This window comes from Salmo trutta, chromosome 17 (genome assembly GCF_901001165.1).
Source record: "Salmo trutta chromosome 17, fSalTru1.1, whole genome shotgun sequence".
Taxonomy (NCBI): Eukaryota; Metazoa; Chordata; class Actinopteri; order Salmoniformes; family Salmonidae; genus Salmo; species Salmo trutta.
This window is the reverse complement of record NC_042973.1, coordinates 9,876,846-10,006,759: the sequence shown is the minus strand read 5'-3', so window position 1 is coordinate 10,006,759 and position 129,914 is coordinate 9,876,846. Positions and strand designations below refer to the sequence as shown.

The 129,914-nt window shown below is 43.7% G+C and overlaps 6 protein-coding genes and 1 long non-coding RNA gene across 11 annotated transcripts; 6 read left to right on the top strand and 1 right to left on the bottom strand.

Moving 5' to 3' along the window:
* The first annotated feature begins 1,215 nt into the window (after positions 1 to 1,215).
* LOC115151547 (uncharacterized) lies at positions 1,216 to 4,168 on the top strand. The gene is made up of 2 exons (XR_003867322.1): positions 1,216 to 1,960; positions 2,012 to 4,168. It is a non-coding gene; the product is annotated as an uncharacterized LOC115151547 (long non-coding RNA).
* A 4,412-nt stretch (positions 4,169 to 8,580) lies between these two features.
* Positions 8,581 to 44,761, bottom strand: LOC115151546 (coiled-coil domain-containing protein 50). 4 transcript variants are annotated; one of them, XM_029695576.1, is made up of 12 exons: positions 44,444 to 44,761; positions 38,695 to 38,757; positions 31,561 to 31,690; positions 26,038 to 26,128; positions 24,471 to 24,570; positions 17,903 to 18,802; positions 16,918 to 17,090; positions 16,604 to 16,648; positions 14,126 to 14,242; positions 13,701 to 13,780; positions 12,302 to 12,405; positions 8,581 to 12,053 (listed from the first exon to the last, which is right to left on the bottom strand). In XM_029695576.1, the coding sequence occupies exons 1-12, from the start codon at positions 44,490 to 44,492 to the stop codon at positions 12,034 to 12,036; spliced, it is 1,872 nt and encodes a 623-aa protein (XP_029551436.1). In that variant the 5' UTR covers positions 44,493 to 44,761; the 3' UTR covers positions 8,581 to 12,033. The 4 variants fall into 4 exon arrangements, with proteins under 4 accessions (XP_029551436.1, XP_029551437.1, XP_029551438.1 ...); XM_029695577.1 differs by having other exon boundaries at positions 16,930 to 17,090; positions 44,444 to 44,760; XM_029695578.1 differs by lacking the exons at positions 8,581 to 12,053; positions 12,302 to 12,405; positions 13,701 to 13,780; positions 14,126 to 14,242 and adding an exon at positions 14,335 to 14,852.
* Positions 9,477 to 10,592, top strand: LOC115151251 (putative uncharacterized protein FLJ45035). Its single transcript, XM_029695207.1, has 2 exons — positions 9,477 to 9,831; positions 10,585 to 10,592. The coding sequence occupies exons 1-2, from the start codon at positions 9,477 to 9,479 to the stop codon at positions 10,590 to 10,592; spliced, it is 363 nt and encodes a 120-aa protein (XP_029551067.1).
* Positions 44,762 to 57,155: 12,394 nt separating the features above from the next.
* Positions 57,156 to 59,526, top strand: LOC115151288 (urotensin 2 domain containing). The gene is made up of 5 exons (XM_029695231.1): positions 57,156 to 57,436; positions 57,975 to 58,079; positions 58,220 to 58,257; positions 58,531 to 58,618; positions 58,779 to 59,526. Exons 1-5 carry the CDS (start codon positions 57,337 to 57,339, stop codon positions 58,802 to 58,804), a joined length of 357 nt encoding a protein of 118 aa, XP_029551091.1. The 5' UTR covers positions 57,156 to 57,336; the 3' UTR covers positions 58,805 to 59,526.
* A 15,590-nt stretch (positions 59,527 to 75,116) lies between these two features.
* On the top strand, positions 75,117 to 84,925 carry lrrc15 (leucine rich repeat containing 15). Its single transcript, XM_029695573.1, has 2 exons — positions 75,117 to 75,389; positions 82,289 to 84,925. Exon 2 carries the CDS (start codon positions 82,294 to 82,296, stop codon positions 84,007 to 84,009), a length of 1,716 nt encoding a protein of 571 aa, XP_029551433.1. The 5' UTR covers positions 75,117 to 75,389; positions 82,289 to 82,293; the 3' UTR covers positions 84,010 to 84,925.
* A 3,333-nt stretch (positions 84,926 to 88,258) lies between these two features.
* On the top strand, positions 88,259 to 91,214 carry LOC115151543 (carboxypeptidase N subunit 2). 2 transcript variants are annotated; one of them, XM_029695572.1, is made up of 3 exons: positions 88,312 to 88,372; positions 88,484 to 88,527; positions 88,648 to 91,214. In XM_029695572.1, exon 3 carries the CDS (start codon positions 88,653 to 88,655, stop codon positions 91,050 to 91,052), a length of 2,400 nt encoding a protein of 799 aa, XP_029551432.1. In that variant the 5' UTR covers positions 88,312 to 88,372; positions 88,484 to 88,527; positions 88,648 to 88,652; the 3' UTR covers positions 91,053 to 91,214. The 2 variants fall into 2 exon arrangements, with proteins under 2 accessions (XP_029551431.1, XP_029551432.1); XM_029695571.1 differs by lacking the exon at positions 88,484 to 88,527 and having other exon boundaries at positions 88,259 to 88,372.
* Positions 91,215 to 93,844: 2,630 nt separating this feature from the next.
* Positions 93,845 to 98,108, top strand: LOC115151545 (leucine-rich repeat-containing protein 15-like). Its single transcript, XM_029695575.1, has 2 exons — positions 93,845 to 93,958; positions 94,234 to 98,108. The coding sequence occupies exon 2, from the start codon at positions 94,239 to 94,241 to the stop codon at positions 95,814 to 95,816; it is 1,578 nt and encodes a 525-aa protein (XP_029551435.1). The 5' UTR covers positions 93,845 to 93,958; positions 94,234 to 94,238; the 3' UTR covers positions 95,817 to 98,108.
* The last annotated feature ends 31,806 nt before the right edge of the window (positions 98,109 to 129,914 follow it).

Here is a 129,914-nt window from a genome sequence, read left to right as displayed (position 1 = left end):
CGATTTTCATTCACTAGCCTGTGTATTCATAGTGTTGTAATAGTAATTCCAAGTGTATCACTCTGATTCACAGTTTATCTGTAAATGAAAACTTTTTGTAGGCTAACATTCCTGACTGATGCAATGGTGCCTAAAAACATGATAACGTAGCCTAAATGTTTCAACCTAGGTAGCCTCATCAGATTCAATGAATTCAACACAGGCTAAAATCCTTCATGTATCTAACTGGTATAATCAGTGCATTGATAATGACACAGAATAACTTTTTGCTGTCAATAGAAGTGCAAAAGGTTAGGTTTGATACTGTTTAGGATTATATATATACTACTGTTCAAAAGTTTGGGGTCACTTAGAAATGTCCTTGTTTTTGAAAGAAAAGCGCATCTTTTGTCCATTAAAATAACATCAACTTGATCAGAAATACAGTGCAGACATTGTTAATGTTGTAAATAACTATTGTATCTGGAAACGGACGATTTTTAATGGAATATCTACATAGGCTTACAGAGGCCCATTATCAGCAACCATCACTCCTGTGTTCCAATGGCACGTTGTGTTAGCTAATCCAAGTTGATCATTTTAAAAGGCTAATTGATCATTACAAAACCATTTTGCAATTATGTTAGCACAGCTGAAAACTGTTGTCCTGATTAAAGAAGCAATAAAACTGGCCTTTAGACTAGTTGAGTATCTGGAGCATCAGCATTTGTGTGTTCGATTACAGGCTTAAAATGACTAGAAACAAAGCACTTTCTTCTGAAACTCGTCAGTCTATTCTTGATCTGAGAAATGAAGGCTATTCCATGCGAGAAATTGCCAAGAAACTGAAGATCTCGTACAACACTGTGTACTACTCCCTTCACAGAACAGTGCAAACTGGCTCTAACCAGAATAGAAAGAGGAGTGGGAGGCCCCGGTGCACAACTGAGCAAGAGCACAAGTACATTAGAGTGTCTAGTTTGAGAAACAGATGCCTCACAAGTTCTCAACTGGCAGCTTCATTAAATAGTACCCGCAAAACACCAGTCTCAACGTCAACAGTGAAGAGGCGACTCCGGGATGCTGGAATTCTAGGCAGAGGAGCAAAGAAAAAGCCATATCTCAGACTGGCTAATAAAAATAAAAGATTAAGATGGGCAAAAGAACACAGACACTGGACAGAGGAACTCTGCCTAGAAAATGTGCTTTTCTTTCAAAAACAAGAACATTTCTAAGCTGACCCCAAACTTTTGAACGGTAGTGTATACATGGTAATACTTTAGCAATGAACCATGATATTGCTGTATAAGACAAAGCACTAATGACACAAATCTCCACGAGGACTGTAACAATGTACAACAGTAGCCTACTTCTCACAGCGTCCTTTCCAAGTGTTACAAGTTGCCCACACAGCTAGAAACCTTGCCTGAGATGTGCTGATGAATTTCAGTCATTGTTTCTGGTAGTGTGTGTAGCAGGTACGTCAACAGGTGTCAATGCCTCTGGTTAAGTCGTGAGAAACAACGTTTTAATAACCTGAGAAGAGTTTGCCTGATATTGGGAAGGTTTCTAATCACAGAAAAGGCCTTATTCAAGACTTCAAACATGATCAAAGGAGATCCTCCACTGAAAGAGGAGTAGGCTTAATCTGTCCGGGAAACCAGGCCGCAACACTCATACATATGGTCACAGGCAGGGGGCAGTGATGTGTCTGTCTCAAAGGAGAATAGAACCATTGTATGACATAGTGTACTGTGGGCAGTTTCAGTGGTGTTGCCACATCCAAGCGAACCATGACAATGTCAGGTATGTTGGTAAACCAGCTCTACTGAACCAGCAAACCCTCCTTTCCACTTCAATTCACAGGGACGAGTTAGACGAAATGGGACATTGTACTTTCCCTGATGACTGCAACCCAGAATGACTCACTTTCAGCTTTTTTTTATTCTCTCCTTTTCCAGGAGCCATGTTTGTGCTGCAGGTAAAACCAGGGCATCACCAGAATGCTGTTATACCTGTTATCTCTCTACAGGTAAAACCAGGGCATCACCAGAATGCTGTTATACCTGTTATCTCTCTACAGGTAAAACCAGGGCATCACCAGAATGCTGTTATACCTGTTATCTCTCTACAGGTAAAACCAGGACATCACCAGAATGCTGTTATACCTGTATACATGATCTCTCTCTACAGGTAAAACCAGGACATCACCAGAATGCTGTTATACCTGTATACATGTTATCTCTCTACAGGTAAAACCAGGGCATCACCAGAACGCTGTTATACCTGTATACATGATCTCTCTCTACAGGTAAAACCAGGACATCACCAGAATGCTGTTATACCTGTATACATGTTATCTCTCTACAGGTAAAACCAGGACATCACCAGAATGCTGTTATACCTGTATACATGATCTCTCTCTACAGGTAAAACCAGGGCATCACCAGAATGCTGTTATACCTGTATACATGTTATCTCTCTACAGGTAAAACCAGGGCATCACCAGAATGCTGTTATACCTGTATACATGTTATCTCTCTACAGGTAAAACCAGGGCATCACCAGAACGCTGTTATACCTGTATACATGATCTCTCTCTACAGGTAAAACCAGGGCATCACCAGAATGCTGTTATACCTGTATACATGATCTCTCTCTACAGGTAAAACCAGGGCATCACCAGAACGTTGTTATACCTGTATACATGTTCTCTCTCTACAGGTAAAACCAGGGCATCACCAGAACGTTGTTATACCTGTATACATGCTATCTCTCTACAGGTAAAACCAGGGCATCACCAGAATGCTGTTATACCTGTATACATGTTCTCTCTCTACAGGTAAAACCAGGGCATCACCAGAATGCTGTTATACCTGTTATCTCTCTACAGGTAAAACCAGGGCATCACCAGAATGCTGTTATACCTGTATACATGATCTCTCTACAGGTAAAACCAGGGCATCACCAGAATGCTGTTATACCTGTATACATGATCTCTCTCTACAGGTAAAACCAGGGCATCACCAGAATGCTGTTATACCTGTATACATGTTCTCTCTCTACAGGTAAAACCAGGGCATCACCAGAACGTTGTTATACCTGTATACATGATCTCTCTACAGGTAAAACCAGGGCATCACCAGAACGTTGTTATACCTGTATACATGTTATCTCTCTACAGGTAAAACCAGGGCATCACCAGAATGCTGTTATACCTGTATACATGTTATCTCTCTACAGGTAAAACCAGGGCATCACCAGAACGCTGTTATACCTGTATACATGTTATCTCTCTACAGGTAAAACCAGGGCATCACCAGAACGCTGTTATACCTGTATACATGATCTCTCTCTACAGGTAAAACCAGGGCATCACCAGAATGCTGTTATACCTGTATACATGATCTCTCTCTACAGGTAAAACCAGGGCATCACCAGAATGCTGTTATACCTGTATACATGTTCTCTCTCTACAGGTAAAACCAGGGCATCACCAGAACACTGTTATACCTGTATACATGTTGTTATCTCTCTACAGGTAAAACCAGGGCATCACCAGAACACTGTTATACCTGTATACATGATCTCTCTCTACAGGTAAGTGGGAATACCCAGACCAACCTTTTTCCCTGACAAGAGGAACTATAAAGATGGAATGTATCCATTTTTAACTCAGTTCAACTTACTAGATGACTTTTAATCAATGAAAAGTAATTATAACTTATGTTTATGTGGTGCTGACTCAAAACTAAATGAGAAGTTATATTAACTCAATTTGTTTAAGTTATGATAACAAATTCACTTTTTATCCAACAAGCTCTACTGCAGCTAGATTTGTTCTAATTATTTTTAATATCTGTACATTGAGTGATTGATTAATCTTATGCAGTAAAGATAAATAACATGCATTTTTCAAAATTCATCAAATCATTTAGTTACCTTTTTTGCAGCCATGACTGAAATGGTTGTTGAAGTTTTAAATGGCCCAGGTGGTCTCTTCACACTGTTCCTAAACCTGACAGTCATTATGAGTGCAGGTCACGGGTGAATAAAAAATGCAACTGTTGGATTTTGTTACTGTGGCTGGATTTCAATAGAAATTACACATCACTTTGCAAGCCAGCATACAGTGCATTCGGAAAGTATTCAGACTTGACCCTTGACTTTTTTCAGCCTTATACAAAAATGTATTAAATTGTTTTTTTTTCTTCCTCTCATCAAGCCACAAACAACACAGCATAATGACAAAGCAAAATAGGTTTAGATATTTTTGTACATTTGTAATAAATAAAAGACTGAAATATCACATTTACATAAGTATTCAGGCCCTTTACTCAGTACTTTGTGAAGCACTTTTGGCAGCGATTACAGCCTTGAGTCTTCTTGTGTATGACACTACAAGCTTGGCACACCTGTATTTGGGGAGTTTCTCCCATACTCCTCTGTAGATCCTCTCAAGCTCTGTCAGGTTGGATGGGGAGCGTCGCTGCACAACTATTTTGAGGTCTCTCCAGAGGATGTTCGATTGGGTTCAAGTCCGGACTCTTGCTGGGCCACTCAAGAACATTCAGAGACTTGGCCCGAAGCCACTCCTGCGTTGTCTTGGCTGTGTGCATAGGGTCGTTGTCTTGTTGGAAGGTGAACCTTCGCCCCAGTCTGAGGTCCTGAACACTCTGGAGCAGGTTTTCATCAAGGATCTCACTGTACTTTGCACCATTCATCTTTCCCTCGATCCTGACTAGTCTCCCAGTCCCTGCCGCTGAAAAACATCCCCACAGCATGATGCTGTCACCAACATGCTTCACCGTAGGGATGGTGCCAGGTATCCTCCAGACGTGACGCTTGGCATTCAGGTCAAAGAGTTCAATGTTGGTTTCATCAGACCAGAGCATCTTGTTTCCCATGGTCTGGGTGTCCTTTAGGAGCCTTTTGGCAAACTCCAAGCAGGCTGTCATGTGCCTTTTACTAAGGAGGGTCTTCGGTCTAGCCCCTCTACCATAAAGGCCTGATTGGTGGAGTGCTGCAGAGATGGTTGTCCTTCTGGAAGTTTCTCCCATCTCCACAGAGGAACTCTGGAGCTATGTCAGAGTGACCATTGGGTTCTTGGTCACCTACCTGACCAAGGCCCTTCTCCCCCTATTGCTCAATTTGGCCGGGTGGCCAGCTCTATGAAGAGTCTTGATGGTTCCAAACTTCTTCCATTTAGGAATGATGGAGGCCACTGTGTACTTTGGGACCTACAATGCTGCAGACATTTTTTGGTACCCTTCCCCAGATTTGTGCCTCGACACAATCCTGTCTCAGAGCTCTAAGGACAATTGCTTCAACAGGGCTTGGCTTTTACTCTGACATGCACTGTCAACTGTGGGACCTTATTTAAACAGTTGTGTGCCTTTCCAAATCATGTCCAATCAATTGGATTTACCACAGGTGGACTCCAATCAAGTTGTAGAAACATCTCAAGGATGATCAATGGAAACAAGATGCTACAGGTGGGTGCACCTGAACTCAATTTCGAGTCGGAATACTTACAGTACCAGCACGCGCTCCAGCAGGTATATCTCTCTGGTCACCCACAAAGCCAATTCCTCCTTTGGCCGTCTCTCCTTCCAGTTCTCTGCTGCCAATGACTGGAACGAACTACAAAAATCTCTGAAACTGGAAACACTTATCTCCCTCACTAGCTTTAAGCACCAGCTGTCAGAGCAGCTCACAGATCACTGCACCTGTACATAGCCCATCTATAATTTAGCCCAAACTACTACCTCTTCCCCTACTGTATTTATTTATTTTATTTATTTTGCTCCTTTGCACCATATTATTTATATTTTAACTTTGAACTTTCTTCAAACTACAAATCTACCATTCCAGTGTTTTTCTTGCTATACTTTATTTACTTTGCCACCATGGCATTTTTTGCCTTTACCTCCCTTATCTCACATCATTTGCTCACATTGTATATTGTCTTATTTTTATTTTTTTCTACTGCATCATTGATTGTATGTTGTTTTACTCCATGTGTAACTCTGTGTTGTTGTATGTTGTCGAACTGCTTTGCTTTATCTTGGCCAGGTTGCAATTGTAAATGAGAACTTGTTCTCAACTTGCCTACCTGGTTAAATAAAGGTGAAATAAAAAAATAAAAAAATATATATATATATGTTATATTTGAGATTCTTCAAAGTAGCCACCCTTTGCCTTGATGACAGCTTTGCACACTCTTGGCATTCTCTAAACAAACTTCATGAGGTAGTCACCTGGAACGAGTTTAAATTAACCGTGCCTTGTTAAGTCAATTTGTGAAATTTCTTTCCTTCTTAATGTGTTTGAGCCAATCAGTTGTGTTGTGACAAGGTAGGGGTGGTATACAGAAGATAGCCCTATTGGGTAAAAGACCGAGTCCATATTATGGCAATAACAGCTCAAATAAGCAAAGAGAAAGGGCAGTCCATCATTACTTTAAGACATGAAGGTCAGTCAATCCGGAAAATTTCAAGAACTTTTACATTTCTTCAAGTGCAGTTGCAAAAACGATCAAGCACTATGATGAAACTGGCTCTCATTAGGACCGCCACAGGAAAGGAAGACCCAGAGTTACCTCTGCTGCAAAGGATAAGTTCATTCGAGTTACCAGTCTCAGAAATTGCAGCCCAAATAAATGCTTCACAAGTAACACACATCTCAACATCAACTGTTCAGATGGGGCTGTGTGAATCAGGCCTTCATGGTTGAATTATTGCAAGTAAACCACTACTAAAGGACCAGTAATAAGAAGAGACTTGCTTGGGCCGAGAAACACGAGCAATGAACATTAGACTGGTGGAAATCTGTCCTTTGCTCTGTTGAGTATAAATTTGAGATTTTTGATGTGTCTTTGTGAGAGGCATAGGTGAAAGGATGATCTCAGATGACTTATTTAGAATTCAAGGCACACTTAAACAGCGATACGCCGTCCCATCTAGTTTGCGCTTAGTGGGACTATCATTTGTTTTTCAACAGGACAATGACCCAACAACACCTCAAGGCTGTTTAATAAGGGCTATTTGACCAAGGAGGAGAGTGATGGAGTGCTGCATCAGATGACCTGGCCTCCACAATCACCCGAACTCTACCAAATTGAGATGGTTTGGGATGAGTTGGACCACAGAGGGAAGGAAAAGCAGACAAGTGCTCAGCATATGTGGGAACTCCTCCAAGATTGTTGGAAAAGCATTCCAGGTGAAGCTAGTTGAGAGAATGCCAAGAGTGTGCAAAGCTGTAATCAAGTGAAAGGGTGGCTACTTTGAAAAATCTAAAATATATTTTGATTTGTTTAAAACTTTTTTGGTTTCTACATGATTTCATATGTGTTATTTCATAGTTGTGATGTCTTCACTATTATTCTACAATGTAGAATAAAGTAAAAATAAAATAAAACCCTTGAATGAGTAGGTGCGTCCAAACTTTTGACTGGTACTGTATGTAAATAAGATGTGTTATTTTTAATAAATTTGCGCAAAAATAACTTTTCTGTTCGTATTATTTTTTTGTGCGTAGATTGATGAGGACAAATGTTTTTAATCAATTTTAGAATAAAACTAATGTAACAAAATGTGGATAAGTGAAGGGATCTGAATACGCTATTTGTGACTTGCAGGAAGGGTTGCACAATTCTGGTAAATCTTCCAGGTTTTCCAGGAATCCTGGTTGGAAAATTCCTTAATATTCTCAAACCAGAATATATATTTTTTAATCTGGTAATTTGGAGAAAATTACTGGAATTTTGCTACCCTACTTGCAGGCCTGACGTGGCCTGTAAACCTAGAGTTTCAGACATCTGTAGGAGGGTGAAACTAGACCTCATAAGGCCTTATGAGATATGTAATATATTGTCAAAGAGAGTATAATTATAATATTCGCCTAGCAACTCACTTGGTGAAAGGCCACAGGACTGAACATCAACAGAAATCAACAACCATGTCTCTGTCACTAACAAATGCAGTCATGGGTGCAGTCATTCCAAAAGGCAAGGCACACTGGGAAATGATATTGGAGGCATGGCTTAGTGGGTGTATTATTCAAAATGTTCAAGCTGATCTAGAACCCCTACAAATCTAGAACCCCTACAGTGTCAGTGACTATTGGTTAATGACTACAAAATAACTAAGGAGCTGTACTACAATATATTAAGTGCAAGAGGTTTCCTCAAAGCTTTTGAGTAATGGCAGCACATTGGGGTGTAGAGTATGACTATATACTGACATATTTAATACTTGTGCTTTGATTGCCAATGGAAAGGGATACAGGGCTGTTGAACAACTTGCACTATGGTTTTCCAGCCATGTGTTGTATAATATCTGCCAACTAAACCTGTAACTCGCAGAATAAATGCTGTAAGCAAATTCCTGAGTGTGAATTTTCCAGGAGAGCCAATGGCACCACATGCTCCTCAACACATTTAGGCTAGTTGGGCCTTTCATAAACCATTCACTTGTGCCTTGCATCATACTTTGGTCTCCAATAGTCTTGATAGAAATGTGATACAGAACCTGAAGTTAGAAAAATAGTGACAAAGAATAGTACATAAATATTTTGTGAATAAACACATGCAAATGTCAATGTTCATGTCAACTGTTTATTCAGTTGATGATAGAAAACAGTTACATTAAGTGTGAGCAGTCACTTGTATGATTTCATTTGTAGATTGCATTCAGGCCCTGGATGGCAAAACAAAAACATTACACTTGATTTCGGTTCGGATTGCACTCAAAGCATATAGGACAATCATTACACAGCAATCACCAATATGCACTGTCTGATCAGATAATGTACATGTTTTAATTTGATATTCAATATGTCCACAAGATGGTGCTATTATCCCACAAAAAGACAGTACTCAGTTCTGGGCGGTTCTACACTAATACTCCTCAACTGTCACTACCCTAGAAGGAGCTGAGATTCCCGTTATCTACAAGTCCCTGAAAAAACAAAAAACATCCCTATGGCACAAATCCCATCCATCCAACAACATTTCACACATCTAGAATGTCTTTGATACCCACACTTGGACAAAGCATTTCAACAACAAAAACACCATCATAGACTGATGAACATCACTCAATAGAAAAATGTAAATACGACAGAATCATAATTAAACATTTCATTAGATCAAATTGGAAACCGTGTGGGATTACTTATGTGTAATAAACAATAATTAGGCTATAATACATGATATGAACATGGTGGTACCATGACCATTGGCAGTACAGTATGTCTCCGTCCCAAATGGCACCTACTTTTAACCAATGCACAATTGGCCCTGGTCAAAAGTAGTGCACTATATATAGGGAATATGGTGCAATTTTGGGATGCATTCTCTAAAAGTCCCTATATAGTCTCCTGTAATCCCTTTGATATAGCATGGATCCTATTAAAGTATGAAGTCTGGTAATAAAAAAGTGTTTAATCTATCGCCACTATTACCATCCTCATTCAATACGTAAAACCAAAAAAAGATGAAACTGGCCATGGAGAAGTTGACCCCTATGACCCAGCTGCCGGAGAAGTTGACCCCTATCACCCAGCTGCCGGAGAAGTTGACCCCTATCACCCAGCTGCCGGAGAAGTTGACCCCAATCACCCAGCTGCCGGAGAAGTTGACCCCAATCACCCAGCTGCCGGAGAAGTTGACCCCAATCACCCAGCTGCCGGAGAAGTTGACCCCAATCACCCAGCTGCCGGAGAAGTTGACCCCAATCACCCAGCTGCCGGAGAAGTTGACCCCAATCACCCAGCTGCCGGAGAAGTTGACCCCAATCACCCAGCTGCCGGAGAAGTTGACCCCAATCACCCAGCTGTCTGAGTCTAAAGGTCCCTTTGAGTGGAATTACATCATGTTCCCACTTGCTCTGTTGATTCAGTGGATGACTGATACTTCCCGCCACACTTTGTTTACCCTGGGAATGTTTACTCATGTTACACGCACAGGAAGTGATAACCCTCTTAGAGAGTGGTGTGTGTGTGTATATGTGTGAGAGAGGGAGTGAAGGCATTTCATTAGGAATGGAATTTACAGGAAACAAGAAATGCCTTTTAAGAGTGATGCCAAATCAAATAAGATTATATAAAATTATATAAAACTAAATAAAATGCAGAAACAGTAATTCAGACATGACTTGCACTTTAACAGGTGACCAACGAGTCAACCATTCAATCAATGGACACCGTCGGTTAGGAAAAACACAACCTGGGGAGTATTCATTATTCTACACTGTAGCAAAACATAGCGCAACAGAAAATGTTTTGCAACAAAAACAAGAGTTCTATTCGACAAATTCAAGTTGGTCCCTCCCCGTTTTGTCCCGTTCCCAGTGAATACAGCTCTGACAAAACAAGCACAAATGTTACGTTTGGCACAGATCTGAAATGTACATGCATTCAATTCCTACTGGTCCACTTCTCTTAGCGCTGAAAGCATTTGCCGATGTCAGTTTGTAAGCAGATAAGACAAAGTCAAATACTGATGGCACCTCCAATCAAATATATTACGGGTAATATTTCAAATAGTATGTTTTGTTAATCCACAAAACAACTGATTGGCGTTTGCGGTGTCTTGTGCTCTAGTTGACTAACTGTTACGGATACAGGTATCCTGTGTGTGTATTTTCTTTCCTTCTCCCCTATTCACAAGTGTGGCCAATCAGAAGACACCTGCTCCTTTTCCCTTACCCAATCACATCCCCTTTCCCTTGGTTTAAAAACCCAGTCAGTTGTTTTCTCTGGAGCTCAATCTCTGTGTACAAATCTCTCGCCAACTCTCGCTCTTTGGATTGAGCTCGCTTTTGGTTTTTGTTGCTACATGTCACATTTGTCTGGAATTATGTGAGTGTTTGTTGGTGGGAAAAGGGGGTACCACTACAAGTCGCCCATGGGCATACACTACCCGTAGGTAAACTTTGTCTAAATCCCCTAGTTAGAACTGGGCGGACCACCCACTGTATTTTATTGGTTAGTTAGCTAGCTGTTCTTAAAGCAGGCTAGTCTAGCTTAGGGGTGTTTTTGGATATTTATTATTTCTTGGGTCCAGCTCAGCCCCCCTTTACCGTGTGTTTACCAAATAAACCTATAGTGTTTGACGGTAGATTTAAGTTGTCTGTGGTTTTTGTTCTCACTGTTCCTTTTCACAGTTATAATTTGGATGAGTTATGTTATGGTCTCGTTTCCATCCCCCCTAGACTGCAGGGCCAAAGGGATTCGTAACACTAACAAAGAGAACAGAAAAAACTGTCAGGAAGTATGCACGTAGAAACACAATGAGAGCAGTATGTCCCATAATACTTCACCTCCAAGTCCGTATTCCCAGCAGCTATATACACCAGCCCCTTAGAAAGACATGGGAACACAGGTAGAGAGCTTGCAGAGAGCAACAAGTCCACATACGATCACCATCCGCTTCCGGACTGGAAAGGTGTTAACACAAAGATCCATTCTCCTGATATAATAGAGTTTTGGACTGGGCCGGTCATGTTGTTCAGCCTTGATGTGCAGCACGGTACAAGGACAGGAGAACTGGAACCTGGGAGTGCACAGAACCACGTGGCCACCATTTTGGCTCCAAAGACAGGCACATCCCATAGACAGCCATAGAGACAGAGAGAGATTGCACAGTTACATATCCAGCAAAGGCCTGATCCACCATGACGAGCATGATCCACGGATGGACAGAAACACCAGCAAAACGACTAATACAGGAAAACAGGAACATTTCCCTCTTTTTTAAATGTTCATCTTCCACATCATCATCCACAGTTAAGAGCCAGCAGGAGTTAGAATGTCACAAGGCGTCTCCTTAGGGTTGTCTTAGTTGTCGCGCCAATTAAAAGAAAAAACAAATGACAGCGTGCGTGTTTCAGCTCTCAGCTGCACCTCCTCTTGGCCAACACCCTCCCCGAACCCATTGCCAACGACTAGGTACATTGTTCCAAGGCTCTTGGCCAATAGAAAGTGATGGAAGTTTTAAAAATACAGCAATGAAAAAAAATAAACTCAGATGGATGGCTTAGGAAGCCTGGGTCACTGTCTGTAATAGACACCTAGAAGATATAGGGAGGGGGGGGGGAGAGAGAGAGAGATAGAGAGGGCTCATCAGCTTGATCTTTAATACCTAATCATATAAAATCACTGGCTAGAACAGTTGGAGCTCTCTAAGAAATACATTTGGTGTACGCCAACCATGTGGTATGCTGGATAGAAAGTTAGCTGTATGAGAAGTGTTAAATCTAAATTCCTTGGGTTTTAGGTTGAGGCCCGAGTTAAAGCTGACAAAAATAGCTGAATTTACCTTTGTACGCCGCCTCAGGTCTGGCTGGAGACGCGGAAGAATAGTGTCTCCCTGAGTAGCTGGACTCCACATTCTCATAGTCATGTGGAGGAGGTTGAGAAGGCCTGTGAGAGGGCAGAGAGCGATAGAGGAGGGGAAATATTATTTTAAGGCAATAATATTGTTGCAACACGGGGTGTATTCATGGCAGGCTAATGACAGAGTGAGGCCAGCACCTGGCAGGCTAATGACAGAGTGAGACCAGCGCCTGGCAGGCTAATGACAGAGTGAGGCCAGCGCCTGGCAGGCTAATGACAGAGTGAGGCCAGCACCTGGCAGGCTAATGACAGAGTGAGACCAGCGCCTGGCAGGCTAATGACACAGTGCGGCCAGTGCCTGGCAGGCTAATGACAGAGTGAGGCCAGCGCCTGGCAGGCTAATGACAGAGTGAGCCCAGCGCCTGGCAGGCTAATGACAGAGTGAGCCCAGCGCCTGGCAGGCTAATGACAGAGTGAGCCCAGCGCCTGGCAGGCTAATGACAGAGTGAGCCCAGCGCCTGGCAGGCTAATGACAGAGTGAGCCCAGCGCCTGGCAGGCTAATGACAGAGTGAGGCCAGCGCCTGGCAGGCTAATGACAGAGTGAGGCCAGCGCCTGGCAGGCTAATGACAGAGTGAGGCCAGCGCCTGGCAGGCTAATGACAGAGTGAGGCCAGCGCCTGGCAGGCTAATGACAGAGTGAGGCCAGCGCCTGGCAGGCTAATGACAGAGTGAGGCCAGCGCCTGGCAGGCTAATGACAGAGTGAGGCCAGCACCTGGCAGGCTAATGACAGAGTGAGGCCAGCGCCTGGCAGGCTAATGACAGAGTGAGGCCAGCGCCTGGCAGGCTAATGACAGAGTGAGGCCAGCGCCTGGCAGGCTAATGACAGAGTGAGGCCAGCGCCTGGCAGGCTAATGACAGAGTGAGGCCAGCGCCTGGCAGGCTAATGACAGAGTGAGGCCAGCGCCTGGCAGGCTAATGACAGAGTGAGGCCAGCGCCTGGCAGGCTAATGACAGAGTGAGGCCATCGCCTGGCAGGCTAATGACAGAGTGAGGCCAGGACCTGGCAGGCTAATGACAGAGTGAGGCCAGGACCTGGCAGGCTAATGACAGAGTGAGGCCAGCACCTGGCAGGCTAATGACAGAGTGAGGCCAGCACCTGGCAGGCTAATGACAGAGTGAGGCCAGCACCTGGCAGGCTAATGACAGAGTGAGGCCAGCACCTGGCAGGCTAATGACAGAGTGAGGCCAGCACCTGGCAGGCTAATGACAGAGTGAGGCCAGCACCTGGCAGGCTAATGACAGAGTGAGGCCAGCACCTGGCAGGCTAATGACAGAGTGAGGCCAGCACCTGGCAGGCTAATGACAGAGTGAGGTCAGTACCTGGCAGGCTTTTGGTGGTTCCTGGGCTTCTGGTATTCCTCCTCTCGTAGTCTGGGATGCACTACCTCCTCTGAGCTTGGCTGGAACACACACGGACAGACACCATCTTCAGTCTGGTCTTATAAACAAGTTGATCAAAAATGCACCTTAAACTGTGCCAATAAACCTGCACTAACAGTAGGTTGCTTTGGATGAGAGCGTCTGCTGAATGACTAAAATGTAAACTGTGCTGCTCTTACTACAGTACTCCTATGTAAAAAAAAACAGATCATATCAACACAAATTAATTCATAGGAGGGACCACCATTACAGTATGAAACACATATCTTGATGATCAGAATACTGTACATGTAGTCCTGAAATCATAAAGTCATCTCATCCAGAAAAATAAGGAGAGAGAGAGAGAGAGAGAGAGAGAGAATTACCTTGTGGTCTCCTCCCTCTGGCCTCCTCCTCTCTTCTGGCCTCATCCCCTGCTTCTCCTTCTCTCTGGACTTCTTGTACTCCATCTTCTCCCGCTCCACCAGCAGCCGGGCTATCTCCTGACAACGCCAATACAACGTGGTTATTCTACTCCCGCTCCGCCAGCAGCCGGGCTATCTCCTGACAACGCCAATACAACGTGGTTATTCTACTCCCGCTCCGTCAGCAGCCGGGCTATCTCCTGACAACGCCAATACAACGTGGTTATTCTACTCCCGCTCCACCAGCAGCCGGGCTATCTCCTGACAACGCCAATACAACGTGGTTATTCTACTCCCGCTCCGCCAGCAGCCGGGCTATCTCCTGACAACGCCAATACAACGTGGTTATTCTACTCCCGCTCCACCAGCAGCCGGGCTATCTCCTGACAACGCCAATACAACGTGGTTATTCTACTCCCGCTCCGCCAGCAGCCGGGCTATCTCCTGACAACGCCAATACAACGTGGTTATTCTACTCCCGCTCCACCAGCAGCCGGGCTATCTCCTGACAACGCCAATACAACGTGGTTATTCTACTCCCGCTCCACCAGCAGCCGGGCTATCTCCTGACAACGCCAATACAACGTGGTTATTCTACTCCCGCTCCGTCAGCAGCCGGGCTATCTCCTGACAACGCCAATACAACGTGGTTATTCTACTCCCGCTCCACCAGCAGCCGGGCTATCTCCTGACAACGCCAATACAACGTTTATTAAAACAGTTACAGTACAAACACAGACACTTTGTCCCAATGAATTTGAGAGTGGCTCCATTTCTCCAGCTGTTTACTAAAACAAGTGGTGGGGAACCGGTATGTTGTTCCTCCAATCTGAGATTGTCCCTTTCAGGCACATAGTGTTGCTTCATATGGCTTCTGCCAGACACGGATATCACCATGATTGTGAGTAGAGGTCGACCGATTAATCGGAATGGCCGATTAATTAGGGCCGATTTCAAGTTTTCATAACTATCTGTAATTGGTATTTTTGGCCACCGATTTGCCGATTTTATTATTATTTTTATTATTATTATTATTATTATTATTATTATTATTATTACACCTTTATTTAACTAGGCAAGTCAGATTAAGAACACATTCTTATTTTCAATGACGGCCTAGGAACGGGGGTTAACTGCCTTGTACAGGGGGGATTCGGGGATTCGTTTTTGCATCCTTCTGGTTACTAGTCCAACGCTTTAACCACCTGCCTTACATTGCACTCCACGAGGAGCCTGCATGGCAGGCTGACTACCTGTTACGTGAGGGCAGCAAGAAGCCAAGGTAAGTTGCTAGCTAGCATTAAACTTATCTTGTAAAAAACGATCAATCTTAACATAATCACTAGTTAACTACACATGGTTGATGATATTACTAGTTTATCTAACGTGTCCTGCGTTGCATATAATCGATGCGGTCCCTGTTAATTTATCATTGAATCATAGCCTACTTCGACAAACGGGTGTTGATTTAACAAGCGCATTTGTGAAAAAAGCACTGTCATTGCAGCAATGTACCTAACCATAAACATCAATGCCTTTCTTTAAAACCAATACACAAGTATATATTTTTAAACCTGCATATTTAGTTAATATTGCCTGCTAACATGAAATTGTGTCACTTATCTCGCGTTCATTGCACGCAGTCAGGGTATACGCAACAGTTTGGGCCGACTGGCTCGTTGCGAACTAATTTGCCAGAATTTTACGTAATTATGACATAACATTGAAGGTTGTGCAATGTAACAGGAATATTTACACTTAGGGATGCCACCTGTTAGATAAAATACGGAACGGTTCTGTATTTCACTGAAAGCGGTGCCTGTTAATTTATCATTGTGCAAACCTGGTGGCCAACTACAAGAAACGTCTGACCTCTGACAACAAGGGTTTTGCCACCAAGTACTAAGTCATGTTTTGCAGAGGGGTCAAATACTTATTTCCCTCATTAAAATGCAAATCAATTTATAACATTTTTGACATGTGTTTTTCTGGATATTTTTGTTGTTATTCTGTCTCTCACTGTTCAAATAAACCTACCATTAAAATTATAGACTGATCCTTTCTTTGTCAGTGGGCAAACGTACAAAATCAGCAGGGGATCAAATACTTTCCCCCCCCACTGGAAATATCGGCATCGGCTTTTTTTGGTCCTCCAATAAATCGGTATCGGCGTTGAAAAATCATAATCGGTCGACCTCTAATTGTGAGAGTTGATTACCCAGGTTAACACTGACCCAAAGGAATGAATGGACCAAGGGACATCATTTATTTAACAAAGGTAAACAACTTTTACACTCAGTTCTTTGCTTCGTTGATGTGTTAAAAGTTGAGACTTGACAGACAGGGCAAGAGAGTGAGAGAAAATGAAAGAGAGCGTGAGAAAGCGAGTCGGTCAGTGATGACTGTTCCAGACAGAGAAGCAGCCGGCCGTCCACTCACCTCATCCTGAGCCACTTGGGCCGCACGCTTGTCCATCTTGCTTGCCTGGAACCGAAAAATAATTAAGAACCAATTGAGTCATATTTCCCCTCAGCATAGAACATTCTGTTCCCTGGGCTCTACCATGACATAACATAGGAAGTGACTGTTGAGACGGAGCATTTCTCACAGACATCTGAAGCTGCACAATACAAAGCTGAGGTCTACTGAATGTTATGCATGTTAACTTAACAATGGGACAGAGTTAAGCCCCGTTCCTAGGCCGTTTTATTGTCCTAATAACTGTGTTAGAAGAGGTAAGTTCTGTCACTGACCAGTTCTCTCACCTTCACCTCTTCTTCCTGTAGTTTCCGGGCCACCTCCATGTCCAGCAGCTCCTGCTCCCGCAGGTCCAGCTTAGTGATACCCTGGGTGGCCTCGCCCAGCCCGTAATTCCCTGCCATTACCACTGCTCCACGACCCCCTGGTCCTCCTTGCACTATACGACCTGCAGGGGGCGCCACATACAACAGTCAATACAGCTGTTTGCAGTCTGGAACAGTGTTTCCCAATGCTGTCCCTGGGGACCCAAAAGAGTGTACTTTTTGCTTTTTACCCTAGTACTACACATCTGATTCAACTAATCGTCAAGCGTTTAACTTGAATCAGGTATATATATATATAAAAAATGTAAAAAACAGAAGTGCATCCTTTTGGGACCCCAGGACCAGGAAACACCAGACTAGAGAGGATGAGAACCACAGAATCACCAACTCTGATTCTTCTAGGGCTGCAGTGTCTACTGGTTTAAATCACCGCTATTTTAATCAATGTCTGATTTATGGTCAGAGTAGGTAAGTGTGGACAAATTGATGGCAAATCCATGCCAGTACTTGATCAGTTCAGGTGAGTAGACTAGACAGGGATGAAAGTGCACACCGACAGAAGCCCTTGAGGAATAGAATTGGAGTGCAACGGTAAAAACGTTACAGAAAGAAATGTTATGTATAGAAGCTAATCAATACTAGAATCATGTCTGTTCTACACAGTATATTTCTATCTGGGCGCTCTGTCACACACACACACACACCTTTGGCAGCAGGGCCCTGTATTGTGACCGACTGTGGAATTCCACCATAATGACTGAAAGCTGCTATACCAAGATGATGATGATGACGAAGATGAAAATGATTGTTGATGATTATTTAGTTAGAGAGACAAAGCCACCACCAGCAGCTCCCAGCCACGGGCCAATCAAGAACCCACACACACACACCACACCCACAAATGGTTGGCCACGGGCCCGGCGCTAGGCCGTACCTGGCTCCCTGGGAGCGGGGTGAGTATGGGAGCGCTCCTTGCCTGTGCTGGAGCCCTCTCCAGGGTCCCTGTGTCCCCTCTCCCCTCTCTCTCTCCCCATCCTGGGGCTCCTCCTCGCCTCCTCCTCACACAGCTCACTGGGGCCAGAGTGGAGCGTCAGGCGGGCCCTGGCCCCCCCTTTCCCCTCTTCATCATCCCCAGGGCCCTCCTCCCCACCACCGTCCCAGGCCCTGCTGCGGCTACTGGGGATGGGCTCGTCCTGGACTTCATCCAGACCTCGCTCCCTGCTCTTGGTTCTCTCTCGGTGTCTGTCTTTGTCTCGGCTATGCTCTTGGTCTTTCAATTGCTCCCCGTGTCTTGCCTGTCTTGGTGCGTCTCTCTCAATTTCCTCGTCTCTCCTGGGTTCTCTCTGTCTGTCTCTTTCCCCGTCTCTCTGCCACTCCCGGTGTCTCTCTCTATCCCTGTCCCAAGCCTCGTCTCTCTTCACAGGGATATGGGACGGCGGTGGCGGCCGGGCGGGCCTCTCCTTCCTCCTGACCACCCTATCCCCCTCCTCCTCCTCTCGCTGTCTCCTGGGCTCATGGTTGTCTGCAAAGAAGGTTGACTGGGACCCCTGTGGGTCTCTGCTCCTCTGGCCCTCCTTCCCTCTGCTTCTACCCTCAGTGGGGTGGTGGTAGTCGGGGTACCTGTCCCCATGTTTGCCCCTGCTACTGGAGCGGTGGTCCTCAGGGTGTGTGTCTCCATGCCTGCCCCTTCTCCCCTCTCCCCTACCCTCTAAATGGTGCTCAGGGTATCTGGAAAGAGAGTTGGTTCTAGTCTCCACAGCATCTCTCTCCGAAGAGAGAGAGTTAGAACCAGGTCGCCTGGGTTTGTCATCCAGGTCCAGAGGGGCTCGGATGGCTGGGTTGAGGGGAGGGAGGATGGATATGAAGAGATGGAAGGAAGACATGGATGGATGGAACAAGACAACATATGTCAGTGAAGCTGGGTTGGTTAGTTATACAGTTGAAGTCAGAAGTTTACATACATCTTAGCCAAATACATTTAAACTCAGTTTTTCACAATTCCTAATGACTCCAACACTTAAGTTGGAGTCATTAAAACTCGTTTTTCAATCACTCCACAAATTTCTTGTTTTAACAAACTATAGTTTGCAAGTCGGTTAGGACATCTACTTTGTGCATGACAAAAGTAATTTTTCCTACAATTGTTCACAGACAGATTATTTCACTTATAATTCACTGTATCACAATTCCAGTGGGTCAGAAGTTTACATACACTTCTGTAAGTGTACTGTGCCTTCAAACAGCTTGGAAAATTCCAGAAAATTAAGTCATGGCTTTAGAAGCTTCTGATTGACTCAAATGATGTCATTTAGCCTATTGGAGGTGTACCTGTGGATGTATTTCAAGGCCTACCTTCAAACTCTGTGCCTCTTTGCATGACATCATGGGAAAATCAAAAGAAATCAGCCAAGACAACAGAAAACAAATTGTTGACCTCCACAAAGTCTGGTTCATCCTTGGGAGCAATTTCCAAATGCCTGAAGGTACCACATTCATCTGCACAAACAATAGTACGCAAGTATAAACACCATGGGACCACGCAGCCGTCATACCGCTCAGGAAGGAGACGCATTCTGTCTCCTAGAGATTAACGTAATTTGGTGCAAAAAATGCAAATCAATCCCAGAACAACAGCAAAGGACCTTGTGAAGATGCTGGAGGAAACAGGTACAAAAGTATCTATATCCACAATAAAACGAGTCCTATATCGACATAACCTGAAAGGCCGCTCAGCAAGGAAGAAGCCACTGCTCCAAAACCGCCATAAAAAAGCCAGATACGGTTTGCAACTGCACATGGGGACAAAGATCATACTTTTTGGAGAAATGTCCTCTGGTCTGATGAAACAAAAGTAGAACCGTTTGGCCATAATGACCATCTTTATGTTTGGAGGAAAAATGGGGATGCTTGCAAGACGAAGAACACCATCCCAACCGTGAAGCACGGGGGTGGCAGCATCATGTTGTGGGGGTGCTTTGCTGCAGGAGGGACTGGTGCACTTCACAAAATAGATGGCATCATGAGGCTGGAAAATTATGTGGATATATTGAAGCAACATCTCAAGACATCAGTCAGGAAGTTAAAGCTTGGTCGCAAATGGGTCTTCCAAAAATGGACAATGACCCCAAGCACACTTCCAGATTTGTGGCAAAATGGCAACAGGACAACAAAGTCAAGGTATTGGAGTGGCCATCACAAAGCCCTGACCTCAATCCTATAGAAAATGTGTGGGCAGAACTGAAAAAGGGTGTGCGAGCAAGGAGGCCTACAAACCTGACTCAGTTACACCAGCTCTGTTAGGAGGAATGGGCCAAAATTCACCCAACTTATTGTGGGAAGCTTGTGGAAGGCAACCTGAAACATTTGACCCAAGTTAAACAATTTAAAAAGGCAATAATACCAAATACTAATTGAGTGCATGTAAACTTCTGACCCACTGGGAATGTGATGAAAGAAATAAAAGCTGAAATAAATCAATCATTCTTTCTACTATCATTCTGACATTTCACATTCTTAAAATAAAGTGGTGATCCTAACTGACCTAAGACAGGGAATTTTTACTAGGATTAAATGTCAGGAATTGTGAAAAACTGAGTTTAAATGTATTTGGCTGAGGTGTATGTGAACTTCCGACTTCAACTGTAAATATAAAACATAATAATAAAAATCAGACCAGCTACTGATAGTTTGAGAACTTTCTATGCTTGTGATATGTGGTTGTCCCAACTAGCTATCTTAAGATGAATGCACTAACGCTAAATCTCTCTGGATAATTTTGTATGCTAAATGACTCAAATGTAAATTAACTTTAACAACCACAGTTAACCTTCCTAACATGCACTGACAAATCACAGGCCTGCATTTGAGTGAAAACAAAATGTGTGAAGGACACAGGTGTGTCTCTGCCGTCAGCCGAATGGAATGGCAGTCATTCAGCAGCTGGCGAGGTTAATCTGATCAACAGGAAGTACTCTGTAACGGTTGAAATAAAAGGCCAGCTAGAAATCACCTAGCCCTTAATGTCTTGTTAATTACATAATCATTTAAAATGCTCAGCAACCCTCAACAATGGGCTGTTCTCTGTATTATGGCAGATAGTTGACTGATGGAAAAGTAGTTGCCTATCAGTTTTATAAGCTGACTGAGCAGTTAAGTGTGGAAATGATACTCTGGCTTGCTTTTCTCTCAATAACAAAACGCAGACAAATGTCTTTCCTTCCTCTGCCTCACCTCCCTCTTCACACCTCGCTCTCCCCCACAGTGGTTTATCTGCAGAAGCTGAACGCTAAACCAACCTCTGTTTCTCTCTGATTGAGAAGACCAACATGGCAGCCAGGCAGCGCCCGTCACTTCCTGAGAAGGGTGGCCAATCACACGGGCCTGAGGAAACAACTCGCCTGAGATAAGACGTGGCAGAGCGTGTGTGTGTGGAGGGGCATGTACACACTAGAGCTGGGCGATATATATATATATATATAAAAAAAAAACATATTGCGACAAATTGACTGAATTATCACAATAACGATCAATTGGACGATACGATTATAACAACGTTCACCACAGTTATTTTTTATTACTCTTAAAAACTACTACTTTAAAATGCTGTAGTTCTAAAAATGTCCCATAAACAACCACCCATATTAGACGACTTATTTCATTTCAAACTTTTTATTGTAATGAACGATATGAGCAAAGTGCCCATGAAAAGGGGTTGGTGTGGAAGAATTGTTTGTTTGATCGTCCCAGCTCTAGCACACCCGCGGCAGCATGGGAGAATGTTTGACTTATCGTCCCAGCTCTAGCACACCCGCGGCAGCATGGGAGAATGTTTGACTTATCGTCCCAGCTCTAGCACACCCGCGGCAGCATGGGAGAATGTTTGACTTATCGTCCCAGCTCTAGCACACCCGCGGCAGCATGGGAGAATGTTTGACTTATCGTCCCAGCTCTAGCACACCCGCGGCAGCATGGGAGAATGTTTGACTTGTCGTCCCAGCTCTAGCACACCCGCGGCAGCATGGGAGAATGTTTGACTTGTCGTCCCAGCTCTAGCACACCCGCGGCAGCATGGGAGAATGTTTGACTTGTCGTCCCAGCTCTAGCACACCCGCGGCAGCATGGGAGAATGTTTGACTTGTCGTCCCAGCTCTAGCACACCCGCGGCAGCATGGGAGAATGTTTGACTTGTCGTCCCAGCTCTAGCACACCCGCGGCAGCATGGGAGAATTGTTTGACTTGTCGTCCCAGCTCTAGCACACCCGCGGCAGCATGGAAGAATTGTTTGACTTGTTGTCCCAGCTCTAGCACACCCGCGGCAGCATGGGAGAATGTTTGTTTGTGTAATACAGAGGGAGCCTTGGGTTCTAAAGCCAACCCAGGAAGACAGTAATACATGAGAGACAAGGGTGAGGTAGTACTACATACGGCTTTAGCCATATTCATAAAGCCTCTCAGAGTAGGAGTCCTGATCTAGGATCAGGTCCCCAGTGTCCATATAATCTTATTCATTTTGCTCTAAAAAGGCAAAACTGATCCAAGATCAGCCCTCCTACTCTGAGAGACATTGTGGCTATGGCCCTGGGTTGGGTATGCATCTACAGGAAGAGGATTTTCCCTAGGAAAGAAGAGATTCGTGTGGAAAGACATGACGGCAGAACATTCCTGACAGCAGTGACTGTCCCTTCAGCCCTGCTCATACTAACGCTCAGAGACAGCGGGGAAACCAGAACATTCCTGACAGCAGTGACTGTCCCTTCAGTCCTGCTCATTCCAACGCTCAGAGACAGAGGGGAAACCAGAACATTCCTGACAGCAGTGACTGTCCCTTCAGCCCTGCTCATACTAACCTACATACTGTAACCACAGCCAGCATGCTAGCAGATAGACTTGCGCTATGGGTAACACTAGTTAGTATTGGCTAGCAAAACTACATCTAACTTCCTTCCTATTGGACAGAGACATAAAAATGGTATCCATGAGTTCATCTGACTCAATAAAAAAGGGACACTTGAGTATTTGTCATGTTAAAAAAGGTCATTGACTTAGAAAACAGTCCTGATCATATAGGCCTAGTCCGTTTCCAAAACAACACACTGAATTCAGACATTTTCACTCATTTCTATTGTAAAGTGAAGTATTTCTACTCAATACCACAACTCATTTTAAGAATCTAGTAAAGTATTCACATAATTTTGCTGTAAATTTGGGGTTGAATCAAGGTACTAGAATGTACTAGTAGACAGCAGAGCTGCTTCTGCATTTACTTATTTATCCACCATCACTTTCCAATGAGACATGAAAATAAAATGTCTTACTGTTTAAAGGCAGGGGGATGGGGCGACTGGAACCCACAATGGAAGAAACATTAACTGCCAAAAGGCTTCTTGAAGCTCTGACATCAGGCAAACTTCTATTCATTTATCAGTTTAAAATGGAGCCTTATTGCTGCAGTTGAGTCAAAGCTGCTCTTGCAGCCCTGCAAAGCACCGCTTCAGCTCACTAACGAGCAGAACTGCAGTGTGTATGTGGGCAGAGAGGAGGGAGCAAGATGACAAATGACTCCTCAGTACCTACGCACACACGCTCTACCTCAAGGTCAGCTATTTGCTTAAAGCAGCCCTCCTAAATCCTCATCCTAAATCAACTCTATTATAACACACTACTCCATCCCCACACACACACCCCTATATCTGATAACCCACCCACCCTACCCAGAGTGGCACATAGGCTTCCCTCCGACAACACAATAATATATAATCCCGCAGCCTTCCCCCCGACAACACAATAATATATAATCCTACAGCCTTCCCTCCGACAACACAATAATATATAATCCCGCAGCCTTCCCACCGACAACACAATAATATATAATCCTACAGCCTTCCCTCCGACAACACAATAATATATAATCCCGCAGCCTTCCCTCCGACAACAGAATAATATATAATCCCACAGCCTTCCCTCCGACAACACAATAATATATAATCCCGCAGCCTTCCCTCCGACAACACAATAATATATAATCCCGCAGCCTTCCCTCCGACAACACAATAATATATAATCCCGCAGCCTTCCCTCCGACAACACAATAATATATAATCCCGCAGCCTTCCCTCCGACAACAGAATAATATATAATCCCACAGCCTTCCCTCCGACAACACAATAATATATAATCCCGCAGCCTTCCCTCCGACAACACAATAATATATAATCCCGCAGCCTTCCCTCCGACAACACAATAATATATAATCCCACAGCCTTCCCTCCGACAACACAATAATATATAATCCCGCAGCCTTCCCTCCGACAACAGAATAATCTAATCCTAAATCTCTCACTCCAACAGGAATCTAATCCTAATCTCACTCCAACAGGAATCTAATCCTATATCCCTCAAACCAATAGGAATATAATCCTATATCGCCCCAACAACAGAATAATATAATCCCAACTCCAACAGAAAAATAATCCTATATCCACGGACAGGGGGCGCGCCAGTACCATTATCCTCGTAGTACTCCTCCTCAAAGTTGGCCTCCAGCTGCTTCTGTCGCTTCCTCTCCTCCTTCCTCTCCTTCTCCTGCAGTTTACGAGCAATGGCCTAGAAACACGCATGGAGACACATACAAATAAACAAACCCCTCCAAACTGCTGACACCTCACTTGTTATTTTTACCCTAGATTGAGATGTTTTTCCCTGAGGATTTGGAACTTAATGGACTAGGTTTTAATAAGTATGAGGAATCAGCAGAATAGCCCTGCCACTAAAACCTGGATTAAAATACACATTTTAAATCTTATAAATACATTGAGCATTTGCTTTAGCCTGCCTGGGCTAGCGCCAAATATGGAGAGTTTAAAGTGTTGGGATTATTCTATTGGCTCCATTGAACCAGGTAGACTCTATCAAGCATAGATTAAAAAGGTGCAATATCCAGAAATCGCTTCACCATTTCCTGGTTGTTAAAATTATAATAAACAGTTCTGTTTATGTGACAAAACAAGCAATGTATTGTGTAGAGAATGATTAGATGGTACAATCTTTTCAATAACCAAAAATATTATAATTTCAGCTGGTGTACAAAAAAACAAAAGAAGTAAGTTTAGTTTTTAACAGGAAGCATGTAAATAGTTCACTTAGACCAGATCTACCACTTCTTAGACTTGCTTTCAATGAGAATGACAGATGTATAACTCACATTTCTATGCAAATTTGGTCAGGTCGCCCCAAAGAGTTTAACTATTTGAAATATACTGAACAAAAATAAAACGCAACATCTAACAATTTCAAAGATTTTACCTAGTTACAGTTCAAATAAGGCAATCAGTAAATTTAAATATATGAATTAGGCCCTAATCTATGGATTTCACATGACTGGGCAAGGACACAGCCATGGGTGGGCCTGGGAGTCTATTGGGCTTTATTACAGACAGAAATACTCCTCGGCACCCAGCACCGCCTCAATTCTCTGGCAACAGCTCTGGAGGACATTCCTGCAGTCAACATGTCAATTGCACGCTCCCTCAAAACATGTGGCATTGTGTTGTGTGACAAAACTGCACATTTTAGAGTGAACTTTTATTGCCCCCAGCACAAGGTGCACCTGTGTAATGATCATGCTGTTTAATCAGCTTCTTGATATGTCACACCTGTCAGGTGGATGGATTATCTTGGCAAAAGATAAATGCTCACCAACAGGAATGTGAAGAAATTTGTGCACAACATTTGAGAGAAATAAACTTTTTGTGCATATGGACATTTGAGATCTTTTATTTCAGCTCATGAAACATGGGACCAACACCTTACATGTTGTGTTTATATTTTTGATCAGTGCAGTTTTTGATGTCACCAGACATTAGGTCACCATTGGGCTAGACATTCTTTCTAACACTAAAGTAGAATAAACAAGTACAGGCTGTAACACCAGTAGTGGTTTTCAATAAGCCAATCGGGTGATCCGCCCATGGTGACCCATCGATACTACAGTTTGTGATTGGAGGGAGGAGGAGGTATGCCCATGTTGATTGGTTGAGGTGGGAGAAGGGGGAGCGGTGTAGTGTCACTTACCGCATCCTTCTCCTCCTGCATCCGCTGCTGCTTGGCCTGTCGGACCAGTTCCTCCTGAATCTCCTGGGCGATCTCATTGTCACTGCGCTCACTAGGTGTGCGTGTGTGTATGGAGGAGACAAACAAGATGAGAAAACACCATCAGAGGTAGATACACAACTGCCCCAAAACTTGTACCCTGCCCAAGGTTCTGGTTAACTCAAATCACTTCTCTCAGAATGTGGCTTATGAGAACAATGTTCAATCCAATGTATGAGACAAGACTGTGTTTCTGCTTCTCCTTCCAATATAATAATAATAATAATAATAATACATTTTTCTCTTCTCCTTGTCGGCTTGGGATTCGAACAGCTACCTTTCAGTTCCTGGCCCAAAGTTCTAACCGCTAGGCTACCTGCCGCCCTCTAACATCTACACAAACACATCACGTATGCATGGGTAGTATATACACACAGTATGCTCTGATACAATTGTCTCTGCATTTCCAGCCAAACAACCCTGTTTCATAGCGCTGATGGCAGTAACAAGGCTACTGAACACAAGGGTTCTAATACTAATCAAGGGCTTAGACATAGCATCTCTGTCTCTGGCCCAGGTAGGTGTTCATGTCTTCAAAAACCTTGACACATTTCAGAACAGATAATAATTCCATCTGCAGCCACGAGTCCTTGAAGAATGTGATGAGACAAGAGACACCACTGTGAAGGCGATGCTAGAAGATGTCTGAATGTCCCCGTTAGAGAATGCAGCTAGAAAATGTATGTTGTAGGGTATTCATTAGAGTACACCGTAGCAAAACATTTTGCAAAGGAGAATTTTTTTTTTTTTGTGATTTCGTGAATCCAGATTTAGCCAGTGTAATACAGTTCTAATAGGTTGTTTATCTCAGAGGAGGAATGTTGATCTAGGATAGGGCTATTTCAGTCTTACCCTACGAGGTCTGGAGTACTGCTGTTCCACTTGATAATGAATTACACCACTAAAATCAGTCCCTGATTAGAGGGAAAGAATGGGGGAAAAACAGTGCAGCTCCGAGGTCCAGATTTCAATGAGGGATCGAGGATGGTGTCTTTTAAATCATGGTTTATGAATACAGGCCCTAGTTAATTCTAAAAGTGATGGGCGTCTGAGGGTGCCAGGGAATATCGGTAGAGAGCGAGGTAGAGATGGGTATTGGGCAGAGGGTAGAGGGGATGGCAGCAGAAGCTTCTAGCATGCCAAATCGGCATTAGCCCAGGCTGTATGGGCGGCGGAGCATCTGGCTCTCTCTCGGGGATGCTGCTCTGCTGCTAGCGAGCGTGAGGGCGGCTGACTTGAGTGTGTCAGCATATCGGACTAAAAACACACTGGGGAACGAAAGACTGGAGCCATTTCCTCCACACCTGACAGCCAAATCTCTGTTTCCAGAATAGTGTGGGGTGTAGAAATGTGGCTGTGGTGTTGGGGGGGTATGCATAATAGAGCGCGGCAATTTTATTTGTAAATTTGCTTCATAAGTAGTGCATGACCTCAGGGTGGCAACACATACATTCTAATTGATTTCAACGGGTCTTTCTCCATTCTGATTGTTTTATACTGTTCAATTCAACTTCAACCCCCCCCCCAAAAAAAACGTCAGCATTTTTATCAATTTCTGCATTTCCTGCACTCATTTGAGGTCATTTCCACATTGCCAATATCGTGCAGCCCTACGTGGCAAACAACCTAGGTCTTATTTTTTACCAAATGTGGCAATTGAGATTTGGATCAAAACACTTGGGTGAACTGTTGGAATCATGGAAATAAAATGATCATTCTATAGTTAAGAGTATATTAGTGGACACTATGAATACAGTGTTTGACATGACAACAAATGGAAATGCCAGGGAAGAGTTAGTCCATTTGGAGTGATGATGGATTCTGTTAAAATGTAACATGTTTCAAGTTAAACTGTACTTAGTTTGTATCCTGTTTAGTGAATGATTACTGTGAGTATTAATGGAGATTAGGACATGAAACTGTGTGAATCCTCATTTACACAGGTTGACCTAATCAGAGAAGAGGAAATTGCCTCGGATCAGAGAGCAGGGTCAGGCCCAGAACAGAAGATGGATTGTGATTCTGGCTAAACAAAGCAGGGACCATGGACATTCCACAGGGGAAAGGAGGGAAACTGTATAACTGGGGGGGTGATGCCTATAAGGGAAGAGTATAAAATGTATAGTTGGGGGAGGTGATGCCTATAAGGGAAGAGTATAAAATGTATAGCTGGGGGAGGTGATGCCTATAAGGGAAGAGTATAAAATATATAGCTGGGGGAGGTGATGCCTATAAGGGAAGAGTATAAAATATATAACTGGGGGGGTGATGCCTATAAGTGAAGAGTATAAAATGTATAGCTGGGGGAGGTGATGCCTATAAGGGAAGAGTATAAAATGTATAGCTGGGGGAGGTGATGCCTATAAGGGAAGAGTATAAAATGTATAGCTGGGGGAGGTGATGCCTATAAGGGAAGAGTATAAAATGTATAGCTGGGGGGGTTGATGCCTATAAGGGAAGAGTATAAAATGTATAGCTGGGGGGGGGGGGGGTTGATGCCTATAAGGGAAGAGCATAAAATGTATAGCTGGGGGGGGGGGGGGTGATGCCTATAAGGGAAGAGCATAAAATGTATAGCGGGGGGGGGGGGGGGGGGGGGGTGACGCCTATAAGGGAAGAGTATAAAATGTATAGCTGGGGGGGTGACGCCTATAAGGGAAGAGTATAAAATGTATAGCTGGGGGGGTGATGCCTATAAGGGAAGAGTATAAAATGTATAGCTGGGGGGGTGACGCCTATAAGGGATGCACTCAGCTGACTGTATCCTTGGTATTAAAACACCTGAAACTTCTCTTGAGCTTTTGGTCTCAATTCCTTATTGCAAAGAGGTTGCAACAGCATTTTTCTTTTGAACAAAAGTATTCAGACCCCTTCACTGTTTCCACATTTTGTTATGTTACAACCCTATTCTAAAATGGATCAAATTACATTGTTTCCTCATCAATTTGCACACAATACCCCATAAAGACAAAGTGAAAACAGTTTTTTTGAAATGTTTGCACACGTATGAAAAAGAAAAAAGAAAAACCTTATTTACATAAGTACTAAGACCCTTTGCTATGAGATTAGAAATTGAGCTCAGTTGCATCCTGTTTCCACTGATCATCGTCAAGACGTTTTTAGAACTTGGAGTCCACCTGTGGTAAATTCAAATGATTGGACATGATTTGGAAAGGCACACACCAGTCTATATAAGGACTCTTCCTAGAGCTGGCCCCACGGCCAAACTGAGCAATCAGGGGAGAAGGACCTCGGTCAGGGAGGTGACCAAGAACCCGTCGGTCACTCTGAAAGAGCTCTAGAGTCCCTCTGTGGAGATGGGAGAACATTTCAGAAGGACAACCATCAGGCCTTTATGGCAGAGTGGCCAGACGGAAGCCACTCCTCAGTAAAAAGCACATGACAGCCCGCTTGGAGTTTGCCAAAAGGCACCTAAAGGACTCAGACCATGAGAAACAAGATGCTCTGATCTGATGAAACCAACATTGAACTCTTTGGCCTGAACGCCAAGTGTCAAGTCTGGAGGAAACCAGGCTCCGCTCATCACCTGGCCAATACCATCTCTACAGTGAAGCATGGTAGTGGCAGCATCATGTTGTGGGGTTGTTTTTCAGCAGCAGGGACTAGGAGACTTGTTAGGATCGAGGGAAAGATGAACGTAGCAAAGTACAGAGAGATCCTTGATGAAAACCTGCTCCAGAGCACTCAGGACCTCAGACTGGGGTGAAGGTTCACCTTCCAACAGGACAACGAACCCAAGCACACAGCCAAGACAACGCAGGAGTGGCTTCGGGACAAGTCTCTGAATGTCCTTGAGTGGCCCAGCCAGAGCCCGGACTTGAACCCGATCGAACATCTCTGGAGAGACCTGAAAATAGTGGTGCAGCGACGCTCCCCATCCAACCTGACAGAGTTTAAAAGGATCTGCAGAAAAGTAAAGCGTCATACCCTAGAAGACTTGAGGCTGTAATCGCTGCCAAATGTTCTTCAACAAAGTACTGAGTAAAGGGTCTGAATACTTATGCAAATGTGATATTTCAGTTGTATTTTTAATACATTTGCAAAAATGACTAAAAACCTGTTTTTGCTTTGTCATTATGTGGTATTGTGTGTAGATTGGTGAGGGAAAAAAATTATTTAATACATTTTAAAACAAGGCTGTAACGTAACGAAATTTGGAAAAAGTCAAGGGGTCTGAATACTTTCCGAATGCACTCTTTTGTGCCTGGGTATGAACCAGTGTTGATCAGTGTTTCCTGATGCACAAACAACATGCTGATTTAGGCCTACACCATCATTGGTATCAGGCTGTATAGCTAGCTACATTTGTTCTGACTGTACATTTATTAGCTAGCCAGCTAACTAGCATTAGTGGCTAACACGATTTAGTGCTAAGAAAAGACAGACTAGCTGTTTGCAGATGTATAATAACACAATTAGTTTGTGTTTCTTACAACAAATGCCCTCGAGTGGCAGGGCTATGTCTGTGTGGAATATGTGTGTGAGTGAGAGGACTCAAGTAGCAGATTCAATTATAAAAATGTATGTTACGCTTTAACAAATACCATTATCGAAGGTAAAGTAAAAACCCAAACAGGGCCATGCATCAATACTGGTATATAGTAAAATACGGTATACAGCCCAGCGCTAATGTAAAATACAGTATGACTTAGTGTACTACCCTAGGCTCTAGAGGGTAGGTCAGGGAGACTCACAATCTAACACACTAGTTACGCGGTCTCTATCTTTAAGGTTAAGGTGTGAGTTAGATTGTGAGTCTCCATGACGTACCCTTCGCTGTCTCTAGAGCACACTGAATGTGTGTGTATGTGTGTGTGTACTGGGAATATTTAAGATGAATAAAGTTAATATTAAGTTAAGAGTAATTAACACAATGCTTAGCATATATATAGGTTTTCCCTTTCTGCAACACATGATTTCCAGTGTTCTGTTTCTGACAGTGATGTGTGTTGGTTGATGGTCACGACACTTGATACTGAATGTTATGGGTTGTTCTCATATCATTTGATAGTGATTGATGTCAGAGTTACTGAAGGCACAAGGACACACTTAATATTATAGTATTGATGACATTATGAACAACGTGATTCTGTAGCAGCTGGCAAAGTCACAGTCTATTGTTTGTACTTCGTACAGGCTGATGTTTAGAGAACATTTGGTACTGTCTGATTGGACTATAAAAAGGGGCCATCTCCAAGAGGCCAGAGACATTTTCTATGCTTCTGTTCTGAAGGTGTCTCCTTAAAAGTATTGTATTAAAACTGGATTCATCTTTGATTGATATTATCAACGACCGCTCTACTTTTTGGCTCCCCTGAAAATTCCCATTACAGCGTCTGTGTTTTCTCCCACATCCAACCCAATTGCTTCTGCTGTGCAATGGTCATAGTGTGTGATGGAATGATGTGGTTAATATTATCTCACATGTCTCTGTGCTGTCTGTGGGCCTTGGCCTGGGCCCTCCGGTCCTCCTCTTCCTGCAGCTGCTTGGCCAACGCAACGTCCTGCTGCACCAGACGGCTCTTGTGGACGTTGGACGCCAAGTGGCTCTCGACTGCGGGGACAAACACAGCAACAAACACAGCACTCAGAATCAGTACACACCCAAGGCATAAATCTCTTCTTCACTCTCTCACAGGTCATCCGGCCAACCCACAATGCTGAGGAACAAAAAAAAAATGGACGACATCATTCACAACCCTCCAGTTTAATTTGTTCCGGTGCCTTTTAAAACGCAGGTCTTGGATGCAAGTACTTGAGCCGAGAGGGTGTTTATTTCAAACATAAATTTGGATATCCATTTTGACAAGACGAGTAGCATGTTTAGTGTACACTGTGGAGGAGACGAGGGAAATAAACACGGACGCTTCGGCCCTGAAGTTAGAGCCAAGCTCAATGAGTCAGGACATGACAAACTAGCCCAGGTGAAAGTTAATGACGAGCTGCCATTCCAAGGCTGGCCCCATTGGATGAGAGACCAAAGAGCTGGACAGGGAAGGCTCTAAATCCTCGTTGCTGACGCACTCCCGGCTCAGAATAGGTGGAGGAGCATCACTCAACCCCTTGCTTTGCTACTCATTCAGCTCCTCTGGACTGGTTATTTATCCACTGGTAGGTTCCAAGTGAAAAGTACCAAATTACGCCACAATTTACTACAGGCTCCATAAAGTTCCTACTCGGAGATTGCGAGACGACAACGGAGGAGGAGGGGGGTTTGGGGGGGCAGTGAATCACAGCTATATGAAGGAAACCAATAGGCTGACATATCGATTATAGGTCGACGCTGATCGATTGTGTAGTGGGTTTTCGGTGCCACACAAAATTGAGGGCAAACATACGACGTCAAAAAACTAAATATATTGTTACGTTCAATGCCATTTTTTTTCCTCCGGGGGAAAACAAATTACTGTTGGCCGGATTTCTAAGAACTCAAGATAAAGGTTTCGTGTTTACTCAACCTTGGCGAAGCCTCAGAAGTTTCTGAACGGACTAATTCTTCCAGTTCTCTGCGGCTGGCATCCAAAAGGGCCAGACGGCATTGGACAATGTGAGTGCAACAGATTGCATGAGACAGTGATGCTGGACAATAAGTGAAATCATTGAGGCTTAACAAGACCCTAGTTTATAGGCCTAATGTGGTGGAGACACATCATCAGCCCTAGTTTATAGGCCTAATGTGGTGGAGAGACAACATCAGCCCTAGTTTATAGGCCTAATGTGGTGGAGAGACAACATCAGCCCTAGTTTATAGGCCTAATGTGGTGGAGAGACAACATCAGCCCTAGTTTATAGGCCTAATGTGGTGGAGAGACATCATCAGCCCTAGTTTATAGGCCTAATGTGGTGGAGAGACATCATCAGCCCTAGTTTATAGGCCTAATGTGGTGGAGAGACATCATCAGCCCTAGTTTATAGGCCTAATGTGGTGGAGAGACATCATCAGCCCTAGTTTATAGGCCTAATGTGGTGGAGAGACATCATCAGCCCTAGTTTATAGGCCTAATGTGGTGGAGAGACATCATCAGCCCTAGTTTATAGGCCTAATGTGGTGGAGAGACATCATTAGCCCTAGTTTATAGGCCTAATGTGGTGGAGAGACAACATCAGCCCTAGTTTATAGGCCTAATGTGGTGGAGAGACATCATCAGCCCTAGTTTATAGGCCTAATGTGGTGGAGAGACATCATCAGCCCTAGTTTATAGGCCTAATGTGGTGGAGAGACATCATCAGCCCTAGTTTATAGGCCTAATGTGGTGGAGAGACATCATTAGCCCTAGTTTATAGGCCTAATGTGGTGGAGAGACAACATCAGCCCTAGTTTATAGGCCTAATGTGGTGGAGAGACATCATCAGCCCTAGTTTATAGGCCTAATGTGGTGGAGAGACATCATCAGCCCTAGTTTATAGGCCTAATGTGGTGGAGAGACATCAGCCCTAGTTTATAGGACTAATGTGGTGGAGAGACAACATCAGCCCTAGTTTATAGGCCTAATGTGGTGGAGAGACATCAGCCCTAGTTTATAGGACTAATGTGGTGGAGAGACATCATCAGCCCTAGTTTATAGGACTAATGTGGTGGAGAGACATCATCAGCCCTAGTTTATAGGCCTAATGTGGTGGAGAGACATCATCAGCCCTAGTTTATAGGCCTAATGTGGTGGAGAGACATCAGCCCTAGTTTATAGGCCTAATGTGGTGGAGAGACAACATCAGCCCTAGTTTATAGGCCTAATGTGGTGGAGAGACAACATCAGCCCTAGTTTATAGGCCTAATGTGGTGGAGAGACATCATCAGCCCTAGTTTATAGGCCTAATGTGGTGGAGAGACATCATCAGCCCTAGTTTATAGGCCTAATGTGGTGGAGAGACATCATCAGCCCTAGTTTATAGGCCTAATGTGGTGGAGAGACATCATCAGCCCTAGTTTATAGGCCTAATGTTGTGGAGAGACATCATCAGCCCTAGTTTATAGCCCTAATGTGGTAGAGAGACATCAGCCCTAGTTTATAGGCCTAATGTGGATGAGAGACAACATCAGCCCTAGTTTATAGGCCTAATGTGGTGGCAGTTTCCAATGGATTCATTACGCTGTGGCCCTGCTCCAGTCAAGTCTCTCCCCTCACCTAGTCAAGAATCAACCAGTGGCAGAGGGCAGTTTCACGAGGACTCCAGCAAATATTCAATATGATTTTTCTATGACAACCTTATCTCTGTAGCCCACACATACAGATAATTGTAAGGTCTCTTAGTCGGGCAGTGAATTTCAACTACACACACATATATATATATATATATATATATATACACACATACACGTTCAAAAGTTTGGGGTCACTTAGAAATGTCCTTGTTTTTTTTTTAAAGAAAAGCACATTTTTTGTCCATTAAAATAACATCAAATTAATCAGAAATACAGTGTAGACATTGTTAATGTTGTAAATGACTATTGTATCTGGAAACGGCAGATTTTAAATGGAATATCTACATAGGCGTACAGAGGCCCATTATCAGCAACGATCACTCCTGTGTTCCAATGGCACGTTGTGTTAGATAATCCAAGTTGATCATTTTAAAAGGCTAATTGATCATTACAAAACCCTTTCGCAATTATGTTTGTAGAGCTGAAAACTGTTGTGCTGATTAAGGAAGCAATAAAACTGGCCTTCTTTAGACTAGTTGAGTATCTGGAGCATCAGCATTTGTGGGTTATTAATGTTGTTGATCACTATAATAAGTCATAAATGGAAGGGGAATGGAAAAACAATCTGTAGCCCCATTAAATAAAAAAAAAATAAAAAAGCCAAAACAAGCTGTACTGAACTAAAATATAAAAACGCAACATGTGTTGGTCTCATGTTTCATGAGCTGAAATAAAAGATTCCATAAATGTTGCATACGCACTAAAAGTTTATTTCTCTCAAATTCCGTGCAAATTTGTTTACATCCTGTTAGTGAGCATTTCTCCTTTGCCAAGATAATCCATCCATCTGACAGGTGTGGCATATCAAGAAGCTGACTAAACAGCATGATCATTACACAGGTGCACCTTGTGTTGTGGGCAATAAAAATCCACTAAAATGTGCAGTTTTGTCACACAACACAATGCCACAGATGTCTCAAGTTGAGGGAGCGTGCAATTGACATGCTGACTGCAGGAATCTCCACCAGAGCTGTTGCCAGAGAATTTAATGTTAATTTCTCTACCATAAGCGGCTTCCAACGTCATTTTAGAGAATTTGGCAGTACATACATCCAGCCTCACACCACGTGTAACTAAGCCAGTTCAGGACCTCCACATCCGGCTTCTTCACCTGCGGGATCGTCTGAGACCAGCCACCCGGACAGCTGATGAAACTGAGGAGGAGTACTTCCGTCTGTAATAAAGCCCTTTTGTGGAGAAAAACTCATTCAGATTGGCTGGGCCTGGCTCCCAAGTGGGTGGGGCTATGCCCTTTCAAAGCCCACCCATGACTATGCCCCTGCCCAGTCATGTGAAATCCACAGAGTAGGCCCTAATAAACTTATATAAAATTCACTGATTTCCTTATATACACTATAACTCAGTAAAATGAAATAGTTGCATGTTACGTTTATATTTTTGTTTTGTATAAATACTCAATGTATGTATACACTCCTATTGAATATGCATTCACCTATATGGTGAATAGGTCTAGGCTACATCTTGACTTAACCAGTTTATCAAAAGAGATTTTCCATTCAAATAAATGTTTACCATTATGTTATGTAGTTAGATGGTAAAAGTTTCTAAAAAATTCAAATTGATTTGAAAATAAAAATACTGATTTCGGTTGGTTTCTAGTGTAGCAGGTAGAACGGCAACTGACACAATGCCGATGGCAACGCGTAGTATAGCTGACTTGTTAGACCTTAACATCTCCCCATCTGGGTGATCATGTTTATTTGTGCAAGTAAGAGGAAGACCTTGTTATGTCTGTCCTCAGAGGCCTGGGCTTTCATCTATTCTGAGTTGTGACCTTTTGACCTCAACAGCTAAGGAATACTGGGAGGGAGCCAATTACAGTGCCGAGTACAGTGAGATTGACATGTCCGTTATAGAAGGCTAGACTTGGAGTGAAACAGTGAAGAGGGGCTTCACAACAACACACAAAGAAACTGATATGGCAAAGATGACATTCATCTAAAAATACTCAAACTAAGCTGAACTAAAATGAATTTGATTAATTCTAAATGTTTTTGTGAGATATTCCGAATGCCTGTATCGCAAGAATCAACATTTTGTTATTTTCCATTTTTTTGAGAGTTTAGTGGCGCTTTTTCTCATGTTGTATGTTTGGTCGTCTCCTTCGCTCCTCTGTCTGCACCTTCCCATTTACACCAGAGATCTGTATATAATGACGCGGTGCACATCACCGCCCTAACAAATGGGAGTCGTTGTCCCAAAGGCAGGAAGGCAGACGACAAACTTAAGTCCATAGAAACACGTTGGCCTTATTTTGGAAAGATTTTAACTTCACTCTCACTTTACCTCTTCCTCTATGGTTTCCACACAACCAAGCCCTTCCCCCTGCCTCTCACGCCAACAAGGTTGAGCGATCACATCTTACTACCTGACAAGCGGTTTCAACTTGCATTTGAGGTTTGGTCTAACAGAATCGTTCATATGGACACCAAAACACACTGAGACATTATTTTACTGTAATAAGAGATATCTTTTCTAACGATACCCTTATGGTTCAACTACTCAAATGTCACACAGAGCAGACACCTCTAAAACGAGTATCAATTTACATTGATTCTGGCCCATTAACGCTAAGTGAGTCACATTAGGGTACCACTAGCACCATTTTAACCAAAGACACTTATACTAGCTGTCTAGTCTGTGTTTTAGAAATGTGCAATAAGTATAAAACATACACACATATACATATATACACACATACATATGGAATTGGCAACTTGTTCTCATTCTGAGAAATGAGGTAGGCCACTTGATTTCAACATCAGAACAGTGGACAGGCTAACATGCTTTTCAAACTGTTGGAGACAAACAGAAGGGTGTGTTCATAACAATTAAACTGTTCAACTTTGTTGGCTAGCAAATAGATCCAAGTTAGCTAAACATGAAATATAAAGATTAGCTGGCTACTCACTAGCACGTGGGCTTGAGAGACTGTTGATGAGACCTGTGTTAATGTTCTATAGCATAATGCCTGCTACAAGAAGTTAGTCATTATTAGTGATTATAAACTGGGTGGTTCGAGCCCTGAATGCTGATTGGCCCTGAATGCTGATTGGCTGACTGCTTTTACTGCTCGAATTACATTGGTAACCAGATTATAATAGCAATAAGGCACCTCGAGGGTTTGTTGTATATGGCAAATATACCACGGCTAAAGGCTGTATTCAGGTACTCCACATTGCGTAGTGGATAAGAACAGCCCTTAGCCGTCATATACTGGCCATATACCACACCCTCTCGTGCCTTATTGCTTAATTATGCATGGTTCTAGTTACATTTGTAAAAAGGGCATTTTCATAGACAGAGTTGAAAACTAGATCATGGATTATTGTAAAAAAATAAAGCAGGTTAAACTATTTTGACCAAACAATTAAATTATCAGTGGGTCTTATGGTTGTGGAAGGCTTAAATTTAGCCTAGGTATAACGTGAAGCCCAAAACACACCCTTCTGTTTGTCACAAGCCCTGAATTCATTAGATTATTGCTGACTGTTTAAAATGCAGTGCATTTTACAACAATGCTTATTTAGAGAAAACATTCACCACTATATTTTGGCTGATACAGGCGATGCACAATATATATTGTAATTTTCCCCAGAACTGATATGATTTTTAGGCTATATATCCCTAACTCAAAAACACAATCAATAATTCACGCAGGGATACAAACACCAGACATACACACAGGTTTCTCAAGGAAAATGATAGAATCTCTAACGTTTCCCTGATGACATCCCCAATCCCTGCTAAGCTGATTGTGCTGGTCTAACGTCCACCCAGACTGGACTGGTTTGTTGTACTACTGCAGACGGGCATTAATAATGTGATCCAGACAGTGAGCAAACGCCCAGCCCGCTAACAGCCACCAAAGAACCAGTGTGCCATTGTTGTGGCTGCAGACTAGCAGCTGTGTTTTACAGCTGCTTACTGCCTGCTACCACTGACGCTGAGGTTTAGGGTCAGACATGAGATTTTCAGGGGGAACACGGGACCATTTGTGTTTTCATTACAGACTTTTCTAACTCCAAATGCATGGAACATTTTGATAGTTTCTATTCCCATAAAGAAAGCAAAAAAAAGGAAGGGTGGTACTTGGAATACTTGACATGAAATAGCCATATGCTGCAAAGAAAGCTCAATGTGCTTGCCTAAAATAGTTAGTACTATTATAGATAATGAGACGTAAAGGAGACTTCGATGGAGGAGGTTTACTGTGCACAAAGCGGACAGTCTGCATCCAGAGGGCGCTGCTTTGGGAACAGCCGAGACCACCTGAAACCATTAGGGATGGGAGAGTAACGCTGATTCCAGGTCATCCTGTGTGGTGGTAAACTTACTTTCCTGCTCCTGGAGGTTATGGGCCAGGCAGTGGTCCTCCAGAACAGCAAAATCCCGAACAACTGTAGACAAAGAGACAGGAAATTACTTCAAAATGAAAGTTTGTAATGAAAATAGGCAATACTACTCCACACTTGGGAAGTTATGTCTGTGTTGTTGCGATATTATGTCTGTGTTAAAGTTGTCTGTGTTGGGGCGATATGGCTGAAGTTCTTATGGAAACACAGACCAAAAGGCCTTTTGAGAAGCTGTTGGTACTGTATGAACTCAGCTTGATAACCATTGTTTCATGTTACGAGACATTGTGTACACCACCTACACATGATGTTCTACTACAGCACTGATAACAAAAGATACGACCTGATCAAGGGCAGGAAATTAACTAGAACAGAGCACCAAAGACTAAACAAGGGTTTTGTGACCCTAATAACAAAAGCTCCACCAATTTAACCTTGACGGCTAATCTTACACTTTGCACCTGTGGCAGCTATTGGGGCTGAACTACAGCATCAATTGGAGAAATGGCAAGGCCGTTGTAACAATCAGACAGAACATCAGGCCCACAGAGGGGAAGCCCATGACCTGCTTTGTGGTCAAAAGGACGATTGCTGCACTAACAAGCCGTCTCTGTTTGATGCCTGTTCAGAGATCTAGAAGACAAAAGGAGAAGCTGAACTTGCCCATGTCTGAAGTAGGGGCCCTAAAAGAAGAGCCTATATTTAATCGCTCTGTAAAAGTAAGAGAAAAGCCTTAACTGAAAGTGGGGTTGAGCAAGCGACCCTGTTCTTTCATGGTGAAATCATCTGGGCTAAATAAAGATTGATGATATTGTTCTGTTGGCAGAAGCAAGTTTTTTTTCAACAAATCAACAGATATGCTCATTTCGAATTAGGCTAGGCCACATCGCTTTCTAGACGGTGTATAGGCCTACCTAAACCAAGCCTAAGCATTTTCTTTATGTAGAAAAACAAACTGCCAGTAATAAGTTAAGTCTTATAAGAACTTAAGTCCTGGCTTCCAAGGCACGACAGCATGGCAAAGTGTTTGCTATAATGAGCCTTCTTAGATGTCACTCAGTCAGAATTGTAAAGCTCTTTATTTGCTGTCTCTGGGATATGTTGGGCCACTTCTGAAATCACATGAACTTTTGCTGAGGACATGCAAACCTTTTAATTAGTTTATGGGGAAAGAGGATGGAGGCAGCAGCTTCCAAACAGCAGCACAACACTGTCAAAAAGCATTCAGACTGCCAGACGGAGGCAAAGCAGTTGTGAAGATGAAGTGGCAAAGTGCCATAGCTTAAGACAAATCAGATCAAGAGAACAAGAACAATCACAGGAGCAGAAATTACAGACAGAAGAATGGAACTCATGGAAGGAATCTGAAAGTCTGTCTGAGATGATGGACGTCTCTGACAATGAGCATTGTAGGTTTCCCCTTGGGCATCACTTGAAGGAGAATTGAACCGCCAGTCATAATGCAAGCTAGCGTTAACAGCAGCGCTGACACGATATTCATATGATAACCAGCACTATTAGCATAATCTTCATAATTTAAGGGGATGAACCAGATTACATAGGAAAACCCTAATCTAGGGTTGGGACAATTACCGTATAATTAACGGTTATGAATGAAGACACTCGTGAAAATATAATAACCTCCATAACCGTAAAAATAAATTAAAGCTGACTGAAGACAGGAGGGCTGGGCATTTGTGCGGTTCAGTCTGTTTCTTCGATAACATGGACTCTTAAAGATGAAATATGTAAAAATCACTCCGTCGTTTCCTGGTTGTTAAAATTCAAATAGTTTGCCTAATTTCAGTTTATGTGACTAAACAAGCAAGTCTAGAGAATCATTGAACCATCAATAAACAAAAATATTGTATTTTCAGCTGTTTAGAAGCTGGTGTACAAAACCGAAAGTAAGAGACACAAAAACGTATTTCTAGTGCGTTTCACATAAACCTGTACGCACCACAACCCATCTCAATCACATAAACCTGTACGCACCACAACCCATCTCAATCACATAAACCTGTACGCACCACAACCCATCTCAATCACATAAACCTGTACGCACCACAACCCATCTCAATCACATAAACCTGTACGCACCACAACCCATCTCAATCACATAAACCTGTACGCACCACAACCCATCTCAATCACATAAACCTGTACGCACCACAACCCATCTCAATCACATAAACCTGTACGCACCACAACCCATCTCAATCACATAAACCTGTACGCACCACAACCCATCTCAATCACATAAACCTGTACGCACCACAACCCATCTCAATCAAATAAACCTGTACGCACCACAACCAATCTCAATCACATAAACCTGTACGCACCACAACCCATCTCAATCACATAAACCTGTACGCACCACAACCCATCTCAATCACATAAACCTGTACGCACCACAACCCATCTCAATCACATAAACCTGTACGCACCACAACCCATCTCAATCACATAAACCTGTTCGCACCACAACCCATCTCAATCACATAAACCTGTACGCACCACAACCCATCTCAATCACATAAACCTGTACGCACCACAACCCATCTCAATCACATAAACCTGTTCGCACCACAACCCATCTGGATCACATAAACCTGTACGCACCACAACCCATCTGGATCACATAAACCTGTACGCACCACAACCCATCTCAATCACATAAACCTGTACGCACCACAACCCATCTCAATCACATAAACCTGTACGCACCACAACCCATCTGGATCACATAAACCTGTACGCACCACAACCCATCTGGATCACATAAACCTGTACGCACCACAACCCATCTGGATCACATAAACCTGTACGCACCACAACCCATCTGGATCACATAAACCTGTACGCACCACAACCCATCTGGATCACATAAACCTGTACGCACCACAACCCATCTGGATCACATAAACCTGTACGCACCACAACCCATCTGGATCACATAAACCTGTACGCACCACAACCCATCTCAATCACATAAACCTGTACGCACCACAACCCATCTGGATCACATAAACCTGTACGCACCACAACCCATCTGGATCACATAAACCTGTACGCACCACAACCCATCTGGATCACATAAACCTGTACGCACCACAACCAATCTCAATCACATAAACCTGTACGCACCACAACCCATCTGGATCACATAAACCTGTACGCACCACAACCCATCTCAATCACATAAACCTGTACGCACCACAACCCATCTGGATCACATAAACCTGTACGCACCACAACCCATCTCGATCACATAAACCTGTACGCACCACAACCCATCTCAATCACATAAACCTGTACGCACCACAACCCATCTCAATCAGTTGACACTCAACAAGAAAATGATTATTCGAAAAGACATGCTAATGTCTTTTTGCATTTAAATCCATCAGTCCAATAAAGCATATAAACTTGGATAGAGCCCTGCTGCCGTAGGGCTGTTTTCATCTAGAACATTCTCAAGGTGAGCAACACCGGCAATATTTGCTGATGAACATTCAAAATGGCTTCTGTTTCAAAGGCTGGGTAAACTGTACTTAAACCTCTTCTGTTTAACTGGAATGGAATCATTCTGGAAATGCTATTATTAAGTGACTTTCCTATTACTGGCACAAAACTGTGGTGAACATCTTTGAGGAGGATACAAAAAAGCTGTGATTATAAATATGTAATTAACCATGTACCTATCTGTTACTGGCAGTGTGTGGCTAATGTCTAGACTAAATTTGACTACCATATCAGATGTTTCTTTCGAATAATATTCAAATAGCCAGACCAATCTCAGGGACATAGCCTAAAGATGGGCCTATGTCAACTTGATTATTCTACTGACCATTTAGGCCTTAAATTTGACTAGTTCTCTCACACACACACACACACACACACCCACACACACACACAGTTCAACCTCACACAGCAAGGCAAGCCACAATCTGTTCTCAGAGATGATCTCATCCATATCATCCATAATTAATGATAAAAGCAGCAGTCCACAAACTGTGCAGCAGTATTTCTCAAATCACTGTGTGTGTCAGCTGCTGTAGTGGCATGTGAAGACAACCCAGAGGCCCTATGATTAATGGACAGCCCCACAGCGAATCAAACTCCCCTGACACATGTCACTGCTGGGCAGGGGAGGGATGAGCTGCAGCTCCACTGGGGTTAATAGATAGCGAATGGGCAGAACGGGGAGGGGGTAGATAGATGGATGTGTCATAGTGAGAGAGGATGAATTAGGTCCCATTCCATAAAACTCCCCACCCCAGACAGGCTCACATAAACGTTGATTAACACTGCCACGTTTCAACCTTACGCTTAATCTGTTAATTGAAAAAGAAACCCCAGGAGATTCAATATAGCACTGACCTAACCTACTGAACATTGTTATTTCTCCATTAAAATGTGCCTCAATGTTTCAATGCATGGCCCTCCACTGTACCATGCATGATCACAGACAAAGAGCAAAGCAAAAGTCTGTCCACCATGAAACGTACTGAGGTTGCACGTCTAGGAACAGGCCTAGATCAGGCCTGGAAGAAATAACCCACACTGTTTCATCCAAAAGTTAACTGAGGCTGGCAATACATTCTTATTTTCCCTGTGAACATAAATCCTTTTGTCATTTGTAAGCAGAAATACATTAATAAATAGGGGGTGGGGGTGGAACCATCTCAAACAACCATATGTATCACTTGGATGGTTCTCCAGAGACAGCTGCGGAGCAGTGGAATGGCACGTTCTCCCATCATGCTCTCTTCCAGGCCAGCATGTCAAAAATTCCATGGAGTTGGACCAGAGCAGCTGTTTCCCAATCTCAGGAAGAGAGTCTGCTCCACATCCCCAATCCGAGCAGATTGAAAGCATACACAAGAACAGGATATTTGTAGGAGATATCCAAACAAGGGGATTGTTTTAAGTGTGATATGGCCTGTCTGTCGTGTCCACTCATATCTCAACAGCTGTTATGAGCTATTGTTTTGGAGAAGAGTTAGGACTCACCAATTCCCACCACTCTTCAAATTCTGAATAACATTTTGTTGCGGCCCAAAACTAGGCCATTTTGAGGAAAATTTGTGAGTAAAGGAAATTCGTTTGGGAATGTTTTGCACACTAACATGGCATATTTTTTTCAACACATAGCTAGGTGGGACAACATAGCACGGTACACCAATCTGTGCATTCATCTGTCAGGGGAACACGCAGTGTGTGCTCAGAACAGGTGGTGAGAAACGTTACAAAACCATGCTCTGATGTTGCCCACAGCATCTGGCTCAACCACTTTACATGCAAACCACCTGAATGCCATTGAATACAATAACTAACTAGCCAGGAGAAAAGCAGACAGTTTGCAGTAAAAGTTGAACATCCATTGCCATCTCTGCAGACCAGAGACAGCTAACTTACACGTTAGCTGCCAGACAGTTAAAAACTCACACAATCATTCCAAATTCCAGAATCACGTGTGAATTTATTTGTCCCCAGTTAACGTTAGCTAACTAGCAAAAACATGAAAGCCAGATACCTAACAGTGACCTAGTGTAACGTTAGCTAAAAACTGGCAAACTAACGTTAGCTATTTAACAAAACAAACATAGATTAAGCATATATGACGCAGGTATTTGTCACCTGTCAGACAGGTGTAAACAATCGAGGCTAGCTCTAGCTACGGTTTATCTATCGTGCTGCTAAATAGCTAGCTAGCAAACGTTACCTTCTTTTACTCCAGGCAGGTTGTTCTGATCGATGCTAAATTCAGCCATGTTGTCAGCGAGGTGTCAAAGCCGTTCGCGTTGAATTACGCTTCCACGATTTCCCGAAGGGTACAGTACCGGAATCTGATTTATTATTTTTTTGTCATAAACCCAATTGATGATTCCAATACTAGTACGGGCGTCCCTTTGATTAGTTTCGGTAGCTAGCTAACCACCTCTAAACCTCCCTTCGTCAGTCCGATTCTTGTGGGTATCTCTCTCACAGACCCTCCCTCTTCTTCCTCCTCCTCTGCAGCTGTGGATTTCATTAGCTGGCTGGCTTCAAGGCCAGCTACGGGATGCAGGGCGGGTCATATCATTCACTTTTGAATATGCGAGGAATGAAAGAGAGTAGAGGAGATTAGGCTATTTATCTATGTAAAAACAAAAGAGAAAATGAAGGTGTAATATCAACATTAAAAAAAATCCTTATTTGCACACGACATAGTTGTAATCACTTGGGTTTTTAGCAAACAATACATCATTAGTAATGAATGAGATAGTTATTGACAATTTTGAGAACCATCTCCAGTCCAGCAAATTGTATTTCAATCGGTTTTCAAAAATAATTTTTTGATTTAAATCTTCACTGGGGAGACACGCGCACGGTTTCTGATAGCACATTTCTGATAGTCACAAAATTCCTTTCTGCATGGATGTCACAGATGCTTCTCCTGTTAAATGCAGGACCAAATTACACAAGAATAACAATTATCAAAGCATTCTCATAAGTTACACTGTGTGAGAATGATTGTGACAGATGATGCCAATTGTTTTAGTTTATTTGAAGTTCAATCAATTGTGCTATTTTCCAGATAACCATAATGCACCACCATAGCATAAAGCTAATGGTCTTTGAGTGTTCCATGTTTTTATTTTATTTAATAAACCATGAGTCATGAGTCATGCTGAGACCAAGGTCTCTTTTACAGAAGAGCTATTTAAATACATAGAATATTCATATCAATGCACGACATAAAGCAAAACAGAGATGCAAAACACAATCATAGAAAACAAACACATTTAAAGTAAAAAGTCCTCAATCAGCTGTCTGAATTGCCCTAAAGCAGTGGTTCCCAAACCTTTTTATAGTCCCGTACCCCTTCAAACATTCAACCTCCAGCTGCGTACCCTCTCTAGCACCAGGATCAGCACACTCTCAAATGTTGTTTTTTGCCATCACTGTAAGCCTGCCACACACACACTATACGATATAGTTATTAAACATAAGAATGAGTGTGAGTTTTTGTCACAACCCGGCTCATGGGAAGTGACAAAGAGCTCTTATAGGACCAGGGCACAAATAATAATATAATGATAATCAATCATTTTGCTCTTTATATAGCCATCTTACATATAAAACCGTAATTCATAGGGGTGGAAGGTAGCCTAGTGGTTAGAGCGTTGGGTCAGTAACTGAAAGGTTGCTAGATTGAATCCCTGAGCTGACAAGGTAAAAAAATCTGTTGTTCTGAACAAGGCAGTTAACCCACTGTTCCTAGGCTGTCATTGTAAATAAGAATTTGTTTCTAAGTGACTAGTTAAATAAAGGTTGAATGAAACAATTTGTTCATCAAAAATTGTAAATAACTTACCACAAGTTAATGAGAAGGGTGTGCTTGAAAGGGTGCACATAACACTGCAATGTTGGGTTGTTTTGGAGAGAGTCTCAGTCTTTTTCCACACACAGTCTGTGCCTGTAGTTAGTTTTCATGCTAGTGAGGGCCGAGAATCCACTCTCACGTAGGTACGTGGTTGCAAAGGGCATCAGTGTCTTAACAGAGCGATTTGCCAAGGCAGGATACTCTGAGCGCAGCCCAATCTACAAATCTGGCAGTGAATTCTGATTAAATTCAGTTTTCACAGAACCGCTTTTTGCAATTTCGAAGAGGCTCTCTTGTTCAGATATCGGTAAGTGGACTGGAGGCAGAACATGAAAGGGATAATGAATCCAGTTGTTTGTGTCATCCGTTTCGGGAAAGTACCTGCGTAATTGCACACCGAACTCACTCAGGTGCTTAGCTATATCACATTTGACATTGTCAAATTATATTCCACAAGTAAGGTGCAAAAAAAACCGAAAAGCAGATTTACCTACATCATTGGAGATGGAACAGATCTCCAGAGTTAGCCATCCCTGAGACCGGGTCTGGTAACTCGTACATCTGCAGGTTAACTATGAAGTAAAGTACGTTTGCGCAAGGCTTTCTAAACAATAAGACCACAATGCATCAATCTATGAGACTTTAAAGAGGGCCAGCCTACTTTCTGATACAGAATGTAGTGATGTGCACTGAACCTGTTGCCCGTAATAAAGTGTAGTGCGCTATGATAAACTGCTTCCAATGGCTTCAACACAGTAACAGCTGCATTCAATACAGTAACAGCTGCATTCAATACAGTAACAGCTGCATTCAATACAGTAACAGCTGCATTCAATACAGTAACAGCTGCATTCAATACAGTAACAGCTGCATTCAATACAGTAATAGCTGCATTCTTATAGACGATATAGCCATAATCTATAACCGGAATGAATGTTGACTGAATAACTTGTTTCTGCTATTTAATGAAAGGTAGGACCTATTCCTATAAAGGAAGCACATTTTAAATTCTTAAGTTCTTAACTAGCTCATAAATATGGTTTTTGAAAGATAGCTTTCTGTCAATCCAGATGCCCAGATATTTATAAGCAGGGACACGATCAATGTGGTCACCATCCAATGTACATGTGCCAAAATCATCAGGTACATTTAAAGTGTTTTGGAAAATGACATATATACTTGGTTTTTACCTGCATTAAGTACACATTTCAGTTCAACAAAGGCTTTCTACAAAGCAATAAAGACCCCGAAAGAGCTTGGTCAACCGTGGGAGCAATAGCATACATAACAGTATCCTCTGCATACAGGTGTATGTATCCTCTGCATACAGGTGTATGTATCCTCTGCATACATAACAGTATCCTCTGCATACAGGTGTATGTATCCTCTGCATACATAACAGTATCCTCTGCATGCAGGTGTATGTATCCTCTGCATACATAACAGTATCCTCTGCATACAGGTGTATGTATCCTCTGCATACAGGTGTATGTAAACATTTTTTTTGCAGATGTCAGTGGGCCTTCACTACTGAATGGCCCTGACCTCTTTACATATTGACTTATCCAATTAGTTACTGCTCCTCCTCCTCCTGCACACACACAGCCACCTTAGATAAAGCATGTTACTGCTCCTCCTGCATACTCACAGCCATCTTAGATGAATCATGGTACTTCTACTTCTGCACACTCACAGCCACCTTAGATAAATCATGTTACTGATCCTCCTGCACACTCACAGACACCTTAGATGAATCATGTTACTGATCCTCCTGCACACTCACAGCCACCTTAGATGAATCATGTTACTGCTCCTCCTGCACACTCACAGCCACCTTAGATGAATCATGTTACTGCTCCTCCTGCACACTCACAGCCACCTTAGATGAATCATGTTACTGATCCTCCTGCACACTCACAGACACCTTAGATGAATCATGTTACTGATCCTCCTGCACACTCACAGCCACCTTAGATGAATCATGTTACTGATCCTCCTGCACACTCACAGCCATCTTAGATTAATCATGGTACTGATCCTCCTGCACACTCACAGCCATCTTAGATTAATCATGGTACTTCTACTTCTGCACACTCACAGCCACCTTAGATGAATCATGTTACTGCTCCTCCTGCACACTCACAGCCACCTTAGATGAATCATGTTACTGATCCTCCTGCACACTCACAGACACCTTAGATGAATCATGTTACTGATCCTCCTGCACACTCACAGCTACCTTACAAATCAATAGATGGAGATGCAGAGCTACTGGAGTTCATGGTATGAACCAGACTAACGGATTGGAAACACTGCTTGGTAGTCTTGATCTCTCTGTTCTCTAAAGAAAGTAATCAAATGGAATTTTGAAATGACTTATCATCCACATAAAAGGAAAAGATAAGCCATGTAATTCTAAATAGACACCGGCTGGAATGCGGTTTTTACCAATCAGCATCCAGGATTAGACCCACCCGTTGTATAAATCTAAATAGACATTCACAATAGAGATAACACTCCCAAGTATATCAGATATGACTCTCAGAATATAAGAACAATTTGTCAGGCTAATCTGTCAAGCTAGAAATATCTGCTTTGACACCATTATAGAACGTAAGCTGTTGAATGTTTCAAGCAGACCAACATAGTCCCTGTGCCCAAGAACACCAAAATAACCTGCCTAAAAGACTACTGACCCATAGCACTCACATCTGAAGCCATGAAGTGCTTTGAAAGGCTGGTCATGGTTCACATCAACACCATCATTCCAGAAACCCTAGACCCACTCCAATTCGCATACAGCCCCAACAGATCCACAGATGACGCACTCCACACAACCCTTTCCGATCTGGACAAAGGAACACCTACGTGAGAATGCTGTTCATTGACTACAGTTCAGCGTTCAACACCATAGTACCCTCAAAGCTCATCACTAAGCTAAGAACCCTGGGACTAAACACCTCCCTCTTCAACTGGATCCTGGACTTCTTCACGGGCCGCCCCCAGATGGTAAGGGTAGGCAACAACACATCTGCCACGGTGATCCTCAACACGGGGACCCCTCAGGGGTGCATGCTTAGTCCCCTCCTGTACTCCCTGTTCACCCACTATTCTGTGGTCAAGCACGACTTCAACACCATCATTGAGTTTGCCGACGACAACAATGAGACAGCTTATAGGGAAGAGGTCAGAGACCTGGCAGTGTGGTGCCAGGGCAACAATCTCTCCCTCAACGTGATCAAGGCAAAAGAGATGATCATGGACTACAGGAAAAGGAGGGTTGATCACGCCCCCATTCTCATCGACGGAGCTGTAGTGGAGCAGGTTGAGATCTTCAAGTTCCTTGGTGTCCACATCACCAACAAACTATCATAGTCCAAACACACCGAGACAGTTGTGAAGAGGGCACGACGAAACCTATTCTCCCTCAGGAGACTGAAAAGATACTTGTCATGGGTCCTCAGATCCTCAAAAAGTTCTACAGCTGCACCATCAAGAGCATCCTGACTGGTTGCATCACCGCCTGATATGGCAACTGCTCAGCATCCGACCACAAGGCACTACAGAGGGTAATGCGTACGGCTCAGTACATCACTGGGGCCAAGCTTCCTACCATCCAGGACCTTTATACCAGGCAGTGTCAGAGGAAGGCCCTAAAAATTGCCAAAGACTCCAGCCACCCTAGTCATAGACTGTTCTCTCTGCTACCGGTACCAGAACGCCAAGTCTAGGTCCATGAGGCTCCTAAACAGCTTCTACTCCCGAGCCATAAGACTCCTGAACAGCTAATCAAACGGCTACCCAGACTATTTGCATTGACCAACCCCTTTTTTTTAATGCTGCTGCTACTTGCTGTTTATTACCTATGCATAGTCGCTTTACCTCTACCATTTTACATTTACATTTTAGTCATTTCGCAGACGCTCTTATCCAGAGCGACTTACAGTAGTGAATGCATACATTTCATACATGTTTTTTTCTTCCATACTGGTCCCTGTGGGAATCAAACTCACAAACCTGGCGTTGCAAACACGTTGCAAACACCATGCTCTACCAACTGAGCCACACCCTCCCTCTACCGACATGTACATATTACCTCAATTACCTCGACTAACCTGTACCCCCATACATTGACTCTATACCGGTACCCCCTGTATAAATGTCAAGAGTTGCTAGGAGTGGTGGTAGGAGTCAGGCGCAGAGAGCAGAGGTAAGGAACTTTGTGTTTATTAAATAAAACACAACACAAACGACGCCAACACAACCGGCGTGGAAAAAATGCAAATTGCCCAGAACAGGTGCATAGCATGCCTATAAGATAATAGTAGTAGATCGCCAGCACATCCAAATACAAAAACACAACCTGACGCTAAATAATCCCGCACAACACTGGGCGGGCTAACCAGGCTTAAATAACCAAAATCAATAAACCAAATGAGGGACAGGTGCAAACAATAAGACATACCAAACGAAAAGGAAAAAAGGATCAGCGGCGGCTAGTAGGTCGGTGACGACGACCGCCGAGCGCCGCCCGAGCAGGCAGGGGAGCCACCTTCGGTGGGATTCGTGACAGTACCCCCCTCCTGACGCGCGGCTCCCGCAGCGCGCCGCCACCGACCTCGAGGGCGACCCGGAGGACGAGGTGCAGGGCGATCCCCATGAAGGCGGTGGAACTCCCTCAGTAGTGGGGGGTCCAAAATGTCCCTCCTGGGTACCCAGCACCTCTCCTCCGCGCCGTACCCCTCCCAGTCGACGAGGTACTGTAGGCCCCCCCCCCGAAGTCTGGAGTCCAGAATGGCGCGTATCCTATACGCCGGGGACCCCCCAATGTCCAGCGGGGGGGGAGGAACCTCCGGCACCTCACCTTCCTGCATGGGACCAGCCACCACCGGCCTGAGGAGAGACACATGAAACGAGGGGTTAATACGGTAGTAAGATGGAAGTTGTAATCGGTAACACACCTCGTTTATCCTCCTCAGGACTTTAAACGGCCCTACACACTGCGGACCCAGCTTCCGGCAGGGCAAGCGGAGGGGCAGGTTTCTAGCCGAGAGCCAGACTCGATCCCCCGGTGCAAACACAGGGGTCTCACTGCGGTGCTGGTCAGCGCTCTTCTTTTGCCGTCCACTCGCCTTGGTGAGTGCGTCCTTGACGGCTCTCCATGTGTCCTTCGAGCGCTGCACCCAATCCTCCACCGCAGGAGCCTCGGTCTGGCTCTGGTGCCATGGAGCCAGGACCGGCTGGTAGCCCAACACGCACTGGAACGGTGACATGTTGGTAGATGAGTGCCGTAGAGAATTTTGGGCTATTTCTGCCCATGGCACGTATCTCGCCCATTCTCTGGGCCGGTCCTGGCAATACGTCCTTAGAAACCTACCCACCTCTTGGTTCACCCTCTCAACCTGCCCATTACTCTCGGGGTGGAAACCCGAGGTCAGGCTGACCGAGACCCCCAAACGTTCCATGAACGCCCTCCAAACTCTGGACGTGAACTGGGGACCCCGATCAGAAACGATGTCCTCGGGCACCCCGTAGTGCCGGAAGACATGGGTAAACAGTGCCTCCGCAGTCTGCAGAGCCGTAGGGAGACCGGGCAACGGGATGAGACGACAGGACTTCGAGAACCGATCCACAACGACCAGGATAGTGGTGTTCCCCTGAGATACGGGAAGGTCAGTGAGGAAGTCCACTGACAAGTGTGACCACGGCCGCTGTGGAACGGGGAGGGGGTGTAATTTCCCTCTAGGCAGGTGTCGAGGAGCCTTGCTCTGAGCGCACACCGAGCAGGAGGAAACATAGAACCGCACGTCTTTACCCAAGGTGGGCCACCAGTATTTCCCCCTCAGGTTCCGCACTGTCCTCTCAATCCCAGGGTGACCCGAAGAGGGGAGATTATGGGCCCATCGAATCAATCGATCACGGAGACCAAGCGGTACGTACTGAACACCTGCCGGACACTGCGATGGTGCAGGTTCCGACCGTAACGCCCGCTCGATCTCCGCGTCCAGCTCCCATACCACCGGAGCTACCAAACACGACGCCGGAAGAATGGGAGCCGGATCGATGGCCCTCTCCTCGGTGTCATATAGGCGGGACAGTGCGTCGGCCTTCGTGTTCTGTGAACCTGGCCGATAGGAGATCGTGAACCGGAAACGGGTAAAGAACATGGCCCACCTGGCCTGACGCGGATTCAGTCTCCTAGCTGCCCGGATGTACTCGAGATTACGGTGGTCAGTCCAGATGAGGAAAGGGTGCCTAGCCCCCTCAAGCCAATGTCTCCACACCTTCAGAGCCTTGACCACAGCTAACAACTCCCTGTCCCCCACGTCATAGTTCTGCTCCGCCGGCCCCAGCTTCCTAGAAAAGAAAGCGCACGGGCGGAGTTTGGGTGGCGTGCCCGAGCGCTGTGATAGCACGGCCCCCACCCCAGTCTCGGACGCGTCCACCTCCACTATGAATGCCAAAGAGGGATCCGGATGAGCCAGCACTGGAGCAACGGTAAACAGCTCCTTCAAGCGACTGAACGCTCTGTTCGCCTCTGTTGACCAGCGCAAGCGCGCCGGACCCCCCTTCAGCAGTGAGGTAATGGGAGCCGCAACTTGACCAAAGCCCCGGATAAACCTCCGGTAGTAATTGGCAAACCCTAAAAACCGCTGCACCTCCTTTACCGTGGTCGGAGTCGGCCAATTACGCACGGCTTTAACGCGGTCATCCTCCATCACCACCCCCGAGGTGGAAATGCGATACCCCAGGAAGGAAACGGCTCGTTTGAAAAACTCACATTTCTCAGCCTTGACGTACAGGTCATTCTCCAGCAGTCGTCCAAGCACCTTGCGCACCAGGGAGACATGCGCGGCGCGGGTGGCGGAATAAATCAAGATGTCGTCAATATACACCACCACCCCCTGCCCGTGCAGGTCCCTGAGAATCTCGTCAACAAAGGATTGAAAGACGGCTGGAGCATTCTTTAACCCGTACGGCATGACGAGGTACTCATAGTGGCCCGATGTGGTACTGAATGCGGTTTTCCACTCGTCTCCTCCCCGGATACGCACCAGATTGTAAGCGCTCCTGAGGTCCAGTTTCGTGAAAAACCGCGCGCCGTGAAATGATTCCACCGCCGTAGCGATGAGAGGTAGTGGGTAACTGAACCCTACTGTGATGGAATTTAGACCTCTATAATCAATGCACGGGCGCAAACCTCCATCCTTTTTCTTCACGAAAAAGAAACTCGAGGAGACGGGTGACATGGAGGGCCGTATATACCCCTGTCTCAGAGATTCCGTGACATATGTCTCCATAGCCAACGTCTCCTCTTGTGACAATGGGTACACATGACTCCTGGGAAGTGCAGCGTTTACCTGGAGATTTATCACGCAATCCCCTCGTCGATGAGGTGGTAATCGGGTCGCCCTCTTTTTACAGAAGGCGATAGCCAAATCGGCATATTCTGAGGGAATGCGCACTGTGGAAACCTGGTCTGGACTCTCCACCGTCGTCGCACCGATGGAAACTCCCTTACACCTGCCTGAGCACTCCTCTGACCACCCTCTGAGAACCCCCTGTCTCCACGAAATATTGGGATTGTGATTGGCCAGCCAGGGAATCCCCAGCACCACTGGAAACGCAGGAGAATCAATGAGGAAGAGACTAATCCGTTCTCCATGATCCCCCTGCGTTACCATGTCCAGTGGCACCGTGGCCTCCCTGACCAGTCCTGACCCTAATGGTCGGCTATCTAAGGAGTGCACGGGGAAAGGTTGGTCCAACGATACCAGGGGAATCCCTAGCCTTAATGCGAGCCCACGATCCATAAAGTTTCCAGCTGCGCCTGAATCGACTAGCGCCTTATGCTGGAAAGAGGGAGAAAACAAGGGGAAAGTTACTAAAACGAACATGTGACCAACAGGGGGCTCTGGGTGAGGTTGGTGCTTACTCACCTGAGATGGACGAGGAGTGCTCCGCCTGCCATCCCGATTCCCAGAGGAGCTCCCCCAGCACCGGTCGGTAGTGTGTCCTCTCCGACCACACTGGGGACAAGGGGAGCCTCCTCCTCCGGTTCCCCTGGACGCGGCCCCCCCTAGCTCCATAGGAATGGGAGCTGGAGGACCTGGAGGTGGAACCAACAGGACCCCGTCTGGACGCCCGCGCGCAGCCAGCAGATTGTCAAGACGAATGGACATGTCGATCAGTTCATCCAGTGACAGGGTAGTGTCCCGACAGGCTAGCTCACGGCGGACGTCCTCCCGGAGGCTACACCTATAGTGGTCCATCAGGGCCCTGTCGTTCCACCCCGCTCCAGCAGCCAAGGTCCGGAACTCCAGAGCAAAGTCCTGTGCGCTCCTCGTCTCCTGACGCAGGTGGAACAGCCGTTCACCCGCCGCCCGGCCTTCAGCTGGGTGGTCGAACACGGCCCGGAAACGGCGGGTGAACTCGGGGTAATGATCCCTTGCCGAGTCTGGACCATACCACACTGCGTTGGCCCACTCCAGGGCACGTCCCGTTAAGCAGGAGACGAGGACGCTTACGCTCTCCTCTCCCGAGGGAGTTGGATGAACGGTAGCCAGGTACAAATCCAACTGTAGCAGGAACCCCTGGCACCCAGCCGCCGCTCCATCGTACTCCCTGGGGAGAGCCAGGCGTAGGGCTCCGGGTCCGGACGTCGGTGGAGGGGTAGATGGTGGAGGGGGATTTGGGGCTGGGGATGCGGTAGGGAGGCCACTCCTCTCCCATCGGTCCATCCTTTCCATCATCTGCTCCATCGCTGAGCCGATTCGGTGGAGGATGGTGGTATGGTGAAGGACCCGTTCCTCCATCGATGGGAGAGGAGGGGAGGCTGCTCCTGCTGACTCCATAGCGGGTGCGGGATTCTGTCAAGAGTTGCTAGGAGTGGTGGTAGGAGTCAGGCGCAGAGAGCAGAGGTAAGGAACTTTGTGTTTATTAAATAAAACACAACACAAACGACGCCAACACAACCGGCGTGGAAAAAATGCAAATTGCCCAGAACAGGTGCATAGCATGCCTATAAGATAATAGTAGTAGATCGCCAGCACATCCAAATACAAAAACACAACCTGACGCTAAATAATCCCGCACAACACTGGGCGGGCTAACCAGGCTTAAATAACCAAAATCAATAAACCAAATGAGGGACAGGTGCAAACAATAAGACATACCAAACGAAAAGGAAAAAAGGATCAGCGGCGGCTAGTAGGTCGGTGACGACGACCGCCGAGCGCCGCCCGAGCAGGCAGGGGAGCCACCTTCGGTGGGATTCGTGACAATAAAGCATCGTTATTGTTATTTTATTGTGTTCTTGTTTTTTCCTTTAGTTTATTTAGTAAATATTTTCTTAACTCTTACTTTTCTTAAAACTGCATTGTTGGTTAAGGGCTTGTAAGTAAGCATTTCACGGTACAACACCTGTTGTATTCGGCGCATTTGACAAATACAATTTGATTTGATTTGAATGATTCCAGAAGAGCATCGTACAGAGGAACACACAGTGTCTAGGAATGTTATCCTCTGCAATGTCATGCCTGGAGATCCATCAAGATATTGATTATGTTTTCAATAAAATTACTGAACTACTTCACAAGATGCAGTATCTCCTTGATGTAACAAGGTTCATTCACTGTGACTCACTCAAACAGGTTCTCTAAGTCCTCAAGTTCCCAAAATCCGTATCATAAGTAGATGGATATGTGATGGGTTTCTGGATGAGAGACATGACTAGCCATCAATAACTTCCTCAGCGGAAGACACAAGGCGTCAATGAAATAGCAGCCAAGGAGCTTTATGAGGCAAACAAGCCAGACACTTAATTTAACTAAAACTACCGTACATAAATACAGCAGACATTACACTGACGCAGGCATTGAGTCATGATTTCCGGATGCAACAGACAGGCCAGGGTCGTGTGGTTTGACCTCGGTGATGGATGTTCAATCAGCTCCACATTGTTGCCGTAGCTCAGACCTGGAGCCAAGACTGAAGAGCTCATCTCCGGGCATGGTGCACTTTATAGGGACAGAATCAATTCACTTCTCAGACTCTTACCCCTGTCCAAAATTCTCCCTCTACATTCTTAAGGAACTCATTCATATAAAAGTAAAGGACTGAAAGTGCCAAGAACATCTGACTGTCCTCTCCCATAAATAATAGGTGATTGACAACTTCCTCACTCTGCTGGCTTTGTATCTGTCACGTTGATGAAGGGCCTCTGGCCCCAGATCTGTCAGCCCAAACTGGTCTCATAGTATTTCGTATTATTCTGTATGTACAGAAGAGACGCTCCATTTATTATGATATGTTAGGTTTCATATGGTATGTATTAATTTGTGGATGTCCATCACCCATTTTGTATGATATGTTACAAATGACAATTCCTATTATAGGTTACGAATTAGCAAAACGTACAATATAATATGAATTTGCGAAACATACACGATGTTACAAATTTGCAAAATGTACACTATGTTACAAATTTGCAAAATGTACACTATGTTACAAATTGCTAAACATATAATATGTTATGAATTCTATCTAGGTGGCTAGGTGGCTAAAGTTAGCTAGCTGGCTAATGTTATCTAGGCTAGGGGTTAAGGTAGGGTTAGGGTTAGCTAAAAGGGTTAAGGTTAGGGAAAGGTTAGCTAAAAGGGTTAGGGTTAGGGGAAGGGTTAGCTAAAAGGGTTAAGGTAGGGTTAGGGGAAGGGTTAGCTAAAAGGGTTAAGGGAAGGGTTAGCTAATATGCTAAGTAGTTACAAAGTAGCTAAAAAGTAGTAAGTAGTTGAAAAGCTGCTAAAATGCTGAAGTTGTCCATGATGAGATTTGAACTCGCAACCTTTGGGTTGATAGACAGTCGCGTTATACACCTACCCATCCACCCCGACCAACCATCATATTTAGTTTTTGCCTTAAGTAGCCATCTGTCTTATGTAACCATACCAAACAGAACATATACTCATTTGAGTGTCCCTGATTTACATTTACTATCTTACGTCTAGTCTATGAGTCTAGGCTGGTCAGCCACCATAACATCCCTCTTGCAAAGGACAGTGGTCCATTGACGAAATCGAAGGTGGCTACCTATTGATTTAGAGCACCGGGGGCTCTGAGCCCCCGTCTCCTCCTTCCACATCAGACAGGATAAAAGTATGGTTGGGATGGACCAAAGGCAGTAGATCCTTTGGGCAGGTTGAGAACCAGCTGATACTTGAACACTTCTTTGGGACAGTTGCTTCATTGTCATGGACAGGACTGTCTCTGTGAACTACTGGCTGGGACTGCTAGCCTTCCTGCTCCTACAAGGGGTAGTCAGTGTGGAGGGCAGAAGCATCTTCAACCCTGGTGAGTCTACTGGCTTGGTGAATGTTCTAGCTTGTTGCACGTACTAGCTGGCTTATTTGAGGCATAGACTACCTGACGATGTCTGAGGATGCAACCATGGGCTCCTTTCCATCACTGGCTTGCATGCACTGTTTCTTGTTTATACTTTTTGTCAAAATGTAGCCATGAGAAAGATCTCCTGGTGAATAATTAGTGCAAATTGCACACAAGATGTGCAACAGGTAGTTTCAATAGTTGTTACATTTGACAAGCCATTCATCATGCATATATGAATAATTTAATTATTGACGAGCTCAGAAAATACATTGTCATGCAGAACATTATTCAATAGTTCCGAATTATATGTAAAGAGGATGAATATGTTACTGGTATTATGCGGCAAGTAAATTACATTATTTTGCTTGCCAATTCAATTGTTCTTCTAACAATACTCTGAATACTACATTTGTGGAGTTTTAAGTGAATATTGTGTAATTCTAGATTAATTTCAAGTTGTTTATAGTAATCACAGATGTATTGTCATTTCCCACATATTCAGGAAACCATGTTTATCAGCCAAGGGAAGGCACAGATGGCCAGAACAAGATTCTAGCATTTCTACTACATAAAAGCTTAGAACCTGTTGAAAGAAATTACGCTTTAGGTAAGGCATTTACAGTATAGCAGCACACAGATATCACTAACAGTCTCAATGTTGATCATGTATAATATTGCACATGGATTGACCAAGTGTTTCTTGGGTTTGCCTTCTGTCATGATGTTATCCGATTTTCTTCTCTGCAGGTTTACATTTGGACAACAAACTAGCAGAGTTGGAGGAGGTAAGTCATTAATGCGTTTTTGTTACGTACAGTAAAATATTAGATGTGCAGTCATACCAGTATTTATTTTCCTCAGCAGATAAAATACTTTTTAGGCAGGGTTTATGAGACGAATAGATAAACATAGTTATCTTTGACTGAGGTACTTTGTACATTCTCTGGAGAATTATCTCTGGATGTCATCTTTGTATGATTCACCAGCAAAAGGCACCTTCCATAGAAACAAACACAGTGTTCCTTTGACCGCCTGTAACCAGTGTTCTTTACTTACAGCTAGAGGCTTTGAAGGAGGGCTTGGAGCTGGAGAGGGAGCTCTCATCCAACGTATTAGCAGAGGACAAGTCCATACCGAGGAAAAGGGGTGAGTGCACTTTTCTTATTGATGATTGTTGATGATGGCAATCATTTTCAAGTCACAACATATTTTATTTACTGTAGTGGACTTAGTTTTAAAACAAAATGATATTCCTCCATCTAATAGTTCAAGAGAGACTGAACAGTGTTTTTCTCTGTGTCCACAGATTGTTTCTGGAAGTACTGTGTATGACAGCCTAAGGGAGAGAAACTCTACTGAGTCCTGGTGCATCGCCCTAACCCTCCAAAGCCTTAAGACTCAACACGTTCACAGACATCAACACAACTCCCCATTTCCATCACCAACTGTTGAAATGTTGTAACATAACTAATGCACTCATCGCACATTGTACTGATGAAGTCATCATGACTCGGGCATACTAGCATGACTAGGGTATACTAGCATGACTAGGGTATACTAGCATGACTAGGGCATGCTAGCATGACTAGGGCATGCTAGCATGACTAGGGTATACTAGCATGACTAGGGTATACTAGCATGACTAGGGTATACTAGCATGACTAGGGTATACTAGCATGACTAGGGTATACTAGCATGACTAGGGTATACTAGCATGACTAGGGCATACTAGCATGACTAGGGTATACTAGCATGACTAGGGCATACTAGCATGACTAGGGTATTCTAGCATGACTAGGGTATACTAGCATTTCTCTAAGACGGAGAGTGTTGTTGTCTTAACCAAAGATCTGCTGGCAAAGGCCTTGGTCCATAAAGTTTCCACACCCAGAGGAACCGCCCTCTTCTCAAAACGTTGACTTTGTCTTCCCCTAGTGGTAAATGGGGGCAGTGGTGCAATTCATTTTACTTTCCATAGTCAAATATTAAAAAGTATTGCTTTTTGAATGTGTTACTGTTTCCTACATTAAATAAATAATATATTATCATGCTAACCTTTGTCTTGGCTACGTGTGTAATTGGTATTTCAGGAAGAGAGACTGGGAACTGAGTCATAGGTCGGGTCAGCTTCACTGATAGGGCTCTATCTGAATCATACACACAGATAGATCGTAGTGGATGGAGGCCTCTGGGAAACCAGTCAGTCTGTGCCATCAGCTACACTGTCAGAAAAACATGACTTAGTACTTGCCACCAAGTACTAAGTCATGTTTTGCAGAGGGGTCAAATACTTATTTCCCTCATTAAAATGCAAATCAATTTATAACATTTTTGACATGTGTTTTTCTGGATTTTTTGTTGTTGTTATTCTGTCTCTCACTGTTCAAATAAACCTACCATTAAAATTATAGACTGATCCTTTCTTTGTCAGTGGGCAAACGTACAAAATCAGCAGGGGGATCAAATACTTTTTTCCCTCACTGTATATTTTCTGGGTGATTAAAATATTGACTGGCTTTCATCAAGCTGCCCACTCAAGAAAAAGCTTCAAACTGTAACCAGTGACTGCAACCTGGTTCAGGTTAACAGTCAACCTACCAGGGTAGTTACAAACAGCACAGGAATGAAATCATCAACATGTATTGATCACATCTTTACTAATGCTGCAGAAATGTGCTTGAAAGCAGTATCCACATCCATCGGATGTAGTGATCACAATACAGTAGCCATATCTGGGAAAACCAAAGTTCCAAAGGCTGGGCCTAATATGGTGTATAAGAGGTCATACAATACGTTTTGTGGTGAGTCCTATATTGTTGATGTAAAGAATATTTGTTGGTCCGTGGTGTGTACTGAGGAGCAAACAGACGTTGTACTTGTCACATTTAAGAAATTGCTTATCCCAGTTACTAATAAGCATGCACCCATTATGAAAATGACTGTACAATCTGTTAAATCCCCGTGGATTGATGAGGAATTGAAAAATTGTATGGTTGAGAGGGATGAGGCAAAGGAATGGCAAATAAGTCTGACTGCACAACCGATTGCAAACATCCTGCAAATTGAGAGATCATGTGACTAAACTGAATAAAAATAAGAAGTAACTACACTATGAAACAAAGATAAATGACAAGAATGATAGTAAAAAGCTTTGGAGCACCTTCAATGAAATTAAAAAACACAATCTCGGCTCCATCATTCATTGAATCAGATGGCTCATTCACTACAAAACAGACTGATATTGCCAACTACTTTTACAGATTTTTTAGGCATGACATGCTAGCAACAAACGCTGACACTACACATCCAAGTATATCTGATCAAATTATGAAAGACAAGAATTGTCATTTTGAATTCGGTAAAGTGAGTGTGGAAGAGGTATATTTTTTGTTGTTGTCTATCAACAATGACAAGGCACCAGGGCCTGACAAATTGGATGTAAAATTACTGAGGATAATAGCAGATGATATAGCCACTCCTATTTGCCACAACTTCAATTTAAGCCTACTAGAAAGTGTGCGCCTTCAGGCCTGGAGGGAAGCAAAAGTCATAGTAAAGCCTCCTTTATGGGCTCAAATAGCCGATCAATCAGCCTGTTACCAACCCATAGTAAAGTTCAGGAAAAAATTGTTTTTGAGCAGATAGAATGCTATTTTACAGGAAACAAATTGACAACAGTCTTTCAGCATGCTTATAGGGAAGGACATTCATCAAGCACTTACACAAGTGACTGATGATTGGCTGAGAGAAATTGATGACAAAAAGATTGTGGGGGCTGTTTTGTTAGACTTCAGTGCAGCTTTTTACATTATCGATCATAGTCTGCTGCTGGAAAAACATATGTGTTATGGCTTTACACTGCCTACTATATTGAGGACAAAGAGTTACCTGTCTAACAGAACACAGAGGGTGTTCTTTAATGGAAGCCTCGCCATCATAATAGAATCAAGAATTCCCCAGGGCAGCTGTCTAGGCCCCTTACTTTTTTCAATCTTTACTAATGACACTCTACTGGCTTTGAGTAAAGTGTGTCTATGTATGCGGATGACTCAACACTATACACGTCAGCTACTACATCAACTGAAATGACTGCAACACTTTAAAAAGAGCTGCAGTTAGTTTCAGAATGGGTGGCAAGGAATAAGTTAGCCCTAAATATTTTGAAAACTAAAAGCATTGTATTTGGGACAAATTATTCACTAAACCCTAAACCTCAATTAAATCTTGTAATAAATAATGTGGAAATTGAGCAAGTTGATGTGACTAAACTGCTTGGAATAACCCTGGATTGTAAACTGTCATGGTCAAAACAGTCTGTCCATAATAAAGTGTTACTCTACCTTCTTAACAGCACTATCCACCAGGGCAGGTCCTACAGGCCCTAGTTTTGTCACACCTGGACTACGGTTCAATCATGTGGTCAGGTGCCACAAAGAGACACTTCGGGAAATTGCAATTGGCTCAGAACAGGGAAGTATGGTTAGCTCTTGGATGTACACAGAGAGCTAACACTAATAATATGCATGTCAATCTCTCCTGGCTCAAATTAGAGGAGAGATTGACTTCATCACTACTTGTATTTGTGAGAGGTGTTGACATGTTGAAAGCACCGAGCTGTCTGTTTAAACAACTATCACTCAGCTCAGACACCCATGCATACCCCACAAGACATGCCACCAGAGGTCTCTTCACAGTCCCCAAGTCCAGAACGCTACTACATAGAGCCTTGACTACATGGAACTCTATTCCACATCAGGTAACTGATGCAAGCAGTAGAATCCGATTTAAAAAAACAGAGAAAAATGAACCTTCTGGAACAGCGGAGACTGTGAAGCAACACAAACATAGGCACAGACACATGCAAACACACACATGATAACATACGCACTATACACACACGTACACATGGATTTTGTGTTGTAGATATGTGGTAGTGGAATATGGGCCTGAGGGCACACATTTAGTGTTTTGTGAATTCTGTAATGAATGTATCGTAATGTTTTAAAAATTGTATAACTGTCTTAATTTTGCCTTGGCAGCAGCTAATGGGGATCCATAATAAATACAAATACTCACAAACACGAAACACTCCATAATATCAGAGAGGAAGCAGAAAGACCACATTAAACTGTAGCCTCTTCCTTAGCAAAGGCGTAGATTATGTCATTTAAAGCAGAATATTGTGGTGAAATGGTTCAGACAAGATCTCAGCTCCTGCCAGTGGTATGACCTTTGAACTACAGACACAAATAATGGTTATCTTGAGGGGCCAGAGCCTTACAGATTTAGACTAACTCTTTTTTTTTATTGTGAAAATAACTGATGTCAGCAGTATTGATGACTACACAGACTTAGAAATATATGTCCCACTTGTGTTGGGTGAACCATGTTTCCCCCAAGCAGTTGGTAAAATTGCCTGCTACAGTATAAGCTAAGCAACCTTTTATTAATCCGAGCAATTTGCAATTCTTTATCACTGTCACACCCTGACCTGAGAGAGCCTTTTTATGTCTCTATTTAGGTTTGGTCAGGGTGTGATTTGGGTGGGCATTCTATGTCCGTGTTTCTATGTTTGGGATTTCTTTGTTTCGGCCGGGTATGACTCTCAATCAGGAACAGCTGTATATCGTTGTTGCTGATTGGGAGTCATACTTAGGCAGCCTGTTTTTCCTTTTGGTTTTGTGGGTAGATGTTTTCTGTATAGCTACTTTGCCTTATGGAACTGTGTAGTCGTTGTTTTGTTAATTTTGTAAGTGTTCACTTTTCTTAAACATTAAAAAGATGAGCATTCATATTCCCACTGCGTTTTTGTCCTGTGTTCACGTCGACCGTTACAATCACAGGATAAAGTCAAAACAAATACTTAAAATCATGGCCATATAGGGAAACTTAGTCAGCTGTACAACTGAATGCATTCAACTGAATTGTGTCTCCCGCATTTAACCCAATCCCTTTGAATCATAGAGGTGCGGGGGTCTCCCTTAACTGACATCCACGTCTTCAGCACTCGGGGAACAGTGAATTAGCTGCCTTGCTCAGGGGCAATGACAGATTTTTACCTTGTCAGCTCAGGGATTCAATGCAGCATGACTTTTGGTTACTGGACCAAAGGTCTAACCACTAGGCAATTGTGACCATATGCATGCTTTCAGCGATACAAAGATAGGCTACATCTAAACAATGGGGAAGAAAGTGATCAAGGCTTATTAGGTAGACATAAATGTTCCAGTTGATAGAGGTCATACTGTTTTATTGTCATAAGACGATCTTATTCCTGCCTCTCCCACTGCTGGCCTTCTAGGCAGAGTTCCTCTGTCCAGTGTCTGTGTTCTTTTGCCCATCTTAATCTTCCCTTTTTATTGGCCAGTCTGAGATATGGCTTTTTCTTTACAACTCTGCCTGGAAGGCCAGCATCCAGGAGTCGCCTCTTCACTGTTGACATTGAAACTGGTGTTTTGTGGGTACTATTTAATGAAGCTGCCAGTTGAGGACTTGTGAGGAGTCTGTTTCTCAATCTAGACACTCTAATGTACTTGTCCTCTTGCTCAGGTGTGCACTGGGGCCTCCCACTCCTCTTTCTATTCTGGTTAGAGACAGTGTGTGCTGTTCTGTGTAGAGAGTAGTACACAGTGTTGTACGAGATCTTCAGTTTCTTTGCAATTTCTCGCATGGAATAGCCTTCATTTCTCAGAACAAGAATAGACTGACGAGTTTCAGAAGAAAGTTCTTTAAAATTTTGAGCCTGTAGTCAAACCCACAAATGCTGAAGCTCCAGATACTCAACTAGTCTAAAGAAGGCCGGTTTTATTGCTTCTTTAATCAGAACAACCGTTGTCAGCTGTGCTAACATAATTGCAAAAGGGTTTTGTAATGTGATGACAGTATTGCTGGACGACCTCCTTTACCGTCCATTTCTCAATATCATTCATATTGTAGTAACAAATTATCGTTTGGAAATGTTTCTTCCAATGTTCCTTCCAAAAATAGAGCCAGTAATTTCCGAAACCACCATAACAAACAAAACCACAATGATGGGGACATAGTTAGCATTCCCTATGAGTGGTTTGAGGTGTTGGTCTAACTGAAAGGGACAGTAAGTTATACTGATGGTATATTATTCTTCAGTTATAAAAACAGCATCAATATGAAACATTGCATAAGGGATTCATTTATCACCATGTACAAAATTGCCTATTCTTCAATTCAATTGCTTTATCCCATTACAATTGTGTTTGCAAATTTAAGAACTATAAGTACTTTGAACAGAAGTTCATAGTACTAGGATTTAAGTCAATGAAAGGGTTATCAAATCTGAAAGGGCACAAATTTTAAATACTTTGTATTAATTGCATAAATTCCTTGCCTGACGACTCAAACTGAATTCTTCCGCTGCTCTATCATTCATTCCATACTTCAGTCTGAGACTGCCCTCATTGAAGTCGTTTGTGGTGACTTCAAAATGAGGGGTGTTGTACAAAATAAAGTAATCAGCGATTGAATCATCTCTAACCAATCAGAATATCAAAGCCAATGCCGCATTTTCAAACTGGCACTTTACCCAAGTGTGTTCTGGCTCTAGTCCAACCCATCGGTTTCTGGGACCAATCAGAATGGCTAGAATGTTTTTCCTTTCTAGAAATCGTTGGTTAGGTACTCAGATCCAGACTCATTGCGGAGCAGACACTATCGTCCGTGGGCGTGGCGTAGAGTTTGGCCGGAGCAAGGAGTTTGGGTAGCCAGGCAAATAAATTCCCTGACAAAATAAAACAAACAGAGAACAAAAGAGAATGAATTGCTGAAAAGCACCAAGTTCATCACTATGGCGACTGGTGATTAAGCATTTCCAGTACGTTTAGCTCACATAATAGAGGGCAGAGATCACACTATTCACATCACTGACACACACTCAAATTGCTCACATCAAACACAGGATCTGAGGGAAACAGAGTGAGAGTATGTACAGGAAATAGCAAACACTGTTTTTACCCATAACCGTAAGTCATGAGAACTATGCTATAAAAATAGCCGTTATAGGGTTAGAGTTTGAATCGTCAGAATATTTTCAGTAAATAGTTAGTCATTGTAAATTGGCCAAACCAAACATTTCAATTCACGAAAGACAATTCCAAAGAAATCAACTGAGCACACTGTTAAAAGGAAGTGCTTTGTAACACTTCAAAACTAATGGCGACTAAGCTGCCACCACCTTAAAGGAGACCAAACCTTAACTTTGCTGGAGTATTGAAACACATGGTTGCGAGGGTATAGGGACAGATTTAATGTGTCCTGAAACATTCATCCTGAGGTGTTCTGAAACATGACATGGGGTGTTGTAACACCACATAATCAAGAGTTGTGCAACACCTTGCCAGAGACTGGGAGCACTAACCCGGAAAAGTTTGAAAAACGCTGTTATTGTGTCCTGTGTAGTGCAGAATTGAATCCCTTCTCTTTTGATGGATGCTGTTTCCTCGCACGAAAGCTCCTAAATAACATGATGATGTTTTGAATCTTGTCTACTGCAGAAATAGCTCCCTTCTGGGGTTTCCAAATACTGTAATTGGAAGTCCCTGCTCTTACTGTATATTCCTTGTTCCATATGGTGTTTACGTACTCCTAATCGGTCATTCCAAAGGTAAAATGTACAGTATTATACTCAAACAAAGGACATGACAAAAGATAAGTTAGTTGGTAACATTTTACTGTAGGTGTCCTTTTCCTTTCCATTATAACAGCTATGCTGATTGGTTGAAAGTCATGGTATATCAGACCCTAAACCACGGGTATGACAACATTTATTTTTACTGCTCTAATTGCATTGGTAACTAGTTTATAATAACAATAAAGCACCTCAGGGGTTTGTGGTATATTGCCAAAATACGACAGCTAAGGGCTGTTTTTGGGCACAACGCAACGCCATATACCATACCTAATCAGGCCTTATTGCTTCATTATAACGTTTCATAAGCTATCATAGTTTGAAATAGTAACGGCATAAGATGTTATAAAACTAGTTATAATGGGTGTTATAGATGACTATTCATCCTGTTGTCATATGTTCTAATGTCAACTGCTAATAACAACTGCTATTACACAGTCTGCATGACAACTTATGCCAAATGTTATTACGTGCTGTATACTGTAAGTGTCTACCGACTAGATGTTATAACAGGGCGTTATATAATTTACCAAACTCTGTGCCACATTATTACATTTAATGGAATGATGGGCATCATAACCATGTCATATGTCATTCTAGAGTGTGCATAGGCATCTTAAGAAAAGTTACATTCATTTGTTATAAAATAGTTATGTGCTTAATACCACAGAGTTGACAGTATCATACAACCATTCAGGATCTCCAAGAATCATAGGCAAATGACAACGAGAAAAACTGCTCTGGGGCAAAACAGGATTTGTGACAGCTGTGAAAAAATTAAGATGTGCAGGCTACAGTAATAATGACAGCTGTATTATAAAAAAAATGGTTAGTTAGTCAGGTAGTGAATTCACTAAGTAATTTCAACATGTAGCACTCCGGAAACAGGGTTGGAGAGCCTTTCTCTACACAGTCCAAACAAAGTGTTTTGTTTGACAGTAATTTGACAGTATTACCATTAGCTAGCTAGAACCATTCATTCACCCGTAGGGCCAAGACATGAGGCACCAGCAGCCCCACTGTGCCCCCTTTGAAGCATAGCTAGCTAACTAGGTAGAGCATGTGCTAGCAGTTAGCTAGCTAGCTTGCTAGCTACAGGAGGACTTCCGAATTATAAAGCTGACTTTGTAGCACCTCACACAATACATTATTTTTCACATACACTTTAAACGCAATTAAATTTTTGATCTTAATACACGTTGGTTCATTCAATCTAACTAACGTTATGTTATCCATTTTATTTGCTGTGGTTTGCCATGGGCCTTGGTGAGAGGCAGAGCTAGGGCTTGCACATAGTAGCAGTGTTTGTTAGTGAGACTAGATTTGCAGTGCATGATACTGTCATCGTAAAGGGCTGTATCCCTGCGAGAAGTGGTCGGTCGGTTACACAAACATCATGCTAGGAGGGGGGAAAGATGGGAAGAGAGATGGTTGGTAGGTAGCTATTCGAAAGAGTTTACTAAAGCGGAAAGAGAGGGAGAAGGAGAGTGGAAAGGTTATGAAGATTGAACAAAGTGGGGGGGAGTTGAAGGTTATTGTGAAGATTACGGAGAGAGAGATGCGCAGTAGCATTAACCCACTTAAAGTATCAGACGCCTTGTGCTAGGAGGTTGGAGACATCCTCCATGCAAAAATCCTGTCGAATGCAAACCTGCTAATCTTTTGCAAATCTGCAGCCCAATGGACCAAAGCCTCGAAACTGAAAACGCTGTGGGAAAAGGCAGTGGAGCGCTATTTTTATTTAAAAAACATTTTTTTACCTTTATTTAACTAGGCAAGTCAGTTAAGAACAAATTCTTATGTCCCAGGACAGAACCAAAGAGCCACGGGAGTCATTAATGAGGAACCGCTGGATATAACGGAGGATGAGTTTAGGAACATTCTGGAAGGGTCTCGAATTGTAGACACATTCCAGTTCAAGGGGACTCAAAATGGACAGAGAAGCGAGAGCACGGCTGTGTTAGTTACATTCGGTGAGGAGACCTTGCCACAGAGAGTGAACCTGGGATCCCTGAACTTCACGGTCAAGTCACATGTGTGGCCTCCCCTGCGGTACTATAAGTGCCAAAGGCATGGGCATGTGACGGCGGTGTGCTGGCAGACAAGAAGATCTGGGGAATGTGGAAGTGATCATGGAGTACTCAGAGTGTGCAGGAAGAGAGCCGGAGTATTGTAATTGTGGGGAAACCAATGTGGCAGCATTTTCGAGGCTGTGAGTACCATGTTCGAGCTGAGCAGGTATTGAAGATTCGAATGGAGGAGGGAGAATCTTACGCAGAGGCGGCGAAACGAGTATTGGGCGGCGCTGCTGGACAAATGGGGGTGAGAGTGCCACTGGTAGTGCGGGTTCCAAGGATGGCCCCTCCGCCAGCACCAGTGATTCCAGTCAACTTGTACGTGATGAAGAAAAATAAGTTATTGGGCTTATGGTGGAAGTGTTGTGGGTAGCAAAACAGGTGAAGATGTCATCCGGCCTGAAAGATGCAGTGATTAAGCAAGCAGAGACATTCCTAGGGATCAAGCATCAATCAGTGGTGAGTTTACACTCCTACATACAGTACCGGCAGTGAGGAGAGGTGGGGCTCAGGAGGACGGCGGGGTTGGGGGTATGTTTTGCCTGGGTATGTAGCCATACGGGCTGATTGGGTAGAGAGAGTGGGGCGTGGGAGTGCAATGTTTCTGAAATTAGGGGTACAGGTTGGAAGAGTAATGTTGAGAACTGAGTTGGAATGTATAATGGTGAAGTGTGGATTGTCCAGGGTAAAATTACAGTAATTCACATGCCTTGTGCTCGAGATTGGGGCGCTTGATGAGATAAAGGCTGCGGTCAAGGCTCCTGTGATATGCATATGTGATTTTAATGCACACAACCCGCTGAGGCGCAGTACAAAGATGGATCGGAACGGGGAAGTTATTGAAAATTCTTCGATAACTATGGATTAGTTTGATTAAACGATAGATGGCGAACAAGATTTCAGATTGGAAGGGTGAATATATCATGCATTGATCTGACGCTGGCATCGGGGGATCTAGCAAGAAGAGGCGATTCGGATGTAATGGACCGGTATACAATTGGGAGCGACAATTTCCCTATTCTGAGCTGGTTTGGCAGAAAACTGTTGGTGGAAGTGGATGAAAAACCTAGATCCCAGGACTTTGGAAAAGCTCAATGGGAGGAATTTGCTGAGAAATGTGCAGAAGGAGTGAGTAAGGTTAATAGCGATGGCTCCGTTGAAGAATGGAATGAATCCTTGTTCAATTGCCTCCTAAGACATGGATCAGTGTGCCCTGGTGGAACAAGGACTGTGGTGCTGAGTTTTGTGCTAGAAATGTAGCATACAGGGTCCTGAGACTATATTCAATAGAGAGTTCAGAGGTGGACAATAAAAAGCTATGTGCAGTAGCGAGGAAGGTCATTAACGAAGCTAAGCAGGAGTGTTGGAGGAAATATTGGGGGAAATTGGGGGCCAATACATCAGTGGGTGAAGTGTGGGTGGTGATTCGGCGAATGTCAGGGAGTTACAGACGGTTGGAAATGTCGGTGTTGGAGGATGGAGAGAGATTGTCGCAATCCACAGTGTAGATCATTTTGGGGAGGAGGGAATTATGACACAGACCATAATGATGTCATACAGAGATGGTGAGCTTGAGCCTAACTATGACAATATTGACCCGAGCAACATGTTTTTTTACAATAAATGATCTGCGCCGGGCGATACAAGGAGGAGAAAATACGTCCCCGGGTAGGGATGGGCTATGCTATGAACAACTTAAATACTTGGATGATTTGGTACTGGAAGAGGTACTGGAGGAGGTACTGGTGTTAATGAATACAGTATGGGAGGAGGGGATGTTCCCGGCAGTTGGAAAATAAGTATCCCACTGTCACGTCCTGACCATAGTAAGATGTTATTTCTATGGTAGAGTAGGTCAGGGCGTGACAGGGGGTGTTTTGTGTTTTTTTCTGTTTCTATATCTATGTTTAGTTCTAGTTTTCTATTTCTATGTTGGAGTTTTTTGGGTTGATCTCCAATTGGAGGCAGCTGGTCCTCGTTGTCTCTAATTTGAGATCATATTTAAGTAGGGGTTTTCTTCCAGGGTTTTGTGGGTTATATTTTGAGTAGTGTTTGTTTCTCTCTGCGTCACGGTTTGTTTTGTCGATTCAGTTATTTGTGTATTGCAAAGTTTCACGGATTTAATAAAATGTGGAACTACAACCACGCTGCACTTTGGTCTGCTCCTTTCGACAGCCGTGACAGAATAACCCACCATCAAAGGACCAAGCAGCGTGCCAAGGAGCAACAGAAATGGACCTGGGAGGAAATTCTGGACAGGGAAGGACCCTGGAGTCAGGCTGGGGAGTATCGCCGGCCGAAGGAGAAAATTGAGGCAGCAAAGGCGGAGCGGCGATATTATGAGGCGCTGTACCAACCACGAGGCAAGTGCGAGAGACAGCCACCCAAAATTTTTTTGGGAGGGGCACACGGGGAGATTAGCAGAGTCAGGTTGGAGACCTGAGCCAACTCCCCGTGCTTACCGTGGGGGGCGAGTGATCGAGCAAGCACCATGTTATGCGGGGAGGCGCACTGTGTCGCCAGTGCACAGCTACAGCCCGGTGCGCTCGGTGCAAGCTCCCCACAGTTGCCGTGCTAGAGTTGGCATTCAGCCAGGAAGGAGTGTGCCTGCTCAGCGTTCCTGGTCTCCGGTGCGTCTTTTCGGCCCAGGTTATCCTGCGCCAGCTCTACGCACGGTACCCTCAGTTCGCCAATACAAACCTGTGCGACCTGTCACAACGCCTCGCGCTTGCCGGGCCACGGGGGTTATCCAGCCAGGACGGGTTGTGCCAGCCATAAGCTCCAGACCTCCAGTGCGCCTCCACGGCCCAGTATACCCTGTGCCTCCTCTCCGCACTCGCCCTGAGGTGCCTGTCATCAGCCCGGTGCCACCAGTACCGGTCCCACGCATCAGACCTCTAGTGCGTATCCCCAGTCCGGAGCCTCCAGTGACGCTCCCCAGTCCGGAGCCTCCAGCGACGCTCCCCAGTCCGGAGCCTCCAGCGACTGCCTGCAGCCCAGAGCCTCCAGTGACGATCTACAGTCCGGTTCCTCCTCCGACGATCCACGGTCCGGTGGTACTAAAGCAGAGGGATCAGCGGGTGGAGTGGGGGTTATGCCCCGAACCGGAGCCGCCTCCTCTGCTGGAGGATGAGGTTATGTGGACTGCACTAGAGCCGCCATAGATAGGAGTTACCCACCCACCCAACCCTCCCTTTTGTTTTTGTGTTTTTGTTTAGTGGCATTCGGAGTCTGCACCTTTGGGGGGGGGGGGGTACTGTCACGTCCTGACCATGGTAAGATGTTATTTTCTATGGTAGAGTAGGTCAGGGTGTGACAGGGGGTGTTTTGTGTTTTTTTTCTCTGTTTTCTATATCTATGTTTAGTTCTAGTTTTCTATTTCTATGTTGGAGTTTTTTGGGTTGATCTCCAATTGGAGGCAGCTGGTCCTCGTTGTATCTAATTGGAGATCATATTTAAGTAGGGGTTTTCTTCCTGGGTTTTGTGGATTATATTTTGAGTAGTGTTTGTTTCTCTCTGCGTCATGGTTTGTTTTGTCGATTCAGTTATTTATGTATTGCAAAGTTTCACGGATTTAATAAAATGTGGAACTACAACCACGCTGCACTTTGGTCTGCTCCTTTCGACAGCCGTGACACCCACTCGGGCTCATACAGACCCATAGCATTGACCTCTGTACAGTGGCGTGTATTCATTGATGGCAAGGGAAGCCAGGATTCCCCCCAAAGATGTACTAAGAAAAATATTAAATGTGTTTCTTTATTTTTCCTCCAATTCGCAAGTGGCAGAGCGGGCGAAACAGCTCCTCTCTGTGTAGGCCATATATATATATATCTGTTGCTATCTGGTCAAAAAGAATATGGCATTGTTGCCGCCCCCTTAGCATTGAATGCAAGGGTAGCCAGCTAGCATTTGGCCTCCTTTGATTTAAAAAAAGTATAAAATAATAATCAATCAGCGTTGAGCTAAACTAAGTGAGCTCAACTGTGAATGGTCCTGGTGCGCCAAAAAAAAAAAGTGTCAAGGGAAACCAGTTTGGATTTGGCTTCACTCCAATCACATCACATTGAGAGCAATAAATCATTGACAAAAACAACTTGAATTGTTGCATGTCGTTGTGTTGTTGTCCTACAGTGGCTAGCTAGCTAAAATTGTCCCTTTCCAAAATTAGCCATGTATGGAGATGGGGATTTGGACTTGTGGTTTTACTTAATTCTCCGTACTGGTCAACGATTATAACAGCATTTCTGATAAAACCATAAATTCATACATTGTGCCCATGGCCTAAGAGGAAGGAAGTTAAATATATATAAAGTATTCAATTCCCAGTGTCTTTAAAAAAATGTGTTATCATATTAGAGAGAAGATCATCATCAATCAATATTTATGTTATAAACCATTTTCAATTAAAAACGATTTGATTGTATGAGAGACACAGTCTGGCAGAACATTATTTTTGTGTTTTGATGCTGTCTTTTACATGTTTTCACAACACTCTTTGGTTGTTTCAGAGTACTTCAATTCTATTTTGAAATACATTTGGTGTATCCAGTGGTGGAAAAAGTACCCAATTGTTGTCACGTCCTGACCAGTATAAGGGTTAATTGTTATTGTAGTTTGGTCAGGACGTGGCAGAGGGTATTTGTTTTATGTGTTTCGGGGTGGTGGTTGATTTAGTAGGGCATTTGATTTATGTATTCCGGGGGTTTTGGGCACTGTGTTGTGTTTATGTATTTCTATGTTTAGTCTAGTGAATCTGTTTCTATGTTTAGTTAATTGGGGTAGGGACTCTCAATTGAAGGCAGGTGTTGTCTATTTGCCTTTGAGAGTCCTATATATTAGGGTGTGTTTGTAGTTGTGGGAGATTGTCTCTTGTTTTGCGTGTCTATGCCTGACAAGACTGTTTTGTTGATCGTTTGTTTGTTATTTTGGTGTTCTCTTTGATTTAAAATAAACTACAAGCTGAGCATCCACATTCCTGCTGTGTTTTGGTCCTCCTGTCCAGACGACAACCGTGACAATTGTCATACTTGAGTAAAAGTAAAGATGCCTTAATAGAAAGTTACTCAAGTAAAAGTGAAAGTCACCCTGTAAAATTCTACTTGAGTAAAATTCAAAAAGTATTTGGTTTTAAATATACTTAAGTATCAAGGGTAAATGTAATTGCTAAAATATACTTAAGTATCAAAAGTAAAAGTATAAATCACTTAAAATTCCTTGTATTAAGCAAAGCAAACGGCACCATTTTCTTGTTTTAAAAATGTACGGATAGCCAGGGGCACACTCCAACACTCAGACATTATTTACAAAAGATGCATTTGTGTTTAATGAGTCCGCCAGACCATAGGCAGTTGGGATGACCGTGTATTCTCTTTATAAGTGCGTACATTTCTAAATGTTCTGCTATGCATTCAAAATGTAACGAGTACTTTGGGTCATTAGGGCAAATGTATGGTTCTATGTCTTTGTTAAAAATGTTTTGTGGCCAAACTGGTGTCAGTTGGGAAAAAAGACAATAGTTGGAAGAGTTGCAGAGTTCATTGAAAATAATGCCATTGTTGATTAGATGCTTTTTAAAAAATTAATCAGGCTATTTTCTCTTGAACCATATGGTTTATCCACTAGAAACTTATGGACAATATGGACACAGACATAAAACATTTATTCTATAGTTTATATGATAAGTTATTGAAGTATACATTACCAAAATTACCACAGATTGCAATAGATTAGCTGTTAATTACCTAAATGACTGAATATTCCAGTAACTTTAGTAAATTACCGGTACCTTTGCAACCCTAAACTGCACCAGAAAAAAAACTCCCAAAGCATTTGCAAACGGTTAGTTAAGTGTTCCTTAGTGGTAATCATTTACATCTGTATTTTGACAATGCTGGTCATGTAAAGTAGGCTAAATGTCTTGGGTGCTGCTGGGACCCTCTGAGAATTATGTTAACTCCACCCTTGCTATCTTGTTTCAGGGGGAAGTGGGGGTATCCATGCCCTTGCTCTGCGTCTGTGTCGTAAAACAAATGGATTTCCCTTTTACAGCAACAGTCAGCGGAATGTTAACGAGAATAATATGTGAATATAAACCCTCCTTTCTCTACAGTGCCTTCAGAATTTTATTTTTTTACCATCTACAGTACACACAAAAAGTGAACATGTTTTTAGACATTTTTGCAAATTTATTGAAAGTGAAATACTGAAACATCTCATTTACATAAGTATTCGCACCCATGAGTCAGTACTTTGTAAAATCACCTTTGGCGGCGAGTAAAGCTTTGCTTTGTCTTGGGTATGTCTGTATCAGCGTGCATATCTGGATTTTTATCCCATTCTTCCTTACAGATTTCATCAAGCTCTGTTAAGTTAGATGGGAAGCGGTGGTGAACAGCAATCTTCAAGTCTTTCCACAGATTTTCAATGGGATTTAAGTCTGGGCTTTGGCTGGGCCACTCAAGGACTATGAGATTTTTGTTCTGAAGACATTCCAGTTACAGTGGTGTTGGGATTGATCCCTAGGCTAGTATTTCTGTACAATGAGCAATGCATGAGAGGAACCCCTCTTATGTGGGGAACATGATCAGGCTTTTGGTCATCAGTAAATTGGGCAGCCCCTCCTACCCATCCTGAAAGCTCAATGTCAGTGTCTAACACACATCCAAACTTATGCTCGTGCAGACACACAACAATAAAGTCCCATACACACACACACATCCCGCCTCCCTACATTCTTAACGGTCCTGAATTATACAGTATATACATTCATATTGCATGCAATAATTCCACACTTGTAGACACACAAACACGCCCCAGGAAAACACATTCATGCAAATAATCCCAAGCACACACTCACACAAATACAAACCCGGCCCTTTTACAGAAAGGGTGTGGCTTTCCCCTCCACCACACTTCCCAAAAATGTGTGAGAGAGAGTATGGCAGAGAGAGAGCACAGGGCGTTGCAAGCAAGGGGGGAAATATTGATGAGGATGATGGACCTGATGACGAAGAGTAGAACAATGTGATGATGTGTGGTTCTGGACGAGACTGGAATCTCTAATTAAATCATATCAGACAGCCTGAAGAGAAGAGGCATAGTGACGTGAGAGGATAAAAGATAACAGACGGCCCCCACCAACTAATTTCCCAGTTCACTCCACTGCCAAGTACTGTACAAGGTAAGCTCTTCTTTACCACGAAGACTGCAGCATCTTGCTTTACAATAGTTAGCAGGACACTACTTAATAATCGTCAAGTGTTTTCTAAACGTTATTGTGAAGTTGTAATTGTCCAAGCAAAACCAAAGCTATCATTGTGATTATAAAGTAGACGACTGTTTAAGTGTGGTTTTCTGTAACCATCAATAAATCATTGGGCTGCGACCCTACTTGAATAACTTCAAATGGGTTCCCGGGTGGCGCAGCGGTCTAAGGCACTGCATCTCAGTGCTAGAGGCGTCACTACAGTCCCTGGTTCGGATCCAGGCTGTATCACATCCGGCCGTGATTGGGAGTCTCATAGGGCGGCGCACAATTGGTCCAGCGTTGTCCAGGGTAGGCCGTCATTGTAAACAACAAACTTGCCTAGTTGAATAAAAAAAGGTACTGTTTTGGGGTCTTACTGTTTGCAAATGATGTGGGAATCTGAATAGAAATTTGTATTTGAAGAGAACTGAAACTCCACTTTCAGCCCATAACAGATTTTTTCAGGAACTTTTGAAAAGAAATCATAATTCATGTCACTTTCTATTACCTTTGTGATATTGTTAGTCTGTGTAACTTTCCACATATGTTTACTGGAAGGATCTTTTGTGAAAGGGAAATTGCTGATAATTCAGTCCTGGAAATCGGGGGAAAAAAATCTCAGCAATCAATGGTGAACTGGAAATGTTTTAGCCATTATACTGTAGAAAGTTCCAGCCCACTCCAGACTGTGGTTTGGTGAAACTGGGACAGATTATATCAAAGAGGAGTCATGGTTTTAAATGTCAGAGCTCTTTCAAATAGGGACCTTAAGAATTGAATATTGCTGAGGAGTCAGAAGAGGCATACAAAATAGACACCGTTTTCAGATTATTCTGTGTGTGTAATGCTTGGGCGTAGTGGAGGAGGAATCAGACGATACGGGTGATGGCTATTTAATGCGCGACACAGCAAAACACCAGCCACCACAAATAGCGAACAGAGTGCACACAAAAATCAAAGTGCCCCAAACACAGGGGACAAAACACAGTGAGCGCAAAACCACGCACTAGCGCTAAATACATACAGCGCGTAAACAAAGCAACCAACAGAGAAACAATCCCGCACAAAGAGCAGAATCCCATCTGCTGGCCAATGGTGCTGTTAAATCATGTCTGTCATGTCTTCCCTCCCAACACTTAAAGGGGAACTGCGATAGGATAATGTTCAACTACAGTTTCTTCAGATGAAACATCTGCCTCAGAGTCAGAGATAAAGCCAGGGAACGATTTTGTCATTATACCGCTGCTATAGTCAATACTGACCAAGTTCCAGTGGTTGTCATTATGTCCCATGGGGAGCAGCATGTTACATACACACCCACACAGTTTGCTATGTTTTGATGAGGACAAAAGTTATCAAAATCTAGTTGCAGTCATATGATATGACACCGATATTTTGATAATAAACTATAACTATGTTATTATAACTCTAAGCAAATAGGCTACATACTAACTGAACTGAAAATGTATTCAAATGGGTAACATCTGGGGAAACACCAGGAACGAGTTTATGTTCTTTATTTAAAAATAATAATACATGGCCTGAATAAAAACAATTCCTCTGTGGCTGTGTTCAATGGAAGGACAAACACGCTGCCTTGGAAATACATTTCCTCGGAAAGACTCTGTTTGCATCTTAATAAGGATCCGCCCCTTTTTTTAAATTTTCGCCTAAAATGAAATACCCAAATCTAACTGCCTGTAGCTCAGGACCCGAAGCAAGGACATGCATATTCTTGATACCATTTGAAAGGAAACACTTTGAAGTTTGAGGAAATGTGAAATGAATGTAGGAGAATATAACACATTAGATCTGGTAAAAGATAATACAAAGAAAAAAATATGCATTTTTTTGTATTTTTTTTGTACCATCTTCTTTGAAATGCAAGAGAAAGGCCATAATGTATTATTCCAGCCCAGACGCAATTTAGATTTTGCCCCACTAGATGGCAGCAGTGTATGTGCAAAGTTTTCAACTGATCCGATGAACCATTGCATCCAATGAACCATTGCATTTCTGTTCAACTGTCCAAATGTGCCAAATTGGTTTATTAATAACTTTTCAAGTTCATAACTGTGCACTCTCCTCAAACAATAGCATGGTATTATTTCACTGTAATAGCTACTGTAAATTGGATTAACAAGAGTTTAAGCTTTCTGCCAATATCAGATATATCTATGTCCTGGGAAATGTTCTTGTTACTTACAACCTCATGCTAATCGCATTAGCCAACATTAGCTCAACTGTCCTGTGAGGAACCCACCAATCCTGTAGAGGTTTTAATACGTCCTGCCACTCAGAAAATAGCATTCTGCTGCCATTTGACTTTAATAACAAACCAGGGTCCTTATGGAGAGAGCCCAAAACCAAAAGGACCATAATATTGGTAGAGCTTTTCCACTGGGCACACACTGGTTGAATCAACGTTGTTTCTATGTAATTGCAAAGAAATGACGTTGAACCAACGTGGAATAAACGTTGAATTGTCTGTGCCCAGTGGGTTGTAAAAGCTGCCTCCTCTGTCATTATAAACCATTTAAACAGTCCACAGCCCCAGACAGCTGCAGTCAACCAGTCTACTATGGCTTTGGCGTGGCCGTCCTCCAACTACAGCACTTGGTGGTGAACTAAGCCACACTTAAATGTTTTATATTTTATGTTGAATTTTGCACTTCTTTTACTGGTACTTTGCAACTTTTCACCTTTCGTTCAATTACTAACATGTTAGTAGTGCACTTATTTTTGACGTTTTTTCCTAACAATATTTGAGGTGGTTTAATTTTCCTTACTTGAAGCACTTACTCGAGTGACGGGACAGTAGTGGAGAGGGTGGAAAGTTTCATGTTTTAAGTTCCTCGGCGTACACATCACGGACAAACTGAAATAGTCCACCCACACAGACAGCGTGGTGAAGAAGGCACAACAGCGCCTCTTCAACCTCAGGAGGCTGAAGAAATTTGGCTTGTCACCAAAAACACTCATAAACTTTTACAGATGCACAATCAAGAGCATCCTGTCGAGCTGTATCACCGCCTGGTACGGCAGCTGCTCCGCCCATAACCGTAAGGCTCTCCAGAGGGTAGTGAGGTCTGCACAACACATCACCGGGTGCAAACTACCTGCCCTCCAGGACACCTACACCAACCGATATCACAGGAAGGCCAAAACGATCATCAAGGACAACAGCCACCCGAGCCACTGCCTGTTCACCCCGCTATCATCCAGAAGGCGAGGTCAGTACAGGTGCATCAAAGCGGGGACCGAGAGACTGAAAAACAGCTTCTATCTCAAGGCCATCAGACTGTTAAACAGCCATCACTAACATTGAGTGGCTGCTGCCAACATACTGACTCATCTCTATCCACTTTAATAATGGAAAAATTGATGTAATCAGTTTATCACTAGCCACTTTATATAATGTTTACATACCCTACATTACTCATCTCATATGTATATTCTGTACGCTATACCATCTACTGCATCTTGCCATCTTGATGTAATTAAATGTATCACTAGCCACTTTAAACAATGCCACTGTATATAATGTTTACATACCCTACATTACTCATCTCATATGTATATTCTGTACGCTATACCATCTACTGCATCTTGCCATCTTGATGTAATTAAATGTATCACTAGCCACTTTAAACAATGCCACTGTATATAATGTTTACATACCCTACATTACTCATCTCATATGTATATTCTGTACGCTATACCATCTACTGCATCTTGCCATCTTGATGTAATTAAATGTATCACTAGCCACTTTAAACAATGCCACTGTATATAATGTTTACATAACCTACATTACTCATCTCAGATGTATATACTGTACTCTATACCATCTACTGCATCTTGCAATCTTGATGTAATGTATCACTAGCCACCTTAAACAATGCTGCTTTATGTTTTCATACCCTACAATACTCATCTCATATGTAGATACTGTACTCTATACCATCTACTGCATCTTGCCTATGCCGTTCGGCCATCACTCATTTATATATTTGTATGTACATATTCGTATTCATTCCTTTACACTTGTGTGTATAAGGTAGTTGTTGTGAAATTGTTAGGTTATATTACTTGTTAGATATTACTGCATGGTCGGAACTAGAAGCACAAGCATTTCGCTACACTCGCATTAACATCTGCTAACCATGTGTATGTGACAAATAAATTTGATTTGATTTGATTTTGATTTTGATTTGGTCTGCTAACTAGGGTTGCAAAGCTACCGGTGATTTATCAAAGTTACCGGAATCTTCTGTAATTTTGGTAATTAACAGGCAATTTATGGTAATTTTGCTAATTTATACTTGAATAACTTTAACAAAAATGTATTCGTACATAGTATTCATTTTTTTTTATATCTGTGTCCATATTATCCATGAGTTTCTAGTGGATAGACCATATGGTTTAGAGAAAATAGCCTGAAAAGTGAACATCTAATCAACAATGGCATTATTTTCAATGAACTCTGCAACTCTTCCAACTGTTGTCTTTTTTCACAACTGCCGCCAGTTTGGCTGCAAAACATATACAACAAAGACATATTGACATAGTAAAATATATCAAATAATATGGAAAGGATATTTCATGCTGAAAACGTCCTATTAAATACCAACCACATAGATCAACACACCATAATCCCCTTTTCCCTGGAAACAACAGCCATTGTGGATCCAATCAAAGATAGAGAAACATGAAAACCAAAACATCCCATTCTTATGTAGTCTATCTAACACAGTTTCTTGTAAACTATGAATGCATGGTTGTACTTTTGGTTTACCCTCGTTTGAATAGAAAGGTGTGATACTTATATCAGGTGAACAGTCCCATTCCGTCCAACGATGTAAACTATGAATGCATGGTTGTACTTTTGGTTTACCCTCGTTTGAATAGAAAGGTGTGATACTTATATCAGGTGAACAGTCCCATTCCGTCCAACGATGAAGTACTATTAAATGGGGACTAAGCAGTTGAAACAATAACAAAGCGCATCCCCTCCCCTGTTTCGATAAAAAGCTGAGGAGAGGGGCTGGAGAAATTTAACCACTCTCAAATTCATGGACAAATGCAAGGATTGACCATCTATGATATCAACATTATAGTTTTATTCATTTTTTGAGGCTATTATTTGTTTACATTTACTTTGTTTACAAACATTGGAGTAAAACAAGCTTATATTTTGTGACACAGTTGATCTAAGCCCATGAGGCATTTATAAGTTATATTCTGCAAGAATCAATGGTTACATACAATATATATACAAAAGTATGTGAACACCCCTTCACATCAGTGGATTTGGCTATTTCAGATAAACCCGTTGCTTGTAGGTGTATAAAATCGAGCACACAGCCATGCAACCTCGATAGACAGACATTGGCAGTAGAATGGCCTTACTGAAGAGCTCAGTGACTTTCAATGTGACACCGTCATAGGATGTCACCTTTTCAACAAGTTAATTTGTCAAATGTCTGCCCTTCTAGAGCTTCCCTGGTCAACTGTAAGTGCTGTTGTTGTGAAGTGGAAACATCTAGGAGCAACAACAGCTCAGCCGGGAAGTGGTAAGCCACACAAGCTCACAGAATGGGACCGCCTAGTGCTTAAGCGCGTGGCGCGTAATAATTGTCTGTCCTCGGTTGCAACACTCACCGAGTTCCAAACTGCCTCTGTAAGCAAGGTCAGCACAAGAACTGTTCTTCAGGAGTTTCATGAAATGGGTTTCCATGGCCGAGCAGCAGCACACAAGCCTAAGATCACAATGTGCAATGCCAACCGTTGGTTGGAGAGGTGTAAAGCTCGCCGCCATTGGACTCTGGAAGAGGTGGAACCACGTTCTCTGGAGTGATGAATCGTGCTTCATCATCTGCTAGTCCGACGGACGAATCTGGGTTTGGTGGATGCCAGGAGAACGCAGCCTACCCCAATGCATAGTTCCAACTGTAAAGTTTGGTGGAGGAGGAATAAAGGTCTGGGGCTGTTTGTCATGGAATGGGCTAGACCCCTTAGTTCCAGTGAGGGAAAATCTTAACACTACAATATACAATGACATTCTAGATGATTATGTGCCACCAACTTGTGGGAACAGTTTGGGGAAGGCCCTTTCTTATTTCAGCAGGACAATTCCCCCGTGCACAAAGTGAGGTCCATACAGAAATGGTCTGTCGAAATTGATGTGGAAGAACTTGACTGGCCTGCACAGAGCCCTGCCCTCAACCCCATCGAACACCTTTTAGATGAATTGGAACGCTGACTGCGAGCCACGCCTAATCGCCCAACATCAATGCCCGACCTCACTAATGGTATTGTGGCTGAATGGAAGCAAGTCCCAGCAGCAATGTTCCAACATCTAGTGGAAAGCCTTCCCAGAACAGTGGAGGCTATTATAGCAGCAAGGGGGGAACCAACCCCATATTAACGCCCATGATTTTGGAATGAGATGTTCGATGAGCAGATGTCCACATACTTTTGGTTATGTAGTGTATCATTAATTAATAAGTACAAAAAATGGATTGCCCCTAAGTCAACAGAGATTTAAGATTCCAGTACTAGACAATAGGCTGGTCTCTTTGGCCTGCACCTTCTCATGGTCTTATATCCACATAAAACGGATTTTACAAAACACTATTTCAAGAAATTATGATGTAGCTTTATTTGTCTGACGCATTTTTCACTTCACTCATTTTATTTATTACATCTTATTTTACTTTGTGGATTTTTTGTTTAGTGTCACGTGCAAACACATACTGCTTTATAAACTTGACAATTTGTTTGTGTGTGCATGACATCAAACAAAGCTAACCCCTCTTCCTCTTTTCTAGCATCAATGGACCTGTCAATCATCCTCCACACCTTTCTCCTTCTCTTTTCCATCAGTGGAGTTCTTGGAGTGTGCCCAGATGGATGCCAGTGCAGAGACAGCAAAATCCTCTGCCAAGGCAGGTCAATCACAGAGTTCCCGTCCTCAGTGCCTGGCTCTACCACCAACTTCTACATCTCCAACACCAACATTACCACTCTCAAACCCCATGACTTGGCTGGTTTTGCCGAGGCCCTTGGCATCTTTGTGGTCAAAGACACTGGGATCAGAGAGGTGTTCCCTGGCACCTTTGACCTCAGTCATAACCTGGGTGCCCTGGGCTTCACCGGCACTGAGCTGAAAGACCTGCCTGAGGCCCTGTTTCTAAATCTGGTGAAGCTGGAATCTCTGACTCTGAGCGGCAACAAGTTCCTGGTGCTCCGCCCTGCCTGGCTCAACTCCCTCACTGCTCTTAGGAACCTGGACATAGGCAAGAACCTCATCACGTTTGTACCTGAGGAGGCCTTTCGCTCCGTCACTGAGCTGCAGCATCTCTCCCTAGCCAGGAATAACATCAGTCAGTTCTCAAGGGACACCTTCAGGGGCCTGAGAAATCTCAAATCCCTGCGTCTGAACCGAAACGCTCTCAGGGAGATCCCTGCTGGAGCGTTGGATGACCTGGTGAGCCTGGAGGAGATTTCTCTGCAGGATAACGACATCACTCATCTCCCCGCTAACCTGTTCTCCCAGCTGCAGAGCCTGCAGAAGCTTTATCTCTCCAGCAACCGGCTGACTTCCCTCCCACAGGGGATTTTCCTCAACCTCCCAAACTTGGCCCAGATCTCCCTGTATGAGAATGAGCTCCAGAGTCTGTCCCCAGGGGTTTTTGGGCCCATGGCCCTGAAAGAGCTGTGGCTGTATGACAACCGGCTGACACGCCTGGAGGGCAAAACCTTCAGCAACCTGACCCAGCTACGTCTGCTGGTGCTGAGCCGGAACCAGATCAGCTCTGTGTCCCCCAGGGCCTTCAGTGGGCTGGCCGAGCTGGGGGAAGTTTCCCTGCACACCAACTTCCTCACCAGCCTGCAGGAAGGGACCTTCCAGGGGCTGCCCAAGCTGGTCAACATCTCCCTCAAGCACAACTACATCAGTTCCCTCCCCGCAGGGCTTCTCCAGGGCCAGTCCCAACTCGGCCAGCTGGTCCTCCACAACAACTCCCTACCCAACCTGCCCTCAGAGCTCCTCAGCACCCTAACGGTGGCCAAGGAGGTGCTGCTGGCTGACAACCCCTGGAGGTGCGACCAGGACATTGTGCCACTGCGAGACTGGCTGACACGGCACCCCACCAAGACCAACCTCAGTGCTGTGGTGTGCCTCACGCCCTCTGCCCTGAGCGGTTACAGCATAGCAAACCTGACCAACGACGAGCTGATGCAGGATACTACGACAGCCGTCCCTGATATCGCCCCCACAGAGAAGAGGAGGAAACCCCACACCCCCCCTCCCAAGACGAGCACCCCCTCTCCTGCTGCAGAGGCCACACCCACCCAGGAGCAGGGGGAGGACACCGGCAGTGGACGGGGGAACGGAGAGGGCGTGTCCAGGAACACGCAGATCATTATTACCGCGGTGGTCTGCACCGCCGTCATCACCAGTCTCATCGTCTGCTGCGTCTGTTGGAGGAGGAACAAGAGAGGCAGCCGCAATCTTGGCCGCAGGAACAAAAACAACTCAGTCATCTAGACTGGCCCAGAGGCCTGAGAACCACATAGGAGGTGTACTGTACAGTAATGCTGAACATGCCAGAGCAAACAACCTTCTGATGTGGTTTTTCCCAAACATGTAAGCACAGGAACCCATCATGTCTCTATTAAGAACCCATGACCAAGGACAGACGAGCTTGGCCCTGACTTTTGGGAAACTCCACTCTGATGGAATAAGTGGCTCTGATTGGGACTCCATAATATGATTGCTAAGTCCCTCTTGTAGCTCTTTAGCAAGCTTGCTGTGGTCTGATGTTTTGCACAAAAAAAAAGATATAAACTGTAACAATAATCACATGAAAATGGCATGGATGGTATGCACAAAATGCCATGCATGTTTTTCTTCTCAATACTGGACAAATACTTCATACTGAACAAATCTAATGTTCAACATATATCTAATCACATAGCTGTTGATTTTCAAGTAAAGCTTTCTTTCTATGATTTACTAACTGAAATTAGACTTGTTATTGTGTAATTTTTATATCAAGACTTATTGCAGTAATTCATAGATATACAGTGCATTCGGAAAGTATTCAGACCCCTTCCCTTTTTCCACATTTTGTTACGTTACAGCCTTATTCTAAAATGGATAAAAAAAAAAAAAAAATGTCTCATCAATCTACACACAATACCCTATAATGACAAAGCAAAAACAGGTTTTTAGAAATGTCTTAAATATCACAATGTAAGTAGCTCTCCGAATGCACTGTAGGCTGGTTTCATCTCATTGCAAGTGGTTCTGCTTCACACACACAAATCAAGTAAAATGATTGACTGTTATATTTAATAAATACACTACATATTAGTGATATTCTGAAATGCTTAAGAGACAAGGGTTCATTGTGTGGCACAGTGTGTTAAAAATTAAATTTTAACAACAACAATGTGTTCAATTGATGTGAGGGCATTCAACTTCTCTTCTTCAGTATTTGATCAAGTTGCAAATCACAAACATCTTCAGGAAAACTGAAGCCTGGCTATTGGAGTGAGAAGTCAACACACTAATCAAATTTGGATTGCATTCTGAGTAGGCTACAACAGAGATTCATGATCAGATGGGTTTATGCCAAGGTTTCATGATGCGGTTGGCTGGGGTTCACATTAAGAGCTCTGCAATGACCTTGGCACCCAGTGGTTGTGTGTAGGCGAGATTCTGACTTTATCCTTGTACATTCCATGTGTCTAATGCTCGCTGATGGTATTTAGCGGCGGAATGTAAAACTTATCTCAACTGTATATTGCAGTGGGTCACAAATCAACCAATGGTTTTACATTTCATTAGAGTACACTATAAAACACTCCCATCTAGTAGACACATAATAAGTCATATTTGATTTGTCAAGCTCAACAAAATTTCACAAATCATAAAATTCAGAGGCTAAAGCAAGGTTAGTTGACTAGCTAACTAGGCTAAAATAGTAGGCCTAAATAGTATTAGGCTAGTTATTTGTCACACAGCTACTGTACCTAGAAAATAAACACATTACAATGAGAAAACACACATTAACCTAGACAATAGCTATACCATCAGGAAAAACGGAGTATTAGCTGACTAGCTAGTCAGACAGACCAAATGTAGCTAGCTAGCTGGGTAGCTGAACAGAAAAAAAGTCTGTGAGTGGCGGGAATGTGGTATAGGTTTGTCTTTATCACCAGATACAAATAAATATTTGCTATCTCCAGCTGGCAATGAACGAATGAGAGTTTACAAAAACAAATGAATGAATGAGAGTTTACAAAAACAATGGTAAGGTATAATTATGAATGTTTAATTACAGGTTACCTTCTCACATTAGTCCAAAAATAATTCTAGCATTCGAACAGGATTCATCAGTTATTTTGAAGAGAAATTGTCTTCAAGAAGCCAATGCTGTCAAAAATGACATGGCCAGTAATATACCTACCCAGGCTACATGAAGTTGCTCATAAAGAATAGGCCTTAATCACTTGTGTTCATTATGAAAAAAGATAGTAGGCCTTGTACCGATCATTTCATTTCTGACAGCATTGGCCTCTTGAAGACAATTTCTCTTCAAAATAACTGATGAATTGAACAATAACATTATTATATGGTACATAAGTCACAATACATTTGAATATTGAATAGAATATTGTGACGACCCTCTCACTCTGTCTGCCGTATTCTCTCTCTTTGCTCTTGTTTCCTTATTAGGATGCCGGTGGGCGGAGTTGGGAGGGTCGTCAGCTACATGGGAAACACCTGGGCCCGGGTGTGTCCCAGGATAAATACACCACTTCCCCATTCATGGGGGAGACTCTCTCCATGCAAACACTATGGTTTATTTGTATATAGGTTACTTTAGTTAATAAATATATATTTTGTTATTCCTTGTCTCCACATTGTCTCCCTTTTGTTACGAACGTTGAGCCGGTTCGTGACAATATAGTGATTCACATCGTAAAATGTATAATGTATTAGTAGCAATATATTACAATACATTCCCGTTGCATAAGCATCAATCCCTCCCCTCTGGGGAAAACTGTGACACTGCCTGTTTGACACAGGGCCAGCATTATGGGCGGGCCAGGCCACTCTAAGGCCCTCCCATAATGCTGGTCCTGTGTCAAATGGTGGCCCTGTGTCAAACATGCAGTGTCACAGTGTCTACCATACCTCCTTGCCCAGTCAAATAAAATATTGGGACGGACAATATTTGACCGAGACGCACGCCGACAAAAAGTTGCTTCAATTTCAGATAAAGCATCCGAGCGAACGAAACAGCACCTCGCTGTCTCAATATGTGTAGCCCATGTATGTGATGCTGTCTGGACAGGGAAACAGCGCCCCTCTGTCTCAATATGTGTCGCCCATGTATCTGATGCTGTCTGGACAGGGAAACAGCGCCCCTCTGTCTCAATATGTGTCGCCCATGTATGTGATGCTGTCTGGACAGGGAAACAGCGCCCCTCTGTCTCAATATGTGTCGAACATGTATCTGATGCTGTCTGGACAGGGAAACAGCGCCCCTCTGTCTCAATATGTGTCGCCCATGTATCTGATGCTGTCTGGACAGTCATTATGTAAACATAATGACTGGTGTGTTCATGCCACATTAACACATAACAGTTTGTGTGTGTGTGTGTGTGTGTGTGTGGGGGGGGGGGGGGGGTCTACTAAGCCATATGGAATTGTATTAAGAAGGTCATACCAAGGATAAAACATTTTTTATCATGATTTTAAATTGTGTGACCCCTTGGAGTATCAAAAAAATATACAGTACCAGTCAAAGGTTTGGACACACCTACTCATTCCAGGGTTTTTCTTTATTTTTTACTGTTTTCTACATTGTAGAATAATAGTGAAGACATCAAAACTATGAAATGACTCTTATGGAATCATATAGTAACCAAAACAGTGTTAAACAAATCCAAATATATTTTAGATTTTAGATTCTTCAAAGTAAACACCCTTTGGCTTGATGACTGCTTTGAACACTCTTGGCATTCTCTCAACCATTGGCTCAAATCCATTAAGAAGGAAAGAAATTCTGCAAATTAACTTTTAACAAAGGCACACCTGTTAATTGAAATGATTTCCAGGTGACTACCTCATGAAGCTGTTTGAGAGAATGCCAAGAGTGTGCAAAGCTGTCAAGGCAAAGGATGGCTACTTTGAAGAATGTCATATATCAATTATGTTTTGATTTGTTTAACACTTTTTTTGGTTGCTCTTCTACCTACCATTTTATGAACCTGCTAGTTTATGAATACGTCAATTCATTATTATTCATTCTCTGAACCAATCTGCTTAAAGAGGAATGATTTCCCCTGCTGCATGTGATGTGTGTCTGTGACTTCTGTAGCAGTACCATTAGATCAGACCAGTGACCTTTGACTCAGTGCCACTGTATCCTGTATCTCATAGTGTGTTACGGAACTCACTGAATCACTTCAACATTTCAACTGAACTTTAACATGACAAAACAAAAACCACAGCTACTCTAATTGAATCTATATGGACACTGGCGTGTGTGTGTGATGATTAGAAACTAGGAAGAATATAGAATAAAGTACTAGAGGACACAAATTGTGCACTAGCCCAAAACCATAAAACCAGTGCCATTTAGCTTCATCATTTTACTATAGCCCCTCCCCCCCAAAGTGTGTTCTATGGGCTCACGCCTCTGTTCCTTCTTATCTCTGAAAGCAGAGGGGTCTCTATTCACGCCCCATGATAGCACACTGGAAGCATGCTGTGGGACTTAGATAAGCTGATTAACAGGAGTAAACTATAAAACGGTGTGTTTGCCTGACTCTCTCTATAACTGTCTTAATCGCCTCTGTCGGTTATAAGCCTCAAGACGAGAGGAAATCATCAGGTATGGCTGTTTCCTTTTGTGTCAGACGTCACTTAGCATTACATGTATTAGTTGACTAGCATGTACAGTATGCTGTCACTGCTCTGCTTAGCATTTACCGTTCTGCTGCAGGTATCACTTCAGGGCTTCATAGGCTGTCTTGAATAATGCAGCATGTAAGCTTTCTGTTAACTTTCAAACTATTCTCCTTGAATCAGTAATATAAAGGTGAATATATCAAGTTAATTGCAATATCAAAACAAAATCTTTACATGAAAAGTTTTATATATTTTCAGGAAAAATGACTAGAGCACACACCTTCATCTGTCTTCTGCCTTTACTGATTGGGTGTTCATCTCAGTCCTGTGAGAAGGAGACCGACTGCCCCAAAGAAAACCAGTATGTTTACGGCAAGGAAGTGTCACACATCCCAGTAAGTCTGAAAGCAGGTGTCACAGAGGTCTTCTTTGTGGACAGTAACATCACTGTCATCCCAAAAGGGGCCTTCGCCACCAACCCGAGTCTGGAAAAGATAGAGTTCATGACCACCCCCACCGTGTCCATAGAGAACGGTGCTTTCGAGGGATTGGTCAATCTCAAGCATATTGAGATCTCCAGTACCCCACTAACATCCTTGTCTGTAGACGTCTTCCAAGACCTGCACAACCTGGAAGAACTTCTGCTGAAACTCAACAAGATCCGTAGTCTGGAGAAAGGATTGTTTGATGGCCTTAAGAAACTGAGAGAACTCCAATTACACATAAACGAGATTGACACCATCGAGGAGGGGACATTTGATGACCTAGAAAACCTTCGGATCCTTCATCTGGCCAAAAACAACCTCAGTTCTGTGTCCTCCGCCCTGTTCTCAAAGCTGCACAAACTGGAGGTACTGAGGCTCTATGGGAACCAACTTACCGCCATTCCTGACGATATGTTAGAACATTTATCCAATTTAAAGGAGATCGCTCTTTATAGTAACAAAATCACTTCAATATCAGCTAATTTGTTCCCACACAAAGACAAATTAAACAAGATACTTTTGGACAATAACATGTTGACTGAATTGCCTTCAGAGATATTTGTGGGCCTTCCTCTGCTTAAAACATTGACACTAAATGGAAATAAACTTGCAAGTCTACCTCCTGTCCTCTTTGGAGAGATGCCCAAACTGACTGAGTTGAGTCTCAGTCGAAACAGTCTTACTAGTCTTCCTCAGGGAGTATTTAGTCCTCTTAAGAAACTCAAGAAGTTGGATCTGTCTAACAACCAATTGTTCGCCGTATCTGAAGAGTCTTTTGAGGGCCTTGAGAAGCTAACAGAACTCAATCTTCAATACAACCAGATCAAATCATTGAAAGCAAACACCTTTACAAAGCTGACATCACTAACCACTCTTAGACTGGCTCACAATAGCCTGGGGACTCTTCCAGAGGATATATTTGACCCCCTACCAAAACTCAGCAAAGTCTATTTAAACAACAACACTTGGCATTGTGACTGCAGGATGGTCCCCCTCTTCAATTGGATGAAGGCAAACCCTGGCAAGATCAAGTCTATGTCTCCTGAGATCTGTAATCAGCCGGAGGATTTAAAAGGACAAGAAATCATGTCTCTCAAAGAGGACCAGCTCATATGTCCTGTATCTCCTCTGACCACCATCGCTTCACTCACCACAACCACCACAATGACCACAGCAACCACGACAGCCCAAACAACCACACCACGTGTAACCACCATGACCACTACTACAGTCACAACTACATTGACAACCCCTCAGTCACCTACAATCGCCCAGCCTACTACAACTACTTTGCCAACCACAATGGCCACAACAACTGAAGCCACCACCCCAACTACAACCACCATTGTGACCACCTCACTAATAACCACAACTCTGATACCCACCACCAGAGGGACAACCACAGCACTGACCACAACCACATTACCCACAACCGCAAAAATCACCACTTTAGCTCCTACCACAACCATCACTTTAGCTACTACCACAACCACCACCTTAGCTCCTACCACAACCACCACTTTAGCTCCTACCACAACCACCACTTTAGCCCCTACCACAACCACCACCTTAGCCCCTACCACAACCACCACCTTAGCCCCTACCACAACCACCACCTTAGCCCCGACCACAACCACAACTTTAGCCCCTACCACAACCACCACTTTAGCTCCTACCACAACCACCACCTTAGCTCCTACCACAACCACCACCTTAGCCCCTACCACAACCACCACTTTAGATCCTACCACAACCACAACCACCTTAGCCACAACCACAACCACTGTCTCAACCCCAATACCCACCACCACACTTTTTACCACTATCCCAACAACCACCATCACAAGAACCACCCTGAGAGATTCAACACAGCCACTGACCAAGCCCAGGATCTTCAGCTGTCCCAACATAGCACCTTCTCATCGCCCGTCCCCCTCCTACTACACCCGCCAGGCCTGGAGCAAGGCCTCGCAGTGCAGGGCCCAGATGATATCCTACACAGCCATGCTGGTGGTGGAGATAGGCTGCACCCTGGTGCTGGCTAAGTTCACCCTGTCTCTGTACAGCTTGCTCCAGCGCAGGGAGAGGCTGTACACACAGGTCAACCTGACTCACTTTTCCTACAGGAAGGAGATCACGCTGAGGCCAGTCAAGGTGACAGAGACTGTGGGTCTGTGATCAGAGGGGGGGGGGGGGGGCAGATGGTCCAGCTCCATCCTCAGACAATTGATTTCATTTTTGGTGAAATTCTCATTTCTGGATAAGGCTTTAAATACGGGATAAAAAACTGCTATGTCACATGATTGCGCAATACAAAGGGCCCTAGTGATGGGGTAAGGCGAAAGAAAATAGGGAATGTTAGTCATCGTTTCTGAAAATTAAATGAACACAAACATATCAATCAATCAAATGTATTCATGAATCCCTTTTTACATCAGCCGATGTTTTGGGGTGCAACAGCCCAGGAGTAGTCTAATACAGTAACACGTTATGTAAGTCATAATGATATTTTCTGTGCCGGGGTAATTGTTTCTCATAGTGAACAGGCCTACTTAGTTCATACTCATCTAATAGTTCAATGCCAATACAATATCTACTGTACACTGAGTATACCAAATACAAGGTGTTGAAAGTGTTCCACAGGGATGCTGGCCCATGTTGAATACTTTTTTCCCTCATTAAAATGCAAATCAATTTATAACATTTTTGACATGTGTTTTTCTGGATATTTTTGTTGTTATTCTGTCTCTCACTGTTCAAATAAACCTACCATTAAAATTATAGACTGATCCTTTCTTTGTCAGTGGGCAAATGTACAAAATCAGCAGGGGATCAAACACTTTTTTCCCCCACTGTATGGAATCATGTAGTAACCACAAAAGTGTTAAACAAATCAAAATATATTTTAGATTTTAGATTCTTCAAAATAGCCACCCTTTGCCTCAATGACAGCTTTGCACACTCTTGGCATTCTCTCAACCAGCTTCATGAGGAATGCTTTTCCAACAGTCTTGAAGGAGTTCCCACGTATGCTGAGCACTTGTTGGCTGCTTTTCCTTCACACTGCAGTCCAACTCATCCCAAACCATCTCAAATAGGTTGAGTTTGGGTGATTGTGGCGGTCAGGTCATCTGATGCTACACTCCATCACTCTCCTTGTTCAATTAGCCCTTACACAGCCTGGACGTGTGTTTTGGGTCATTGTCCTGTTGAAAAGAAATGATAGTCGCACTAAATGCAAACCAGATGGGATGGCGTATCGCTGCAGAATGATGTGGTAGCTATACTGCTTAACCTCTTCCCTATAGGGGGCAGATTTCCACCAGTCTAATATACATTGCACGTGTTTCTTGGCCCAAGCAAGTCTCTTCTCATTATTGGTGTCCTTTTGTGGTGGTTTCTTTGCAGCAATTTGACCATGAAGGCCTGATTCACGCAGTCTCCTCTGAACAGTTGATGTTGAGATGTGTCTGTTACTTGAACTATGTGAAGCACTTATCTGGGCTGCAATTTCTGAGGCTGGTACCTCTAATGAACTTATCCTCTGCAGCAGAGGTAACTCTGGGTCTTCCTTTCCTGTGGTGGTCCTCATGAGAGCCAGTTTCATCCTAGCCCTTGATGATTTTTCTTGAAATGTTCTGTATTGACTGACCTTCATGTCTTATAGTAATGATGAACTGTTGTTTCTACTGTTGTTTCTCTTTGCCTTTTTGACCTGTTCTTGCCATAATATGGACATAATGCTGATTGGCTCAAACGCATTAAGAAGGAAATAAATTCCACAAATTAACCTTTAACAAAAACACACCTGTTAATTGAAATGCTTTCCAGGTGACTACCTCATGAAGCTGTTTGAGAGAATGCCAAGAGTTTGCAAAGCTGTCATCAAGGCAAAGGGTGGCTACTTTGAAGAATCTAAAATCTAAAATATATTTTGAATTGTTTAACACTTTTTTGGTTACTACATGATTCCATATGTGTTATTTCATTGTTGTGATGTCTTCCCTATTATTCTACAATGTAGGAAATAGTAAAAATAAAGAAAAACCATTGAATGAGTAGGTGTGTCCAAACTTTTGACTGCTACTGTATATAAAACATTATTTGATGAAAAATACTTTTGGGATTTATTGCTATAAGCCCATACAAAAACATTGAATAACAGGTTCACTACATGGAACAACAGATAGTCCACAAAAAATATCAAAAGGAAGTTTGTTCTGAAGTGTCTGTCCTATTTCTGAGAGATATAAGAAATATCAGGAAACATTTGTTATTTTTATTGTATTTAACCCCTTATTTTTGGAACTAAACAGTCTCCATATATACTGTACTTCCATACATTTTTTCAAGATTGTCTTCTGAGGCTTGTGGTAGTCCTAGATCAAAACAACCGACATATACGTGTTCATGAGAGTCTCACCTTATTGGTGTATAGCCCAAACTGTTCGTACACTACAGACAGAAGTTGGCAGATCGGTTGTACCGACTTCAGAAGAATCCCAAGACGCTAAATTTGATTGTACCTGTAGTATTTTGGTAAGAAAGCTGCAAATGCAGAATGGTGCTACTGAGTGGTGGTGGAGGACACATGAGGCTAAATTCAAACAGACAGGAAACAGGAAGTAAACAACTAAACACACAATTATACACAATTGCAAGAGAGCTGAATGGATAGTCTCTTTTTAGATTGAGGTTTAGGGCTTCATAGGCTATCTTGAATAATGCAGCATGTAGGCTTTCCGCCAACTTTCAGCAGGTAAATGAAGACATTGCCACCTAAACTTTCCTAAATGAATGATATAAACTTCTACCTACCACTTTATGAACCTGCTAGTTTATGAACATGTACATTCACCTCCCCAATTGGTGTTCTATGGCTCACGCCTCTGTTCCTTCTTATCTCTGAAAGCAGAGGGGTCTCTATTCACGCCCCATGATAGCACACTAGAAGCATGCTGTGGGACTTAGATAAGCTGATTAACAGGAGTAAACTATAAAACGGTGTGTTTGCCTGACTCTCTCTATAACTGTCTTAATCGCCTCTGTCGGTTATAAGCCTCAAGACGAGAGGAAATCATCAGGTATGGCTGTTTCCTTTTGTGTCAGACGTCACTTAGCATTACATGTATTAGTTGACTAGCATGTACAGTATGCTGTCACTGCTCTGCTTAGCATTTACCGTTCTGCTGCAGGTATCACTTCAGGGCTTCATAGGCTATCTTGAATAATGCAGCATGTAAGCTTTCTGTTAACTTTCAAACTATTCTCCTTGAATCAGTAATATAAAGGTGAATATATCAAGTTAATTGCAATATCAAAACAAAATCTTTGCATGAAAAGTTTTATATATTTTCAGGAAAAATGACTAGAGCACACACCTTCATCTGTCTTCTGCCTTTACTGATTGGGTGTTCATCTCAGTCCTGTGAGAAGGAGACCGACTGCCCCAAAGAAAACCAGTATGTTTACGGCAAGGAAGTGTCACAGATCCCAGTAAGTCTGAAAGCAGGTGTCACAGAGGTCTTCTTTGTGGAAAGTAACATCACTGTCATCCCAAAAGGGGCCTTCGCCACCAACCCGAGTCTGGAAAAGATAGAGTTCCTCACCACCCCCACCGTGTCCATAGAGAACGGTGCTTTCGAGGGATTGGTCAGTCTCAAGCATATTGAGATCTCCAGTACCCAACTAACATCCTTGTCTGTAGACGTCTTCCAAGACCTGCACAACCTGGAAGAACTTCTGCTGAAACTCAACAAGATCCGTAGTCTGGAGAAAGGATTGTTTGATGGCCTTAAGAAACTGAGAGATCTCCAATTACACATAAACAAGATTGACACCATCGAGGAGGGGACATTTGATGACCTAGAAAACCTTCGGATCCTTCATCTGGCCAAAAACAACCTCAGTTCTGTGTCCTCCACCCTGTTCTCAAAGCTGCACAAACTGGAGGTACTGAGGCTCTATGAGAACCAACTTACTGCCATTCCTGACGATATGTTAGAACATTTATCCAATTTAAAGGAGATCTCTCTTCATAGTAACAAAATCACTTCAATATCAGCTAATTTGTTCCCACACAAAGACAAATTAAACAAGATACTTTTGGACAATAACATATTGACTGAATTGCCTTCAGAGATATTTGTGGGCCTTCCTCTGCTTAAAACATTGACACTAAATGGAAATAAACTTGCAAGTCTACCTCCTGTCCTCTTTGGAGAGATGCCCAAACTGACTGAGTTGAGTCTCAGTCGAAACAGTCTTACCAGTCTTCCTCAGGGAGTATTTAGTCCTCTTAAGAAACTCAAGAAGTTGGATCTGTCTAACAACCAATTGTTCGCCGTATCTGAAGAGTCTTTTGAGGGCCTTGAGAAGCTAACAGAACTCAATCTTCAATACAACCAGATCAAATCATTGAAAGCAAACACCTTTGAAAAGCTGACATCACTAACCACCCTTAGACTGGCTCACAATAGCCTGGGGACTCTTCCAGAGGATATATTTGACCCCCTACCAAAACTCAGCAAAGTCTATTTAAACAACAACACTTGGCATTGTGACTGCAGGATGGTCCCCCTCTTCAATTGGATGAAGGCAAACCCTGGCAAGATCAAGTCTATGTCTCCTGAGATCTGTAACCAGCCGGAGGATTTAAAAGGACAAGAAATCATGTCTCTCAAAGAGGACCAGCTCATATGTCCTGTATCTCCTCTGACCACCATCCCTTCACTCACCACAACCACCACAATGACCACAGCAACCACGACAGCCCAAACAACCACACCACTTGTAACCACCATGACCACTACTACAGTCACAACTACAGAGCCTACGACTACTCAGCCACCTACAACTACTCTGCCAACTCCAACAACTTTGCCAACCACAATGGCCACCACAAAACTGAAGCCACCACCCCAACTACAACCACCATTGTGACCACCTCACTAATAACCACAAGTCTGATTCCCACCACCGGAAGGACAACCACAGCACTGACCACAACCACATTACCCACAACCGCAAAAATCACCACTTTAGCTCCTACCACAACCACCACCTTAGCCCCTACCACAACCACCACCTTAGCCCCGACCACAACCACCACCTTAGCTCCTACTACAACCACCACTTTAGCCCCTACCACAACTTTAGCCCCTACTACAACCACCACTTTAGCCCCTACCACAACCACCACTTTAGCTCTTACTACAACCACCACTTTAGCCCCTACCACAACCACCACCTTAGCTCCTACCACAACCACCACCTTAGCTCCTACCACAACCACCACTTTAGCTCCTACCACAACCACCACTTTAGCTCCTAGCACAACCACCAACTTAGCGTTTACCACTACCACCACTTTAGCTCCTACCACAACCACCACCTTAGCCCCTACCACAACCACCACTTTAGATCCTACCACAACCACAACCACCTTAGCCACAACCACAACCACTGTCTCAACCCCAATACCCACCACCACACTTTTTACCACTATCCCAACAACCACCATCACAAGAACCACCCTGAGAGATTCAACACAGCCACTGACCAAGCCCAGGATCTTCAGCTGTCCCAACATAGCACCTTCTCATTGCCCGTCCCCCTCCTACTACACCCGCCAGGCCTGGAGCAAGGCCTCGCAGTGCAGGGCCCAGATGATATCCTACACAGCCATGCTGGTGGTGGAGATAGGCTGCACCCTGGTGCTGGCTAAGTTCACCCTGTCTCTGTACAGCTTGCTCCAGCGCAGGGAGAGGCTGTACACACGGGTCAACCTGACTCACTTTTCCTACAGGAAGGAGATCACGCTGAGGCCAGTCAAGGTGACAGAGACTGTGGGTCTGTGATCAGAGGGGGGGGGGGGGGGGGGGGCAGATGGTCCAGCTCCATCCTCAGACAATTGATTTCATGTTTGTTGAAACTCTCATTTCATTTTTGTTTTTTGCCCCTAGCACTACATAGCTGATTCAAATAATCAACCAATCGTCAAACGTTGATTATTTGAATCAGCTGTGTAGTGCTAGGGATAAAACTAAAACGTGCACCCCTTGGGGCCCCCAGGACTGAGTTTGGGAAACGCTGCTGTAGCTATAACCCTTCCCTAGGTAACACTGCCTAGAGCAGGTTTTCCCAACCTTCTCCTGTGGGTCCCCCGCAGACATTTCACATTTTTGTTTTAACCCTAAACTGGCACACCTGATTCAATTAGTCAATGGCTTGATGATTAGTTGACTAATTAAATCAGGTGTGTCAGTTTAGGGACAAAACTTGAGGGAGGCTTGATCAGAGGGTTTTGCATGTCTGTAACACATCTTCAGATAAATACACACTGATAGTATCAATACAGAGGCTATCCTAATATGGACACCGTACATCAGTATGTTAAGTGCACTGTCATTCCACACCAGCAGGTGGTGCTAGAGTTGAATGAAAGGTGGTTCATCATGAGACGATGAGTGGGAAAACACAGCATACTGTTACCACAGTACACTGGTACTTATGTAATCTGAAATAGACAAATCATTATTCTACTCATTACAATAATGTGTATGGGGATGACTCAGAGAGGAATTCCTTCAAAGCACAGATGTTGTATGAAAAGACTGACTCTTATAGTACCCAAGAAATGAGTATGATTGTCTGGACTGAATGCGGCAAAAATAATGTTAGTGACCATATGGAAGACTCCACATAAGCTCAGCATAACTCAATGGCAACAAAACTTCCTCGACATTCTTTCACTAGAGTTCTCCATAGCTCATGTGAACAGCGCCAAGGAAACAACATTAGATACATTCAATAGAGCAGTCGAAAAGGTAAAAAGCTTATTATGAGTTAATGTAATGTAATCATCTTTGAATTTATCAATTGTATTTTGAATATCTGTGTCGAATACTGATGTATTTTGGGTGATTCTATTCACGTGTGTCTTGGTCACACAAACAATTTTACAATCATAAGATGAGTTACCCATGATGTTTTGTTTTATGCATAGATGCGTTCACAACATGAATTTTCTACTGTTTTTTGTTTCTTTATATATTTTTATTAAAAAATATGTATTTCACCTTTATTTAACCAGGTAGGCCAGTTGAGAACAAGGTGATCTTATACAACTACAATATATACTATTGTTATATTATTGCCTGTCTGTGATCTGAAACCCTCACTAAAAAAGTGGTCAAAAATAAATAATAAAAAGTTGGTAACAAAAAAAAGGAATAAACTGGTTAAATTATCAAATGAAAGCACTTCACTAAGCACATTTAACAATATGGACAAAGTGGTGAAAAGCCAGCATAGCAATAACACATGACAATGTATGGAACCTCTCTATCTCACAGGCTGGGGATCAGTCAACACAAAGGTAGTGGAGTGGAGCCCCTGAGAAGAGCTGTGTGTTTGGGGTGACCCAGGTCAGTGCCCGGGCATGGCCCTGGAGGGAAAACGCCTCAATTAAGCCCTTTATGAGGAGCTCAACTAGCAGCTAGCACAGGTGCAGGGCAGGAAGCCAGCCTCATTACCAAGGAAGAAGAAGAGGAGGAGTGGGGCACGGGCCAGCGGTGAACCCACTGTCATCACATGTTATTGGAGGGCTGAATGACGCCATTGTCGTTGCTCATAGAGAGGGAGAGAGTGAGAGAAGGGGGAGAGGGGGTAGAAATTGGAGGGGATGGAGAGTTGACCAGTTCTGACCTACTGCGCAGTAGAGCTGTGGCTCTCTCTCGAACTCTTCATAGCTCTTCAAAGTGCCCGGGGCCATCAGCTGTGTGGCTGTGACAGGGCCCAGGTCACATGTCACTGGAGGCATGGCTGCATCCCAAATGACACCCTATTCCCTATTTAGTGCACTACTTTTGGCCAGGGCTTTGGTCAGAAGTAGTGCACTATATAGGGAATACGGTGCCATTTGAGGCGTGGCCAGGGAGATTGAATTGGAGGCAGCCTGTTCAATGCTCATTAGAGGCTGCATCCTGACTTCAAACGTAAAAAATACATCTTACAATACATTCATTATTTAAATCCAGATTTGCACGCATATAGATCCAGTTTCAGTCCAAGCACTGTGGTATATGGAGAACTACTCCCAATACTGTATTAAATACCATTGACCAGGTCAAAGATTACTAGCAGAAGCATACAATTAGTATGGAATATTTCTTCATTCTCTTGATTTGATGGAAAGGTTTTCTGACGTTATAGTATAGAATAGCCATTAGATGGCAGGATTGTATCATATTGGCAGACTCAATACTAATGGTTTTGTACAACGTGTATAAGTACATATCTCTTAGGCCCTCTGAAAAACATTGTGTAATATTTCATATAAAGCATAATCATTACTGACACTGTATGTGTTGAGTTTAAGCTAAGTTTAGGAAAATATGCACCTAAATACTTATGTGTCCCCATTCCAATTCTCTCCACTAGGTGGTGCTGTTCTCCAATGAGAACCAACAGATTTTGAGCGATAAAGTTTCCCCTGTCAGTTTTTAGTTACCACTGCTATGTCAAAGGTGCACTCAACTCAATCAGAGGAACCACTATTACCAACAGACAGAACAACGATGACTCAGCTGTAGGAATCATCTGAGAACATCAATCTTTTTTATTTATTTCACCTTTATTTAACCAGGTAGAACTAGTTAGAACAAGTTCTCATTTGCAACTGCGACCTAGCAAAGATAAAGCATAGCAATTTGACACATACAACAACACAGAGTTACACATGGAATAAACAAAACATAGTCAATAATACAGAGAGTGCAAATGAGGTAAGATAAGGGAGTTAAGGCAATAAATAGGCCATGGTGGCGAAGTAATTACAATATAGCAATTAAACACTGGAATGGTAGATGTGCAGAAGATGAATGTGCAAGTAGGGATACTGGGGTGCAAAGGAGCAAGATGAATAAATAAATACAGTATGGGGATGAGGTAGGTAGATAGATGGACTGTTTACAGATGGGCTATGTACAGGTGCAGTGATCTGTGAGCTGCTCTGACAGCTGGTGCTTAAAGCTAGTGAGGGAGATATGAGTCTTCAGCTTCAGAGATTTTTGCAGTTCGTTCCAGTCATTGGCAGCAGAGAACTGGAAGGAAAGACGACCAAAGGAGGAATTGGCTTTGGGGGTGACTAGTGAGATATACCTGCTGGAGCGCGTGCAGTGAGTGTGTGCTGCTATGGTGACCAGTGAGCTGAGATAAGGCGGGCTTTACCTAGCAGAGACTTGTAGATGACCTGTAGCCAGTGGGTTTGGCGATGAGTATGAAGCGAGGGCCAACCAACGAGAGCGTACAGGTCGCAGTGGTGGGTGGTATATGTGTCTTTGGTGACAAAACGGATGTCACTGTGATAGACTGCATCCAATTTGTTGAGTAGAGTGTTTGAGGCTATTTTATAGATGACATCACCGAAGTTGAGGAACGGTAGGATGGTCAGTTTTACGAGGGTATGTTTGGCAGCATGAGTGAAGGATGCTTTGTTGCGATATAGGAAGCTGATTCTAGATAACATTTTGGATTGGAGATGCTTAATGTGAGTCTGGAAGGAGAGTTTACAGTCTAACCAGACACCTAGGTATTTGTAGTTGTCCACGTATTCTAAGTCAGAGCCGTCCAGAGTAGTGATGCTGGACGGGTGAGCAGGTGCGGGCAGTGATCGATTGAATAGCATGCATTTAGTTTTACTTGCATTTAAGAGCAGTTGGAGGCCATGGAAGGAGAGTTGTATGGCATTGAGGCTCGTCTGGAGGTTAGATAACACAGTGTCCAAAGAGGGACCAGAAGTATACAGAATGTTGTCGTCTGCGTAGAGGTGGATCATAGAATCACCAGCAGTAAGAGCAACAACATTGATGTATACATAGAAGAGAGTCGGCCCAAGAATTGAACCCTGTGGCACCCCCATAGAGACTGCCAGAGGTCCGGACAACAGGCCCTCCGATTTGACACACTGAACTCTATCAGAGAAGTAGCTGGTAAACCAGGCAAGGGAATCATTTGAGAAACCAAGGCTGTCGAGTCTGCCAACTGATGTTCATTGATGTGATGATTGACAGAGTCGAAAGCCTTGGCCAGGTCGATGAATATGGCTGCACAGTAATGTCTCTTATTGATGGCGGTTACGATGTCGTTTAGGACCTTGAGCGTGGCTGAGGTGCACCCATGACCAGCTCGAAAACCAGATTGCATAGCTGAGAAGGTACCGTGGGATTCGAAATGGTCGGTAATCTGTTTGTTAACGTGGCTTTCAAAGACCTTAGAAAGACAGGGTAGGATAGATATAGGTCGGTAGCAGTTTGGGTCCAGAGTGTCACCCCCTTTGAAGAGGGGGATGACCGCGGCAGCTTTCCAATCTTTGGGAATCTCAGACGATACGAAAGAGAGGGTGAAGAGGCTAGTAATAGGGGTTGCAACAATTTCGGCAGATAATTTTAGAAAGAGAGGGTCCAGATTGTCTAGCCCGGCTGATTTGTAGGGGTCCAGATTATGCAGCTCTTTCAGAACATCAGCTATCTGGATTTGGGTGAAGGAGAAATGGTGGGGGCTTTGGCGGGTTGCTGTGGAGGGTGCCAGGCAGTTGACCGGGGTAGGGGTAGCCAGGTGGAAAGCATGTCCAGCTGTAGAGAAATGCTTATTGAAATTCTTAATTATAGTGGATTTATCGGTGGTAACAGTGTTTCCTAGCCTCAGAGCAGTGGGCAGCTGGGAGGAGGTGCTCTTATTCTCCATGGACTTTACAGTGTCCCAGAACTTTTTTGAGTTAGTACTACAGTATGCAAATTTCTGTTTGAAAAAGCTAGCCTTAGCTTTCATAACTGCCTGTGCATATTTGTTCCTAACTTCCCTGAAAGGTTGCATATCACGGGGGCTATTCGATTCTAATGCAGAACGCCACAGGATGTTTTTGTGCTGGTCAAGGGCAGACAGGTCTGGAGTGAACCAAGGACTAAATCTATTCCCAGTTCAAATTTTTTTGAATGGGGCATGCTTATTTAAAATGGTGAGGAAGGCATTTTTTAAAGAATAGCCAGGCATCATCTACTGATGGGATGAGGTCAATGTCATTCCAGAATACCCCGGCCAGGTCGATTAGAAAGGCCTGCTCGCAGAAGTGTTTTAGGGAGCGTTTGACAGTGATGAGGGGTGGTCGTTTGGTCGCAGACCCATTACAGATGCAGGCAATGAGGCAGTGATCGCTGAGATCTTGATTGAAAACAGCAGAGGTGTATTTGGAGGGCGAGTTAGTTAGGATGACATCTATGAGGGTGCCCGTGTTTATGGATTTGGGGTTGTACCTGGTAGGTTCATTGATAATTTGTGTGAGATTGAGGGCATCAAGCTTAGATTGTAGGATGGCCGGGGTGTTAATCATGCCCCAGTTTAGGTCACCTAGTAGCACGAGCTCAGAAGATTGATGGGGGGGCAATCAATTCACATATGGTATCGAGGGCACAGCTGGGGGCAGAGGGAGGTCTATAGCAAACGGCAGCAGTGAGAGACTTGTTTCTGGAAAGGTGAATTTTTAGAAGTAGAAGCTCGAATTGTTTGGGTACAGACTTGGATAGTAATACAGAACTCTGCAGGCTATCTCTGCAGTAGATTGCATCACCACCCCCTTTGGCAGTTCTATTTTGGTGGAAAATGTTATAGTTAGCCATGGAGATTTCAGGGTTTTTGGTGGTTTTCCTAAACCAGGATTCAGACACGGCTAAGACATCCGGGTTGGCAGAGTGTGCTAAAGCAGTGAGTAAAACAAACTTAGGGAGTAGGCTTCTAATGTTAACATGCATGAAACCAAGGCTTTTACGGTTACAGAAGTCAACAAATGAGAGCACCTGGGGAGTGGGAGTGGAGCTAGGCACTGCAGGACCTGGATTAACCTCTACATCACCAGAGGAACAGAGGAGAAGTAGGATAAGGGTACGGTTAAAGGCTATACGAACTGGCCGTCTAGCATGTTCGGAACAGAGAGTAAAAGGAGCAGGTTTCTGGGCACGATAGCATAGATTCAAGGCATAGTGTACAGACAAAGGTAAGGTAGGATGTGAGTACATTGGAGGTAAACCTAGGCGTTGAGTAATGATGAGAGAGATATAGTCTCTAGAGACGTTTAAACCAGGTGATGTCATCGCATATGTAGGAGGTGGAACAACATGGTTGGTTAAGGCATATTGAGGCATATTGAGCAGCAAACCATCAGTAGAGAGAGGCTGGATGTAAATAGAGAATGAGTTTGTTTATAAAAGCCACTTACTTTTCAATAAACATAATTTCCATTCCAATCACAGAGCGTTTCTATACACTTTAGTGTTCTTTGCAGCAAAACGACACATATGGCGGAATGACGTGTGCTGATTCTGTATGGAAATGATTTCCAATGTATCCTAATGGGGACTGAGTGTTCGTTCCTCAATAAGATGACTAAGGTGATATATCACAGATTGAAAATGTAATGGGGTGTGTGTCTTAAATGGTATCCTATTCACTATAAAGTGCACAACTTTTTACCAGGGCCTATAGGGAATAGGGTGCCACTTCGGGTGCAGCATGGCTGTGAGTCAATGCCATGTTCTCCATCTGTAAGGGTTTAGAACAAGGGGACTGTTCCCGTTGTTGATTTGCACTACGATCTTACCAAATGAGGCCAACCACACAGACGTCAGGAGGACGCATCCCAGGTTTCACAGTCAATGAGAGCCTCCCTCGCACGTCAACAGTCAAAACCAGCACATGCCAGGGATTCTTGGGTAACTCAATGCAGATTTGAAAGATGCACAGGCACCGTCTCAAACACACTTGCCCGGATCAATTACACATTGACAACTGCATATTAACCACATCCACACATTTGGATGTGTGCAAGCAATCGCACATGCACGTGCACTAACATGCATGCACAGCCTACACTCACACACACTGTATCCGCCAATAAAGAGCTCCAAATAGTGGTCATGTTATTCTTGCTGCTCTTTTTTCTGATTAAAGTGACCAGGGGAGCTGAAACTGTGTGCTTACAAGTTAAACCATAAACAAGTATGTGTCCTCAAAGAAGACCGATTCCTTTTTCCCCTCCCTCTCTTTAGGGTTGAGGAGGTGGTAAAGGCAAACAAAACAGCCCACAGTAAGCAACTTTTCCACCCCAGCGACCCTGGACACAGCAGGTATCCTGGAGAAAGGGAGTGGAGGGGGGAAAGAGTCCATCATGGAAGAGGAGGCGGACAGAGAGGGTAACACCTTGAATACGTCGGAAAAAAACCCACAGTGTGGCTCGGGTCAGAGGTCACCAATGTTGACAAGCTCCACAAACCCTGAAGCCCATTGGAAGCCCTGATTAAAACAAGTGAGGTAATTGGACTGTTTTGTCCAGAAAACAGACAAACAATAATCACTGGACTATAGTCAAAATTGATATGCAAATCCCGCCCAGTGGAAATAATTTCAACTTTGGTGGAATTTTTATGAGTTACTTGGATTTTTATAAGAAATAGGCAGAATTGGTTTAAAGTTGAACTGGTTTACATGTGCGGCCCCAGGACGTTAAACCACTGAAGGGTTGGGTCTTTGCTTCTTGGCCAAGTAGTTTTGCATTCAATCAAAGTTACCATCCACAGAATTACCTGAATAACAGTACATGCAAAGGTAGTAGAACTACCACTGCAGGGATTCATAACCTAATTATTTGACCTCCATGGACAATAAAAAGAGATACTGATGAGATGCGTTTTCCCCTTGTCACTGTACACAGAGTGTACACAACATTAAGGACACCTTTCTAATATTGAGTTGCACCTCTTCCCCCTTTTGACCTCAGTACTGCCTCAATTCGTCAGGGCATGGACTCTACAAGGTGTTGAAAGCGTTCCACAGGGATGCCGGTACATGTTGACTCCAATGCTTCCCACAGTTGTGTCAAGTTGGCTGGATGTCCTATGGGTGGTGGACCATTCTTGATACACACGGGAAACTGCTGAGCGTGAAAAACCCAGCAGTGTTGCAGTTCTTGACACAAACCGATGCGCCTGGCACCTACTACCATACGTTCAAATGCACTTCAACATTTTGTTTTGCCCATTCACCTTCTAAATGGCACACAATCCATGTCTCAACTGTCTCAAGGCATGAAAATCCTTCTTTAACCTGTCTCCTCCCCTTCATCTACACTGATTGAAGTGGATTTAACAAGTGACATCAATAAGGGATCATATCTTTACGTCATGGAAAGAGCAGGTGTTCATAATGTTTTGTACACTCAGTGTATATTTGCTATGTGTATATTTCTTTTTATGCATGTATGTATTTTTTATTGGACCATACAGATCCATTGAATTTAAACTCCTGCCTCTGAAATGTTTGTCTCAGTCAATTAAAACCATATAGATGTTTATGTATGATACTGTAGATAATATTATGCTGGGGTATAGTTGTAGCCAGAGACATCTAAATATATGCCTCTGGTTGTAACCATGGAGACATCCTTGCTTAGCAGTATACAGGCTGCACATGTATTTCCCCATTCCCAACATGAAATGGATAAAACATTATAAGACCTTCGGCTACAGTTTTATGATGCAAATGACAAACACAAACAGAATGAGTCTGTGTCCCAAATGTCACCTATTACCTGTATAGGTTAGTACTTTGTGTTGATCAGGTTGGTGATTGGTCCTGGTCAGACTACAGTGTGTTGATCAGGTTGGTGATTGGTCCTGGTCAGACTACAGTGTGTTGATCAGGTTAGTGATTGGTCCTGGTCAGACTACAGTGTGTTGATCAGGCTGGTGATTGGTCCTGGTCAGACTACAGTGTGTTGATCAGGTTGGTGATTGGTCCTGGTCAGACTACAGTGTGTTGATCAGGTTGGTGATTGGTCCTGGTCAGACTACAGTGTGTTGATCAGGTTAGTGATTGGTCCTGGTCAGACTACAGTGTGTTGATCAGGCTGGTGATTGGTCCTGGTCAGACTACAGTGTGTTGATCAGGTTGATGATTGGTCCTGGTCAGACTACAGTGTGTTGATCAGGTTGGTGATTGGTCCTGGTCAGACTACAGTGTGTTGATCAGGTTGGTGATTGGTCCTGGTCAGACTACAGTGTGTTGATCAGGTTGTGCCCATAGGGAATTGGATGCCATTTGGGACACGGACTGAGCCTTCTAGAATGAGCCCAGTCAGCACAATCACCAACCTGACCAACACACTGTAGTCTGACCAGGACCAATCACCAACCTGATCAACACACTGTAGTCTGACCTGGACCAATCATCAACCTGACCAGGACCAATCACCAACCTGATCAACACACTGTAGTCTGACCAGGACCAATCACCAACCTGATCAACACAGCACTCTGACGAGAAACATGTTCATAAAGTGTCCCAGAGTAGGACTGTTGATCTAGGAGCAGGTCACCCCTGTCTACAGATGAAGGATTTTAATTTGCTAACTATTTTGTTACTACAAAGCAGGAAATGCAAACTTGTAGTGTATTTGAGTTTTTAAAAGACATCTAAAGTTATTAATTTCCACTTAATTTGCCCTAAGAAAAATCTACAAAATTGTTAATTAATTATAACACACATAATAATTCACATTTCCTGTTGCTGCAGGATTATTTTCCTGCTGTAGCAAACTGGCTCAAATTAAGATCCTACACATGTACGTCATCTTCTACATTTTGACCTAAAATAAAAAACTGATCCTAGATCAGCACTCCTACTCTGAGACACTATATGAAAACAGTCCTTGACCACAAGATATTCTCATCGAGACCGTCAGAGAGCCAACTTTATATTAGAAATAGTCTAACCAACATTCTGAAAAAACTTTATCAGTTGCCAATGTAAATCCACATTCTGAAAGGAGTGTTTTAAAGTAGCCATGAAAAGGCTGTGATGGGACAAACAAGATGATGACTAGAAACAGAAGTCTCCAGACCTTTGCTATATCTTTTCCCATACACACTTAACACAAGCCGTTGGACAGAGAGAGAAGCTATGAAGCCAGGGCCCAGCATGCTAATTAACCAATTACTAGCACTAATTGCCATCTCCTGAGGTGAGGTTAAGGATTGGGAACAGGCCCTCCCTGGGTGTCGATGGCTGGCTCTCTGCCACCGTGTCATCCATGCTGGGGCCAAATCTAGTTATTATATCAACAAATCTCTCATCAGGGGCCCAGCACCTAACACTCCCAGAAAGACACCCAGAGGGGGACTACAAATTTCCAGCAGCAGGACGCTGGAGCTGGCCTGCCAGGCTGGATGAACGGTACCTGCAACTCCCGGTCAAGCTCCCGTTGGGAGGACACTCACGCTGGGCAGCACGGCCACCAATCTACCCCGCTGCTCTGGAGGTTGTGAGGGTTATAGTTTAGGAGTGGAGGAATCAATGAGGATTACAAGGGGGACATTATTTAGCGGGACACACAATGGCTAGGGGAGAACACAATGTGGTGAGTTTAGAGGGGGAGTGCAGGGGACACACCCCTGTGGCTGTGATAGGCGACTCAGGGTCGGAGTTTTAGGTGTCCCCTGCCTGGGAGGAGGTTCATGTTCATCTGGGGTCAGGGACGCGCCCTCGGCCCCTCATACATCACTCACTGACAGCAGCACTCATTGTTGACTATACCTAGTCTTCTGTCATAAACCTTCAGACGCTACGTGAATGAAGTTATTTCATCTCTCACTTACCGATGCTACTTGATGGCTTTCTGTCTCAGAATAGTCTTTGACTGAGTCAATCCGGTTTCTAGCTGAGGTGAACAACAAAACTGCCGATTGATCAAAATTCAATACTTGTGGAATATATGGAAGTTGTGGGGTAAGACAAGGGCTTAACTAAAGCAAGTGAGTGTTAGAAATATCTTGACAAGGATCGGGTCTGTGCAAGAAGAGCTAGATAGAGTTAAAACGCAATGAAATGACAAACCACTATGTTACTGTTAAATTGTTATGTGTTAAAACATATTCAACTAAACCAAACCAAACCAATGACAGTGCTAGATAGCACTGCAAGGCCATTAATCAAGGAATCCATGGTTGAGAACATGTTGTTATCTACAGTACCAGTTAAAAGTTTGGACCTACTCATTCAATTATTATTCTTTTGTTTTTTACTATTTTATACATTGTAGAATAATAGTGAAGACATCAAAACTATGAAATAACACATGTGGAATCACGTAGTAACCAAAAAAGTGCTAAACAAATACTTCAAAGTAGCCACCCTTTGCCTTGACGACAGCTTTGCACACTTTTGGCATTCTCTCAACCAGCTTCACCTGGAATGCTTTTCCAACCGTCTTGAAGGAGTTCCCACATATGATGAGCACTTGTTGGCTGCTTTTCCTTCACTGTGCGGTCTGACTCATCCTAAACCATCTCAATTTGTTTGAGGTCAGGTGACTGTGGAGGCCAGGTCATCTGATGCAGCACTCCATCACTTTCCTTCTTGGTCAAATAGCCCTCACACAGCCTGGAGGTGTGTTGGGTCATTGTCCTGTTGAAAAACAAGCGCAAACCAGATGGGATGGCGTATCGCTGCAGAATGCTGTGGTAGCCATGCTGGTTAAGTGTGCCTTGAATTCTAAATAAATCACAGACAGTGTCACCAGCAAAGCACCTCCACACCATCACACCTCCTCCTCCATGCTTCATGGTGGGAACGACACATGCGGAGATCATCCGTTCACCTACTCTGCGTCACACAAAGACATGGCAGTTGGAACCAAAAACCTCAAATTTGGACTCATTAGACCAAAGGACAGATTTCCACCGGTCTAATGTCCATTGTTCGTGTTTCTTGGCCCAAGCAAGTCTCTTCTTCTTATTGGTGTCTTCAGTAGTGTTTTTTTGCAGCAGCAATTCGACCATGAAGGCCTGATTTACACAGTCTCGTCTGAACAGTTGATGTTGAGATGTGTCTGTTACTTGAACAATGTGACGCATTTATTTGGGCTGCAATTTCAGAGGCTGGTAACTCTAATGAACTTATCCTCTGCAACAGAGGTAACTCTGGCTTTTCCTTTCCTGTGGCGGTCCTCATGAGAGCCAGTTTCATCATAGCACTTGATGGTTTTTGCGACTGCACTTAAATAAACTTTCAAAGTTCTTGAAATGTTCCACATTGACTGACCTTCATGTCTTAAAGTAATGATGGACTGTTGTTTCTCTTTGCTTATTTGAGCTGTTCTTGCCATAATATGGACTTGGTCTTTTACCAAATAGGGCTATATTCTGTATACACCCCTAACTTGTCACAACACAACTGATTGGCTCAAGTGCATGAACATTTAACAAGTCACACCTGTTACTTGAAATGCATTCCAGGTGACTAAGTGCCAAGAATGTGTAAAGCTGTCATCTAGGCTACTTTGAAGAAAATAAAATATAAAATATATTTTGACTTGTTTAACACTTTTTTTTACTACATGATTCCATGTGTGTTACTTCATATTTTTAATGTCTTCACCATTATTCTACAATGTAGAACATTTTAAAAATAAAGAAAAACCCTTGAAAGAGTAGGTGTGTCCAAACTTTTGGCTGGTACTGTAACTCTGAGAAGGAAAGGTTGTTTCGGAGTAGCATCTGTGTGTGGTGAAGTGGACGCTGATTCCATATTTCTAAACTCTGTGTGGTCAAAGAGAACTGTGTGTTTGTGTTCCCCTTGCTGACGGTGCATGCAGGCATGACTCTGGAAATTCCCTGGAGGCACAGGAGTGTGATAAGGAGGAAGAATGGGTTCTGGCTCAGCATATCCACGTTTGACACGGTCTTCTACCGCCCCACCCTCTTGACCTCCCCATCCCCCCTACACACACACACACACACACACACACACACACACACACACACACACACACACACACACACAGACACACACAGGCACACACACACACACACACACACACACACACACACACACACACACACACACACACACAGGCACACACACACACACACACACACACACACACACACACACACACACACACACACACACACATACACACACACACACACACACACACACACACACACACACACACACACACACATACACACACACACACACACACACACACACACACACACACACACACACACACACACACACACACAGACACACAGACACACACACACACCTATATCAACAATGGAACTAGTCCAGGTACCATCAGAGTTTTGATTTCAGCCAGAGATACGTGTTTTTATCCTGAGAAGGTATGGACTTGTTCTGAGCTTATCCACAAGCCTCTGACCTCACCACTCACTACTGCCTCTTACGGACCCATTCATTTAATTACATTTACATTGAAAAATAGAGACTGCACGGAATCAGCCTGTCCGCTCTGCTACTTCTTAATGTTAAGAGCCCCCTTTATGCCTTGTTGACTGCTCTCTATTCAGCCTCCCTCTCCCTGGGACTGTAGTGGAGGTTAGGGCAGGTACAATTGTTGGATCTTAATTTGATCACGCAGTTGCAGGAGAACTTTCCTGCAATGCAGGAAATGTAAAGCTTGTAGTTTATTTGAGGTTTAAAAAGACTTCTGAAGTTTGTAATTTCCACTTTGACATTTCATGGTTGGTGTATCAACCCCAATAAAAATGTCCATTAATTATAAACCACATAAAAATTCACATTTCCTGTTGCTGCAGGATTATTTTCCTGCTGTTGTAAACTGGCTCAAATTAAGATCCTACATCTGTATGCAGCAGCCCAGTGGGGGTCTGACCCCTGGTCCTCACTCTGGAAAGGGACCCATCCAGCCATCACAGCCCTCCACAGCTGCCTGCTGATCCCTACAATGAGGCCCTTTGGCTGGGCCGCTACCGGCAGAAAGACCCCCTGGAGCTCCAGCCGCCATCCGTAGGTATTTCACTGCTCTCCCTCTCTCGACAAGGGCCAAGCTTCCAGTCTGAGGGGGGCCCCGGTTCTCACAGAAAGAGAGTGAAACTCTCTTTCTGAAATAACGAAGGAGATACAAGAGAGACAATGGCCTTTTAGAGAGGCATCTTAACCAAAAACAAACAGTGTCGGCATCTGTGATTGCGGATAGACACAGTGTCCGATCCGAGAAAAAAAGAGCCTTTCTCTCTGGGCAGTAAGTGAAAAGGCTACAGTGTTTTTGTTGTTTATGACAGGGGTTTTGGTCAAGTCTTTTCAGCGGCAGTTGAACCGCACCGTGACGCTCCACGGAGAACTTTGTCTCACTCGAGAGCTGGGGCGAAAGCTAGAGCGCAACCTTTCTTCCCATGGCTCTCTCATTTTGGAGGGGTGAAACAGATTATTGTCATACACATCAAGTAAAAGGCATCAAAGTCCTCAGGGGAGTGTGGCAGGATGGAAGGAGTGAGGGGTGATGTGTGTGTGTGTGTGTGTGTGTTAGGGAGGTTGTGCAAGGATACATGGTAAGTGTGTTGAGTCCCAGCTAGCACATTTGGTTCCTTGGAAGATGTGGGAGCGTACATTTTTGGTTTCCCATTGGTTCTGGGAACGAAGCCATACGTTTCCTGACCGGTAAAACGGAACGTTTTCTAAGCGTTCTGAGAATGGAACTGAAAATGTAACCTGTTCTGGGAACGTACATTTTTACGTTGCAGGGAGGTTCTGAGAGCGTTTTACAATGGTTCCCTGAATGTTTTCCTGGTAGGTTTTATTAACATTCTGAGAATGGGCATTTTAGGTTATTTGAAGGTAATTAAATAATGTTCAGAGAACATGTTTCAATAAGCACTTTTAAATACATTGCTAGCTTAGTTTGGGTTAACTGTTTTGAACTCTAAGCACAGATAGGACACATGGGAATTCATTTGCTTCTGCATTAATCATGCAAACACATTCACTTTTTTTGACAGAGAAGATTGACAGAGAAGTCTCTCAGAGTCCTACGGTCGCCTGAGTGGAGTTTAGTGGTCTACTAAATGTCTCTCCAGTCAGTTCCTCCTCTCCCTCTCAGACACACAGACACACAGACACACAGACGGACGGACGGACAGACACACAGACACACAGACACACAGACGGACGGACAGACAGAGGGATGTAATTTCTACAAGCAGTGCGGCCAGTTCCTGTGACATGGGGGATAACCACTCCAACACGCAAAAAGAAAAAAAATGAAAGGATCGTCAAAGAAAACTCTTTGAGCGGATGCCTGCATAGCTTTAGCATGCCACTGAAGCAGGACATAATGTTCATTACCCAACCCTGGGGGAGAGGACCGAGGGGAACAACTTTGTTCACCCTGGACAGCTCGGGCAGTATTAGGGATGACTGACCTGTAGCTAATGTTGCTGGGTGAGAGATGAGGGTTGGTTGGGGGGTGGTGCCCTCCAAATAATAATCTTTTGTATGCCTCCTCCCATGCCGCTCCTCACCCCCCCCCCCAAATTGGTTCCTAAACTCCTTACCGCCCAAATTACAATTATTGCAGGAGAATCCCATACACCCCTCAGCTCCCCCACGTCCCCTGTCCACCCCCCGGCGAGGTAGACCCGCTCTAGGAAGCACTTGCTGATTAAGTACCTCTAATAAGCATATAATCAATGTTTCATTGCACATCAAGTGCTTTTCAATAAAGGAGTTACTCACTGGGGTTTAATTGCATTCTTGTTCAGAGAAGCAAAAAAATCCCTTTCTCTACACCGTTAATGTTGCAACATAAACGCCCAGTAAATGTCACTATTCTAATGTAATATGTGGATTTGGTGACGATGGAGAAAAAACTAAAGGAACACCTAAAAACACACATTTGGTGTGTGTTTTTAGGTTGTAAACGATGGACTGTAAAATGTTGTCTAGTGTTATCGCAGAAACTATACATTCCTTGTTTCTGAGGCATTTTATATGCCACAACAAACAGGGAAAGAATGTCTGATCCTCAATGACAAACCTCTCGCTCTCTCTCTCTCTCTCTCTCTCTCTCTCTCTCTCTCTCTCTCTCTCTCTCTCTCCCCATTTCATGTGTTCACACAGGTAGGCTGACAATAGAGCCCTTCTCTAAAGCACAATCCCCCTGTTAGAGGCAGTCCTAATGAAGCAGGCAGTGTACTGACTGCAGCTAGCTCACACCTGGTCCAGCTGTTAGCACTGGAGAGGGAGAGCTGTCAGAGGCTAATAAAGCAGCTCGCTGGCGGCCACGTTTCTTCCTCTCCTTAAATCTCCAAACAGCCTCCGAAATCACTTTAGAGCATCCTCCATTAATTGGCCTCTTACCTTTTACCTCAGAATGTTTTAAAGTCACACACACACACACACACGCAGACACACACACGCAAACACACACACACACACAAACAAACACACAAACACACACACAACAAACACACACGTGCAAACACGCACAAAGATGCAAAAACACACGCAAGCACACGCAAACACACACACAAACACACAAACAAACACACACACACACAAACACACACATACACACACAAACACACACGTGCAAACACGCACAAACATGCAAAAACACACGCAAACACACACACAAACACACAAACAAACACACACACACACAAACACACACATACACACACAAACACACACGCGCAAAGACACACAAACACACACACAAACACGCACTGTGGCGGCAGGTAGCCTAGTGGTTAGAGTGTTGGGCCAATATCCGAAAGGTTGTGAGATCAAATCCCTGAGCTGACAAGGTAAAAATCTGTCCTTCTGCCCCTGAACAAGGCAGTTAAGCCACTGTTCCTACACTGTCATTGTAAATAAGAATTTGTTCTTAACTGACTTGTCTAGTTCAATAAAGGTAAAATAAAACACAAACATACTAACACACACACCCTCTCTCTCACATACACAAACAGACCCCTCAGGTGAGGGCGTAACAGAAAAACAAACAGATATTTGTTTTCTCTTCACCCAGCGGTTCTCGAGTGATGGGTTGTGTGTGTTTGAGGAAGTGCAGCGCATGCTTATCTGACTCAGGATCAGCATTACACAGGTTTGCTCATTGTCAGCATTGTGAGGGTGAGAGAGCCTTTGTGCTGCAGCTCCCACTGGTTCCCACTGTATTGCCTGCTTGTGTGGCTGCCTGCCTGCCTGTCTGCCAGAGCTGGAGGAGTGCCTGAGAACCTGTCCAACACAGCGGCTCTGTGTGCTTTAGCACATGTCAACATGAGGAAGATGGACTGCCTCCTAGCAAGGGCCCATTGAGCGCGAGTCAGTTGGGGGGTGAGAGAGGGGGTGAGAGTGGGAGGGAGTATGTGTGAGTTGGTAGACGGGGTGGGTTGGGCGGGCGGGATAGTAGTGTGTGTGTGTGTGTGTGTGTGTCTGTGCCTGTCTGTGTGTGAGCTCCCGTGCATGTGTCTGGGTGTGTGAAACCCTGTATGTGTATTGTGTATGTGTGATGTGTGTGTGTGTGTGTGTGTGTGATGTGTGTGTGTGATGTGTGTGTGTGTGTGTGTGTGATGTGTGATGTGTGTGTGTGATGTGTGTATTGTGTGATGTGTGTGTGTGTGTGTGTGTGATGTATGTGTGTATTGTGTGATGTGTGTGTGATATGTGTGTGTATTGTGTATATTGTGTGATGTGTGTGTGATGTGTGTATTGTGTGATGTATGCTGTGTGTGTGATGTGTGTGTGTGTGTGATGTATGTGTGTATTGTGTGATGTGTGTGTGTGTGATATGTGTGTGTATTGTGTGATGTGTGTGTAATGTGTGTGTAATGTGTGTGTGTAATGTGTGTGTAATGTGTGTGTGTGATGTGTATGTAATGTGTGTGTGTGTGATGTGTGTGTGTAATGTGTGTGTGCAATGAGTGTGTGGTGTGTGTGTAATGTGCGTTTGTGATGTGTGTGTGTAATGTGTGTAATGTGTGTGTGTGATGTGTGTGTGATGTGTGTGTGATGTGTGTGTGTGGTGTGTGTGTGTAATGTGTGTGTGTGATGTGTGTGTGTGATGTGTGTAATGTGTGTGTGTAATGTGTGTGTGTAATGTGCGTTTGTGATGTGTGTGTGATGTGTGTGTAATGTGTGTGTGTGTGATGTGTGTGTGATGTGTCTGTAATGTGTGTGTGTGTGTGTGTAACATGTGTGTGTAATGTGTGTGTGTGTGTGTGATGTGTGTGTAATGTGTGTGTGTCATGTGTGTGTGATGTGTATGTAATGTGTGTGTGTGTGTAACATGTGTGTGTAATGTGTGTGTGTGTGTGTGTGTGTGATGTGTGTGTAATGTGTGTAATGGGTGTGTAATGTGTGTGTGTGATGTCTGTGTGATGTGTGTGTGTGATGTGTGTAATATGTGTGTATTGTGTGATGTGTGTGTGTGTGTGTGATATGTGTGTGTATTGTGTGATGTGTGCGTGATGTGTGTGTGTGTGATGTGTGTGTATTGTGTGATGTGTGTGTAATGTGTGTGTGTGTAATATGTGTGTGTAATGTGTGTGTGTGTGATGTGTGTGTGATGTGTGTGTGAGATGTGTGTGATGTGTGTGTAATGTGTGTGTAATGTGTGTGTGCAATGTGTGTGTGTGGTGTGTGTGTAATGTGTGTGTGTGATGTGTGTAATGTATGTGTGAGTTGGTAGACGGGGTGGGTTGGGTGGGCGGGATAGTAGTGTGTGTGTGTGTGTGTGTGTGTGTGTGTGTGTGTGTGTGTGTGTGTGTCTGTGCCTGTCTATGTGTGAGCTCCCGTGCATGTGTCTGGGTGTGTGAAACCCTGTATGTGTATTGTGTGTGTGTGATGTGTGTGTGTGTGTGTGTGATGTGTGTGTGTGTGTGTGTGATGTGTGTATTGTGTGATGTGTGTGTGTGTGTGATATATGTGTGTATTGTGTGATGTGTGTGTGATATGTGTGTGTATTGTGTGTATTGTGTGATGTGTGTGTGATGTGTGTATTGTGTGATGTATGCTGTGTGTGTGATGTGTGTGTGTGTGATGTATGTGTGTATTGTGTGATGTGTGTGTGTGTGATATGTGTGTGTATTGTGTGATGTGTGTAATCAAATCAAATCAAATCAAATCAAATTTATTTATATAGCCCTTCGTACATCAGCTGAAATCTCAAAGTGCTGTACAGAAACCCAGCCTAAAACCCCAAACAGCAAGCAATGCATGTGAAAGAAGCACGGTGGCTGGGAAAAACTCCCTAGGAAAAACTCCTGAGAAAGGCCAAAAACCTAGGAAGAAACCTAGAGAGGAACCAGGCTATGAGGGGTGGCCAGTCCTCTTCTGGCTGTGCCGGGTGGATAATTATAACAGAACATGGTCAAGATGTTAAAATGTTCGTAAATGACCAGCATGGTCAAATAATAATAATCATAGTAGTTGTCGAGGGTGCAACAAGCACGTCCGGTGAACAGGTCAGGGTTCCGTAGCCGCAGGCAGAACAGTTGAAACTGGAGCAGCAGCATGGCCAGGTGGACTGGGGACAGCAAGGAGTCATCATGCCAGGTAGTCCTGAGGCATGGTCCTAGGGCTCAGGTCCTCCGAGAGAAAGAAAGAAAGAGAGAAAGAGAGAATTAGAGAGAGCATATTTACATTCACACAGGACACCGGATAAGACAAGAGAATACTCCAGATGTAACAGACTGACCCTAGCCCCCCGACACATAAACTACTGCAGCATAAATACTGGAGGCTGAGACAGGAGGGATCAGAAGACACTGTGGCCCCTTCCGATGATACCCCCGGACAGGGCCAAACAGGCAGGATATAACCCCACCCACTTTGCCAAAGCACAGCCCCCACACCACTAGAGGGATATCTACAACCACCAACTTACCGTCCGAAGACAAGGCCGAGTATAGCCCACAAAGATCTCCGCCACGGCACAACCCAAGGGGGGGGCGCCAACCCAGACAGGAAGACCACGTCAGTGGCTCAACCTACTCAAGTGACGCACCCCTCCCATGGACGGCATGGAAGAACACCAGTAAGTCAGTGACTCAGCCCCTGTAAAAGGGTTAGAGGCAGAGAATCCCAGTGGGAAGAGGGGAACCGACAAGGCAGAGACAGCAAGGGCGGTTCGTTGCTCCAGCCTTTCCGTTCACCTTCACACTCCTGGGCCAGACTATACTTAATCATAGGACCTACTGAAGAGATAAGTCTTCAGTAAAGACTTAAAGGTTGAGACTGAGTCTGCGTCTCTCACATGGGTAGGCAGACCATTCCATAAAAATGGAGCTCTATAGGAGAAAGCCCTACCTCCAGCCGTTTGCTTAGAAATTCTAGGGACAATTAGGAGGCCTGCGTCTTGTGACCGTAGCGTACGTGTAGGTATGTACGGCAGGACCAAATCGGAAAGATAGGTAGGAGCAAGCCCATGTAATGCTTTGTAGGTTAGCAGTAAAACCTTGAAATCAGCCCTTGCCTTAACAGGAAGCCAGTGTAGGGAGGCTAGCACTGTAATGTGTGTGTAATGTGTGTGTGTAATCTGGCCACACTACAGTGGTAGGCTTGATTACCAACAACGACGAGACGGCCTACAGGGAGGAGGTGAGGGCCCTAGGAGTGTGGTGTCAGGAAAATAACCTCACATTCAATGGCAACAAAACAAAGGAGATGATCGTGGAAAGTTTTAAGTTCCTCGGTGTACACATCACGGTGTGGTGAAGAATGCGCAACAGCGCCTCTTCAACCTCAGGAGGCTGAAGAAATTTGACTTGTCACCAAAAACACTCACAGACTTTTACAGATGCACAATCGAGAGCATCCTGTCGGGGTGTATCACCGCAGCTGCTCCACCCATAGCCGTAAGGCTCTCCAGAGGGTAGTGAGGTCTGCACAACGCATCACCGGGTGCAAACTACCTGCCCTCCAGGACACCTACACCAACCGATATCACAGGAAGGCCAAAACGATCATCAAGGACAACAACCACCCGAGCCACTGCCTGTTCACCCCGCTATGATCCAGAAGGTGAGGTCAGTACAGGTGCATCAAAGCTGGAACCGAGAGACTGAAAAACAGCTTCTATATAAAGGCCATCAGACTGTTAAACAGCCATCACTAACATTGAGTGGCTGCTGCCAACATACTGACTCAAATCTCTAGCCACTTGAATAATTAAAAATTGCATGTAATAAATGTATCACTAGTCACTTTAAACAATGCCACTTTATATAATGTTTACATACCCTACATTACTCATCTCATATGTATATACTGTACTCTATACCATCTACTGCATCTTGCCATCTTGATGTAATGTATCACTAGCCACTTTAAACAATGCCACTGTATATAATGTTTACATACCCTACATTACTCATCTCATATGTATAAACTGTACTCTATACCATCTACTGCATCTTGCCTATGCCGTTCGGCCATCACTCATCCATATATTTATATGTACATATTGTTATTCATTCCTTTACACTTGTGTGTATAAGGTAGTTGTGAAATTGTTAGATTACTTGTTAGATATTACTGCACGGTCGGAACTAGAAGCTCAAGCATTTCACTATACTCACAATAACATCTGCTAACCATGTGTATGTGACCAATAACATTTGATTTGATTTGATTTGATAACTACATCTTTCAAATTTCATGAATTATTTTCTCACTCAGACACAACCACCCTCAAAACTCTATGTACCTACAGGCCAATTTGCACATGTTGACATACTCTTTTCAAAACTGTTAAACTTAAGTTCGAAAGCTAACATAGCACAACATCGAATAAGACAACAATTTGCTACATTTCTACAGTCATACCGTATTTAAATATATTCCAAATCTAAAAAATGAAATACTATCAAAACAATTCGACCAACCACAGCTGATTCCCATTGTAGCTGAACACCTACCCAGGTGTTAGTCTTTCAATTACATTACCATCTATACAAAAGGGGACATCTTAGGAATAATGCTGTACTGTAATGTAAACATGGACCCAGCCAGAGATAGAGAAGTGGCTGACAGAGGAAGAAGAGTGACAACATTACATTTGTAAATATTCACAATGTAAGCATAACAACTATTTCTAGAGTCCTGAAACAACATCAAGTCAGGATGAAGCAGTTGTACACTGTCCTCTTTGAGAGGAACTCTGAACGAGTCAAGCATCTCAGGACCAATATGTCCAGGTAAGATGACTATAAAATACAGAACTGGTTTTGAACAAAACCAAGCAGGGCAGAGGCACACAATGGCATGTTTTAAGGTATAATGTAAACTAGCGTAACAGCCTAACTCTTATGTTGCCTTGTGGATTTATTTTAGAGAGTCATGGAGATTGAAGCCAAGCAAACACCCCACATATTCATCTTTGTGGATGAGGCTGGTTTCAACTTGGCCAAAACACAGCAGCGAGGAAGGAATGTGATTGGGAAAAGAGCCACAGTGGATGTCCCGGGCCAGAGGGGTGCCAACATCACAATGTGTGCAGCAGTATCCTCTGATGGATTCCTGTTACACAAACCACTAATTGGGCCGAGCTTCTCATTTCATTCCTGGATGACCTCTATGGAAGGGTTGTGCCAGGTGAGGAAAGGGTTGCAGTGAGGCCAAATCAGCCAACATTTGTAATTGTGTGGGACAATGTAACATTTCTCCACTCCCGTGCAGTCACAGTGGTTTGTACCCATCCCAGGATGTTGTCACTTTTCCTCCCACCTTACTCTCCATTCCTCAACCCCATAGAGGACTTATTTTCCTCATGGAGGTGGAAAGCTTATGACCACCATCCACATGATCAAATGTCCCTCCTGGACGCAATGAATGCTGGATGCCTGGACATATCTGCAGAAGATTGTCAGGGATGGACCAGGCATGCCAAAAGATTCTTTCCTAGGTGTATTGCCCAAGATGTGGATGAGAACCTGTGGCCAAATGCAGAAGACAGGGTTGACTAGCATTGCTACTGTATCTGTATTGGTAGATGGTGTATATACAAATTATTGTATTTTGGAATCACTCAATGCCAAAAAATGACTTAAAACATATTGAAGCATATTGCATCATGTCTGATTCATTCCTATAACATATACTGCAGTGAATTCTAAACAGTAGAGAGGTGTCATTCTTGTTTTGTAAAGTCATTATGCCAAAGAAAACATTGTGTAATGCTACCTGTTAGTGTCTTTTAGGTCGTTGTTTTATGAGTGACAAAGAGTGCTTGTTGGGTGACAACCTTTGCTAGTGTTATGGAAAAATGATTTGATTTGAGACATGTATGAAGTGTTTTGGTAGTTTTAGTGCATTTTAGATGTGAAATTAACTGCTGTGCCAAGCTGAAAGTTGGTTAGGAGAACTGTGTGAAGAGTTTTGAAAAAGTGACCTAAGTATTGAGAAATGGGTCCTTGCGATTGTAAAAAACTGTAACAGCTCATTAACACCAATTCATTATGGGCTGTTGCTCCATCCTTTGAGAAGCATTAGGACAGGCAGAGCAGGCCCTTCACACACAGTATAAATCACTGGGCCCGTCACACACAGTATAAATCTCTGGGCACTTCACACACAGTTTAAATCACTAGCACTTCACACACAGTGTACATCTCTGGGCCCTTCACACATAGTGTAAATCACTGGGCCCTTCACACACAGTGTAAATCACTGGGCCCTTCACACACAGTATAAATCACTGGGCCCTTCACACATAGTGTACATCTCTGGGTCTTCACACACAGTGTAAATCACTGGGCCCTTCACACACTGTGTAAATCACTGGGCCCTTCACACACAGTATAAATCACTGGGCCCTTCACACATAGTGTACATCTCTGGGTCTTCACACACAGTGTAAATCACTGGGCCCTTCACACACTGTGTAAATCACTGGGCCCTTCACACACTAGAGGGGGTTTGAGAGGCTGAGGCCCAGCCAATTAGCCTCCCAGTGAGAAATACTCCCTGTGTGTGTGTGTGTGTGTGTGTGTGTGTGTGTGTGTGTGTGTGTGTGTGTGTGTGTGTGTGTGTGTGTGTGTGTGTGTGTGTGTGTGTGGAGTGACAGCTGCTTCAGAGAGCGGGGTGAGGTAGGGGATGGGGGCGGAGGTTACAGGGGCACAGGGGAGTGATGATAGGGCAGGGCGCAGTGCTTCTGACCGACCGGGTCTTCTCCTCGCCCTGTGTATTGCTGACCTTTTCACCACCTTCATGGTGCTGACAGAGGTTAGAGGGGGGGTTAGAGGTGAAAGGTACAGTCATGCTGTATGTAAGGCTAAGGGCCTCTGCCCTTACTAGCCCTGCTTAAACATGCCAAACACAAAACAAAAAAAGTAGAGGAATTTGTCAGTCTTCAAAAATTATGATTGGTGTGTTCTTCACATGCCTTCACTGTGACCCAGAAATCTTGGAGAGGCATTCAGTAAGTGGGGGTGGGGGTGGGGTGGATCAAAATTCATGCAGCATTGTCCCCTGAGAGGACAGGATCGGCAAATCTAAGCCTGTTCCACCCACAATGCAAGGGTGACTTTGTACGGCTGTCATCAGGGCCCAAATGGCCGTGTATCGTCTGTCCTTTAGTTCAAAAGCAGACCAGAGAAAGAGAGAAAGAATCCTCTTATTATCAGGGAAATAAATAGTGGCATATGGACGAGCCGCACACAATTCCTCCAGATGTGGTTTATATTGGGGTTTGGGCACCATTTTGGTGCAGAACGTATTTCTACTTTAGCAAAGAGGCTGATGAGGTAAGGGATCATTATATACCAGGCTTTTCTTTTGAAGAGTTCCATTTCTCCCGACCCCCAAACTGGAAGAAAAGAAAAGCCATGAAACCTATTTTCCATTACGTCTCTTCTTTAAAGCGCTGCCCAGTGCCGAAGTGACAGAGCCCCCCAAAAAATTGGGCCCAAGCCATCACCTGTCAATCACGCATCAATGCAAAATAAGTTGATTTGGACCCTCAGCGCTGTTAGATCCCTGAAAACACAAAAACAGCGACAAAGTTAGATCTGTGTTGCGATGGCCCGATGAACGATGTTTCCCTCTGTACCTCTCTTCTCCCCTTAATTACAATAAGTTGTTGCCATAATAGGATTGTCAACCACCAAGGAGTGACAGCTTAAAAGAAACGGTTTCCAGTTGAAATGTGCCTTTGAGGGCCGATTTTCCAGGGCTTTTTTCCCCGTCACTTTAAAGCTCGATCCAGTTCAGCAGCCCTTTCAGTGTAACTGGGATACAAATCCATGCCGCTGCATCTATCAGAGACCCAGAATGAGCGTCAAAAATCTGCATTACATCTGGCTCTTTTTTAAAGGGCTCTCTTTTGGCTTCTCCTGGAGCGGAGGCCCTTCTATTGCCGAGCGATGCGGCCCACTTTGGTTTGCCAAGTGTCTCTGTTACTGGGATTCGTCATAGTGGAGTCAGAGAATCGCAGGCGAGACAATGCTAGCGGACAGCATTTCATCCCAGCCCAACCTCTTTAACTTATCTCTGGAACACCATTGTCATGCCGACTGCCTGCCAAAGAGCTAAAGAGCCTACCCCGGGCCAGCCCGTAAAAAATAAGACCTAGTCGCTATTCGCTGAGGTGATTTCTCAGTTAGCAAGTCGTGTTAGCAGACTTCTTTTTTCTTTGGTCCTTCCCTTTTTTCTTGCCTCCAGCAGAAGGTTCAACAGATACCAGTAGTGGTTCTGTTTTATCCATGGTGTCTTAGCGCGGTGGCAGCTAGGCAGGCAGGCAGCGGATGCTAGCGATAACAGTCCTCAGCCAAGGGCTACTACTGTGCTTTGGCTCCTTTTGTGGGCGATTTCAAGGCCCACTCACGCCATCCGCCCTCCTGGCGGCTCCACAAAAGGGACACATTTGCAACCTTTCAGAGCGATTTCCTTCCTCTTTGTTAAGAAGGAGAAAATCACATTCAGATGCCGCCTTAAGAAAACCCGCAGATCATTTTGAACAGCTCAGGAATAGATTGGATCCAAGCAGAGACAGATGTGGGGAGAGAGAGAGTAATAGGGTACACTACTGATGCCCCGTGGCCTCTACCGGTGCCTCACATTCAAAGACCACCACACAATTAGCGTTAGCGTGTTTGTAAATGCTAAGTGCTTTTTCAAAGTGTGATGCTACACTAGATACTGATCGAAGAGACATATAAAATCTCTTTCAAGTATCAAACATGTTTGCCATCAAACATGTCACTTTTGAACTTTGATGTACTAAATACACAAACTGGTAATGTTATTCAATGGACGTACACATCCAATTCTCTTCCCAACAGCAGAAATATGACAAACATATATAAGAATAAAAATCAATTATCTGGCCATGTAAATTCATAATTCAGCCTCCATAGTTATCACAGAGAGACAGAGAGAGAGAGAGAGAGAGAGAGAGAGAGAGAGAGAGAGAGACAGACAGAGACAGAGACAGAGACAGAGAGACAGAGATACACAGAGAGCAAGAGAGAGAGACAGAGAGAGAGCACAATCACTAGATGGTACCTCAAAGTATTGGTAAAGTAGTTATTCTGCTGCTCTATGTTCGCTACAGACTTCAGTCTGAGACAGCCATTGCTGAAGTCATCTGTGCTGACCTCAAAATGAGGGGTGTTGTACAAAACAAAGTAATCAGCGATTGGATTATCTTTAACCAATCAGAGTATCAAAGCCAATGACGAACTTTGAAACCGTCGCTTTACCCACGAGTGTTCTGTCTCTCTGTGTGACCAATCAGAAGGGTTAGAATGTGTTCACGTTAAAAATTTGTCGGCGAGGTACTCAGATCCAGACTCATTGCGGAGAAGAAACTAACGTGAGTGGGTGTGGCGTAGAGTTTGGGCGGAGCAAGGAGTTTGGATATCCAGGCATTTCATTGTTGTCTACGTTCCACAGATGCCACACTGATGTCCAGAAGTAGAATGGGGGCTAATGACTGTTTCACCTAGTGATGTAGTCGAGTCCCTAAACCTCGAATCCCAAGTCCCCTGTGCTCCAGTCCGAGTCCAAGTCGTGACGTGTATTCATGGATGCCAAGGGAAGTCAGGCCTCCACAATAAATGTACCAAGAAAAAAACATTCAAAATAATTGATCTTTCATCTCTCTGTGTTTCATAAATTTCCTTCAATTCGCAAGAGGCTGAATGTATCTCACAGGAGAAAGCATCCGAGCGAACGTAACAGCGCCTCTCTGTCTCAGTATGTGTAGGGTATCCATCTGACATCATATCTGACATCATATTTAGCTTACGTTGATTGGACCAAATCGTTTTTGGTATCTTTTAGTTGTCACTGTATTAGACCAAGCATGGGTGATTTGACTTGATGATGTTGAAATGTTGAAGTAGAAATGGTGCTGTAATAGTGGAGGCAGCTCCTGCTTTCTTTGAGACTTATGGTAACTCTGTGGTTCTAAATCAATAGTTGTTTAGTAAAAAGTCAGAAACATTAACTTGCTTGACTATGCTGTATGTCATATAACTGTTTGCTACATGAAATATGCTTTGTGGACTTCACCGGACAGAGGTTTCTCTCCAGTTTTGTGATGAAACAAAGGTGTGGTTGAATTTATTCTGCCAATATGTCTTCTTACTGTCTCGGCCTTAGGCCTATATATATCACAGTGGCAAGGCATATGAACTAACAGGTTCTAGAGCAAACAATGCAATTATCACAACACACACAGTAGGTTGTAATATGGCTTTTTTTTCGGGACTGGCTTCCTCGGTGTTCTGGCCCACGCACCTCTACTACAAGTCCGAGTCAACAATGGTCGAGTCATGAGTCCCTATGGCTGAAATCTGAGTGTCCATGCTCGAGTCCTAGTCCAACAGTCTGAGTCACTGGGTTCCCATTGACTCAAATTAAAGATATTTATCCAGTCAGATATAGATTTAGAAAGATATTTATCCAGTCAGATATAGTGTAGTGGCAAAAGGATTTAGTCAATAAATTGTTTGCAGTCCATTTTCCTTTCTTTCTGTGCCACACAATTTTTGCATATACTGTAGGCTACTGGTAAAGTTACCAAGGCCACGTTCAGTTGCAAAATGTTCTGGAACGTTGCAGATAAAACTTCCGTTAATAGAGCTGTCACGGGCAGATAGAACACTTGGAGGATGAGTCAGGCGCAGGAGACTGAGGTCCGTTTGAACAAACGTCATTTAATACTGCCAAGGGGCAAAATCCACATGGAAGGCAGGGTGCACAAAAGTCAAATGACGAGAGGGAAGCTCCACTCTAAAAGACAGACGGGACGCAGCCCGGCAACCCTAATGCCTAAACGATACGTAGCAAAAGCAACTACGTTAAAATAATTACAACCCCTACCACACGTAACATAAAACAATCCCGCACGAATCCTGACTAAACACAGACAAACTAAATACCCCCCCACTAATGACAAACACGAAACAGGTGCAACCAAAAACAGACATAACTAACAGACACAGAAACAGAGATCGGAGGCAGCTAGTAGGCCGGCGACGACGACCGCCGAGCACCACCCGACCGGGGAGAGGCGCCAACTTCTGTGGACGTTGTGACAAGAGCCAATGTTATTCCTTATACAACACGTCAGAGAGGCATGTTCGTTCTACATAGCATACTTCTATCTGAACGTTCCAAAACGTTTACCTCCTGCTGAACGCGCCACCAGGTTGCTAGCTACAGCTAGCTAATGAGCTAACATGACTGAACAAGGTAATAGCCTAAACAATTATGGGTCATATCTTTTGATGCAGTGGAGAAAGTGTGAGGGTTGAGCAATATTACATTAACTTTTCTATACTCAAGGGAGAGAAAAACATGTCTTGACTGTGGAGCGGGTAGAGCGGGTCGAGAGCATCAAGTTCCTCAGTGTCCACATCACTAAGGAATTAACATGGTCGACACACACCCACACAGTTGTGAAGGGGACACGACAGCACCTCTTCCCCCTCTGGAGACTGAAAAGATTTGGCATGGGCCCTCAGATCCTCCAAAAGTTATCCTGGCTGGCTGCATCGTTGCTTGGTATGGCAACTGCAAGGCACCTGACCTGAAGGCGCTACAGAGGGTGGTGAGTACGGCTCAGTACTTCACTTGGGCCGAGCTCCCTGCCATCCAGATCCTCTTTACCAGGTGGTGTCAGAGGAAGGCCCAAACATTTTTCAAAGACTCCAGCCACCCAAGCCATGGACTATTCTCTCTGCTACCACATGGCAAGCGGTACCAGTACACCAAGTCGGGAACCAACAGAACCCTGAACATCTTCTAACCCCAAGCCATAAGATTGCTCAACAAGGCTGCTAAATAATTAATCAAATGGCTACCCGGACTACCTGCAATGACTCGTTTTTTAACTAACTCTCTTATACTGAATCCATGCACACACACTGGAATCTACCCACACACTCACCCATATTTACAATGACACCCCAACACACACACACACACACACACACACACACACACACACACACACACACACACACACACACACACACACACACACACACACACACACACACACACACACTCACCTCATACGCTGCTACTACTGTTCCACATACGCTGCTGCTACAGCTCAGTCTATTATCAATCCTGTTCCCTAGTTACTTTACCCCTACCTATAAGTACATAGCTACCTCAATTACACAATATCCCTGCACATCGACTCTGAACTGGTACTCCCTGTATGAAGCCATGTTATTACCTGGTACTCCCTGTATGAAGCCATGTTATTACCTGGTACTCCCTGTATATAGCCATGTTATTACCTGGTACTCCCTGTATGTAGCCATGTTATTACCTGGTACTCCCTGTATGAAGCCATGTTATTACCTGGTACTCCCTGTATGAAGCCATGTTATTACCTGGTACTCCCTGTATATAGCCATGTTATTACCTGGTACTCCCTGTATGTAGCCATGTTATTACCTGGACCTCCCTGTATATAGTCATGTTATTACCTGGTACTCCCTGTATGAAGCCATGTTATTACCTGGTACTCCCTGTATATATCCATGTTATTACCTGGTACTCCCTGTATGTAGCCATGTTATTACCTGGTACTCCCTGTATATAGCCATGTTATTTCCTGGTACTCCCTGTATATAGCCATGTTATTACCTGGTACTCCCTGTATATAGCCATGTTATTACCTGGTACTCCCTGTATGAAGCCATGTTATTACCTGGTACTCCCTGTATATAGCCATGTTACTACCTGGTACTCCCTGTATGAAGCCATGTTATTACCTGGTACTCCCTGTATATAGCCATGTTATTACCTGGTACTCCCTGTATATAGCCATGTTATTACCTGGTACTCCCTGTATATAGCCATGTTATTACCTGGTACTCCCTGTTTATAGCCATGTTATTACCTGGTACTCCCTGTATATAACCATGTTTTTACCTGTACTCCCTGTATATAACCATGTAATTTCCTGGTACTCCCTGTATATAACCATGTTATTACCTGGTACTCCCTGTATATAGCCATGTTATTACCTGGTACTCCCTGTATGAAGCCATGTTATTACCTGGTACTCCCTGTATATAGCCATGTTATTACCTGGTACTCCCTGTATGAAGCCATATTATTACCTGGTACTCCCTGTATGAAGCCATGTTATTACCTGGTACTCCCTGTATATAGCCATGTTATTACCTGGTACTCCCTGTATATAACCATGTTTTTACCTGTACTCCCTGTATATAACCATGTAATTTCCTGGTACTCCCTGTATGTAGCCATGTTATTACCTGGTACTCCCTGTATATAGCCATGTTATTACCTGGTACTCCCTTTATATAACCATGTTATTACCTGGTACTCCCTGTATATAACCATGTTATTACCTGGTACTCCCTGTATATAGCCATGTTATTACCTGGTACTCCCTGTATATAGCCATGTTATCTGCTACTCCCTGTATATAGCCATGTTATTACCTGGTACTCCCTGTATATAGCCATGTTATTACCTGGTACTCCCTGTATATAACCATGTTATTACCTGGTACTCCCTGTATATAACCATGTTATTACCTGGTACTCCCTGTATATAGCCATGTTATTACCTGGTACTCCCTGTATATAGCCATGTTATTACCTGGTTCTCCCTGTATATAACCATGTTATTACCTGGTACTCCCTGAATATAGCCATGTTATTACCTGGTAGTCCCTGTATATAACCATGTTATTACCTGGTACTCCCTGTATATAACCATGTTATTACCTGGTACTCCCTGTATATAACCATGTTATTTTGACTCATTATTGTTATTTGTTATTCACCGTGTCTTTATTCCTCATGTCACTATTTATATTGCTAATCTTTATCTTTAACTCTGTTGGAAAAAGACCTCTAAGTAAACATTTTACTGTTAGTCTACACCTGTTGTTTTGGAAGCATCTGACAAATACGATTTGTTTTTTGATTTGACTGTTGTTTTATTATTGAACTTAATGCTGCAAAAGTTGTTTAATTTAGTAAAGCAGCTTGTGCTTCGTAACCAAGCAACGGGTATCTAACTAGAAGGCTGGTGGTGATTGGTTAGCTATGGGATGTAGGTATGCTCCAGCAGCCCCTGAAAAATCGGAATTCAAAAAAGTATTTATAAAATATAAAAACTTTTTTTTTTACAAAAGTAGTGCACTGGGCCTTTACTAGTCCTGTATTAGCAGAGTGATATAGCAGTCTGCAGGGCAGGCAAAAATCCCCCACCCCCCCCGACAAGGGAAACGTGTTTTGCTTTAGTCTAATGGGGTGCAGACCTGAGACCAACAGTCCAACACTCTTCACCTAGTCCGGTTCCACAGGAGAGATGAGGACCCTAGTATTCTCCATAAGCACTTTTGAATGGTCCATGATCCTAGACTCTGTACCAATGGTCTATTCTAGTCTCCTGTCCTCTACTCAACAGTTAATGTATGGTGAAAAATGATCAGTAAGAAATGGCCTCTTTCACAGATACTCTCCCTGTCGGAACATTCTACATCTCTCCAGATCCACAATGTCATGTCTGTCACTGAGGGGGGAAATGTAAAATAGCCATCACAACCCTAAACCCTAAACCCTAAACACGTTTCTCATTGCTTTCTTGAAAAAACTCTTATTCAAATTCAGTGTTAAGTGCCAAGTTCAAGTCAGTGACGTTGATATCTTAATTCAGAGTAGTAAATGAAGGCAGGATTTCCTGATAAATTACAAGATGTGCTGAGGATCCTGATCTGTATCTGTCTGGCCAAACTTCAGACCAGTGAATCAACTATGGCTGAAGCATCTTTTTGACTAAATTGCTAGTGTCTTCACATATCTTCTATCTTCCAGTGACAACATTTAAAATAGATTCCATTCTACCTATTCAAGACAAATAAAGAGGGAGAAAGAGAGACGCTGAAAGAAGAGACAGGCTGAATGAGACAAGGAGAGAGAGAGGGAGAAGTATATAAGCATCCAGCCAAAAGAGAGAGAGAGAGAGAGAGAGAGAGAGAGAGAGAGAGAGAGAGAGAGAGAGAGAGACAGAGACAGAGACACAGAGTGAGTTGGTGGTGCTGAAGAGGAGTCAGGCCCTGTGGCTGTAACCGCAGCCACATCTCTATGTGCAGCAGCCTTCCTCTTCTCTCCCTCTCCTCTATCCAGCCCCAGCCTTCGGCCCTGCAATAAATACATTTTCAATCACAGGGGCCGGGAGAGGAGAAAGAGGGGGCCCAGATGGATTCAGATTGAGACACCCCCGGGATGACACCCCCCTGCAGCACGAGCCTCAGACAGCCCACACAGGGGCCAACTCAGCCCCCTCAGGCCCGTTCAGTTGTGCCCCTGACCCACGCCTGCCATTGGCCTACCTTCGCTTCCCAGTCAGCCATGTCATCCAGCCAGCGGACCGAGTCAAGCCTGGGCTTTGATGGGACACCTGCGATGAAACCACATCTTTACTGCCCGCACCGCAACCCGAGAGGAGGGTTGGCATCCTAAAGGGCACCCTATTTCCTATTTAGTGCACTACTTTTGACCAGAGCCCCATTATAGCCCATAGGGCTCTGGTGAAAAGTAGTGCACTAAATAGGTAACAAGGTGCTATTTGGGACGCAAACCGAGAAAGGGGAGATGAGGGGAGATGGGTGCTGGACAAAGACCCGTGATGGTGCCGGGAAGGGGTATGCCGGTA

What these genes read in the sequence shown, in the direction of transcription:
- lrrc15 (XM_029695573.1), top strand. Translation starts at nt 82,294, where the DNA reads ATGGACCTGTCAATCATCCTCCACACCTTTCTCCTTCTCTTTTCCATC.
- LOC115151546 (XM_029695576.1), bottom strand. Translation starts at nt 44,492, where the DNA reads ATGGCTGAATTTAGCATCGATCAGAACAACCTGCCTGGAGTAAAAGAA. An exon ending in AGGTGAAGGTGAGAGAACTG is followed by an intron (nt 16,649 to 16,917) that starts GTCAGTGACAGA and finishes TTTCGGTTCCAG; the next exon opens with GCAAGCAAGATGGACAAGCG. An exon ending in ACCTGAGGCGGCGTACAAAG is followed by an intron (nt 12,054 to 12,301) that starts GTAAATTCAGCT and finishes TATATCTTCTAG; the next exon opens with GTGTCTATTACAGACAGTGA.
- LOC115151543 (XM_029695571.1), top strand. Translation starts at nt 88,653, where the DNA reads ATGACTAGAGCACACACCTTCATCTGTCTTCTGCCTTTACTGATTGGG.
- LOC115151288 (XM_029695231.1), top strand. Translation starts at nt 57,337, where the DNA reads ATGGACAGGACTGTCTCTGTGAACTACTGGCTGGGACTGCTAGCCTTC. An exon ending in TGAAAGAAATTACGCTTTAG is followed by an intron (nt 58,080 to 58,219) that starts GTAAGGCATTTA and finishes TCTTCTCTGCAG; the next exon opens with GTTTACATTTGGACAACAAA. An exon ending in GTCCATACCGAGGAAAAGGG is followed by an intron (nt 58,619 to 58,778) that starts GTGAGTGCACTT and finishes CTGTGTCCACAG; the next exon opens with ATTGTTTCTGGAAGTACTGT.
- LOC115151545 (XM_029695575.1), top strand. Translation starts at nt 94,239, where the DNA reads ATGACTAGAGCACACACCTTCATCTGTCTTCTGCCTTTACTGATTGGG.
- LOC115151251 (XM_029695207.1), top strand. Translation starts at nt 9,477, where the DNA reads ATGAAACTGGCCATGGAGAAGTTGACCCCTATGACCCAGCTGCCGGAG.